Source organism: Dermacentor andersoni, chromosome 8 (assembly GCF_023375885.2).
Source record: "Dermacentor andersoni chromosome 8, qqDerAnde1_hic_scaffold, whole genome shotgun sequence".
NCBI classification, from domain to species: domain Eukaryota; kingdom Metazoa; phylum Arthropoda; class Arachnida; order Ixodida; family Ixodidae; genus Dermacentor; species Dermacentor andersoni.
Genome location: NC_092821.1, coordinates 116528899 through 116666185, shown reverse-complemented (window position 1 = coordinate 116666185; position 137287 = coordinate 116528899). Strand labels below are relative to the sequence as shown.

General features: G+C 47.6%; 4 protein-coding genes across 7 annotated transcripts; 3 read left to right on the top strand and 1 right to left on the bottom strand.

Annotated features, from left to right (window-relative positions):
* Nucleotides 1-16275: 16275 nt before the first annotated feature.
* On the top strand, nt 16276-39533 carry KdelR (ER lumen protein-retaining receptor). 2 transcript variants are annotated; one of them, XM_050176785.3, is made up of 5 exons: nt 16276-16448; nt 24108-24367; nt 26287-26367; nt 30740-30992; nt 37501-39533. In XM_050176785.3, the coding sequence occupies exons 1-5, from the start codon at nt 16358-16360 to the stop codon at nt 37533-37535; spliced, it is 720 nt and encodes a 239-aa protein (XP_050032742.1). In that variant the 5' UTR covers nt 16276-16357; the 3' UTR covers nt 37536-39533. The 2 variants fall into 2 exon arrangements, with proteins under 2 accessions (XP_050032742.1, XP_050032743.1); XM_050176786.3 differs by lacking the exon at nt 26287-26367 and having other exon boundaries at nt 16277-16448.
* A 7354-nt stretch (nt 39534-46887) lies between these two features.
* On the bottom strand, nt 46888-49084 carry LOC126529188 (glutathione S-transferase kappa 1-like). The gene has a single exon (XM_050176787.3). It carries the CDS (start codon nt 48663-48665, stop codon nt 47985-47987), a length of 681 nt encoding a protein of 226 aa, XP_050032744.1. The 5' UTR covers nt 48666-49084; the 3' UTR covers nt 46888-47984.
* An 878-nt stretch (nt 49085-49962) lies between these two features.
* Nucleotides 49963-99938, top strand: Axn (protein axin). Of its 3 annotated transcripts, none has more exons than XM_050176776.3 (12): nt 49963-50382; nt 57598-57780; nt 57911-58204; nt 58977-59267; nt 60650-60948; nt 67757-68048; nt 71271-71477; nt 76716-76976; nt 79383-79612; nt 80658-80981; nt 88977-89240; nt 93960-99938. In XM_050176776.3, exons 2-12 carry the CDS (start codon nt 57682-57684, stop codon nt 94084-94086), a joined length of 2688 nt encoding a protein of 895 aa, XP_050032733.1. In that variant the 5' UTR covers nt 49963-50382; nt 57598-57681; the 3' UTR covers nt 94087-99938. The 3 variants fall into 3 exon arrangements, with proteins under 3 accessions (XP_050032733.1, XP_054925644.1, XP_054925643.1); XM_055069669.2 differs by having other exon boundaries at nt 57908-58204; nt 67760-68048; XM_055069668.2 differs by having other exon boundaries at nt 49964-50382; nt 57908-58204.
* Nucleotides 99939-102729: 2791 nt separating this feature from the next.
* On the top strand, nt 102730-127479 carry LOC126529189 (ubiquitin-conjugating enzyme E2 S). Its single transcript, XM_050176788.3, has 4 exons — nt 102730-102892; nt 108823-109011; nt 110466-110695; nt 122488-127479. The coding sequence occupies exons 1-4, from the start codon at nt 102884-102886 to the stop codon at nt 122621-122623; spliced, it is 564 nt and encodes a 187-aa protein (XP_050032745.1). The 5' UTR covers nt 102730-102883; the 3' UTR covers nt 122624-127479.
* The last annotated feature ends 9808 nt before the right edge of the window (nt 127480-137287 follow it).

Sequence of the window (137287 nt, the reverse complement as noted above, 5' to 3'; positions counted from 1 at the left end):
GGTGCACATCGCGGCGGCGCCACGTTCGGGTTAGAGGGACGCTAAACAGAAAAATGATTTCTTCTGCATCAGTAAATTACATTTTTACGACACTAAAAACACCATAACTCAAACCACAATAAGACGCTTTGCAAGCAAGAAAAAGTGAAAGAACGAAGCATGGGTGGCGACGCCTCCTCGAAGCTCCCGCACCTGGTCGCTGTGACGTCATGGATTTTGATGGTATCTTGTAGGGCCTACTTAAGTGTATAGCGGTACAGATTGACTACACTGTGTTCTGAAGGAACCAAATATTAAACATGGCAACTTTCGGGAACCTTTGCCGAGCCAAGGCGGCCCAAATGCGAAAACATAGTTTGGAATCCCTGACGTCACACCGACGTACCGGCGTCGGTGTTTCGGCGCGAAATTCAAATACCAACACTTGGACCTTCATTTGCTCATCTAATAATCAAACTATTATTTTGAAGTGACTGCCTGCAGAGTTCTCAAACAATGCTTTATTAGTCTAAACTGATTTACTGTTTCGCTTTAGTGTCCCTTTAACGCAAGCAGGAGCGATCATCGAGAAGCAGCGTCCCAGACGTCACGTGGTGGTGCACACACTTCGTACAATCCTCCTCCTGCGCATTGCATTGCGTGCTCGGGGTGTTGGAGTGAGCGATCTCCGCGGTGACGCCACCTCTATGACGCCACCGCAAGCCGGAGGCGCGGGGAAAACGCACGTAGGCGGGGCGCAGCTCGCCGGGCCGGCCGAACGCGACGCCCCGTTGTAAAAGAAAGCTTGGCGCAACGGCGCCTTTGTGTCTGCGTCGATGGGGCCGCGAGTCGTGCGCGCGCCGTCGATCGCTGCGGCGCGTCGTCGGACTGGCGCCCGACACAATGCTTGTACTACAACCGCGTTCCCGCCACGGTGTGTGTATGGGCCGTCGTTTCATTGTCCGGCCGTGTCGTTTCTTTTCCTCCGCGTGTTCGCGTCCGGATCGATGTGCGATCGCGTCGCCCACGCATTCCTGCTTCGATGTATTCCGCGCGGGGAAAGAAAGTGGAAATCGGTTCGCGGAGGGTTCGTTGCGCCCTTGTGCGCTCGTTATGTAGAACACATTATATATATATATACGAACGGAGGCGGCCGCGAGCGCATTGTTCCGACGCGGTGCGTAATGTCGGCGTAAAAAACTGAAGCGCGCGAACGATTCCGAAACTATAGACTCCGACGCGTTGATCCCGTCTCCCGGTTCGCGTGCCTGTTGTAACACTGGGTTGACTCGGACTCTTAAAACGTGTGCTGTGACTGTACTGTCGGGACTGTACTGCCCGGTACAATTCCACTGGGTCAAGAACGGGGGACGCGCTATGGGCGTGACAAGCGTATGTTTGTATTCGATGTTGAAAATGAAGTGGCGAGCCTGGATTTTCGAGAACGGAAACGCAAGCAAGACAGATTAGCTCCACTAGAGAGTTTTAGATCACGGTGCCCAGGCGTTTGGATGACGCAAACCGCCGGGCGTACAAAAGTACGCAAAGCGAGCACAAGAGAGCGCAGAGCTAGGCCCATAATGGAGTTGGCGTCCCCACTCCCCCTTCCAACCCTTGGATGTGTTTCTCTATTCTAAAACTATCTACTGTTTCAGAAAATAAGCCATATTTTTAGAGTACTTATTCCATACCTATTTTTGGAGTTCTCTTTACTCCCCAAAGATGCATGTTTGCGTCGCTTGAAAAAATGTCTATTCCCTTCGGGGCGTATCTTATCGGTCGACAGTAATCGCCGTCTCTTTTGCTTGCATTTTCATTTCTTGTAAAAAAAATTGTGCGCTCGCTGCTTTCCTGTCACAAACGTTAGACGCCACGCTGATAACGCGCATATAGTATACCGGATGCGAAGTGTTCAAGAAAGTAAAGGCACGCAATTGAGATAGATGACGATTATTGTTTAAGAACAAGATAAGCCCCAGAGGGTGCAGACATTTTCTTAGAGTTCCAACCTGCAAGTTAGTACCACGACAACGCACTTCGAGAACGCAGAAATTGTACTACGGGGTCCTCTTGTGGGAAGAGATGCGTGTCCCACACATATCTGAATCCATGATATAGAATTTGAAATGGATTACAATTTTTTGCTGGCCTAAATTCATAGCAGAGAGGTGGACACTAGTAATTGCCAAGACATTTCACTAATAAACTTGCCAGTTACGTATAGTAACTTTACTGCACAAGCGCAGAATTGGAGCTAATCAGTGTTCAAGGCATGTCGACTTGGCTGACTTGACACTAGAGTTTTAGAATAAGGGCCCCCAAAAAATAGCGTCGAAGCCACTGCGCATGCGCGAGACGCAAACTGCGTTTGGATTTTGCGTTCGGAAGGCTATTTCACCGATTTAGCGGGAGCCCAAATAGCGGCCCCAAAAGCTTTGCGTCAGCAAACATGGCGGCGCCCATCGAAGCGACGACTCTCAATTTATAGCACCGAACTGGGTTCGATTCGTGGTAACGCGTGAAGTTCGCAAGCTAGGAGAAGTGACTGCGCTTATCGCTTTCTATCAACTAGCGTGTGTTATGAAGATTGATTCATTAGACGCCGCTGTTTCCAAATTCGATTGTGGATTTTATGGCTCGTAGGCCTAACACGGCTAAGCTTGGCTTGTGAAGGCACGTGAAGTTGGTTTGCTCAAAACTAAGAGCAATTGTTTGCTGCTTACAGAATAACCTCTAAATTGTAATTAAACGCGAATGCACGCAAGTCAAAATTACTATGCCTATCATAAAATGAAATATTTTATTTAATTATTTCTAATCGCTTTTCTCTGACTCCGTAGTGGCGCTGTCAGCGCAAGACGCTATCCGCAAACGTAAAACCCTATTCTAAACCTCTTCACTCCTGTGTGCCCCAACGCTAACACCCTCAAAGCTCTTTGGGGCCCCAAACTATTGGGGCCCCTATTCTAAAACTCTCTACTAATGCATTTTGCTGCAAGTTTGGGGACAGCCATCCTGAAACTGATACTGGTCTCAGAATTGCTATTTTTTGTTGTCGAGCACTGGCAGTGTTCAATTATGCAATTGGAACAAGGATGCATTAGCACGCTTGTACGCTATCAAAAATTATCAAAGTTTAGTAAAAAAAATCTCATAGCCATATTCTTTTGGCAATACACAAATTCAAATTTCCACCACTATGAACCTTTGCCAGCAGAAATTATCACTCCTGAACCCAATTCTCGGCAACTGGAGATAATGGTTAAAAGTGGGACTACATGTGAAAAATTAGACTGCCAAGATCCGCAAGTCATTTAATGCAAAACAGTTAGGTATTATTCTTGTACATTTCATTCAAAGGTTCAAGGCACCTATTCCTTGCTACTCCACTTCAATTAGACTTGTACTGGCCCATTTTAGCGATGAATATGCCAATATCCCTCGATTTTGAAATTTACCAAGTCGTGCATGCAGGCCTTCAACTCCCTCTATACCTAATCCTAATCTCTGCATCTCTTCGTCTGCTCATGAGAATGATTTCAATGCACACTTTAAGCACTATGCTGCCCAGCATGACATCACAGACACTCATACTCTTTCCTAGGGCATTACTACTTTGCGAATACAATGAAACTGGAGTGCACAAGATCTGCGAGCAACCACGAAGCCCAGTGACACGAATATAGAAATAAGTGGCTTTATTTCCACAACCTTTCAGTGCAACCTGTGCATGTATACATCTCCTAAACAAGACTTCCTTCATGAAACAGCCTGCGTCGTCTTTCAACTCTACAAAAATAGTAACCTCGAAGCACACGCAACAGACAAACGTACACAACGCTTTACGAGTAATGAAGCAGCGGCGGTGGACCGCCTACATCGCACAACAGCAGAGAAACATGACGCCAGGGGCTTTTCCAAAAATGTGAAAATGATAAAGATTTTGGACACCAAGAACATGCTTTAGCACGCTTGCGTCAGTGGCACACAAATTTTTTTCCATGGAGGTTATACATTGCAAGTTGTGTGTGTGTGTGTGGGGGGGGGGGGAGAGAGAGAAGATGCAGCCTGTGAGCAGAAGCACATGCAAGCCCACAATGTTTGGCCCCAATGCAAGTGCTGGTAGATTTTACGTTGAAATGCACCGCATGTTGAGGACACAACATGCAAATACCGTAACATGGATCGTGACATCGTGCACAAGTATTTCAGCACATGGAAGCACAAACAACCATCTGCATAAAGTTTGGCCAGCGATAACTGCCTCATTATGGAGACAATGTATAAAATCTATCTAAAGCAATGGTAGTGGTGGCTTTTACTGGCTTAGAATGTTTGGAAGAAAATTGCTTCCCGTGACTCCTTCAAGCAAGGTATGCCATTTTTTTTGACAACTTCACGTGTACACAAGTCCATTACCGTCTAGAAGAAAACATTAAGAAGTATTAAGTGCAACCCTGAAAAGTGCCACATTACTATTACTGATAGCCACGTGCTTGATTAGTTTAGGCTTGCACAAGGTATTTGAAGTACATTTCTTTGCAATATAAATATTATCAGGTGAGCAAGTAAATTTAGAAATGCCAGCGCTGTTACGACCCTGTAGATGGCCTTTCGTGGCGCGCCTACCTTGTGGGATAAACAACGGTGCATCGAAAGGTTACATGGCGTGGTCTCTCTATTAATTATAACAACAGGTCGACACCTAACGTACCCGACTGCATATGCTTCACGATTTGGAAGCCTGCTTCATTGCACTACCATCCACGGTGCCAGTTTTCTTTTTTTTCGACAGGCATGCGACTTCAGAGCACGAGTACTAGTGCCTACGGGCTGAAAGTCTGGGTCGGCTGACACTGCAAGGACAGGAGTGCAGCTTCATTATAAATTCTAAAACACTTCGTGCCAGAAACTGCACGCTTTAACAGACAATTTCCGAGCTGTCTCACCAACATGCAACTTTCAACCAAGATGGTTTCAACACCAACTTTCCTGCAGGATGCTGTGAGGAATTAGAACAAAGTACCACCGCGTCGAATGAAGTGCAAACAAGAAATAAAAATCAACGCTTCAATTGCCTGATTACTTGTAAGATACGTGATCCTGGCATAGCCGGGTGCTAAGAACGGTCTGGCCTCAAGTAAGCCTCTGTAAATGAACCTCCCCAGCTTCATACACAGTGGCAGATGTGAAAAGGGAACCTTGCCTCCTTGTTTGTTTTATGTTCGCACTTCATTCCAGCGTGACAGTACATGAACATCTACTCTTGTGGAAAAGACCTAATCAGTACTCGATCCAGTACAGTTGGACATTTATTTATCCTACAATATAAGAAAAAAGTGTGACCCATAAAACCATGTAATGTGATGGAAAAGTTACTCTGTGGGCCATTTCAAACTTGGGTTGCTAAGAGCTGTCAAGTAATGATTGCTTGTTCCATCTCGGAGCAAACAGCCTTGTGCATAAAGTGAGAGGTTCAGTTTCACTTTGAAATTGGTGAAAAGTGCCCATTAAGATTTACTAAGAACCACAGTGGTAAGCTAGTAGTCAGACCCATGGCATAAAATACAGTTTATCGATAATCTCGAATCTTAGTCTGAAGAATTCTTTGCCTGAAAGCTAGTATTTCAGCATGAATTGCGCACAGCAACAGAATGGTACTTTGTGTTGTTCTTAAGATCCACAGATGCTACCACAAGACACCAGCACAGAAGTTGGTTTGAAGCCATTTGATAAGCAGTTAGCATGACATTTAATACAAATGGAGTCCTTCGATACTTTTCAACTTCTCACGAAACTTCTACAAAAGCTATGCAACTCTGTACCCTCAATTCAATGGTGAAGCTTCTGGCTTTTCAATTATCCGACCAGTTATCACTCACAAGAGAAAGCATAAGTTATACTGTGCTTTGGGATTTAAAGATCCGTGTTCTTCAACTGTACATGCCAATCTACTAGGGTCAATGGCACGCACAATCTTCATGACACCTTTAGCAGCAGATTACAAGAGGCTTTGCCAGCTACAAGAGAAGATATATCCACCATAACAGACATGTTTCTAAAAGATTTGACGAGTGCTCAAGATGTGCTGTTGCCACAACAGTCACTACGTACGGCAAGTCAACTGAAACACTGACATTGAATTGAAATAATTGTGCCACCATTTGCGGTCATCAACGAAATGTGTTCCTTATTTTACATCTTCCTTAAGATTAATTTACGAATACCTTATTGAGTTGCATCCACACATCTGCGCACTATACTTTCATATGGACGGTGACCAACAAACGAATTCAAGGGCCCTGACACAACTTTGCACTAAGTTCCACATCTCACACACTTACAAGTAAGCTATTGCACATAACTTGTTTTACAATACTGTGAACTGGAACAACAGTGTACCCTATCCAGAGCATAGCCGCAACAAAACCTTCACACTCAGTTGTTTCATATTTGCATTTGTCTTTCTTTTGCAAGAAGGCCAACTACCTGTCATAGCACTGACAACACTTGAACATTCTACAGTGCCAAAGGTTTCCATCCCTATTCATGTCTGGCGATAGTATACAAAAGCCATCAATGACAACATGAAAACTAATAGAACAGTGTTACTGAATGCCAACCATAGAGAAGCGCTATTTGTTTACACTATATTTGGGATTCTTCCAGAAACACCGGGCGATTCACAATTGACACCACAACTGATTTATAGAACAGAAGCTATCTTCCCATAACACAGATATTTTATCTCTGCCACCCAACCAACAGGAAAGGTGATAAACAAAAGTCTATTAATTGTCAACCCCGACTTTACATGTGAGCTGCAATATGAAACCTGCCTTCAGAATGAACTGCTAATCTCCAACTCATCTTTCAACGGCTCAACAGTCTAGCAGTTCTTAACATTAGTGATGGAATGTTTCAAACCGCGGAAAAAAGGCCACATATAACTTGCTGTGATAAACTATGACAGGCCATCCAACATACACAACGTACACAGCATCCACATCAATCAGCATACCATCACCTGATGCAGGTTGTAAATATGGTAAACCTTAATTCGCTGGTATCATAAATAGCACATAGACCAACTATACAGGGCAGATTGTGAGTGACAACACTGCTCTTGAGTGATAATGCCACGCTGGTTGTTACAAAGACAAAATGAGCCGAAGTCATGCAACTGTGCGGATATTCGACAGCACGCCAGTAGTGAGAAAAATGCATAAGACCTGCTTGTGCAACATTGGCAAGGAGAGAACGGACACTCGTCAACGACATTGAACAAAAAGACATGACACAGTCAACTGGCAGAACTCAAGTACCTAGAGACTCAGTTTTTGTTTTGAATTATCAAACTGTCAAAAATGCTGTCCAAAAGACACCACCATCTCAGTGGTGCCATCTTATAGTGGTGCTCATAAACACGCCTGTAAACAACGCTGCAAACATTCTGCGATACAAAAGTTGTACAAGCACGGCATTGCAATTTTTTTAACCCCACCATACTTGTTGTTCGGCAACCACACAAAGCAGCCATCAAATGCAGGTACGTTTCGATTATTCATGCCTCATGAATGCTCTCTTATCAGCCTTTTTTGCCAAAGTTGCATTGCATTATGAATCCAAAAAGTGTGACCCAGCTACACAATTCACCAAAGACAGCCAAAATTTTTTTGATCTGCTTGAAACAACCAGAACTTCGAATACTCTCTATTTGAATTATCGCAAGTCCACTTCTTATCTTAAACATCTCACACAAGAGACATTGACCATGTTCAGTAAACTTGAAACTGACCTCAGTGTGGCAGCCAAAGGGCTCTCGATTTAATTTCACATGTCTTCAACACCTACATAGCAAGAAAGCCACAATTCGCCAAGGACTGGCTGAAGTTCCCACTACATGTTCGCTACTACACGTAATAAAATCTGATCTACTCTTAGTGTAAGGCATTGGCTTTGGTGTCCCCGAAATCAGTACAGGAACACACATCATCTTGCAAGAGAGTTCATAACAGCTGTTGTTGTTGCTGCTAAGTTTGCACCATGAAAAACTTTTCTTTCAAGCTTACATTTGTTCTGGCATGGCTAAGGGTGGCCTTGCGCGCAGGCCTCTCAGGCACAGGCACCTTGGCAACTGCTAGATTGTTCACAAACTTGTTTTCATAAGCTTTAACGACACTATCGCACAAGAAGCAAAGGTAGCAAATATACCAATGGCTTAAGCATTTGAGAAACTTGCGTTGCACTGTAACAGCTCTGCAGGCTTAACCTGCCTGTTCGTGAAGTTATGGTTCACTGCTCCTTGCGGAGTGGTTGAGCATGCCTCTGAGACAACTAAGAGCTCATGTAAATTACAAGTAAACGGCGATGAATCAATCAAAAAACATTACAAACGAAACAAAAGCATGGGTAATATTTGTTAATGTTTGACTTAGAAATTCTCAGAGACCTGGTGCTGACATTCCACACTGCACATTCGTCCAACTCCTTGGCTGTAGAATTGCACTTTTAAAGCTAAGTTCACAATGGCAAACAAACGCCTAAAAAAAAAGACAATAAGCAATGCTAGACCACAGGCTTGTCAAATCCTACATTTCAGAATGTTCACAGCTTGTTGCCGACGCTCCAGGGATTGGCATCGTGGCACGGGAAGATCGAGCAGCAGACACGAGATGAACACATTGTGCATGTTGAATTTGCTACTTGTGTCATGCCTCTTGTTCCACGCCCTTTGTTCTACCATGTGCACATTACATTTCACCCGCACCACTTTGAGCTGTGGCTGCTAGTGAATGGCCAGTCTTGAGGTGTCCTTGTAGCGGGGCCGCTTGCGGCCGATGAGCAAATCGTGCTTGACACTGGCCGTCCGGTTTTCCAGCTGCCCGGCGCTTGCCTCGAGCATTGACATCTCTTTCCTCAAGCCTTCAACCTGCATGTGAAACAGGTTTGTAAGTTGCAGAATGACAGCTATGGTGCAGTGCAAAGAACAGATGCACACAAGATGAAAGCGTGAACACATGGACACAGCAATGCCTGTGTTACACTATGCTAGTAATCTATGTTTGGGTGTCAACGTATCCTCATCACAACAATATTTTCCTTGCGTTACTGGGCTTGGCATGCATGTTATACTACTGGGGGGCTGTTCTGCCATGCTACATGCACCACGTGGCAACCACAAGGCCATGGGAGCTGCCATACTACATGCACCACGTGGCTACCACGAGGCGACGGGAGCTCCCACTGCTCCGCGACGAATCAAGAATTCGACACAGGAGGCGACTTCAACAAGTGTCCAGCCATATCCGCGACGGATCAAGAATTTGACACCAGAGGTGAAAGAAGCACTCAGCCATCTCCACGGCTAATCAAGAATTCGACGTGAGCGACGTCGTCAGCCTGCCCCGCCTGGTTCCTGCCGACGAAAACTTGCCCTAACTGATTCTGGCCGACGAGGGGTCGCCAAAGGGATTTAAGGGAGAACCAGCCCATTGTGAGAAGAGAGAGTCACTTCCAGCCGCCCAGTCGGTCTGATGCGCTCTTACTGCGACCTGTGTGCTATCATCCACTATCTGTAAATATTGTATAAAGTTTTTCGTTTCTTCTTCATCTACGGAACGAGTCCGTCTTTCGTCCTCCACCTCTAAGTCACAACAGGGCTCATAAATTACAGCGTAATACTTAACGCTCTGTGGCATTGCCTTTGTGATGCGTCCTCAGAGCACCTGCGCTTGAGCAGAACATGGTGAGGAGTGAATGCCGAAGAAGCAGTTATGTTTGCTGCCACGTTGGAATGAGGATGCTCTTCATTAGCTTGCTGTTGTGTGTGGTCATGGCCAAATAAAGGTGCTCGGTACCACACCATGACATTGCCCGAGTTCCTTCAGCTTCTCTTAATGCCTACAAATGGAAATGCTGTCAACACACATTTGTCACTTTGATTTGAAATGTTGAGGTCACTAAGAAAACATACACCACTATAAACGATTAAGTGACATATCTGATGACACCCTCATTAATCATCTCTGGTCCATGATAACCCAAGAATGCAGCGGTAAATACATTGCTGCACAATTCAGAAACATTGTGTAGATGCATGCGGGCCAATTTCTATGACATCGTGGCGGAGGTGAACTTCCAATATTAGGATCCCTTGGTAACCGTGCAGTGTGGTTCTGTGGCTGGAGCTTGCGTTGAATTCTTAAGATGTCGCCAGGTGCAGTCACCACAATGTAGTATTGAAGCTGACTTCAATGAACCAGCCTCGTCATTCTCACCAGTTGTATGTGTGTTTGGTCTGCTGATGCTGCAATGTTTGTGCACCTTTCTGTTTCACAGCTATGCTTAGGTACGAGGCAAGTCGATTTAAGATCACAGATCAGCAACACTAAAGACTATGTGAGTGAATTCATTGACTGGTCGGGCTTAACGCGACACAGTTACGACGGAATACACATGCACGAGTTGGAAAATGGCACATGATGGCTGTCACTGGTTGACTGAACATTTCGAGAAGACAAATGGGCAGCGATAATTGGCTGGCACATGTATAGCTAAGCTGCACAGCTTAACGTCATGAAGACACAGCAGTGGTGCCGTGCCACCATTCAATGCAGCTAAGACAAAGAAAACGAATGCTTCTACCAACATTAGTGGCATGAATTTTCTCAGAAGGCAAGATCAATATGTGCGGAAATGTTTTCAAAAGTTAGTACTCAGTGAAGGCTAGTGTTGAAACAGTCGAATGTACTACAGTCAAACATGAGAAATGCACTCGTGTTCTTTTTGCCTGCACTATGCGCCTAGCCGTTACTTTATTTTAAATGAGCATCTTCTCTATAGGTACACAAGTCCACAGTCTTGGCTCGAGCACTCAAGTGCCACACTGCAAAGCAAATAAAGAGCACAGCTACTAGGTTCAGCAAACCACGCTGAAGACTGTGCGACTTACTTGTCCAGCTGGCAACCACTGTGCACAAGCACAGCCTTTCTAGCCAAACAACAACACAAGAATATCACAGTTCTTACCTCACAGTGCATCAGTCAAGCACCCAAGACATAAGTGTGTATGTTTGTACACCACTCCTTTCGAGGTACTTTTGCTGGCGAATTGGTAACCTGTCACTGACAACGGCATGCACAGTTTGCGTGTAAACGAGTTCCAAGATTCACTCACTCACCCGCGAGGCGTAATCTTGGAAGCGGTAGAACTTCTGATACTCGTGGTAGCGGCGCACAACCTCTTGTGTCAGGAACAGGATCACGACGACACCAAGGCACACCAGTGCCAAGTGCAAGCGCCGCTGGGGCAACCGGGCAAACATCTACACACCACCGTGCACCCTCTGCGGGTTCCTCCTCTCTGGCTCATTCCAGGTGGCGCCGGTTGTCATAGCGGCTGAGAAGAGTGCGCTCCTGCACCGCAAGACATGATAAGTGCAAATGTGCACAGCAGGGAGAGCAAAACTAGGTGAAAACGAAGACAGGCAGCAGCACACAGATTTCGAACTCCAGGATGGTGAAGTGGAACCCCAGGACACTCTCACTAAATGTAAATGAGAGTGTTCATTTACAAAGCGTCTGGACAGCACTTTACACAGGACCACTTCAACAGATTACTGTTAGCCGAGACCTGGGCTAATAGGTCTCAGCTTGCTATGCTAAGGTCAACGCACGGAATGTTTGCAGTGACAGGCTATGTGTTACTTAGCTAATGTTATGAAGGTCATTAACTGCCATAGTCTCTAGATGGAATGCGTGATGTAGGAACCTTTTTGGATAATGAGAAGACTTTATGTCAGAACAACACCCAAAACATAAGTCAATACAATAGCAAACCCACCTAACTACAACTAAGAATAAAACCCCAAAACACTACACAAACCCTATAAATAACAAGTTAGCAATGAAAGGAGGAACAAGAATACAAAAGTCCCATTGTATACATTAGTTCGTCAAAGCCCTAGCACTGAACAGGCGCCGCCGATCCAGACGTTGGCATGGCACAACTTGACGTTTCGAGTAACATGGTGTTGTTGATTCCAACAGGCCTGGCCTGAAGGTGGCAATGAGGTCAGGTTCAACTGGTCTGGACCGCTGACCTTCCCAATGGAGTCACAAAGCATAGCCGCAGGATTTTGGACCTTAAAACTGAGGCAAATTCAGGTAGTGGCTGCCAACGCTCCCAGCTGTGCCCACTCAGCCCATGGAGCGTAGCCGCAAGAGCTGGGTAGTTCACTGGAGCGCTACCAACTGCATCACCAAACCACTAGGCTGGCCCAGACTGCAGTCCTTTTTGTCTCTCCTCCCCACGTGTCATTCAACTGTTTCTTTTATAACTCCTTTGACACATTTTCCACTGAATGGCATGCCCAACTCTATGTGGTATTTGTTCATTCGCTACATTATGTCACGTGCATTTACTCTTTTCTCCTTCCTCCATATCATGTTGTTTTCTTTCTTCTCTACAACTTTTAGTCCTTGACTCATGACATTAACAAAGTCAGTAACATCCTCATCATTCATGTAAAAAGGCCCTTGTCTACTCCTTCGATGAGAATAGCATCCAACACAAAAATGTTTGTAGTGCTTCATGGCTGAGGAAAGTACTACAAGATGTCTTCCATGTCTTTGGTGCTGCTGTCCATGTCTTCAGTGTTCAGATACAACTAAAGTGCAGTATGTCTATGGACAGGCTAGAACTAAGTTAAAGCCAAAACGGCTGTAATGCTGTTATTTCACAGCCCCTTGATTTCAGAAATGTTGTGATTTGAGAATTTCGCTGAGCCTAAGGAGCAACTCCAGTAATGTTCTATAACATTACGGAAGTGGGTGTTTTACCTTTCACTTTGTTTCCTGCACAAAATAGGTTCAACTTGCCATAAACATGCAGAATTACATATAAAAAAGCAAAAAGCAAAACATCGCACAAACTAGAATGAACAGTCCAGAGAGCAGCATTTCTTAATGTTAGTTATATGACATTATAAAAGCCACATCGTACGAAGAGGAATGCCAGTGGTAGCATACTACCAATACAAAATGTTGAACTACAACAAAACCAACACACTGCTGTTCAAGAGGGCCCAATGGTTCTCGCAGATTTCTGTCATTAGTATTTCTCTGTCATAAAATGTGCACATGTGGTGACGCTATAAGGCTGATCGTGATGTCATGCACTGCACGCACATTTCATGTCTGCCTATGCAGCACAAACTGGCAAACTGCTTCTAAACAGAAGTACTGCTGACACTCTTTTACTACAAAGCAAACATGCTTCAGTTAACCCCTTAGCAGCCAACATTATCGAACGAAAATTGTGCTAGAACTCATCTACGCACTCAGTTTGTGAAAAACTCTCCTTAGAGCTTCAAGGCATACTGGACAAGGCATGATCACCAAAAGTAAAAAGAAAAGAGGGATTTTGTCCAGAAAGGAACTGAGCCTGTCAAAATTTAAAGCCTAAAAGCTGTTTGCTGATGTGAGCAGCTGAAACCAGATCATTATCGTGTTCTGGGAGTTCATGCTCCGGTGTATGCATGGAGGTGTGGCAGCAATTTGGTAAAAGCCTACCTGTACAAGTCGGCTATGGCTGGCAAAAACCATTTGAAGAAAATGACACCACTGGCCCAACTTGAGAATTGGCACCAACCAAAAAAATTGAAATTTACAGAATAAAAAAGGGTTGGAGTGCATGCAGCAGGCATTGCCAGATCCTGACTGGGAGCTTACCACTATGACTGAAATGGAAGGTGTACAATCAGTGCATTCTACCGGTGGTAACATATGGGGCAGAAACTTGGATTGACGAAGAAGCTCGAGAACAAGCTGAGGACCGCGCAAAGAGCGATGGAACAAAAGATGCTGGGCGTAACGCTAAGAGACAGGAAGAGTGCAGTGTGGATCAGAGCAAACAGGGATAGCAAACATTCTAATTGACATTAAGAGAAAAAAATGGTGCTGGGCACCCCATGTAATGCATAGGATGGATAACTGGCGTACTATTAGAGTTACAGAATGGGTGCCAAGAGAAGGGAAGCACAGTCGAGGACGGCAGAAGACTAGCTGGGGGTGATGAAATTAGGAAATTTGCAGGCACGAGCTGGAATCGGTCAGCGCAGGACAGGGGTAATTGGAGATTGCAGGAAGAGGCCTTCGTCCTGCAGTGGACATAGCATAGGCTTATGATGATGAGATCTGTTCACTTGGCAGAGACGAACTTCTTAACTTCAATATTTCAGGCGCCTCTTCAAAATTATATTTTGCACTGCAGGTGCTTGAAGGGTAGGCGCAGCATGGTTTTGCGAGCAGAACTTTTGAGCGGAAATGTAGGTTTTCACCAAGTGTGATGCAATTTGAGGGCGGAACTGTAGTTAGTGGTTAATTAAGACAGCCAAAGCAATACCAAACATGCAGCAAGCTTTAGATTTCTAAATTTCTGTCTGCCACAAAAAGTCCTAAGCTGCTATACACGACCAACAATGATTGAAGGCAATTTGTATGAAACCCATTCTGGCAAATTTCACAGTGCAAAATTAAGAGCGCTGGTTACCAATTAGTGCTTTATTTTGGACACATGGAGCACTGATTTTCCACACTTAAATAAGAGCTATTTTAATTTATCAAATAACCAAGGCACACCTAATCAGCTGACCGTCAACCAGAAATGAAACATTTAGCTAAATATTACACGCAGCAACAAAAACCTGGCAACATTTTCGTTTTGCAGTTGCGAATATGGAACTTCTTATTTGATAAAACTCACACTGGAAGGTGCGTATGCTGCTATTGGTAGCGCATACAGAATGCGCACGAACTGTAGTTAAGAGCTAGCTGATAACAGCAGCCTCTGAATTGTTCTCGCGTACGTTTGAGCGCTTAAAGGGGTCGTCATCCAGCAATCGCAGTCAAGTGCATTCAAGTATCCGAGATCACTGAACAATGATGCCCGCCCGCCAGTCTTCCACTCTCTCTCTCATTTCTTTCTGTGCCGAGCGACGTGGACTATCAGCGGTGCAAGCCAAAGATATCCATCTTCGAATCCCGTACTTCCGCGTCTTCTAACTACAATACTCTCGCGCAATGAGCATGAGAACGCGAGTCGCCAAGATCAAATGGGGCAGACGACAGACCTTCGAATAAACAGTACGAACAAGCAGTACGCGGTAACGCAAAACCGAAAGTAAGCTCAACGTGAAATGCGTTTATCTAGTGTAGTTACTACAAGGGGAGTAAACGTGATCGCTGAACCTTGACACTTGTCGACCCCGTTTTTAAATGTACATGTTTGGTTTCAGATGTGGTGTAATGATAACCGTGCACACCTGTTCAGTTATCAAATCGGAGAATCTGTCACCTGTAACGAAGAGGAATGGAGCGGGTTATCGAAGCAAACCGAGCACCTCTGGAACTGGCAAAGCCCGGAGGCAGGAATCTGCCAACTGCGGCACAAACCTCAGGCCTCTCGCATGTCAACTTGACGTTCAGTTACGAGAAAGGCCGACGCCCCGTGCTCGCAGAACGTTGTACTTCGTCGGTCACATGTAGGTCTTGATAAGATGCGGTGGCTACATTTCCTGGATGCCCGTCTAAACAAAAACCCGCGCTTACCGCTGAAGCTTGACTCTACGGCCACTGGACACTACGCTCGTGCCCTCTTTTCACTGCACTGTAGTTGTTACGCAACTGCCCGAGGCAAGTTGCTTTCTGGAAAACTCAAGGTTACTCATTCACAGGCGTAAGATTCGTGATGGGATTCTTCGCACGCATCGCACACTGGCCACACGGCACGTGACCTAACGTCGCGCCGTGACGTCACAACCTGCGGCGGGTTGTGATCACGTGGCCTTGGTACCAGGAAGCGGATCACTTCCGAGAGTTGACGGCTTGCGCGTCTTGTTTCGTTCTTTGCTCTTGTAGCTTAGTACTGCTAATACAGCTGGGCGCTTCAGCATAAGTAAATCGCTCCTGAGTTTTGTTAACAAATTTAGTGCACTTTGGTAATCGTTGAACGAAGAATCAGTCGCTCGTCGTCGCCGCAGCAGCTAAACCAACGAGCCCAAATTTCATGCAGACGATGTCGCTCGAGCGCTGATTGGTCGACCGATAAAAGAGTCATAATCGTTTTATGAAAGCCGCACTAGAGTACTAACTGAAGGGTTGACTTTCTTGAAGTATTCGAAAGCATTACCGGTGTCTCGCACGTTTCAAGAGGCCTTCGTTCACTGAGGTTAATTGCCGAAAGCCGGCAAATGACACGCGAAACGTGCGTTAATCTAGCGCCCTCTTAAGGGCGTGTTGCCAAGCCACGTCAGTTGCAGCGCCGCCATATTTGCCGGCTGTGAGGGACGCGTTTGTGGTCGTAAAACGTGAGAAGATGAATATATTTCGCTTAGTGGGTGACTTATCCCATCTCCTGGCCATAATCATCCTCTTGCTCAAGATATGGAGGACGCGGTCGTGTTCAGGTAAGCGTCACTCGCCGAGGTAGTTACACCGCGCTCAAAAGGCGTGCGGCTGTCGCGTTGAGCGTATCGTCGTCAGCATAAGCGTGACTGCACCATTGCATCCCGAAATCCTTTTTCGCCCCGCTACTGTTTGACGGCTCCAGATTGCGCATTTAGAAGAGAGCCACCCGTTTGGTGCTTTCGGCGCCTTTACCAACGCCGTGGTCGAAGACAATTGTTGGTCGCAGTTGGAAATGTTTGTAGGGACCATGTAGTGCAGTTCGTTCGCCTTTGCATTCCAAGCCCTTTAAGCATAAGCGGACAAGCAGATGCGGCCACAACTCGGGCGACACCGTCTGCGCCTCTTGCAAAACTGCCGACACCACTGCTGCATCGTATCGTTCAGTGCGCGGGCGTGATGGAGTGTTTCTATACGCGCCGAGACTTGATGGGACGGCCGTAAATCTTTATCGCTAGCTCCTTTTGTCAAAGTTCGTTCCATCCGCCCCTCAGCGGCATCGCGTGTTCGGTCATTTATTTTTTCTCATTTAAAGCAGTGCCCTGACGGAGATTCAGCTCTCAAGCAAGTATCCGAGCTGCCATACAATCGCTGGCCATTGTGCGAAATCGAGTCGTACTCGTGCGTAGTCGCCCCCCCCCCCTCCCCCCTTTCTTTGAGCACACGAAATTGACTTTCGTAGACAGCTCGACACGATAGCAGGTTTCTTTAGCTTTCTTCGGGACCTTTGAATGACGCGCTCCGTAATCATCCACCTTGATCGAACTCCGGACGATATCTCCCGGGATGCTCGAGCCTTTACCACTCGTCGCCGTAAGCGAGATGGATACGGCGCGGCATATCAGTCCGCGGAGAGCGGATCGAACTGATAACATCCGTGACTGCGGTGATGGAGACGACAGATAAAGCTTGAGAGCGCGGAGCTAACTCATTATAATCACTGCCAAAACGCTCTCTGGCCTCGGTGACCGCTCAGTTCGTGCACCGGATGTTGTACAGCGGAAAAACATAGTCCGTGCATTTGCAAGCTCGAAGGCGGTAAACGCAAATCCCCCAGTTGCTAGTATGTTGAGTTTCCGTCGACTCCTATTAGTGTGCTCACATGGAGAAGTGTTGAGCACACACACACGAGCGGAAGCTTTTCACGTGGCACCAGCAGCCGACTGAACCGTCCTCAGTATGGGGCGGTATGTTTACAGGTCTACATTAGGACGCGCTGGATTGTAATTAAATGCTTTCTCATTACAGTAGTGGTTGTGCGACACATTTAAGCAACAAGTAACTTTCGTTTGCTGTAAAGACCTCTGCTAATTCGACTGTGGAAAAAAGAAAGTGACGAAGATAACAGGTCAACACCTCGGGCCAACTGCTATCGCTATGCCGTGCTTATTCATGCTAACATGGCGGTGATGTGGCGGTGATGTATTACGGGTATCTTCCTGTATGAAATGGGATTGATGGCTGAAATATAATGGGTAAACATTGTAAAAATAGTGTTGTATCCTGCCACTTCGTGATAGTCATTACAATGGGAAACACAACCGGGTATAGAAAGCTTGGAAAGAGATAAACCGTTTACCATCTTTCATTTGGCAATGATTGAAACGCAGTAGCAGTAGCGTGCAGTCTTTGGTAAGGTCCACATTGGGGTGAAGTGTGCACGATTTGAAAAAGAAGACGAGCATGATTTACAGTTGGGCCACTCGTGCATTTCGCATAGATTTCGGGAATACTTGACGTGATGACAAGCACGGCAGCGTCTTTTTTTTTTTCTTTGCTGTACAGGTCTTTCACTAAATAAACAAGAATGTTGGAGTTGGGTGCATCTTCTTCCTCCATTCGTTCCTTCCCAATTCCCTCATTACTAAACTGGCGAAGAATTATCTCTCCACGTGTTCAATTTGAGCATTAGTCTTTTACCTAATTTGCATGCCTTGAATTTTCGCTATCTGGGAAACTTTTAAGCATAGAAATGTGTTTGAGAGTGCATCAGAAGACTATTTCAGGAACTTGAAGTTGCATAGGACGGGAGAAGCAGTTTTGAATGGTAGCAGGCTCAAGTGATAATGATGCAGTTTATCACATTAACAGAGCAAGTTTTCTTTTTCACTGTGAGCCCTCTGTTTCACACGAACTGTGGTGAAATTATGAAGTTTAGAAACTTGACATGCAATGTAGTTACATAATGAAATTACGACATTTCGTCTCCACATTGAGTAATTCAGGCGGGGAAATTTCAGTAAGTGAGGAAACTTGAAGGCAGCAGCACCATCAATACCTAGCAGGTCCCTGTGTTGGCAGAGATCATGGCAGCTGGTCAAGACCATTACCATCCCGCACCATTTTCAGTTAACATATCTACCATCCCATATTTCTTTTTTCTCAATTAATGTGCTCTCCCTTACCATTCTGACCTACGAGAATGCTACCACTACCATTCAGTCCTGGTTAATTTTCTATATGTTACCATTCTGGAAGCTACAAGATCAGCACCACTACTACTCGGTTCCAGTTAATGTACCATTCATCACCATTTCTAAGCTACAAAAATGTCATCATGAGCATTCCATTGACCGCACTATCCATTAAAGTAACAATAAATGGGAATAGTACTGCTACCATCTTAAATTATCATACTTTGACTACCATCCTTAGCAAGATGGGTCCTGACATTCCCATTTTCTTTAAAGCATAATTATCGTGGCAGTCGCCGTTGGGGGGCCAGGGTCCTAAACGAACAAAGTATTTAGCACCCTGCCGTTGCTGTTGCTAAAGTGCTTACTGTTAAATTCTGATTGCCCCTTACTTGAATTTTTAGTACGTTTTGGTCCTCAGAAGTGTAGGTGAGTGCTACTAACTGAATCCACAAAAAGATTATGAAAGATTGGTGGAAGGATGTCAGGGTGCGATTACCGTAATAATTATACCTTATTCAAGGTGATTCATGTTCAACAAAACTTGTGCATTGTCTTGAGGTCACGGCTCAGCATGCGAGCGAATGCCCGAGTAGCCATGCTACCTTTCGCAGCAGCATCATCATGCAGTAATAAAGCACCACTATACAGGCACGCATCTTAAGAATGCACAATTGGGTTCAGTTTATGCAGTTGGAAAATAGTATGCACACATAACGGCGGAAGTGACCTAGTGAAGACTCGCACGCAGCAAGAAAAAAACCCTGACCAGTGCAGTCTTCAATCGTGACATCCTTTGCCAATAAGTCGTGTTGTTCTGGTAAACGAACTGCTGGAAGAGTTCTAAGAGAATAATGTGTCACCCTAGAGCACGAGCTAGCTAATGTTCCTCATGATTGATGAGCATAGGTGTCGCTCTCCCAGCACCCTCTTGTGAGAGCCAGGTCATGTGATACAGCTGCATCAACCTTTCCATGTTGCTACGCTTACTTCTGTCGGCCGGTGGGGTCTGGCAGATGCGCTTAGGCTGCGCGTGTGTCGCAGTCCTATTGTTCGACATCTGCGAGTGTCGCCTTCTCTTCTTTTTTTCCCCCGGTCTGCGTAGTTTTCATGCAAGGCTGATTTTATGTGCTTCCTGTAGTTTTAAAAAGGGCACATACCTTTATAAGCTTACTGATTTTATGCCTTATTTATACAGGATAGGATACAATTTGTGGGAGAGTTCATGAAAAACGAAGAACAAGGTCAAAATGCTTTCATAATACTTTTCGTAAAACTGGTGGATAATGATGCTATCTACATAATTCCATCTCGCTACGTCCCTTCACAAAGGGGCTGTAGTTTATAAATATGGTTTGGGAATATTAAGATGACTGATGTGGTTAGTCTCCTTTTGTGAAATTTTTTACCACAAAAGATTGCCGCCACCTCAGCTAATGATAAATTTTTTTTTTTCTGCGCTGAGATGACTGTCTTATCTGCTTTTTTGTGACCACAGATATTGCACTTCTTATGCTTGTTTCTTGATGTGTAGTAGTTGCGCATGTTTTTCTTACACTTGGCATCTGAACCACAAACAAAGGTTTCTTAGATGGTACTTAATCATTTGTCATAAGCAAAGATATGAAAAATGCATATATAGCTCACAGGGACTTCAGGTTCATTTGTGGAGAGCAGTAGAGCAGTTTTGGTCGTGTTTTTGCTGTACTCTTTACGCCAGAATTCAGAAAACATCATTGCGGATGCTTTTTGTGACGGAGCAGTCTATAAAATTTTGAGAAAAAGCCTTGTACAACCATGGCCTGTGTTTGCTTCTTTTCGCTAATGCACAAGGAATGGGGGTGCTGAAAGTGGTACAGGCTGTCATGCAGTGATAGGGCAGTGAGCCTAACACTTTTAACCTTGGAAGTGTGGTTGCTATCTGAATAAGACACAAAATAGGCAGTGCACCCAACTGTGTGAAGCGTCTGAAAAGGTTAAGCATTATAGTTTGCCAGAATTTTCTGCAGCTCGGTAAAGTAGGAGTAAAATGGTCAATGGGCACAAGCGCCATATGTTTGAGATATTTGGACTTGTGCTTGGTGCCTAAAATTATGGACATTGCTTAACTGCTGTCTTGGAGCCTGTTTCCTGTAGTACGATTTTGTAGATGTGTTCACAGGTGGGGCAGATGCACTGTCGGCTCCTTCAAGCGTGCAGTTTTTTAAAGGAGTACCAGCACAATTTCGAGGTTGAGATTACTTGTCAGATCAATTTCTGTAGGCACGCACACAGCATCTACAAAATATAAATGGCAAACACCATAAAACTTATTTTAAATCAGTCTTAAAGTACGTGCGGGCAAAAAAAATTGCGACAGAACCCATCTCACGATGACTGTCGATGGCAATGTGTTAGCATTGAATCAATCAATGACACAGTGTATTGTCACCATCAAAACAAGTTGCGTATGATGCATGTACTCCAGTGGGATTCCTCTTGTGCACCTACCTAGGAACACTCGGGGTCATCTAGCACTGCCGCCGTGAAGCCTGCGCGTGGCCTCCAAAATGCATGGCGTGTCGGTGCATGTGAACACTGAGAAACGCGTCATACGGCAAACGGACTTCTCTCTTGTGCTTCCTTCTGGACACACTGCGCCATCTAGTGGCACTGCCGAGAAGTCCACACGTGGCCTCCGAGACGAGAAGCGTGTCACGCCGGTGCCCGTGGAAGCTGATGATCGTTCTCTCGCTTGCCTCACGCTCAGTGGCACGTACTCCGTCACTGAAGTTGGCAAGAAGTTCATTGAAAAGTGGCACATGTCCATTGCATTCATGGCGCAGCTGGCTAAAGCAGTGACGCGAAAAGCATTCATTAAAAAGTGGCCCGCGCCCAGTGCATTTGTGGCGCAGCCTGCTAATGTGTCGGGTTGCTGTCCTTGACTGACATTTGTGACGTGGGTTCAATACCACTCAGCTCAGTGGAATAATAAACTTTTCAATCAATCAATCATTGAAGAGTGGCACACACCTTCTAGCACATATCCAGCTACCCAAGTTGGCATCGAAGAGGCTCATGAAGACCAGCACAGACTGAGGGGCACAAACCCAGTACTTGAAGTCGGCGTTTCGTTCAACAGTGGTACCTACCCAGTCTTGCGTTTACAGTGGCCCATGTCAATGCGAAATAGGTTCGTTGAAGAGTGGTGCTTGTGTACAAATTGCCAAATACTCACTGACCCAAGTTGGTGCCATGGTTGGCCTGGAACCACGTTACCTCAACTCGGCAACCACGATCTGCCCAGTGACCAGGTAGGCGGGCATACAGTTCGATATGAACATACATGCAAACGAACGTAGATGGATAGCCCCCCAAAAGTATGCGAACGCATTAAAACCACAAATTGCAGTACCTCCCGACACTGACAAGGATGGTTTGTAAACGTCCCAGAGCATAACAGAAGCAGCACTAAGTCATGAGTTTGTGTTGGCTGCCACGCTCCTTGGTGCGTGCTCTTGCACATCCCACGACCTAGCCCTTCATTGCCACACTCCCAGTCTTCCTCGGTTTTTAGTTGTAGTCGCATGCCCTCCGTATCGCTGCAGTGGTTTTTGTCGTGCCTGTTGAGATTTCCCGTACTATCTGCGTTTACTGTGCTGCACACAAAATGTGACTAAAGCACAATGTCGGGTGCATACTGCATTGTCGGCTTCTGCCCAGAGCATTCCGGTTTGGGTATAGTCGTGCGTAGGTTTCTCCACAATGGCCTTGAATGGCAGAAGGGGTGAGGAGTTCATTTCATTTTTATTTTTGTTGCTTAAAGACCCCGTGACAGGGTATTACATAAGAGATTTCCCGATTTCCAGCTGAGTTCGTGCACACCGCCGCACGCAAGGAGTGAACCCCGCTGAAGAGCATCTGCATTTGCTCTCTTTGTTTTGAGATACAAGAAAAGGTTGATTTTATGCTTACCTCTGCTTTATATTACTTAAAATTTGCAGAAAGGTAGCATTTTATTGCCCAGGTGGTTCATTATAACACATGGCACTCTACTTGCCTGGTCTTCAAGAAAGTTCAAGTTTGCCCTCATCTATGGGGAAGCCAGCTGTTGCCAAGGCAGCGCTAGCATAGGCATGTGGCGCTGCCTATTAGCAGCTGCTGGAAGCGAAGCAGTTGTGCCAGCAGGGCTGCGACGTGAGAAAGGCAGTTGACTTGAAGGTGGCTGTGCCTAAAAGTGATTGGCCGCGTCTTAGTATGGCGGCAGATTCCGGTCTGCAGAAAATTGTCAACACTGGGCAGTGACTTAAGGACGAGGGTGGCGAGGACATCGCGCTGGCATTCGTGTCACAGATTTGTGTGGTCACGTCGCCAGCTGTGTTTGCAAGCCTGCTGTCCTGTCTCGTTGCTGTCTGGAACCGAAACTTGGATTGATTGCTATAAACAGGGCTCTAAATAATTAAGTGCTGCACACTTGAGCAAACGAGGTTTCTGCCATAATAACTGGGCCATTAGCAAGATGCGAAATTTTTGCATCGTTGTTCCTTTAATGTTGTGAGATTCTGAACAACCCTGCCAAGTTGCATTTGTGTGTGTGGGCACGCAACTGATAACAATGAAAATTGTCAGGCACATCACAGTGGCCCACCTGCTTTTCTGTTATGTTTTAATAAAGTAATAAGTTCAGGCTTGAAAAACTGGTTTTCCTTTTTTTAAAGCTTGAGCCAAGAGTATCTTCCACTGGGGGCTCAGAAATGTATAAGTTGCAGCCACCGCAATTGGTGCTTATGAAACAGCAATGTGAAGTCTGGATGTGGTGAAACTCCAGCCTCTGTTAAAGCAGCACGAGTTCACTCCACGTGAAACGAGCGCAACATTCATGAAAAATAACACCAGACAAACTGTGCAGTTCCTACTTGGAGAGGCATGTCAATAGCAATATAGAGCACCAATCCTCTTTGCACCAATCATGCTTAATCAGTCTCATCATGCTCTTCTCCTATTATGTACTGTTTTCATCCCTAGTCCTTTCCAATTAAATATTAAGACTCACTTGGTGCCTGTCTTTTTTAATCATGTTACCAGTGCAATATAAACAGGACAAAAAGAGGGGATGTAGACACCGCAAAGACTGGTTGGGGGGGGGGGGGGGCTGCATTTGTTATTGTGTCGGCGACTTCTTGTCGTGACGCTTGTAACATTGACAAAGAATTTGGCTGTCAACTAGCCCGTGTAACGATGTTGCTTCTGCTTCCTCTCGCTCCTCAGGCATCTCTGGCAAGAGCCAGATTCTGTTCTCCATCACTTACACGGCACGTTACCTGGACCTGTTCACAACGTTTGTGTCGCCTTACAACAGCGTCATGAAGGTGGTGTTCCTGGCCACCTCGTACGGCACGCTGTACCTCATGTACGTCAAGTTCAAGGCCACCAATGACCGCAACCACGACACGTTCCGCATCGAGTTCCTCCTGGTGCCCGTCGTTCTGCTTGCGCTACTCGTCAACCACGAGTTCACCCCGCTCGAGGTGAGCTCGTACAGTGGCCCGTTGCTTCCGGTGCACCTGAACCATTTTTGCTAATGCTTTGAGGTCATGGTGGTTCATATAGCATTGCCATTATCTATCACACGAAGATTCCGTCAGAGCAATTCCGGAAGTCTGCTATAATTGGCTGAATATTTCCACGAATTGCAAGAAGATCCACTAAGCAAAGCTTGCACGAGAGCCACAGTATAGCTCACAGACATTTTGATTGGCAAAGGTGTCAGTTAAATTAGGTTACAGCGAATACTGGAAATGGATGAATAAGGCATGTGTCATGTTTGTTTAAGCCGAATGCTGCAATGCTCGTTAACCCATTAGTGCCCATTGTACTTCTGAAAGTACATCACCATTTTTATACGCAAATGATTAAACAAGTAACAAACTGCTTTCCTTGGTACGCAATTTTCATAGGAAGAGCATTGCCAAGACAACCACATCGTACTCTTTTGTCAGCTATACCATTATGTATTTGATCTGGTTATCACCATACTTGCAGAAGTGCTGAACATAGCAGACATTGCTGTGCTCGCAGCTTATTTATCCCTTAATGGTCCATTTTCAGAAAAACGTCACTGTAGTGATGATGATCATGTTTATTTAAATTCGTCATTACTTGCAATTTATCAGAATGTTTTAGTTGTTCCTAGATGCCCTTTTTATCATGTTATTTTAACTATGTACAGGTTGTCGCCATCTGCATTGGCAAGTAAAAGGATGGAATGGGAAAAAACTAAACAATCCCCTTCCTAGAATGGCAACAGATGTTAAAATACTGCGTTTCCTAGGAAAGCAGCTTAGATGCACCCGTGTGGCTCACTAATATAAGCTCTTTGGTATGTGTTCACACAGAAGGCTTTAAATGCATTTCTCCCCTACTTGAGGCATACCTGCCAACCTGCGGACATTAATATTCGTGAAATCGCTGGACACGACGCTGAGAAGGGGGAGGAGGTGGCGGGGTTGCATTTTTAACCTTGCTCTGTGCGCACCCTTTTGAGCGATACATACGCGCTTCATTAGCAGCCTTTTACTTTTATTAAGCATAGCCCACGAACAGCGTAGACCGACAAGCCACACATTATGTTTATATCAGTTACTTTGCGAGCAAATTTGTGGTTGCCAATGACGCCTGTTTTGGGAACTTGCTTGAAGCAGCTGCTCCCCCCCCCATCTTTCCACCAGCAGAACACTTCCAACGGATAAGTTAGGAGATCGACAAGCTAATCTTATTCACGAACAGAAATAAGTTTTCATAAAACAATGCAACATTAATGACGTTGTAAAATGAGCACAAATTCGTAAACTTTATGAATAATTCAGGAGGATTGGCAGGTATGCTTAAGAGCATGCAGAGTGCATGATCGAATCTAAGAGATGTAGCCTATTACGTCACATTAACGTTTTTATCTTCTTTTTTCCTGTCTGTGTTTTTTTCTCTTCTCTCCTCCTGTCATCTTTTATTCCCTTTACCCCTTTCTCCAGCACAGGGTAGCAAGCCGGTATATACACTGGCCAACCTACCTGTCTTTCCCTCTGATTTTCTTCATCTCCCTCTAGTGTACCAAGTGGGTGTTGTGAGGCATTGAATTTAGCCAATGTTCCGTGAGGAATTTAGCAGTGCCATTTGTTGGCCATTGTGGTGCTAGAAAAGTCGGCAGTACCACAAAAAAAAAAGAAAGAAGAGGTCAGGGGGACTACGGACTTGATAAATTTAGTGTCTCTCTCTTGCTAAGTTGCCAACGCTGGTGTTAGGCTTTTTTTTTCTAAGCACTGCGCCTGTGTGCTCTCTTCTCATGTCCTGATTTGCTGTGCTGCGCCCCCAACCACGACCCTGACTGCTATTCTGTCTGTGTCTGGAAACGTTCTGAACTTGGGGGTGGCCCTCCTTTCTGCCGACACAGACACTACCCGGCGGCCAAGAGCGTGGGTTTTTCCAAGTGGTGTTCTCCCACGCCACCCTGGTGTTCAGGGATCCCTTGGAGGTAGAGGATGGAGCTGTTGTTCTTGGCACGGCCTCACAAATTGGGTCCTGGGCGGGTGGTTGCACACTAGGTGGCAGGAGCGGTGGTGGGACTCACTGTTCTTTTTGTTTTCTTTTTTTGACCGGCTGTCCTTGGGCCATTTGTGCTGCAGGAGCGCCAGCTTTAGCAAGAGAGAGGCTGAGGCACGCCAGAGAGCTTGTTGGCATTACTTGACTGGCGATAATTAGCTGACTGATCTGTCAAGCAAACGGTTGCAAGTGAACGCCACATTCTGGGATAACTTGCATTAAGAATGGACATCTAGAGTAAACATTAGCGTGGAGACGGAGGATTATAAAGAAGCTTTATAGCGAGGAAGATAGCGACGGCACATTGAGTTATGGAACAAAAAGGGACAGGCATAATGTTAAGAGGCACCAAGGCGGTGGGTCAAACTTGCACTTGTGAACTCTCAAAGCTGTGGCATGAAGCAAGTATCGGGCGAATGATGTGGCCGCGTCAAGGAGAATCCCTTAGGAGCAGCACCTTTACGTTGAATAGAACTGCAGCTGGCCAATGTCTGAAAGCCTGCCGGGCTGTTCTGTAGGCATAAGGCAAAGGTTGATCGAGTCACCTCGCATTCACCCTCCAAAAGCAAGGCTGTGGACAAAGTGGCCAGGAAGAGAAGCGTGCACATGAGGCACAACGCTTCAACTTCGCGCTTCTTTCTTCTCGTCTCTGTGTCGACCACAGTCCTGCTCCTCGAGGACAGTCCGTACATGTTGAGGTTTCAGCTGCATTGGTCAATTGCGGTTCATAATTGCACCCGCAGAGGTCGCCGCAGTGCTCTCCTGCTACAGCTTGTATCCTGTGGCCCTTGCGTCCTCCCACCCTTCCATTAGCATGGCCGCCGGGTTCTGCCTGCTCCTGGTATACACGTGCTGTGGTCAGATGAATTCTCTTGGCTGTGCGCATTGAAAAATGGCTTGGAGGGCTATTGCTCATGGGTGTGACATGCAATGCCATCTGGTTGGCAGTAGTACAGGCTGAGGCTTTTTTTTCCTTTCCGCCGCGTGGTCGGGTATCCGGTGCATTTGCTAGGGCATGGGTCTGGGCCGGTCCTCTACCTGCAAACCGTGAAATTAATGTTGTCTGTTTGGTCAAGAGTGCTAGCACACCTGTACTTTGACTGCTTTCGCTCACGTTGCAGGATGTGTGGGGTCAATAAAATTTCAAGCAGTGGAATGTGAATGTTGGTAGTATATAGCTTAATGCCCTGGTGTCGGCACAAGACTTAAGCCTGTGCGTTTCTAAATTAATTGCAGTTTTCTTGAATTAATTGTTCAATTGATGCCTGAATGTATTGTAATCTTATGTTTTGCCATCTGAACAATATGGGACAGCTTTCTTGCGTTAACTTCTTTTATTGGCCCTGCAGATCTATCCTTTGTGGAAAGTTTATAAGTTCTACTGTTTTGTGTGCTCTAAACAAGAGTGATGGGTTTGTGTTTGTGGAGAACATCGTGACTGACCGTAAAGCCGCTTGCAAGCTGGTGATAACTGAGAATCACTGGTTGTCATGTTTGGCTTTTAATGCAGTGTTGGTTGGGTTCTGGTCCTGGGTATTTGTCTGCATGCTGCACGTGCGTCTTACTGCAATCAGTATGCATTCCGGCTGGTCTAGTACAAGTGGATGCACCAGGATCGGGCGCAGTCTGTCGCATGTGTCGGGGCGTTCTTAACAAAGGCTGTTTCCCAAGCTTCTACTTGTGCTGTTGTCGGCTTACTTGAAGGAACTTATTGTGCACCAAGAATCTAGACTTCTTCAGTTGTCGCAATGTGGTGTCGTGGCCTTTTTAAGCTGCATGAACAGGTTCAGCGCTTGCCTGGCTTTCCAGAAGGAGATGTCGGGAACAAGCTCTTCTTGCCATGTAGGTTGAAAAAAAAAAAAGAAGAAAAAAACGAGTCTTATTCATACATCGCAGAACTTGGACTCTGTTCGGCCGAGAGCTATCTCGTGTTACCAGTACGTGCAGCACTAGCAGATGATGACAAGGCAACGAACGAGCCAAGACTATCTTGATCTGTCCCGTTTCATTTCTTGCTCTATCTTCATCTGCTTACACTGTACGTGCCTGCAATTTGCAGTTTCCCAACAACTAGCCTGTAAACGTGTTGGCTCCTTATGTGCCGACTTCGAGCATTGTCCATTGGGCACATTTTGCGAGGTGTGCACATGTTGTAATCTGAGTGTGGACTGTAGATGACCCTTGGCTGATTACCTGTAATGTCTGAGCTGTACGTGAACATACACAGCTCGCCACCTGTGGTGGGCCTCTAGCAGGCGTACTTGTGTATCCCCATGTGGAACTTCATCTGTTGCAGTGCGGGTCCCGTTAAAGCATCTGTTTGAACGAAACACCTGTTCGACGTGCTACAGCAGGTGGTGGTGACTTGTGCTTGGCATACTTTACCGAAAAGCCACGAACAAGCCGAGCTCATTTGTGGCTATTATGAGGGTAAACAGAGTAGAAACTTGCCTTTTTTTTTTTAAAGATAGTTTGGCGGTATGACATGTCCACAGTGCGGTACCTTGATAGAGTGAATACGCATGTGTACAGCAGAAACCACTACAGTCAAACCCACTTATAACAATACCGGTTTGAACAATATATTGGTTGTAACAATGAGAAGCTGCTGCACCGTCAACTTTTGTATGTTTTGCATGGTGAAATAACCCGGATACTACAATGCCCCGATGCCGCATTATTGGTTATAACGATGAAGTCTGCTTGGTGTCCGAGCCAAAAGGTAGTGAAATACGAAATTCTTGAAAAGAAAAAAGGAAATTCGAGCTGTTTCATGATGCCCATTCCGTGCGCCTCTCTCCCGTTGGCCTTCCACCCCTCCGAACATGAATGGGCTGCGCCTATATCTCTATGGCACGCCACTCTCTGAAACAATATGGACTGCGCCACCTACGCTGCTCGCATTTTGCTCGCTGGCTCCTCATTCAGCGCAGCTCTGCAAACAGCGTAATCGCCCGTGTTCGTCTTTGTTGGTTGCGTCAGAATCATTCCTGGCCACGTGGTTTCTCAGCCTCTTTTGATTGTCGCCGAAACAGAAGATGACTGACCCACCTGGTGATAATCGGCAATGCACGACGTTGCCTGTGAAAAGAAAGCGCAGGGCTATAGGTTTGGAAACTAAGTGCTTCTAACCGATGAGGCGATCGTCACGAACGTGCTTGCATCGGATAGCAATGGCGACGACGACAGCGATGGCGCGGTAGCGCAGGCTGCCTCAACATTGACCTCTCAGGAGCTCATGATGATTCAGTCCGGATGATTCAGTCCATCTGCTGGGCTTCCTGGTCCAGCAGATGATTCAGTCCCTCCAGAGCTTCATTTTCGTGAGGAACCTTCTGCTGCACTATGTGGAGCACCTGGATACCTTGGAGAAGGATGTCGGCAAGGCTGACGGACATAGGGTTTTCTCGTGCAATGCAGTGCGATGTACGTGGTGAGACGCTTGTGGCGGTCTCACCTCAGCGTTTCTTCTAGATTTCTCAAGCTGACAGGCTGCCGCGGCAACCTCCTCGCATTTTTTAAGAGGCCTTTCTTGGGCCCACCAAAGTGCTGCCTCGGTGGTGCTCGGATATCGCTTGCCACCTCTGACCCCTCTTCGCAGTTATAGCAGCGCCATTCTTTAATGCCGACAGCCACGCCTTGTTACACGGGATCGGAGCGTCCAGGAAGCAGTTAAACGAGTTAGCACAATCAGCAGGGGGATGGAGGGAGGTGGTGGGGAGGGGCACTGGCCTCCCCCGTCATTATAGTTTGCTAAGATCAGCTCTGCCATCCTCCTATTTTGATTTTTATTTCATGCAACCCGGTTTTAACAATTATCGGTTATAACAACGGAATTTTCATGGCATTTGAACATTGTTATAAGTGGGCTCGCCTGTATTCCTTTATAGAAACTCTGCAAGGGCGTGGTTGTGCAGCGGACGACTTGCAATAGGTCCTGCCAGAATTATGTTTATTTGCTCCTGCAACGAAAAGAGGGAACCAAGACAATAGATCCCGCGCCTGACTGGCCATCGCTGAAATTCTTTCACTCTGCCCAGGCAGCAAAGGCAGGCTCTCTAAAGAACCACTCTTTATTCTAGGCCTAAGTTTGCACAGGTTGCGGTCTGTAGTTGATGTGTTCGAAATAGCACCTCCTGCAGAGTAAATTTTGACGATGCGGGCTTGTGCATGGTTGCCGTGAACATTGATGGCTTGCAAACCTGTTGCGAGCATGTGCGCATGGCGACAACCTGACGAGTTTGCCGCTGCTCTGCCATGGCACGCCTTGCCGTGGCGGTCATCGTCTGCGCGCCCCGCCACAGGTGCTGTGGACACTGTCCATCTACCTTGAGGCGGTGGCCATCCTGCCGCAGCTGTTCCTGGTCTCCAAGACGGGTGAGGCCGAGACCATCACCTCACACTACCTGTTCTGCCTGGGCTCCTACCGGGCCCTGTACCTGCTCAACTGGGTCTACCGCTACTACACCGAGAACTTCTATGACCTCATCGCCATTGTGGCGGGACTGGTGCAGACTGTCCTCTACTGCGACTTCTTCTACCTGTATGTCACGAGAGGTGGGTGCATGGGGCTTCAGCCATCTTGGATTGGCAGTCTTTCACATCTCTTCTAGAGCATATGTCACGTATCATTGCACAGTTTTATTAAGAATATGTTTATGCACTTTCCAAAGAATATTTTTTAGGCCTCCATACAGCCGTGTTTCATGTACTTCTCGACGATCATTATTTGTTTAGCAATAGCAGTTTCTTATAGCCTTGGCACTCCTTGGCCACTTCTTGCCCGTGCGCCAATAAACTCCTATCATCATCATTTCACATCACTTAGCTACTCTGTCTTCGCTAAAACAGAAATTCGAGCAATGCTAACGGATGACCTTATTGGTGACTATGCAAGCAAGGCTATAGAAGTGAAGCTTCCGCACTGCTACAGTGACCTACAGTTCTATGTGAAAGTTGCCTTGTTGCTCAAATTTTGCAGCAAGGTTGCGTGATGTGGCTGGGATTGTTTAATGGAATGCTTGGCTCTCTTGCATGTGTTGTGAAGAAATAAATAAAAACGAATTTGCCTTCGTTTGCACCTTTCTTGGTGCCCACATTGAACCTCTAGTGGTTAATAGAAACTGTCATCTCGAAGCCTACGCTTCGCCGCACTGTAGACGTGGATAGTAACAAGGTGACATCATAACCACCGTTCGGGAACTTGAAGTGGATTGGAAACATTGCAAGTTAAAAAGTATTAGAAGACGCTCAAGTTGATGAAGCCAGAGTGCAAAGGAAAACGGGATTACTCAAAGCACTATCTACCAAAAGAATATGTACAGTAAGCCCTCATTAACTGAAAATCTGATATCTTGAAATATCAGGCAAATTGAATTTTCTCTCTCTCTCTCTTTTCTGACCATGCTGTCAACTCATGTGTTCATCATCATCATCAGCCTGTTTATGCCCACTGCAGGGCAAAGGCCTCTCCCATACTTCTCCAACTACCCCGGTCATGTACTAATTGTGGCCATGTTGTCCCTGCAAACTTCTTAATCTCATCCGCCCACCTAACTTTCTGCCGCTCTCTGCTACGCTTTCCTTCCCTTGGAATCCATTCCGTAACTCGTAATGACCATCGGTTATCTTCCCTCCTCATTGCGTGTCCTGCCCATGCCCATTTCTTTTTCTTGATTTCAACTAAGATATCATTAACTCGCGTTTGTTCCCTCACCCAATCTGCTCTTTTCTTGTCCCTTAACGTTATACCAATCATTCTTCTTTCCATAGCTCGTTGGGTCGTCCTCAATTTAAGTAGAACCCTTTTCGTAAGCCTCCAGGTTTCTGCCCCGTACGTGAGTACTGGTGACTCATGTGTTGTTCACCTCTTATCTCGAAATCCTTGTGGTGCGCACTTTCTCAGCTGCTTGCTGCCACTTTGATGTGGCCTGCACACAGCAGCGATGCACTAGGCAACGAAGTCCCCCCCCCCTTGTCTCATTAAGGTGCTGTCAGGGAAGCATCAATCTCGTCACGGCTTAGTCACGCTGCGCCCAAGAGAAGCCAGCATGCAAGCCCACAGCATTTCAGCGAGATCGCGGCTTGATAAGCGGATTTGTCTCGAATTCATTAGGATGCAGAAAGCAACAACATCAGGTTTTGTGGGTATCTGGAAGCGGTTGTGCTTGGATGACTCTGGCTTAGGATCAATCGTCTTGACTCTGTGCCAAGCACTCTGACTTGGCAGAGTGCCATGGCTGCCGTTGCACGTATATGTAAGCATGTCCAGTGCCGATGCACGCAAAAGTGTTCGAGGATGTCACTGGCAGCATCTTTAGAAAGGCTCCATGAAGTCTTATGTGCGGCCAGGCGGCTTCTATTTTTCGTGGTTTCTCTTATCTAGAAATGTTTTCCTGTCTTTACAGCTTCGAGCTAATGGGGCAGGGCTCATAGCTTCAAGTAATGCCCACGTGTTAAGAGGAAGCTTTAGCTCAGGCCCAATTCTGATGCCACCTATTCAGATACATGTAAAATGCAGAAACGCTTTTCCGAAGTAACCACTAGGCCAATTTTAATGAAATTTGTTGCGTTTGAGAGAAAAGGTTAAATTGTAGTGACTGTTGGAAGTGTAATCTTTATTTAGGGCCTGCATTTCTTTTTAAGAATTTTCAAAAATTGGTCAGTTTGAAAAAAAGTTAGATGCATGACATTTACCAATACCTAGCTCTGTACCAAAAGGAGATATCGCTGTTCTGTAAACTGCATTCATTAGAGCATCCAAAGCGCACAAAAGTGATATATCAATTTATATCTGATGTGAATTTGTTACATTGCTTACAAGGGTTCTGCAAAAGTTCTGCTCACACATTAGTGATATATGTGAGAACCATGTATAATACATCAAATTTGTCCACTTTAGGTGTGCTGGTAGATGGAATCACAGTACTGCGATACCCTTTTTCATTGCCGAGTTACAGAGGTCTAAACTTGATGGATTCTTTTTTTCTGAAATTCATAATGTTCGGCAACTTTTATAAATAAGTTGACAGCCTAAATAAAAAATTTGCTACAAACACACCAGATTTTAACTTTTCTTTTAAGGGGGGATGCTGCATCAAAATACAACTCGCTTATTTCTTTATGAAACTTGGTGAAACTTGGCAAACTTGTTCAGTTTCTTTTGCAGATTCCGAAAATGCAGTTACATTCCTTCTAGCTTGCTTAGTTCGTCAGATAATTAAATATCAGTTGGCATTATGCGTGAAAGTAATTAAAAAATAATCACTCCTTAAAAATTTTCTATATACGTGTTTGTGGACTCGGTAAACCATAAGGGACACAATAATGCAAGCAGATTTTAGTTTGTGAAATTATGTCCCATATTAAAGCCCATTGAATACGAGTGTCTCATAACAAATAATTACCCACTGAGAAAATGCACCATATAAAATATTTGTCAAAAGGAAATTAAAAAAAAAGGGTTTGCATCAATGTCTGCTCTATTCATTCAGCTATGCACTTCAAAAAGAATTATTACGATATCTGCAACTGGAGCTGAGATATCGCATTTATGGATGCACTGAGAGGCCAAAATTTGCATTTTGAGTAAAGTGAGAAAAACAAACAAAGAAGCTTTATTTAGATAAAATGGAGAAATGTAAACACATTTGCACTCTCAAAGCACTAATATGCTCCCGGGGCATAATCACTTTGATCACTGCCACCTTTATGGCGCTTCTTCAGTGTTTGTTGCACAGTGTCTGCAGATGCACGTTTGTGTGCAGATGAGACTGATCGCTGCCGATCCTTTTCTCTCATGCGTTTAGTGCTTCGCTGGCCAGGATTCATGCTAAGCTCATGTAAAATTCCAGCTGAGGTTCTTTCACGGCCTGCATTGAAGTTCATTACAGCTTCTGCCACAGCTGCTTCAATGGCGAATAAAGATGCATGCTTCTCTTTTGGGGCGAGTGCCCATATTAGTGAGTGCAGGCTCTCATTACTATTCTGAGTTTTGCCACTCACACACCGCTCAAGAAGCTTCTTATCAGATAGCCGCTCGTAGATAGGCAGTAGAGCTTTGGCCACATGATCGGGAAGGCTATAACAATGTTTTGGTGCTGGCTCTTCTTTAGCTTTCGCAGCATTTTGCCGGCACCAAGAATTGGGACCAGTGGGACAAAGGCTGTGATTGGCGAGACTATCATTTGATGTTACGTGGTGATATGTCGCCGTCACAGCCTTTTGCATAGCATCAATGTCATCACTGTGCGACTTGATTGCCCAGCCATAGTACGAGCTGAGTTTGTTCACAAGGTCACCAGTCAACCTCCCTTTTCCACCTAGTGGTTTCGAGCCCTTGTGTTTTGCCAGCAGATTGCGGAGGGCTGTCCCCATGCGCTTCTGCACATGGTTGACACATTCCTCTTTTTGGATATCTATATACCCATAGACTTCAGCCTCCTTTAGGGCAAGGAACGTCCTGCTATCCCCATCTGACAAAACAGTCGTATATCTGAGCTGGTGCTTCTCCCAAGACCTCTTGAATAGAATAAGGCCAGCCTCAACCTCCATTTCGCCAGATTTCTTGTCCGTATTTTTTTGGCATACTAGACTGGCCTTCCATTCTTCATAGAGAGGGTCATGAGCTTGTGGTCCACGTTCGCAACCAGCACAAAAGTTGCTTAGTACGACGTGGTCCAATACGAGCCCCGAAAAAAGTTCAATAACCGCGCCAACTCCGATGTGGGGCGAATGCCCGCGGGTCATCCAAGACCCGTCGTAGGACACGGCGATGTTTCCGGGATTGTCCAGCCTAAGCTCGCTGTACAATTTCCGTACGGCTTCTGCGCTCTCCTTTTCTTGTCGCTCGGCTGCACGAGCCGCGGCGGGCGTCAACTTTGTCTTTTGGTAGGCTTGCCATGTTTTCGTGTGCAGTCCGCGGTGAGAAATGTTCATGATGGCGAAAATATCGTTGAGGGCCGTTTGTCTGTTGCCAGTAGCTTGCATGGCACGCGCAGCCAGAATGTTTATTGTAAACGGATTCACTTTTTTATCACCGTTCACGCGCGGCGAGCTCCAAACCGTAGCTTTGTCACCGCAGTTGCCGCAAACAAGTGACAGTTTCACGGCAAGGCCGTATTCTCGCTCCTCTTGGCATATTTTCGCGCTTCCACCACATATCTTGCACTGTAGGTGTTCAAGAAGCGTGTTCACCAATTCCAAACACACCACGGTGAAACTGGTCTCGTCAGGTGGGCAGCCACCGGAATCGCTCGCGGCCAACAAGTCCGATTTTCTTTGCGTTGCTGCAGTCGATGCAAGCTCTCGAACTTTGGCGTCTGCTATTTTCCTACCTTTATCAATATCTGAAGGCGTCCGGATCACTGTATCACGACGAACGCGGCCGACGTCAGGGTCACTCGTTGACGGGACCGCTAAGCCTAATCCTGGTGTACGCAGCGCGGCGGCTCCGTCGCTCGATGCCTGCAGTCTCTCATCTTCGATTTGCAGTTCGCCCTCGGTGCCTCTCGATCTTTCAGCCACTCTTCTGATGTTCTGAATCAGTGACGACCTTCTTTTCTTGCCGTACCTATGTCTGCACACAAACTTTCTCGTTGACATCGCGGCAAGTTGCTTTCGCGTCCGACGACAGGACAAAATGGTGTCCATGTAAGCGATCGAGACGAGCTGCAGACGATGCTCTCAGCCAATAGCGACTGGCATTTCATCATTTTTTCGCGGCGTTTCTCTACTGTTACCGGTGGCTGGAGAGAAGCGCTGGCGCGCTGAAATTGAAGACGCAAAACTGCTTTTTCAAATGATACCAACATGGCCGCGAGCGGAGCTATAGCGCGGAAGCTGCGCGTTGTTGAAATTGCACCGTTTTCAGTTCTACAGCTACACAAGTTGAGCTACCTATTAACGCAAAAAAATGATATTGCGGTTGAAATAGATATGTTTCAGATATGAAACTTTGCAGATTAGTAGAATAATGAACGTAGATTCCGAATATAACATTTTCCAAAATTCGACTTTATCGCTATTTTTCAGTGCCAAAGACCCGTGTCCCCCCTTAAATGCAGCAAACCTTATCAAATTTGGTGCAGTGGTTGCCAAGAAAAACTGTTTTTCCTTTACTTTGTATTTAGGTAGGAACCCCCGAGCTAAAGCTTCCTCTTAATTGTATTGTTAACGAGTGGGCAGAAACACAAAAGGAACCGTAGAATAGAAGCGAATGACTGAGCTGCCATTAGAGTGCTAAACATACGCACGCTTCGATATTCCGTTCATGTTATATACTTCGTTGTTTCAGCTCTCACAATTTGTTGCAAGATGTTCAGAATAACTTTCGTGGAATATGTATACACTATTAAAGTGGCAGGCACCAAATTCTCCGGTGTTTATTTATATTTATTTCTTGCTCTTGGGGTAACCCACAGAATCTCGAGGGCCACAATGGCGCCGAGCATGTGGACGATTTGATCCCCCAGTAACTTAACATAAAACGATTTCCATCGCACAATGCCAGATATGAAGATTCCCATCAGTCGAGGTAGATAACCTTTGAGTGTACCCGATGTCACTGAGTTTTCGTGACCCACCAAAGCACTGACCACTATGAACTCGCCCGTCGTCTTGTTCAGTTTTGCACGTGTGCCCATGTTTCGTGGCGCCGGAGCTAGGTGGGAGAGACCCGAGTGTGCGTCTCCCCCACCTAGCTCCGGCGTCGACGAATGTACTGGCAGCAAATGTGTGTGCAGCCGCTGAAAGCCCAAAATTTGACTTAAATCGCGTCCAGTCGTACATTCATGTACAGTGCTCACGGAATGAAATAGGACACGGAGCATTTAGTAGAACCCTACATATGTGCAAACTACGCGAGAGCACCATGTCATGTTGCTAAGAATTTGGTCACCAAACGTGACGAGGACTCCGGTGTAAGCGTTCGCGCCATAATTACGTCGATGTGACACGAACTGCAGCCAATTTAAACGAAAGTATGCGCACTACTTAGCCCTAAATTGACGCGTTTCATACCGTGAGCACTGTACATGTTTTCCCACCTCTTTCCTCTGTGTTGCAGTTATCAAGGGAAAGGCACTGAAACTGCCCGCCTAGAAGCAAGCCAGGCTCCCGGCTGTCCAAAGTGCCGCCGCAAACCGCCCTTCCCACCTTCGAAGGAGGAGGAGCGAGCGCACAGACAACTTGGTTGCCGTGGACGCTTTCTGCAGTCACCCCCCTCGGCAGCCATTGGTTGTGCTCGGCAGTTCCTTGGATGCATCCTCTGTTGATACTGTTTTCTGTCTTTTTTTCCTTCTGATGTCTTAACTCGCCCATTATTTTTTTTCTCTCTCTCTCTCTTTTTGTCTCATATGGACTGAAATTCACACCGGCCCTGTGCTTCCCGACTCAAGTTTTTCTGTTTTCTTTTTTCTCCACCCTGTGTAAACAACTTCCTTTCAAAACTAGAAACTCGTTGGACGGGGTTTGCGGATGGCTGCTTGGAGCGGCATCTCCCTGTCGCCCCGCTTGTGAACGACTGCAAAGTGGTGACCAACTAGTGTGGCGAGAGTGCCCTTCCAAGAGGGCAGACTGCCAGTGTTTGAAGGGAGTACATTGGGCCACAAAAGCTTACGGGAAATCAGTGCCAGGACAAATGCGAATTTACGCTTCGTTAAGGCCTGACACTTCTAATTTAATGGAACACCGCGTAGGTCGTAAAGGCTACTATGTATACTACTCGCTGGAACCTTGAATTCTAGGCTACGTGGCTAGGCTTCGTGGGAATTCGTTTTTTTCCCCTCCCCTCGCCAATTCTGCATCCTGTAAACTTTTGTGGCCAACTGTATGTGCGTGCTCGGAACCAACACTGCAGCATCAAGGGTGGCTCCTCGTCTTTCTTTTTTTTTTTTTTTTTTTTTTTTTTTCCCCAAGCGGTTATTACTACTAGTCCGTCGCCTCTGAGCCCGTGACCCGGCGAAGGTGGAGCAGGGCCGAACTCTCACGCCGCCATCTGCAATCCCTGCCCTTGGCTGTAAAATGTGCGATGATGTGCAGTGGCTTTGTTTTGTAGACTATCAAATGCTTGCTTCATTGAGTCTCTTGCCCCCAAGCCGAGCGTCTTGAAAGTCACTTGCACTTTTTTTTTTTTTCTTCTCACTGAGTGAATGAAAGGGACATTGGTGGCTCATAAAGGGTCGTGTCGGGGGTGGCCGTACGACATCTTGTGTACAGTCTTAGCGAAAAAGAAAAAAAAGTGTTCCTCTGTCTCCCTTCTTGCAAGCGTGTGGACGATTTATCATTGTTGTTATTACTGGTTATATACATTTCTTTGTCCTTTAATGACGAGTGCGTGTTTAAAGTATGGGGAAAGGAGGCAGATTTCAAAGTTGCATATGCGTGCTTGTCAATGCCAGTGTTCGGTAACTGCCTACCGGAAGTATAATTGTGCAGGAATGTATCGGAAAAGGCGTGCAGAGCGACGCTTCGGCCCGAACGTCTTCATTGCAGCAGCATCGACAGCATATGTGTCTCTCACCGCCAGCTTCCTTTATTGCCTTGCGACGTTGGATCTTTGCACATTTGCGATCAGACGAATGCACTTCATGTCGGTTAAAGTAACCATGAATGCTTATGTTTGGGCAACTCTGTCATGCAGCTTTCTTTCGTCGTTTCACGTCGCACGAGTGATTTCCAGCGATGATTCGAGCTCTTCCTTACAAAACCAGCGTTTAGTGCACCAGAGCGTGCCAGGAAGCGTACAGTAGCTGCCGTAGTACTCGCAGACCGCCTACCCGCTGCAACCAGTGCTGTTTGCATGGTTTTCGTTATCTTTTTAGTAGTTCACGTGTGTTGTATGTGCTGGTGACATATGGTTGCCAATGTAGGAAAGCGAAAAGGCGAGGCACAAAAAACTTGCGGGCTGTATTTAAATGGAGAAAAAAGTGGGTGCTGGGTTATGGTTTCAAGCTGCCTGCGGGGGCGTTGCCGACCCCTGCGGAAGACGACGCAGCCAAAGTGACTCATTGGATCCCATCTTCACTTCTCTCCTTGTCACTGGCGTGGATTCAAGGCATGGATTGTGGTGCAAATAAAACATGGTTTACCGATTTTGGATCCAATCATCGCCGTCTCTTGTTCTGAAGGTTGAGAGGTCGCAAGTGGCTGTTGAAGCGGGTGTTCACAGAAAATCATCAGAATTAGTTTGACACAAGGAAATTGTTCGAGGAGTTGGTGGAAATGAAAAGACTGATTTGGGGCAGTGATAAAATCGAGTATGCTGTTTGCGATTAAAGTATGAAGTATAATTGGCACACATAGTTGCAAAGAACAGTATGTGGCATGACCCGGCTGTAAAACTGTGATACCAGAGATGGATGCAATCAGGTTAATGTATGCAAGGTAGTATGTTGCACTATACCTGCTGTTTAAAATTTCAGCATTTACATAAGCGTTTGCACTATATGCTGTGCACCCGCCGTGGTTGCTCAGTGGCTATGGTGTTGGGCTGCTGAGCACGAGGTCGCGGGATCGAATCCCGGCCACGACGGCCGCATTTCGATGGGGGCGAAATGCGAAAACACCCGTGTACTTAGATTTAGGTGCACATTAAAGAACCCCAGGTGGTCGAAATTTCCGGAGTCCTCCACTACGGCGTGCCTCATAATCAGAAAGTGGTTTTGGCACGTAAAACCCCATAATTAAATTTTTTTTTATATGCTGTGCATACCATGAAGCTAATAAATGCACGCCAGCCAGCAGCTCTGCCTTTACTGTGACGAGTGGAAGGGTAAAGCTGTGGCGTCCATTGCGATGCACACGAGTGCCCTTGCAAGTGTGCGAGTGAGTAGCCAGAGTCCTGCGATACAAAATGAGATACAAGATGCCATCGACTAATTCTGCTGTAAATGGATGCCAGCACTGCATGAATAGCGCTACCGGCATATCCTATCCCCACCAATACTGACGAGCAATCACTATTGCACTCGAGTGTCATTGTTTTCAACACACTTCCAGCGTACGACTTAGGGCTCATTCACACCGGCGACTGACAGTGGCCGCGCGACCAAGTTGGTCGCAAAGCGACCAGTCGCAAATAGTCGCAAACGGTCGCCTTTCTTGAAAAGCAACCATTTTGGGCCAGTCGCTCTCTGCGCGATTTTTCAGTCGCGCGACCGTGGTCGCAAAACTGATAAACCAATCAGCGGCGCACCGGAAGTGATCTTTCGTGTGTCTACATCCGGCCTCCTCCGGCGTCGCGTTCAAATTCCGCGTAGATTCCGAGAGTTCTCGCTGAGAACGATAATCTCTGGGATTGCGACTTGCGGGTCGCGCTCAGCCGGGCTTGCCGGTGTGAACATCAGTCGCCTTCGGTCGCTTTTTGATTGCGAGTCGCAAATGGTCGCGCGACCTCCTCAAGTCGCCGGTGTGAATGTGCCCTTAATGATCACGATCGCAACTTCGAATGAAGAGTTCCGGTAAATGTTCCGCTGAGATTTCTCGGCACCCACTGCTTAGTTGGACACATTGACCGGTTGTCAGCGTCCTTCAATACTTTTCATCTGGTCGCGAAACTTCCGCAGAACGCTACAGGAGAGCTTCATATTCCGTCCACAGTGGATGCACCGCGGAGCTGGCGCAAGTCGAAGGTAGGCTGGAGTAGGCACTGAATGGACGCCACAGCCGTTCTGTGCGTACGCTCGCTATTGTACAAAAGTTGACGACTGCCTGTGCCAGCATGCGAATATTGTTGACGCAATGTGCGAATTGCCGCCCTGTTTCTGTAGTGTTCAGAAAAAAAAACCAAGCAATTTCTAAACTACAAAGCCTTATTTCATTTCCAGGTTCAATTGCGTTTGCAACAGCGGCTTAATTCATAATTCAAATTGTACACTTGGTCTGCTCCATTGTTAGGTACCGACTAGAGAGCAAATTCACATCGCACTTTAATGTAATTCTGCGTAAAGACTGCATTTCAAACAAAGCTAACCAACTGTTTACCAAACTTATTCATCATCATCATCAGCCTGGTTACGCCCACTGCAGGGCAAAGGCCTCTCCCATACTTCTCCAACTACCCCGGTCATGTACTAATTGTGGCCATGTCCCTGCAAACTTCTTAATCTCATCCGCCCACCTAACTTTCTGCTGCCGCCTGCTATGCTTCCCTTCCCTTAGAATCCAGTCCGTAACCCTTAATGACCATCGGTTATCTTCCCTCCTCATTACATGTCCGGCCCATGCCCATTTATTTTTCTTGATTTCAACTAAGATGTAATTTACCCGTGTTTGTTCCCTCACCCAATCTACTCTTTTCTTATCCCTTAAAGTTGCACCCATCATTCTTCTTTCCATAGCTCGTTGCGTCGTCCTCAATTTCAGCAGAACCCTTTTCGTAAGCATCCAGGTTTCTGCCCCATACGCGAGTACTGGTAAGACACAGCTGTTATACACTTTTCTCTTGAGTGATAGTGGCAGCCTGCTGTTCATGATTTGAGAATGCCTGCCAAACGCCCCCCAGCCCATTCTTATTCTGGTTATTTCAGTCTCGTGGTCTGGATCCGTGGTCACTACCTGCTATTTTCTTCTGAGACTGTTTTCTTCCGAAACTTATTACTACTAACAAAATTATATATTAAACTAATTATCAAATAACTAACTCAACACCCTTAACTAAATAAACTAAGCAATGTAAAAGACTACAGTAACGACCAACTCAACCAATAAACAAATTGCATTCAATCGTAAAACGATGCGTTGTATGATTTAATCACAAAAGCATCGCACATTAAATTATGCCAGAAGTTCCCGTTGCATGTTAATTCAACAAACATGCTGAAGTAAATGTGGGACAGGCACCTTTCCTCGTAAAAGATTTGCGCGATCGCGCAGCCCAGCCATCTGGCACGGCAAATTGCTCACCTTCTGTCCCCATGTGAAACTTTCGGGGAAGTTTCATGACCCAATGAAAAGTATTGAATGGCCCTGCCGGTATGCTTTCTGTAGCACTGAAGAAAGTGGGCACCACAAAAATTGGTAGTCGGGCCCTTTAATGTAGCATTGACTTGCGTGATGCATACCTATAATGCAGTGAACATGCAGGCAGGGTGTCAACCCATGCATCCTGTGCCTTGTCACGCGAAGTGCTGCTCGCAGTGGCCGTGTTGACGCTAACTATCTAAGCTACGGTTAGCTAAGTCTAGCAAACCGTAGCTATGGCAAACCGCACATATCTGGTCAGACGCCAGATGCTAGGCGGACCTGGAAAAACTAGGCGGACCCGCATAGTCGCGTCACCAAAAGAAAAAGGTTCTAGTACACTCTACCCATACAGTCTAACTTCAATGTATAAACATAACGAACCGGGATGTAGATATCGCATATCACAAAGTGAATTTTACAAATTTTCTTGCTGATATTAGCTTGGCAATTAACAAATTATGCTTATAACGAATATTGGATAGAATGAATATTTTCGTGGCTAATGTGTCTTCCTTATGAGGTTCAACTCTATATTTCTTTCGTATGTGACGCTATTTTTTCACAAATGCGAGAAGCAAGAGAAGTCTACCTGTAGCCTTCATAATACTGCCTGCTATGTACTGACGTGAAGTACAGTCGACTTCCATTAATGTGCACCTGCTTTCCATATGTGTAAAGCGGAAAACTAACAGAAATGACGTTAAAGCTCCTAAACAAAGTATAAATCTAGTGCGCACCCAATTTTTTTGGCAAGAGAAATGTGTGAGAGTCTAATGGCTGTTGAACAGTGGCGACCGGTTTCTTAAAAGTCAGCTTCACTGCATTGTTCTTGAAGTCAGCTTTGCCACAAATTGTTCGATGCAGTAAAGCATACGAAGGTGATATTGTGGTTTATTGATCCCCTTGCACTGTGCAGGCAATTTCCAACTGAAAAAAAAAAAAGTGCATGTTGGAATCGGGTAAAGATCGTAATCGGACATGTGCGGGGGGGGGGGGGGGGGGGGTATGGCGCTCCCCCTCCCCGATCACGCACCACTCCTCACACATTCCTAAAGCGCTGCCAAGTCAGTGTTAAGACTTGACAGCTATTCAGCGGTCAACATTTTGTTGCCTTTTTCAGTCCTTTTGGATGGCAGTAATTATCTGCATCTCTTGGAGTATGAAGGCCAGTTTTCTCATAGATTCGGTGCCCGCGCGATTAACTCGAGATGCGTTAAGTTGATCACCATCTATTGCAACGGTAATGCGCATCGCTGCAGCTTCGTTAGTTCAACCTTCTTTGTTTAAACTGATCCAGGGATCAGGAAAGGGGTTCAGTTTTTAGTCAGCTGGTCTGTATGCTCATGGAACGAGTTGTGGCCGGAGAAAACGCCAATTATGTTTAACTTTTGCCTTTTGCTTCATTATTTCCTTGAATGACGGCTCGCCGCAACGCTGGCAGATCCCCTGAACCATATACTCGCGATGTGGGTTAGATGAGGTGGAAAATAAAATAATGCAGAACAGCGTCCATCATCAAACCCTGCAATAACCTTCAAACCTATAAGCAACATGACTGTCACCGGTTACCTTGTCTGTTTTTTCCCTAATTGTACAGCACTTTTCGTACAAAACTGTTAACTGGAAGCAAGAGTCACAAGGAGTTTAGAAATTAAGCACTCTACTAAGCGACAGAGCCAAGGCAACAGCCAAACAGGAAGAAAAAGCAAAAATTAACAAATTTTACCATTGTTTGTGAAAATATTTATGGATCAACATCTTTCTATTTGAAAACGAAGTAGAGAAAATGCTGCCGGAAGTGGAGAACAATTCCACGTGTTTTGAATGACGCTTCTACTGTTACCAGTCGAACCGCCTGACAAAGCCTCTTTGCTGTGTTTATGTGGGTGTTTTACTAACCTTCCGCGGTGAGCAGAACCGCAGCATCCTGCACTCTGGGCGGTTGTACGGCACTTGCAGCCACGCATCGTTACGCAACTTCCTGAATAACAACACGAGTTCGTTTTGGCACTTGGTAGAGCAGTCAACGAGGGATCCAAAGAACTGTGATTGTTCTGCAAATATATGTTTATAATTCCTTCAGAGCTAATATAAAAAACGCTACTGTAGTCTGATGCAACTTAACTCTGCAGTGAAGCCCCGCCCACGCCCTCATAACCACCAGTCCCTGTTCCTCCGCGAGGCTGCAAATAATTCGTAATTCAAACTTTTCCTGTTACCCAAATAAGGTGCAAATGAAAAAAAAAAAAAATAGTGTGTTTTATACGTTTTTCCTCACCTATTGTAGTGGAATGGTGAAAGCCTAATTCTTTATTGAATTGAAATAAAATGCTTGCTTCACTGCAACTATTTATTGTCAAGTTTCACTTCAGTTGGCAGTGAAGTTTCATGAGTAAAATGGGCTGAGATGTGAAATTAACTGTACTGTATACCTTTGAAGAGTTAAATGCCTCGACTCCATACACTTAGTTCATGTCTGTTGCACACCTCACTGCTTCCGCCGATAAAAAGACTTTTCAAGAACAGCGGACTCTCCGGAGCTATCAAGTTCGACGCCATTTTGAAAAGGCCGCATGACGATTTTTTTGCTTCTATGATTGGCTGGCGGAGTAACACAACCCCACGCAGTCCGTGTGCCTTAGTTGCTAACTGCTGTTTTTTTTTTTTAAGTTGTGTTCTACTATAGAAATCTTTATTTTGCACTTTTGCTTGTTTACTTGTTCTTGACAGTGTTCTTCCTGCGCTTCTTTCCTGTGCAAGTCCATTTGATGTAGTTCCTTGTTTGCCAAGACAAGGAGAGATTTATCCTATGCCTACCTGTGAGATGCACCTTATTTCATTTCTCTTTTGCGGGTTTACCCCTCTTTATGGCAAATGGTGGGTGTTATTCATATTTTTACTAGCAAAGGTACCCCTCCCCCTCATTTGCATAGAAATGTTACCTTGGGTTGCCTCCCCCCCCGAAAAAAATCCTTGGTACGTGCCTGGTGGGGGATAAGCTACAGTTATGGCGTGAAAGTCTTCTTAGGGTAGGTCAAAAATAGGTGTTTCCGGCGATAGATTTTTTTATGTGTTCAATGCATTGCCCGTCTCATAAATTCCATTAAACAGACCCTACCACTCAAGGGATCGCTATTAGGGTCATCACAGAGGTCAGTCTTGTGCATGCCGACTGGTCAAGTTCGAATGTTAGTCGAATGTCAATTTTAGGATCTAAATAATGAAAGTTTGGGCCCATAGAAATGCATGGGCACTGGGTAGGATATTCGGCCAGATCGAATGAACCAGAGCCGAATTAATGGAACTCTACTGTATATGCTACCTCTAGAGCTACAGCACAAAAATATGGTATCGTGTCATTTGAGCATTGGGTGACGTTTCTGCTGCCTTATCCAATAAATGCGAATGAAAGCGATATCCTGGGGTAGTGTCTGACCTCTGGCGATCACTGTCGCAACATTTCACCCGTCTTGGCACCAGACGTGTCGAAATATGATATCTGTGGTTATCGTCAATGGTTATCCTTGTCTTTCTTGGTAGCACTAAAGGCTTTGCCATTATAAGTAAATCATCAATGCAGCCATCTAGCTGGTTTGGAATGGCACCGCAGTAAATACTTTTTAAACATCAAGAACAAAGTGCCTCGGGTGACAGCTATTGGAATTGTCATCCAGATTCAGTGATTTGGTTGAGCTTAGTGAACTTGATAAAAACCAGCACTTTTACACAGACAAGCAAAGCGTTACGTCTGAAATAAAAAGCCATATGACTGAGAAAAAAAAGTGGCCAACTGAAATAAAGGTTCTTTCTGGGCAAAATTTTCAGTCCTAAATCAAACACTAGTGACATTACTTCATCTAGCTGGATAGTTCTAGCTGTGTCCATGTTGATGCAAAACTTTTTCGAGTTCCATAAAAGTTAATGCATGATAAATGGTTCGGTCTCCCAACGACATAACATCTAAAAAATATTTAATGGGCCTTAATACGTCTTTGCCAGCACATTGCAGTTCTACTCTCAGGCTAGTATATTCAAAACTAACTCAAGACTTTTCGAAAACCTTCACTCGTGCGGCTTTTGCCGTCACCTACACTGTACAAAACCAAAAAGTTATTTGCTTTTTCTGAAAAATGTGCACTATGATGAAACACTATGTTATAAGGAATAGAATAGTTTACGAATTCTGCTTGCAACTTAACCTAAACTTGCCGAAACTAGGATAATTCTTTTTCATAATTTTTGTAAAGCTCAAAAACTAATTGCCTAAGTTGACTACTATTGTTATCCACATGTAGTGGCATGCTTTGCCAAGGCAACAATTAAATTTGGTGATGACTTGTAACCTGGTAATGTTCCCCTGAGGTGCTGTAGAAAAGAGTTGTTGCAAGCATGTATGTGTTGGCACCAGACGTGCCGAAATATGTCTGTCGTTATCGTTGGTGCAGCCAGATTTGGCTTGAGGTGACATTCTCGCACAAGCCACTGCAAATTTTCTCAGCAGAGTAGAATTTTTTTATTAAAATTCAAAGACAAACATCAACATGGGTAAAAAAAATAGACACACCGATATACCACTATACAAGTTTCACTATTCATGCAGTAAAGTTGGCAGCCTGTAAGCAGTATTTCACCATTACCGCTGTGGACATACCTTAGTGAACTTTTCTCATTTTTCTAATTTATAATAATAAAATACACTAGTGGATTTAGTGCAATCTTAATGAGACTTTATTCACACATGCCTGCAATGTTGATTTTAATATCCTTGATGCTGTTCATATGTTGACACGTGAACAAACTGTTCCTTCTGCATCACAGTGCTGTTAGAAACTCCAAAAAACATATTTCTATAAACCTGGTAGCTAGCCTTACTAACATCATCAACACGGCCAATGCTTATCACTGGTATTGCTTCGTGGCGGTATTCAAAATACATTTCAATGTTAGCATGTATCACCCAGCCTTACTTACAGTTTATTTCTATAATAAGTGGATACTTGCTTACATAAGTATGTAGTATACTTTGTGGTTTGTATACTTGAGCTACAATGGCAAACCACTATATTAATCACCAAAACTTTTCATCAAGGTCCCTTTTGATCGAGATCAGACCCTATCCAGATGGCATTTCTCAATTGCGATCTACTATGATTGCTGCTACATGGTCCAACGATCCGGATTCAGTTTGGGCGAGCTCAAGCACACCAGCTGTCATTAGCAGCTCCAAAGCACATATCAAACTTGTGTAAAATTGTAATATAATGCTTCTTTTTTCAATAAAAATATTTCAATTGCCATTGTGGGTAAGGCTATTTGTCGTCTGCCGATTGTCTGCAACTTTCAAAACCAAGTGTCGTGGGCCTATGATCGCGATCAAGAAGCCCGATTGCGATTGGCTGGATCCGGATCAAACAAGATCGCGATCTGCCGTGCGACACCGGTATAACAAAACACCGGAACACCGAGTTTCTAGGCAACCCTGTGGGCATGCTCACTACCGGTAGGCACCGGGCATGCGCAGAACGACCTACTGGCCCATCGTTGCTACCTCGCTGCCTGAAAGTGCTGAAACCCCGCGCACGCATATCACAGCTTGGCTGCTTCGGCCGGTTTTGGGCCGAGCCACTTCTTTCCCATGACGTGAGCCATCACTTCGAATCTGTCGCTGCCGAAAAACACCTCGGGCTTGCCCGCGACGTGCGCCACGATGGTGGGCGCGCCGAACGCGCCGTACCCGTCGACTGCCTGCTTCGTGTTCTCCACGAGCACCTGCTTGACTTTGTCCTCCTTGATCATGGCGAGGGCGTCCTTAAGTGCGTTGTCGTCCATGCCCGCGGCGCGACCGACCTCCGCGACGCTCTCTTCCTCGGCAATGTCCTTGTTGTCCTGGTAGAAGCGCTTCCAAAATCCTCGCGACGCCTCCTCGAGATGCTGCGGGTACTTCATGTCGAGCGCTACAAGAAAGCGTTGCGGCTTGATCGTGGACTTGGTCATTATGAACTCGAGGAAGAAGTCGGGCGTCTTGATCGGCACGCCAAAGTAGTCGGACAGCCGACGCATGTCCTTCACCATGTAGGCGGCCTTGTTTGGGACGAGTGCCGGCGGTCTGTTGTTCGACTCCTTCATGACACCGCCCAGGAAGAAAGGCTTGAGCTTCAAGTCCAGGTTCCACGGTGCCCTGTAGCGCATTAAGGTTTCGAACGCGAGGTAGGAGTAAGGCGAGATGACATCGTAAAAAAGTTCCACGGTAATCCGAGAAACAGCCATGATGTTTACGTACTTTACGTGCGGACGAACGCGGGTGGCGGGAATCACTGAGTTCGAGCCAACGCAAAGCCAAACAACCGGATCCTACTCATTGATAACAAGTAAAAAAAAAAAAAAAGAACTTTGCTGCCCGCACCCGCTAAGCACTGCTCTAGTATGTTGGAGCGTTATCAACTGTTATCACACATCGATAGAAGAGGCAAAATCAACAAACGGGCGGAAAAGTGCGTCCTTGTCGTCTGCTACTAGATTAGTAGTGACCAGTAGCCGTTTTCGAAAGAGTCTGCACGTTCTGATGTGTCAGTAATAATTTACGTGCTCTAGACGTAGGTTATTTACGTTAATCTGGTGTCATGGCGTTTGCTTCTACAATTATATACATAATTTACGTTAGATTTCACTGTCGCAAATTTAACGCGCCCCCGCTTTCTCACACCCCGATAAACAGTGAATTCGAGTACACAGTGGGATGTTTCTCTAGAATGCTGTACTGTGAGCATAACTTCGCTACAGCAGGGCTTCACGTAAAATAAAATAACGATGTTGAAGCAGCCGAAGTATTGAAGCCGATGCCAGAAGCAACATTTGTCGCCACCAGGCGTCACTAAGAGCGGTCGCGAATTTTCGTATTTTTGATTTCTACACGTTGGCAAAGTTGGTCTCTTTGGACCGCGGGGCGTGCGAAGCGGTGGCGGCGACTTGCCTTTGATCTTCAAAGCACAGCCGCCCCTCCCCGCAGGCAGTCAACAAACCCAAAATAATAAAAATGTGGAGAGGGTCGGTCGCTTAGGCGCCTTCGTCGGCACCAAGCGAGTTCGTTGCTGTAGGGGCAGGGCTTTAATCGTAATCAGATTCGCCAGCCAGCAGAGGTCTTTCTTGCTTCGGCTGCTCAATTTTTGACGCTTGTTGAGCACGTGCGCGCTTTTTCACGCTTCCACCAAACCACGTGCCACTGAAACAGGAAAGATTTCTTTGTCAAGCCGGCCGACGGCAAACTTACAAAATAAATTAAGAAAATGAAAAGGAGGGTCGAGGAACGTCGAGATTGTGGTGCGTGTTTGGGGCCACTTAGCGGGCTGTCGGCCTCTTTGAAAATGCTGGACACGTGGTTCTGAGAAGCGAGATCCCAAGCCCGTAGCGCGTTTAAGAACCTATGGTGGCGTATTCTACTACCACCGCCGCAGACAGTTCAAGCGCACTCCAATTCAAATGGCCTACCTTTTATTTTTATTCTACGCGCTTTTAAGCCAAGCAATCGAGTAAATTTCGGTTGCATCAAACTGGAGAAAACAAATCCGCGGGCGTACGCCGCTCATTAAGAAATTTTGAACCACATATACCGGCGATATTTGTTCCCTAAAAAGTTTGTCATTGGTCGGTGGGAACGGTGACGTTTAACAACGGAGCGTCGCCATTGGGCGTTTTTCTCGTGACGTTGGCGGTGTTGGAGTATGGCCGCCGTGGACATGTGCGGCGATGGTGGGGGACGGAAATCGCAGTGCGGAATTTATTGTTGAAGTTTGGTGATCGTAGTCGTCGCGTGTTCCCGGCCATCGGTGGTGTTTTCCCACGACGAGGACACACCGAGTTCGGATCGTCACGGCTCACCGTACCCGCATTGGCGTCCGCAAGCTCTAGGCCTAGCCCTCGTTTTCGGCACCTTTACTTTTTTTGTTCTTCTTTTCGGGACGTCTAGGGCTCGAGCGACTGAACACCGGTGAGTGTGGAGATTCCTCCAGCGAAGGATTGCACGGTGTCAAGCTCGGAGCGTACGGAAACACTTTCACCTCGCGAACTTTCGCCGCAGTTTCGAGGCGAGCGAGTACTTCGCACGGACTTTTTGTTTCTTACGCTCTGGGCTGCCGAAAACTTTCTTGCGTCGCTGCTCGAAGTAAAAGTCGAAAGCAAAAGTTGGCCAGCGGCACTTGAGCAAGTGAGCCGTGTGTTGCTTGTAACAACTTCAGAACCGCGGCTAGGCCTATTGCGTTGCCTATTCGCCGTTTCTTCCGCTGCTTTATTCGGTAAACAGTCGCGAAACGGCTGCTGGCGACTTCTGTGGGTCTTCACGGGGCTCGCATTTGTTCTTGCTTTTGTTGGACGCTTTGCCTGCGAAGGTGCTAGCCTCAGCGACGTGCTTGGTGGGGTCCTGTCTTTCCTGCACATTCTTTTTCTTCATTGTTCGCGCTACACTTGATCGCCCTGCTAACGAAATAATACACGTGTATGAAGTTTACGCAGTTTGAAACATAATAAAAAAATATGTATATCTGGCCGTCATCTGCACCTGAGGTACAGCAGTGGGGGAATGTGGGCGGACTATGAAGGGTGAACTTTTGTGCCTGGTGGTGCGAATTTTAAACGGCGTGATGCAACAAAACAACATTGCGCGTCTGTTTACACTTTGCCGTAGTAACGTGATCTTCTGCGGGGTGGTTCATTGCCGTATCTGCCTGTGCTTAGCCCCACTCTATCGTTTTATTCGTAGGTTTACCTATTCCATTCTGATAAATTTAACCGACTTTAACTGCTGCAACCCACCCGCAGCTCCATACGGTAAACTTAATGCGCGCTGAGAATTCGGTTGTGACGTTTTCCGCCTTCGCTCAGCTTATTCCTCATTTTCAATATTTCTTATAAACCCCTCGCGATTCGCCGTTGAGTCTGCCAAGAATACCTCGAGCACGCTGTAGCAAAACTGCCTTTTTTTTGTCGATAGCGGCTGGAGATAAAAACGCTGCCTTCGGCAGCTGGAGCCTTAATCCCGGTTGCGAGACCCTTGCCCGATTTTGTGAAACCAGTCAAGCGTACTACTAAGGAAACACGCAAATATTACAGGGCAAAACAACCCCGTCTACAAAAAAAAAAAAAAAAGCTTGAGCCCGTGCTTGAAGGGTCGTTTCGCTTAATACAGCCGTGTAAGCGGTTTCTATCGAACGAGAGCCGTAAGCACTCGAAACAATGCGTGCTCGCTTGAGGAGCGTTCGTTCAAAACGGATTGAGTGCCCGGCTAACAATGGTTTAGTGTTCGGAGCCTCGGGGACGATACATTCGAGGGTCCTTCACTCCCAAACCGCGGCCCGTTCGTGGCAGCCCATCGACAAAAACCGCGAACTCCATGTCCCTAGGGCACGCCGTAACGAGATCAAAATTCCAGCGCTCGTCGATTCTTGCTACCCCCACTGCCCCCGCCCCCCAATTTGCCATCGCAATCGCTCCTCATGCTCCAGTGTGCAGTTATAAAATTCCCGAACGATGGCCCGGTTTATAGAACGTGCGCGCACCTTTGAGTATCACTCACTGCTGTTGCGGTGCGTTGACAATACACAAGAGCCATTCGTCGGATTTCGCGTAGTGTGGCAGGTGAAACAGTAAGAAGGTGCCCGAGGCCATGTCGCGCGTAGCAGACGACGCGGAAGACTGCGTGGGTGGTCCTTGTCGTCTGCGCGGGCGCGATCCCGCGATAAAATCGAATTTTGAGTAACGAACGACACGTCGCTGGGGGTTCCGGGGATGCCTTCGTAGTGGCGGCGCGGCGGTCCCGCGGTCTTCGGTGAATGAAACGTGATCGCTCCTTCTCGGCTGTATTGTGGTTTACGGTGGTCTGTCTCGGTTCAAGGAGACTCTTGGCGCTGTAGATGCAAATGTATTGAGCGAAATGTTCATAACGAGGCACTGTCATAACTTCTGGTAACGGTTTAACAGGTCCTACCTTCTTTCGCCTTCATTTAACAGCTGTTTTGGAAGCCATCCTGTAGCTGCAGGCGTTCAGCCATTTGTGCACTGCGTTGACTTGATTGGCTTAACGTCTTCATTGTATCTTTTGCGAGTTTAAATGGTGAACGCTGAATATATTGCGCGCAATTAAGCCTCGTAGTTCTCGATGCCACGGTGACAAGCCGAAGGTTTGAAGCGTCGCAAAAAAAAAAAAAGGTATTGGTGTGAAAGAAAAGAATCGATAAACCGCGTGACCGGCTAGCAGTTTACGAAGTTGAAAATCACTTACAATTGTGAACAAAACGGGCTTTATTGCGATGCCCTTTCTCCATTTTGCAACGGCGTACGTCACCTCCGTTTACCGTTTCGCACCCTTTTGAGAAACGGCTCTCGCTTTCATGCGGTTTTGAGTTGTGCATACTTCAACGTCGTCGTCTGGGGTTGGTACTGCTGGAGTGGTCGCCCTGGCGTGTAACATCGTGTCGACGGGCCGAACGGGCGCGCTTAGCAGCGCCTCTTTTTTTTTTTCCCGGCTGGTGGCGGTGCGATCGCTGGGAAAGGGAAGCTTGCGTCATCTCGTCGAATGCCTTATTCTGATTGGTGCGACGGGCGCGTGCGGGAGAGAGTGTCGAGTCTGCATACGGGCTTGGGTAGGTACGATTCGATCGAAATTTTGTCATTCGGACCCGAGCTGTCAGGTAAGGTCACAAGCATAACCATGATTCCTGCCTAAGCAGGGTTTGGGTAAGGGCTAGTTTGTTTCCTGTTTAAACAGGCTGCTGTGTGAACTTTTTTGGGGTCGGGTGTTGTGATTATACTTTCGAGGATGCAGGTTCGGACCCGCCTCCGGTAACTTGTATTTGCATCCACTTTCATTTCCCATTACCCAATTATTTCTACGTTTCAATTCAACAATTACCTTCCCTCTGTGCTTTCTCTTCATTGTCTGTCGCCACGCGCAGTAGTGACCAACAAAAAAATCTAGCCTTTGACACTTCTCTCTGGTCCTTGATGTTCTTTGCTAGCGATAATACTGCAAATGTATGTTCTAAAATTCAGCTTGAGGTGACGCTATCGGTAATGCAACGGGCAGTGGGATGAACGTTAACAGATAGACAGCGGTGTAGGGAGTGAATGGGGTAGCTGATGTTTTAGTTGAGATCAAGAGGGAGTGGATTTGTCCGGGTCATGCATTGTTTTAAGGAGATACATTGGCTTATTAGTAGGGGCGTGCAAACATGTGAATCAAATAGTGTCCTATTCGATTCGCTCTTCGAATCTATATGTAAATGGGAATATTTTTCTTTTCGAATATTTCTGAACGTTAGTGGGGCCCAAATACACAAAATTGGAGCAAAAGTACGTTAAATTTTCACCCCTGCGGCCATAGTATAGAAATAAAACATAAGAACCTGTGTAGTGGAGCAGGCTATACACTTTCGTAGCCATACTTTACAGTCCGCAGAGTAATCATTTGCACTCTCCGAAGAGCCCTGCACATATGAAAAAACTACTTGTTTGCTGCATTTGTGCTCTTAATAAAGAGCACATCATAGCGTACTATGTAATGACATAAACTTGCTAACATTAAGAAAACTGGAATGGGAGCATCATTATATATTAATTTTGATAACAGCTATACATTATTTGAAAAATATTCTAAATGTGTTTGATTTGCTCCTGCCACTATTCGATTTGGTCTCAAAAATCGCTATTCGCACAACCCCACTTGTTAGTCAAAGAATGGGTGCCAAGGGGAAGGGAAGTGCAGTTACGGGCGGCAGAGACCTACGTACTGTGAAATTCACAGGCATAAGGTGCGGTCAGCTTGAATAAGATGGGTGTAGTTAGAGATCACTGGGAGATGCCGTCGCCCTGCAGTAGGCATAAAATAGAATGAGTAGCGGAGCTCATGGCGCAGCAAGATGCAGCAACTCTTTGTCTTCCTGCTGATTTGTCTCCAAGGTGTCATAAAAAAGATTAGTCTTCACTAGAAAGAAGTAAGGAGGGGGTGCAGGTGTTGTGTAACCTTGACATTTCCATTGTTTTGAAAGTTTGAGAAACAAGTTTGTTTGACAGAGTTTGGATGCTTAAAAGTCACTGACCATCAGTCACTAGGATTTAGCTTTCTTCTAAATACATCAGATGTCCTCCAGATTTCACTTCTTGCCTTATAAGAAAGCATTTCAAAGTTCGTTGCGAGCGCACTTGTTCTTGCTTTTTTTTTTTTTTCACTGCGTTGCAAATAGGCAGCTTTGTGCAGTAAAGGGTCAGGGGACTGGGTATGTTGATTAATGACTGCAAATTCAACAAAAATCCTCAAGAGCTGTCTACTGTGTCCACAGTTGTACACAACTAGTTAAGGGCTTGTTATTACAAGAACAAGCAAAAACAGATGTTCAACATAGCGTTTGGACTATGGTACCTCTCATGAGGTGACCTAGGAATCATGTCAACTTGTCCGTTTTGGCGTGGGCAATTGAAATTGAGGAGCAGCGGTGGGCGCTTCGGTGAGAATTTTCTGTACAACAGTCACATATCAGCGCAAAAGAAAGTGATGATATATTTTCAAAATTTATTTTGCTTTCTAGTTTTTATTCTGAGGATGCAGTGTGTGTGTCTGAAGAAAATTTTTCGTCATTAGTTCCTGAGTGGGTCAAGATAGGGGACATGCTCAGAAATTTCGGTCCCGTTGGTATTTAACAATAAGGCACACAGTTCTGGCGGTATGCAAAAACGAGAAGCACTTTTTTTTTTCTTTTGATTGGTTTTTTAACCGTTTTCAACTGTGTGCAGATATGCTACCTCGCTTTTCATCTGTGACTGGGGATACAAGTGACTGCTTTCAAGCTTACTTTACTTTCAATACCATTGTCTTAAACCTCTTGGGGAATTTGTCGTTTGTAAAGTTTGTGAGGCTGAGTCATGACAGGCATTGGAATGGGCATAGTGTAATGGCCCAGTAAAAGGGCATTGCGGATTAGAGAGGTAGCCAATATTCTGATTGCCGCCACATTGCCTGTGGCTTTGTGCTGCAGAGAACTTGGTTGTGGGTTTGATTCCCGAATGCAAAGGCCACATTGTGATGGCTGCTGTACACGAAAAACACTAGTGTCCTCATGTTCAAGTGCACATTGGCCCTTTTCGTTCCGAGGACGGGTATTGCTTGACCAGGGATTTCATTTCGTCTACCACCCGAGCGCACCTCAGACGAGTGGAAGTCATTTTATCAGTTCTATGTGACCCCTGTGCTACTGCTGCTAGATGGTGCCAGTCTCCCAGAAATCGTTCTTTTTTTTTTTTTCTTTCTTTCTTTCTTTCTTCCTTTTTTTGCCGGTGCGGTTGTAAGAAACATAGCTCAAATCTGGCTCCCCTGAATTTTAACAATGCCTGCGCTGATTCGGCCAGCTGCAGCGACGATGGCTGCTTTTTCAATGCCAGAATTGTGATCACTTGAGATGTCCTTTCAACCTGAAAGCTCTAGCGAATTGTTTGGAGCTTCAACTCGTAACTGAAAATTGTGTGGAAGAATTTGAGCCTGTGGTGGCCTTTCTTGCGTGGACGTGGCTCGACGGGAGCACTTTGCCACCGACTCCTCTGCAATTTCCTTTTCTCACAGCATCAGGAATGATGCCTCAAAATGGGGGAACATGAGCACACTTGACTTTATTGCAAGAAATGTCAAGCTTCACGTGATCTGTTTCTGTGGCCACGTCTGTCTGCAACTCAAGAACATGGCAAAAAAAAATCAAGGAAGCAGGCAACATAAAATACCAAATGAATTGCTGTAATTGCTATAACGAAAGCTGCTCATAACATATCAGTCAAAAAAAAAAAAAGAAGATAAAATTTGGCTTGGAAATAAATCATTCCAAGTATTTGTTGAGGTTAATCCTTCCCTCATCGCTCGTGTGTTGCTTCCCCCTAATTTCGTTTGATTTGATTTTATGATTGAGATTAAGAGGATGATGTGGAGCTGAGCAGGTCGTATGATCTATGTGTCGCATCACCCACCCAACTTCCCATGGTGCTTTTTGGAGTAGCTAAACAGGTGCCATGGATTGGGAAAAGGCAGTTGATGATGATGTATGGGGTTTTATGGCGCAAGGGCCAGGTATGACCAAAGAGCGCCATGTCTGTGGGAAAAGGCAGTTGAAGATGTCGGAGGTTGAGACATCAGTGCTACAAACTTGGTTCGGTAGTAGTATGGTAGTAGCATTTATTTTACATGCGTTTCGAGTCTTAAGAGCTAAAGCCTCCTATGAAGACAGGAACTGCCCTCTTCTCTGAAATCTCTGTAGTAGTCCTCGAAGCTATGTGGCCTTGTGTATAACTTGAGCATGACAACCCTGTTCTTAGCCCCTTTGTGGTCCAAAGGGTTTTCAGCATAGTAGTACTGTGCCATAATTAAGTGGTAGACTAGGGAGTCAGTTTGTTGATCTGTCATCTCACACTTAATATTTAGGGTAGCTTCCAAAGGCCTATTGTCATACTGAACGCCACCTGTTGAACAGCATGCCTGCTCCTGACACGTGGCTTTGGGAAGCACTGCACTGGCTAGCTTGTGCCTTGTCTCAAAGGTACAGTAAAGACAAAAACACTCATCATCCTGTATTACGTTCACTGCGAGACGGAAACCTGACCCAGGGATTTGGCTCCCAATTCGGTGCAAGGTTGGCATTGTAGGTGTAGGCACAATATGGGAAGAAAGTGCCATGTAAAAGACGGAGCACATCTGATAGCGCACGTGTATCTCGTCTACATCCTCTCGCACTGCAACAAAATTGCATCTGAACCTGTTAAGCTTGGAACGATTGCCAGAGTAACGCGTTTGCATGATTGCACTCTTTGCACAGTTTCTACGTGCACAGTCTGCATTACCCGTCAAAACAGAGCAATACTTACTGGGAGCCCGAGGCCTATAAACAATGTGTGAGTACATGTAACTTCAACTTAAGATACTATATTCTAACATATCAGAAAGATATTCTGTAGATTCCAGATCAAAGGGCCAGTTCGTTATGGAACATGCCGAGTGATAGATTTCTCTGACTGTACTACCCGTGTTGCCTTCCCAGTAAGAAATAGCATATGTTTTTTGTATAAGTTAATCTGAAGTCCTTCGCTGTGGCATCTCTCGTAGCCTCTGCTTCGTATCAGGATGTCAAATCCCGTCGGTCGGAACGAGTTCAACATTCTGCCAATCACCTTGGTGCAGGTCTGCACCATGGGACCGACGGACTTTCTCCAGAGGTGGCGGGGAGAAGGGCACCGGCGGAGTGGGGCACCTGCCTGAGGAAGGATGGAGGATGGCGACCCCGGAGGTCGCCACCCCGCAGAAGGCGCAGACAGCCGGCACCACCGCGAGTGCTCGCCGCGGCCTCCATGGGACCCCGGAAAGGTGAGCGTGCGTACTGTGGCCGAGGCATCGCATTAATATCCGTGACTCCCGAGAAAGCAAGCAAATGACGCCAGCAGCAATGTGTCCATTGCATCCTGACGTCGTCTTGCATGCGCCCTTTCTTTAGCAGGGATTTCCTGGGGAGATGGGCTGTTCCTCGGTCACCCATGGCTCCAGCTGCGGATCGCTTTCTACACTGTCGGAGAACAGCAGCAGCCAAGCGGCGTCGGGATCCACGCCCGTGACGGTGTCCGAGGGCCCGCTGCGGTGGGCGAGTGACCTGCGCAGCCTGCTGGTGGACCTCGAGGGCCTGCGCCTGTTTGAGCAGTTCCTCGAGCAGGAAGGTGCCCACAGGCTCGGCCTTTACTTTTGGTTTGCCTGCAACGGCCTTCGGTCCTGCCCCGAGCCGTCTGTCCAGCTGCAGGTGAGTGCGGCGCGTGCCTGTTTAGTTGTTGGCTTCCTTCTGACAATCTAAGCTTTCACGCATGCCCGAGTGTGCCATGACAAGTTGCTCGTGCCGAGTGAGTCAGTGGCCAGTTTTTCGAATGCTGATTGGGCCCCTTGAATGCCTTGTCCGAAAATGTCATTCGGCAACTGTATTTAGTTTCTGCACACGAACTGAATGGCCAAAGAGAGACAACGCACAAAAATACCTCTCAGATGCTTAGGCAACCCCCCCCCCCCATGCTTGCGGAGCCAACACACTGCTGCCGCATCCTTTTTTTTTCTCCCTCCCTCGGCCATTCCTTGTTCATTCATTTGCTCCTCATCTCCTTCTCCTCCACATTGCCCTCGTCATTCTCTTCTCCCCTTGGCCAGCGCACTTCATTGAGAAGCACGCTCGCTGCCTCACTTGTCTGCTGGATTTTCTGGCAAGCACATTATAACCGGTATTTTATCTCGCATGGCTGTACGCATATACAGCGAGTTCTGTCAGAAGATAAACAGGAGTTCGAAAAGACCGCATTAGATGTGGTCCTTGTCTATAAGTGGCTACATTATAAGGGGTCTGAGCTGTACTACTAGTTTATACCTTTTTAGCCAATGTTAAACTTTGTCACAGTCAGTCTTTTTTAAGCTGGCTGCGCTGGTGTTGTGGTGCCATTTAGCAACTCGACCTCCAGTGGTTCCTCTGCGCGATAGCCTGGCTCACTTTGTGGCATTTGCCTCCCCCCCCCCTCCCGTGCGGAACACAGTACATGAAGAGCATCTACCGGCACTACATCCGCAACAGCATGGTGGAGGTGTCGCCTCCGCTCCGGGCCAAGATCACCGAGCACGTCAAGGAGGGCATCGTGGACGTGTCACTGTTTGACCAGGCGCAGCGGGAGTTTGAGCAGTTCCTGCAGCGGTCGGCCTACCCCAAGTTCCTCCAGTCGGACCTCTACGTCGAGCGCGTTGAGAAGTGCCACGCTCTCGCGACCGCCACGGCAGAAGCGGCAGCGACACCGTCTGAGGGCACGGCGTCTCGGGGAGACGACGGACAGGTGAGTTTTCAGAAAGTCTCGGTTTTCAACTGCAGTAGTAATTGTACGATTAGCATGTTAAAATCAGGTGCACATTCACATTCTTACTTTAAGCCTGCGAAAATTGGGTGCTCGCTCGAATCAGGCAAACGCATCGCCGGTACGGTCATCAGCCGTGCCACCGGCATCTCCTGGAAACCAAAAGTAGCGAAGCCTAGTTGATCTTGTAGTCGCACTGACCGCACCAAAACCACAGGAAAGGCCAAGCCAAGCCGCTAAATCTGGAAATGCAGCAACAGATCCAGTAGGCACAGTCAGTAAATTCAAGGAGGGTTTGCATGGAAAGCTTCGTTTTCATAACGAACTCGGGACAAAGCACAATACTTGTCTAGCCAGCTCTACAACAGTCCATAAGAAATCCAACCTGGCCGTGCTCGTCTTGCTAGCATTTCTGAAGCTCATCGTGCTGCTCTGTCTGACAGGAATATCAGACACGAGAACATTTAACTATCTTTTGTCTAGCATACTTGGAAAGCACCTACCCAGCCACTTGAAATATATGCCTGATGCAAAACGTCGAAAGAAGTGAACCCCGCCGCTGCATGACAAGATACAGACTCTGAGAGCCAAAGCACCCAGTCCACCTCAACTACTCTTCCAGCTCGTTTCCTAAAACACTTGCACACATTATTCAGCTTGCAGCGCACAGGTTCAGTGAGGAGGGTTTCAAGATGAATTCCGTGTTTTAAATACCATCATTTACATCAGTGCTGTTGCTTTCGACGCAAACCACTGCGGCAGTGTGCGGCTATGGCCGTGCCCTACCGAGCTTGTGGCCGTGAATGCGATCCTGTCTGCATTTCAATGGCAAAATCGCTTGTGTACCTTGATTTAGGTGCAGGTTAAAAGAACCCCACACGGTCTAAATTAATTCAGAGTCCTCCACTGTGGCATGCTTCATAACCAGATCGTTGTTTTGGCACACAGATATCACGGAAAATGATTTGCTTTTGATGCACTACCTTGGCATGCACAATTGTGCATGTAGCATCTGAAGGGAATTTACTTATTTGTTTGTTTGTTTTTAGTACATTGACTGCGGTGTTGGCCATCTGTGGGTCTAGGCAGTTATTCCCCCTGTATGGCTCTACGGAGCTTTCCTTGCTGTTTCTGATCCGACTCGTCAGGGTGCCAACTCTGTGCACCTCGAGGAAGTTTCACTGGAGAGCACCACCTTGGTGACTTACTGGTGGGGGCACGATGCACCATGGAAATATCGGTTGGGTCACGAAGCACAGGAATCGAGACTACAAAAAAAAAAAAAAAAACGCTGCCACACTGAATATGTTAAATAAAAAGAAAGTGAAGTGCTCATTTGTCTTGAACTTTTCTTAACTACGCAGCACTGCGGTGGGAGCAGCGAAGAACCGAGCACAGCAGCGGCAAATGCCTCTGGTGCAGCTGCTGCTGCGGTGGCAGCTGCAGAATCGGGGCCACCGTCGGGCGAGGAAGACGGCTCGCTGCCGCCGGTGATGCCGCCCATGGGTCTCGAGATCCTGCCCACCGTCAAGGAGGACGAAGAGCTGGCGATGGAGGCGTCCCCTGCCCCGCTGACCCGGCGGAATGTGTGGAAGCTGTACCGGTACGGCGAGCAGATTCCGCGAATGGTGGCCCGCATGGCGTCGGACGCCACATCAGCAGTGTGAGTCCCTGTTACACTGAATTTCAAGCAAACTGGCATAAAAGAAAATTTCAGCCAGTCCCGATGCTGTGCATATTACAGTCGGCGACCGAGAGTTCGGACAGGCTTGATTACAGTGCAGCAACGATATAGATTCGTTATAACAATGCATCGACTTGAGCGTATCGACTTATGCAATGGGGCTATAAGGATAAGACCCATATACATTGGAACCTCGATAAATGGAAATCGCTTTAAACGGATCTGCCTCTTAAACAGGACACCATCCTCATGGTTTGATGGTTTTGTATTCATGGAATTGTGTTCAGCTTTGTCTCTCGGTAAATGGAACTCCTGATAAATGGAACCAAATTCTCTGGTCACTTGAGGTTCCGTTTCTTTTGAGTCCACTGTATAATTATATGTTATGACTGCATGTCGGATAGAGTGATAAAAATATTGCCTTTTGGGCGACATTTTCCATGCATACTGAGCTTGACATTCGTGTTTGTGAAAAGTTTGCCTACGGGGGTTCGCACAATCGAATCTTGATAATTCGAACTCGAAGGGGCCCAAAAACTTGTTCGAATTCAAAGAAGTTCGAATTAAAGGAAGCTAATTGAATGGAGGACTTAACTGCACTGGCGCACATGAATTGAGCTAACACATAAGTGGGACGTTCCACAAGATTTATTCACACGTATTTATAAATTGCAGTCAGTTATTAGGCATATCGGTGCTCGTACTATGATAGGAGGCGTTGGGTTCACGCGTGCATAATAAAATGAAACATACCATGTCCCGTGACAGTTGCCCCTTCGAACTTTTGGTATGCTTCACCGTGTAAGACTGCTGTATCGGGGCGAAGGTGACTTTCAGGAACCACTATTATGCAACGCTTCGTGCTTTCCGTGCTCCGAAGACACTGGCGAGGGTTGCAAAGGCGGGGTTGGTGCCATTGCCGACAGTGGCGAATTCTTTCAATGAAAAACACGGCACGGAACAGCAAGAAGCTTGGGAGCGAACATCGAAGTAGCTAGGCCTAGCGTTGCTGTGGTACGGCTATGGCTGCCAGCGGATGCACATGCGAGAGCGCCGGATCGAGGTGGCGCAAAAATGAAAATGGCAGTGGTGGTGGCTTTGATTAATGCCATGTCAGACCTGCGGTCATGGCAAATAGTTCGGAAAGTGAGATGGCAAAGGCTTTTTTTTGTGTCCGAAATTTCAGATGTTCTTATATAATCATTGACTCTACGGGCGTACATTGGTGGTGCCGTAACACTAAAAGAAGTCACTAACCCATCTCAAACAGAAGTAATCGGTGATATGTGCCTGCACATGCCTGTGCATAAATTTCCACCGCTGCTTTTTTTTTTTTCTTCGCGCACGGCATTGAGAAGTCTCTCCTAAGCTTTCCCTCTATAGCGGGGTCAGAGGAATGCTAGTCAGAGGCGCTGTCGCGTGGTTTAGCTTACTGCTGAGAGCACTGTCCGAGCCCACTATGTTCGAATTCGAATTGCAAATGTTTGTGCGTTAGAGTTACCGGGCCTTTTCACCCATTCGAATACATACAGCTTTGACGGGACAATAGCGCCAGTTCAAATAAATCGAAAGTTCGAGTTAAGCGTGTTCGAATGAACAAGATTAGACTGTACTGCGCGGCGTTTCTCGCCTGCATGTCGATTGTGAAAACCACTGAGAACATCGCAAGTCGGTGCGGTACGCCGCAAGGTGGCGCCAGCTGCTTCGCACCTGCATCATGCTGCACGTGCGTAGAGACAGAGAAAAAGGAGTGCAAAGCAGTGGTGCCAGCCCTTTGTGCAATCGCTCTCTCGGGAAGCACAGAAGCAGCCCCGAGACAGCGGACAGCAGAGTGTGTAGAAGATTGCTCTGACGAAGCACAAAACTGTGTCGCTTGACATGAAGCTGCAAAATTCGCAAGACTCGAAAGAAGCATAAGCTCGCACAGTCGACGATGTTGTTGACTACTCTGAAAACCAGGAGCACCGTGATCATGAAATGCGAAACTAGTGGCCACGCCGATCAATGCAGGAAGAGTTTAATAAGCAACTGTTTTGGAAAGGTAGGCTTTATGCGCCTGGGCAAAGCTCCCCCCCCCCCCCCCCCCCCTTCTATAGCGAAAGCAATACGGCAGAGGCTGCTGGCTTTACCAAGCTCTGGGAGAACGTCGCTACCGACGATGAAACAGCTGGTGGTGCTTGGGTGGAGGAGTTTCTCAGTGCAGATAATGCTGCCTCGCTTGGTGAAGCGATGTCCAACGAGGCGATCGTTGTTGTGATAGACGGCGGCATTTTGCGATGGCGGCAGCGGCAGTTATGACAGGAGGACGATGGCCCGTCTTTGACCCCGACCTCAATGTTCCTGCAAAGTGTGCTGTCTGTAGAGTTCTTTAATTTCGTGCCTGCTAAAGAATTGTGGCCAGTGTTCGCGCAGCAGCTGGATGGGATGCACACCGCACTTGTAAACCTGAAACTGCATGAAAGCAAGTGCAGATTTCTACTTAGTTGAGTGCCTAACGCATGACACGCGTTAGAAATATAAATGATAGTTTTACCTGGAAGGTTTACCTGCAATCGTTAAACTGCAAGGTTGTGCGCTACTTCGGCCACAGAATTGAGCAGAAATAGCGAAATTTTCGTTTTTATCCATTGCTGGCATGTTTGTCAGCCATGTCGCCGGCACCTTCTCAAAACTGAAACTATTGATGCCTTGTCATCTAATTGTAGTTGCCGACCGTGCCCAGATTGCAGAATAAGCCAAGCCAAGCCACTTAATTCGTAAAGGCTACATGTGCGGTTTGCGTGCTTTGTTGTACGGCTTTCGTTCATACAGAACTCGCAACTCCTGTTATGTGGCTCCCGCGCTGGCAAAAGGAAGATAAGTCTGGCGTGCATGCTGTTGCGGGGTGCTTGCTGATAGTGCGTTCGAGCCACACCGTTGCCTGTAGGCACCGCCGTGTCCAGTGCCGAGGCACGTGAATGAAATCAAGAATATTACTGGTGCAATTTCGGAAAAGCTCCCTGTGGCTTATGCAAGGACAGCGGGTTTCTATTTCCGTGAGTTTGCTTATTTTGAAACTGCGATTATCTCTTAAATTTTTTCAGTTTTAACACTTCTGATTTAACAAGGTTTTACTGTAATCGCTATTGCAATAGAATATCAGTTGGTGCACCGTAAAGTGTGAAATATCAGTGGTCCTTATGCATTACGTCAATGAGACTGATTTTTCCGAATAATTGAGCACATCTGAATTAGCGGCCCGACGGGTTGACAAAGGCACACACGCACATCTTACACATGCACCGATTTCCCAAGTCTGCGAGTCAGTTTCAGTGAACAGTTCCTTTTTTCTGAATGCCTTTGTTATTCTGTCAACACTCGTTGACGTGACTTCTTTCAAGACCAGGTGGGGAAGTGAGTTGGTGTATGCCTAGTCGGTGGCTCTTGCATTGTGCGCATTCCAGCAGACCCTTCCATACCAGATGGGGAAGTGAGTAGGTGTATGCCTAGTCGGTGGCTCTAGCATTGCGCGCATTCCAGCAGACCCTTCAATACCAAATGGGGAAGTGAGTTGGCGTATGCCTAGTCGGTGGCTCTTGCATTGCGCGCATTCCAGCAGACCCTTCAATACCAAATGGGGAAGTGAGTTGGTGTATGCCTAGTCGGTGGCTCTTGCATTGCGCGCATTCCAGCAGACCCTTCAATACCAAATGGGGAAGTGAGTTGGCGTATGCCTAGTCGGTGGCTCTTGCATTGCGCGCATTCCAGCAGACGCTTTCATACCAGATGGGGAAGTGAGTTGGCATATGCCTGATCGGTGGCTCTTGCATTGCGCAAATTCCAGCAGACCCTTCAATACCGGATGGGGAAGTGAGCTGGCATATGCCTGATCAGTGGCTCTTGCATTGCGCGCATTCCAGCAGACCCTTCCATACCAGATGGGGAAGTGAGTAGGTGTATGCCTAGTCGGTGGCTCTAGCATTGCGCGCATTCCAGCAGACCCTTCAATACCAAATGGGGAAGTGAGTTGGCGTATGCCTAGTCGGTGGCTCTTGCATTGCGCGCATTCCAGCAGACCCTTCAATACCAAATGGGGAAGTGAGTTGGTGTATGCCTAGTCGGTGGCTCTTGCATTGCGCGCATTCCAGCAGACCCTTCAATACCAAATGGGGAAGTGAGTTGGCGTATGCCTAGTCGGTGGCTCTTGCATTGCGCACATTCCAGCAGACGCTTTCATACCAGACGGGGAAGTGAGTTGGCATATGCCTGATCGGTGGCTCTTGCATTGCGCGAATTCCAGCAGACGCTTTCATACCAGATGGGGAAGTGAGTTGGCATATGCCTGATCGGTGGCTCTTGCATTGCGCAAATTCCAGCAGACCCTTCAATACCGGATGGGGAAGTGAGCTGGCATATGCCTGATCAGTGGCTCTTGCATTGCGCGCATTCCAGCAGACCCTTCAAAACCAGATGGGGAAGTGAGTTGGTGTATGCCTAATCGGTGGCTCTTGCATTGCGCGCATTCCAGCAGACCCTTCAATACCAAATGGGGAAGTGAGTTGGCGTATGCCTAATCGGTGGCTCTTGCATTGCGCGCATTCCAGCAGACCCTTCAATACCAAATGGGGAAGTGAGTTGGCGTATGCCTAGTCGGTGGCTCTTGCATTGCGCGCATTCCAGCAGACCCTTCAATACCAAATGGGGAAGTGAGTTGGTGTATGCCTAGTCGGTGGCTCTTGCATTGCGCGCATTCCAGCAGACCCTTCAATACCAAATGGGGAAGTGAGTTGGCTTATGCCTAGTCGGTGGCTCTAGCATTGCGCGCATTCCAGTAGACCCTTCAATACCAAATGGGGAAGTGAGTTGGCGTATGCCTAGTCGGCGGCTCTTGCATTGCGCGCATTCCAGCAGACCCTTCAATACCAAATGGGGAAGTGAGTTGGCGTATGCCTAGTCGGTGGCTCTTGCATTGCGCGCATTCCAGCAGACCCTTCAATACCAAATGGGGAAGTGAGTTGGCATATGCCTAGTCGGTGGCTCTTGCATTGCGCGCATTCCAGCAGACCCTTCAAAACCAGATGGGGAAGTGAGTTGGTGTATGCCTAGTCGGTGGCTCTTGCATTGCGCGCATTCCAGCAGACCCTTCAATACCAAATGGGGAAGTGAGTTGGCGTATGCCTAGTCGGTGGCTCTTGCATTGCGCGCATTCCAGCAGACCCTTCAATACCAAATGGGGAAGTGAGTTGGCGTATGCCTAGTCGGTGGCTCTTGCATTGCGCGCATTCCAGCAGACCCTTCAATACCAAATGGGGAAGTGAGTTGGTGTATGCCTAGTCGGTGGCTCTTGCATTGCGCGCATTCCAGCAGACCCTTCAATACCAAATGGGGAAGTGAGTTGGCTTATGCCTAGTCGGTGGCTCTAGCATTGCGCGCATTCCAGTAGACCCTTCAATACCAAATGGGGAAGTGAGTTGGCGTATGCCTAGTCGGCGGCTCTTGCATTGCGCGCATTCCAGCAGACCCTTCAATACCAAATGGGGAAGTGAGTTGGCGTATGCCTAGTCGGTGGCTCTTGCATTGCGCGCATTCCAGCAGACCCTTCAATACCAAATGGGGAAGTGAGTTGGTGTATGCCTAGTCGGTGGCTCTAGCATTGCGCGCATTCCAGCAGACCCTTCAATACCAAATGGGGAAGTGAGTTGGCGTATGCCTAGTCGGTGGCTCTTGCATTGCGCGCATTCCAGCAGACCCTTCAATACCAAATGGGGAAGTGAGTTGGCGTATGCCTAGTCGGTGGCTCTTGCATTGCGCGCATTCCAGCAGACCCTTCAATACCAAATGGGGAAGTGAGTTGGCGTATGCCTAGTCGGTGGCTCTTGCATTGCGCGCATTCCAGCAGACCCTTCAATACCAAATGGGGAAGTGAGTTGGCTTATGCCTAGTCGGTGGCTCTAGCATTGCGCGCATTCCAGTAGACCCTTCAATACCAAATGGGGAAGTGAGTTGGCGTATGCCTAGTCGGTGGCTCTTGCATTGCGCGCATTCCAGCAGACCCTTCAATACCAAATGGGGAAGTGAGTTGGCGTATGCCTAGTCGGTGGCTCTTGCATTGCGCGCATTCCAGCAGACCCTTCAATACCAAATGGGGAAGTGAGTTGGCGTATGCCTAGTCGGTGGCTCTTGCATTGCGCGCATTCCAGCAGACCCTTCAATACCAAATGGGGAAGTGAGTTGGCGTATGCCTAGTCGGTGGCTCTTGCATTGCGCGCATTCCAGCAGACCCTTCAATACCAAATGGGGAAGTGAGTTGGCGTATGCCTAGTCGGTGGCTCTTGCATTGCGCGCATTCCAGCAGACCCTTCAATACCAAATGGGGAAGTGAGTTGGCGTATGCCTAGTCGGTGGCTCTTGCATTGCGCGCATTCCAGCAGACCCTTCAATACCAAATGGGGAAGTGAGTTGGCGTATGCCTAGTCGGTGGCTCTAGCATTGCGCGCATTCCAGCAGACCCTTCAATACCAAATGGGGAAGTGAGTTGGCGTATGCCTAGTCGGTGGCTCTTGCATTGCGCACATTCCAGCAGACCCTTCAATACCAAATGGGGAAGTGAGTTGGCGTATGCCTAGTCGGTGGCTCTTGCATTGCGCACATTCCAGCAGACGCTTTCATACCAGATGGGGAAGTGAGTTGGTGTATGCCTAATCGGTGGCTCTTGCATTGCGCGCATTCCAGCAGACCCTTCAAAACCAGATGGGGAAGTGAGTAGGTGTATGCCTAATCGGTGGCTCTTGCATTGCGCGCATTTCAGCAGACCCAAGGCAAGCGGAGGAGGCAGCTCTTCCCTGGGTGTGCCGCACCCGTACCACGTCAACAACTCCTCCTTCGTGCCGCCCTCGGCTCAGGACAGCGAGCTGCACAGCCTGTCGTCGGGCGCCTACACGGACGACGCGGCCACCGAAGTGGACAGCGTGCCTCCGGCTGCGCCTTGCTCCGCCTCCGCGGCCAAGGAGAGCCTGTTTCAGCGCGCCACTCATCGCATGTCGGTCCGCAAGAATGCCAACGTCAACAGGGACTCGCTGGGCGAGCACGTCATCATCCCTGTGAGTCGGTGGGCCCTGCCCCTGCCTGGCACCAAATTCTTTGCAGACTTCTCCGACTCGAGCTGTTCGTAATACGTTGTGAGGTTCCCAACTGGGAACACGGGTGCTCCTGTCGTTGAGCTAGTCGGCGCACTTGGAAACTCTCCCAAACTTCCTATCTGAAGCTTAAGAACTTGGGCTTCTCCTGCGATTTCATGTGTCATGTGGCGTCATGTTTTACGAAAAGCAAAACAAATTATTCTCTCGAAAAAGCTTTTAAGCTGTTCAAAGACGAGGCAGCACAAGATTGAAAACACGGTTGGGACACAGTCGAAAACCGCAACAACCGAAATATTTTCGTATCCCCCGCGAACACTCATAGGAGTCGATGCATTTCGTGCCTCTCGACAAAGAAAGGTCGCTGTACTACAATCCTGCATCAACGAACTTTGCTGGAATGTAACCCCGCGCATTACCTACTCGTGCAAGGCATGCAGGCTCCAAAATGTGCGGAAATACAATTGCTTTGCACTAAAATTGCGTAAGGTAACACCATTTTTGGCGGTAACAACCAAGCGCCGGAAGCAATCGCGCTGGAAACACGTGATGGTCGCCATCTTGTTTCGAAGTTTAAAACGCTTAGTAGTTGATACAGTGTGCTTCTGTCAAATTCATCCAAACGCAGCTACCATTCAATTTGTTATTCGAAATTTTTGGACATTGACACACTCCTAGAAATATCTAATTAGGTGATGTTGAAAAGTGCGCCTGTTATGATGCGCAGTCCCCAATACGAAATCATTGCCATGATCGAGAGCTACGATGCAATGGGATTCTCGCAGGCAGACAGCACTGCGATCATCCCTGCGAGGCGGCTTGCCTTGCTCTCCTAGCGTGTGTGCTCTTCGCAGCCGACACCAAGAAAACTACTTGCATGTTTATTTAAATGCAACACAATGTTTGGACAATAATTATGCTGAAAAATAGAATTGCTTTATTACGAGCTGCAGCTGCATCACACACCAGGCCAGCTGCACGCCCAACAGCCAGCGAGCTAAGCCTACCAGCTCCCATCCATCGGGGCCCGTCAACAGACCTGACAGTGCAGAAGGCGTCGCGGCGAATTTCACACTCACTTAGATATGTTTCTATTGGCATTGTTTGTGTAAAACAAAAGACCTGTGCAAGGATGTTTGTCTTAAGGGGGGACATGGGGATCAAAGGTAACTTTTTTATTTACCAGCCGATTTTGATGAAAGTTTGCACAGGTGTTAATAATATCACATAAACAAAACTGTGAAAATATGGCTGCAATATCTGAAGTACCTTTTTGTTTACAAAATTTTTCTGCTTTCATTTTTGCAAAATGCCTGCACACCTGTATATTGATGGTAGGAGTTCAAGCAAACATTGATAGCACTCCTATATGTATCCTCCACACAGTGACATTCCTGTAATTTTTTTAGCCTACCAGATTTTTTTTATATTCTCATTCTTTGGTAGCTACTTCAGTTGCATGAAAATCTCGACTGTGAAAACAAAAGATAACAAATTATTGAAGCAACAATTTGGAAACAAAACATGTCACTGTGTGCAGTGGTGCACAATGAGTGTAACAAAACAAACGGTGTAAAAATATTCATAACAGTGGCTGAGATATTGGCTTTGCAAGTTGACCTTGGTGGTAGAAAAAGGTTTTGAGAAAAAGGTGTTCGAAGTTTTGAGCCATGTTTATTCGAGTAGAAACCACCGGCCTTGTAGGTGCAGGTGTCAGGTTGATCTCTTGGCTTCTTGGATCTTTTATGCTTGCTTTCATGTGCTTTTTGTGCCCTTTTCTTGCTCAAGGCATCTTTCTCAGCCGCTCGACTCGCTTGAGTCCGTCACCACCGAGCATGCTCCTCCCGCCGTAAACCCCACCTGCCGTTCGGTTGCCGGCACAAAACTAAGTGACGCGCGGACAGTGGCGGCGGTCATATTCAACACCTCCGCCAAGATGAATTGTGACTCAAGATGCGACTGTATGGTGCGACCGTTGCTGATGCACGGTTCGTTTTCACGGCCGGCAGACGCACGCGCTTGGACCGCACTTTCGTCGTTCATCTCGGTGACGGCGGTGGCACAATCGGGGTACGTCGCGGAGTACTTACGGGACGTCGCAGGCCCGGAAGCATCAGAAAAAGCCGTTATTAGTTCGGTATCATCACCATTGAAGCTCAAGGCTGCAACAGCCTGCGAACTGCCCGGCAATGCGTCGACAGTCTCTCTTGCAAGCTAGCGCGCGGACACATCTCTGCTAGGACTACTTATCGTTCGGATGTTCGGCGGCTTGCGCTTGCGGCTGCCGAAGCGGTGCTTGGTAGCATATTTCGTCGTCCACGTCCGCCCAGTCATGCTCGAAACCACAAAATGAAATAGAAAACTCAAATCGGAATAAAGCGATGAAGCGGCGGTGTGCCTCGAATATCCAACACGTAAACAAAGGCGCAGCAGCCGGCGCGCGAAGAAACGGGAGAAGCAGACGCCGCAGCAGCTCGCTTCCAGACCCGGCCAATGGGGCGGCTCATAGAACGCACGTGACGGAGCAAGCCAATCGGCGGCCGTAACAAGCAGCTCCGCGACCTTCATACTTTTTATGTTTTTATGCTTGCTCTTCTCTCTATCAGGAAATGAAAGAGGGGTGTCAAAAGGCGAAGAGGCGCGCTTTTCAACGGTACCAGCATGGCCGCGCCGCGTACTGCCGTTCCGGAGCTAGGGGCGCTCGAAAACCGCGACTTTTCCACCGATTTTCACGAAATTTTCGCTGTATTGCCTGATGTATATATTTATTTATGGTACTTAGCAGTAGTTTTCAGCGTAAATACTTGGAAAACTTATAGAAAAGGGGTCAAAGATTCGGAATCTGCAACTTTCTGAAAAGTGATTTTTGGGTCGTTTTTCCATAGTTGATCCCCGCGTCCCCCCTTAACTTTCTTTGTGAAGTTGCAAAGTATTACAAGCACTGGTTTTCGGTGGAGCCTACGCACTGCTCGCTTGTTCATACATACCGTGTGTTGTGAATTGCCGTATTCAGCAACAGCAGATCGCGTGCGAATTTGCATTATGGCTCTCTTGCTTTCACTATGAGCCATTACCTCGTCAATATTTACCACCAAGCAACTCTGTTTCTGGGTTTGACCAAGTGTAGCGGCTTTCTTGTACAAACTGTTCCACTTACATTTTTTTCTCCCTCTGTTGACGTTGCAGCGGACACAGATGGAGCACCCGTACAGCCTGGCAGAGAAGAACCCAGAGAAGTTTGCCACCTCCATCATCGAGAAACTGCACGTGGTAAAGAAGCAGCTGGACTGCGGTGAAAGGCTGGAGCGCTTCCACCGGGCGCAGGCCGAGGACTTCCCCTCGGCACCACCTCGGGGACCCCCCATGGTCGGTGCTGGGGTGGCCTCTGCCTCGGTGAGCCGCCACAGTGAACAGCGCTGGCTGCCGATGGCAACCAAATGCATGCTTGCTTTCACAAGTTTCGTTACTGTCATTGTTGGCAGCCTGTTCTAAATCTATGCCCCACTTCATGCTGCGTAAACTACGGAGGTGGTGCAGTCATTGAGATCTACCACTGTATGTTTTGTCATGAACTAGCCTTTGATCTTCAACGTCAATTCTATTGTTCATTGGTTTTTTTTTTTTTTACTGCACTAAGCACTTATGGGGTTGGTATCTGGGTGTCCTTGTAACATCGCGGCCGCTTATGGTGTTGTGCTTGAAGTTTCGTCCTGCACAGAAACTCAGCTGTTGCCATGGTGCTATCACCATCATTGTCACGCTGTCATTCCATCTTGTGACACCGTCATCTCTATAGTCATACCGTGGCCACTACACCACGTCGACGTTGCTATGCCATCTCGATTTTGTTGCCTTCGTGTCATTACTTGTTTGCATCACGCACAACTGGATATAGCACTAGTTTTACACTGATGAACCTATCGCTTGACTTGGACGACCGTCTCTCTGCCCTCCACCCCACCCTCTTTTTCCAACAGCCGTGCTGTTGCCTTGTTGCTAAGATGTACTACACCATCGCAAAAGTTGTTTTTGACTCGTGCATCTGGTGGACCGGAGAGCTGCAGGTTTTGATGCCACGTAGGACGAGCTTGCCCCCCCTTGCATGGGCACGAAGTGACAACAGTTACGGAGCGGTGCTTAGTCATGTTTCGCGTGCATGTATTACTGGGGTTGTTAAATCATGGGAGGAGGCACATTGCAGTAGTGCTGCCAAGTGTAGTCCGGTCATTGACTCAAAGCTGCAGAGTAGGTCTTTTTTTATGTCTGTCTTTTAACTTTGACAGCTTCAGAATTGCAATTTTCCTGCGTTTTCTAGTTGCTGACGTTTGTGTTATACGTTTACGTATTGCATTGTCATGTCATTGGCTAATTGTGTAGTATGTGTTATATTTTACTAAACGCTTGTCTGGGCATCCTTTACTGTGTATTGTCCTGTTGCTCTGTTAAGGGGGGACATGGGTTGTGGAGATTATTACCTGCATCTTATGGCCAAATCTGATGAAAATATACAAGCTTACTTAGTTTTTCGTGCTGATTTCAAATATGCAATAATCTTTCTTGTAGGTTCATAGTTCAGGAGATTGACGGTGCTGCCACTCTATTGTTTCCGGAGACAATGAAAAAAAGACTGCTCAGCAGAAAGTGAATATTATTGCATAGCTAGATACTATAATGTGCAATAACTGCAATGCTGCAAAAAGTTTTCAAATGAAATTTTAATTAGCCATTCTGCAGGTGATCAAAATTCTTTCCTTGACCTAAGGCTACCACACCAAAAGAAAATTCATAAAATGGAAATATACATATGCACAAATTTGAAATTCTGCTCTCAGCACTTTGTAATATGTAGATTAGGCTTTCTGCTAAAGAAAGAATTAGTGCTCTAGCTGTTCTAGATAATGAGATATCACTTCGACAGTCTAGTGAAGTGACCCAAAAACATGTTTTGAGAAAAGTGAGAAAACGTGCAAAACCCTACTTTATTTACAAATTTACAGCTGTAACAGCTCAGTAGGCACCAGGCATGTAGTCCTGCTGACTCCCAGCCCCGGTGTGCCGCTTTTTGAGGGACTGGCGCAAATTTTCTGATGCTTTGCATTTCTTGGCTGATGCTGCCATTTGACGCCTATCTTTCTCGGGCATGAGGATGGGACTTTGCTCGCTCGGATTTAGACATAGTTCTTTCATTATGTCCTTTGAGGCCCTTGCCCTTGCAGATAACGATGTTCCCAGTATGACCCACGTTCAGTTCGGCGTAAAGTTCGCGAACCGACCGCGCGCAGTAGCTCGTCAGATTACGCGCCGCGCGATCGGCCGCTGGCGTCAACTTCGTCTTCACGTAGCTCTGGCACGTTTTCGTGTGAAGAGCCCGACGGCTGATGCCCATCAACGAGACAAACGTCATTGAACGCGGTCTGTCGGTTCTCCGTTGCCTGCATGGCACGCGTAGCCAAAACGTTCACAGCAAAGGGTTTCATTCGTTCAGCACTGTGAACGCACGGCGAGCTCCACACCGACGCAATCTCTCCACAATTTGCGCACATAAAACGCAGCTTCACAGCGAGTCCGTATTCCCGCTCGTTTCGGCCGATTTATAAGGCACCACTGCAGATGTTGCAGTTCGCAAATGTTAATAAAGTGTTCACGGCACTCAAATCCACAATCCTAAACGTAGTCCCATCAGGCGGGCGAAGTGCATCGTCGGTACTGTCACCCACACTCGCGTTTCCTCTCCGTCGCTGGAGCGGAAGACAACTCCGATAGCTTTGCTTTGGCTTTCGCTTCCTCCTCCTCCCGCTTGGAGGGTTGCCGGTAGATCGTATCTTGCCGTACGCGAGCGCTGGGTCGAAGGGTCAACGGCAGGCGGACTTGTCACAGTATCCGCAGCAGCCGATGCGGTCGTTAGGCCTGCTGTTGCTGCATCGACGATTTCGGCATCGGTCGCTGAGGTTGTGGCGTCCTGAGCGTTTTGCAGTGTTGAGCAGCGTTTTTTGAAGTTTTCGATGAGTGTCCGTCCCACTTTTTGCGCACCAAACTTGTGCCGCATTTGAAATTTGCGTTCCGTTTCAGATATCGCGTTGACACTGGGGCAAGATGGCGCACCTCAGTGCGCGGCTCCAAGCGCGGAGCAGACGATGGCCATGCAGTTCCGCCAATCGGGAGGCAAGCTCAAGTCACGTGCACCAAGTGACGAATAGGAGGGCGTTCTAGTACCTTTCTTTGCCGCGCATTTTATAAGTGGCCAATGGCTGAATGGGGCCTGTTCTGGCGGGAACTTGAAGGGAAAAGTCGCTTCTTTCAAATGAGACCAAAATGTCCGCGCTAGCACACGTGGAAGAGCAGGCGCGCGTTTCGGAAAATATGCCGTTTCAGCGCAAGTTCCGCCTGAAATTCAGCTAGTACATGTCGTATAATGCGTCACTGCGGCTAAAATACTGATGTTATCGGTATGAAATTAACAATATAGATGCAATAATAGCTGTACATTCCAAAAATGCAAGAAAAAAAATAGTTTTTTTCGCGATTTTTGGTCGGCACAACCCGTGTCCCCCCTTAACCTTCCGCTGCTGTCATTTGTGGGAAAAGACCACTTCGTCAAGCTGCTCTAGTAGCTTTGTGTGGCTGCTCGTTGCTTTCGGTAAAAATAAAAATAGTTTATGGAAGTTTAAAGTTCGGATGCACCTTGCAGCCAGGTATGGAACTGCAAGGTGCATCCATGCAGTGATAATGCTTCAACTAGATGGGAAAGGATGCAGAGACAAGCACAGCATATACGTTTAAATCTCTGTATAACGAAATTCAGGGTGCCACAGCAAATTGTTTGTTACACAGTCGACTCTCTGGCAACAACGAACCCTGATAATGTGACAAAAAATGTCCGTTATGTCCGAAGTCTGTAATATCCGAGACGCCTCACTTCCGAAACTTTCGTTGTGATATCTAACAACTTTATTACAAAGAGTGAGTGACGAATGTCCAAAGTAAAAAACAAAGAAAAAAGTCGCAGTTTCGCCCGAAAGGCGAAGTATCGATTGCGATGGCAAATTAAGATTAGCGTGGCAGCAGCAGCGAGCGAATTGACCTTCGTGCTGTCTCTCGCTTCAACGCAAACTGAGCGTTGAAAGCACAGCACATACGAAGCTACCGGCACTGGGCGCACTTCATCCACATCGCACATCACTTTCACGATACGGCGCCCGTGAGGCAGCGCCGTAAACAGCAGCCACCGGAGTAGAACGCCCCTCTTTCCCTTGCCTCCCCCCTCACGCCTCAGGCGCGAAAGGCGTCGCACTCTCGCCCTGCTTTCCTCCCTTCCTTGCGCGTAAGGTATTGAGCCACGATCGTTGGCCGACCCTTGCAAGTCAGTTGCCAGCCTGTGTCGACACGGTAAAAGTCCGTTCTATATGCCCGATTTTGACAAAAATTATTGCTAATTTTGTCCGCTGTAGCCGGAAGTCCATTGTAGCGCAGTTCATTTAAAGCAAACTTCGTTGCATTAATAAAATAGGCATTCCAAACTAAAGTTGAGAAATGGTCCATTATATCCGAAAGTCTGTTGTACATGGCTACATTGTAACGAGCGTAGACTGTAATGAAACGTTGCTATAGTGAAAGCCCCAAAATTAACCATTTCACCCATCAACCCATTAGTTTATCAGTTGTCCCCATATCAGCTATCCACGAAAACATCGTTGTTTGCTCTCGGCTCGTGCTGTTGCTATTTTCTATAGATTCCGCTGCCATGCACCACTACAGCACCATATACAGTGTGGTGTGCGCAAAAAGAGACGCTGACACCGAGAAAACCACTGACAAAGAAGCAGCTCCATGTCCCCTGATGCTTCTTTTTGTTTGTTTGTTTTTCACATTCCTTGCCGTGGACATCGGCTCGATGCGAAAACCTGAACTATTCCAAAATGCAAGCCCGTGTAAATGACACTGCCGAAAGCGCAACCGTGTGGCAATCCCGCAAGCACGGCGGTTTGCAATTCACCGTGCTCGTAGCTGGTACGGCCGGCCACAGAAAGAAGTGCCAAAGAAAGAATAAGTGTGCGCAGAAAGAAGGAAGAGATGTGCCTCTGTTGCTAGGTAGTGCTTGTGTCTGGGCAGAAGCACGCGTTCAAAATCTGATGTGTCGTTGCCTCCGAAATAAAAAAAAGGAACTGAACAAAAAGTCCTCTCCCAGCGTTTTTCTTTTTCCTACAGTGCGGTCTCAGGTTTTCCGAACCCATGTGCCGTAGCATCCGCTTTCTGCACCTTGTTGTCTGCTAACTTTCTGTTCTAGCTGCCATAAAGGATACATGGAAATCTATGTATCTCTGGAATTCAGGGTATTAGTACGAAGCTTTGAGACGTTAACATGACATGGAAACTGAGTAACGATCATTGTTCTGAAAACCTTGGTATAATGAAGCTCAAATACTTTTACCTTGAAACTATATGCAGTCTGCAGGGGATATTGCAAAAGTTCGTTAATGCGGTGTTCGTAGTAACAAGGTTTCGCCATTGGACTAAAATAGCTTTGCTTACTGTTACACTTTGGATGGTTTCGGTGCAAATCTTTACTAACTAGCCCAATGTCACTAGGTGTTCTGGTTTTCTAATGTCGGCCATTTCAACATTGCGCCGCAGTCCGGCGGAGGTGCTCCGGTTCCTGGCTCCGGTGCGACCTCGGGACCCGGAGCTGGCAACAACCCGGGCTTCTGCGAGCGTCTGCTGGGCATACCGCCAGAGGAGGTCAGCTCACAGAGCATCCTGGACGAGCACGTGTCACGCGTCTTCGACTCGCCCCTCTCACACACACCTCCACGTGCGCCTTCTCCGAGGCACCGCTTTGGACCGGCCATGGCGTCACCGTATGCAGTCCTGGGACACCAGCACTGGCACAAGAAGGTTCGTGTGCCCGGCATGCGCTGACAGGGCCCCTCACCAGGTCTGGCCATTTTAAGGGGGGAGGAGGGGATCAGAATTAACTTTTTTGTTTCTTGACAGAAAGGGCTGAAATTTGGCACACACACTGCACATTGCAATAAAGAGACAATTCTAAAATTTCATTAGGATATCTTAATTAGTTTTTGTTTTATAAGAATTTATAAGTTCCTTGCTTGTGGAAAGCCTGGCACAGTAACGAAACATGATAGGGAGCTGGAAATACTTTGCATGTTTGCCCAGATGTCTAATCTACATCAAGACAGTGTTCGATTTTTTTTTTTAGTGGGCTAATAATTTTTTGCTCAACATAACATGCACATGACTGTGCTTCACTGCATGGAGCCATGTAGTAATTGTGAAATAATTAAATAATGGAAAGATAAAGAAACATTTCAAGACTGTCTTTAAGTACAGCACAGCTTGTGGATCACAGCAAAACAAACTGGACCAAAATCAGTCAAGCCATTGTTGTGCTACGCTTTCCACGAGCGAGGTGATTGACAAAAAAAATGCAATTGAGAAAACTGGCTGCAAAGTTTGGCAAAGTTTTAAAAGCACTGCAAATTTATTAAAAAGCACCAGGGCTGTAATATTTTGAATCATTGCTGTCAGGCATCTTCTTACACCTTTGCCTCTTTATTTGGTGGGCTTTGGATGCCTTCTTCAGGCGTTCTTTATCCTTTTCTTGCGCCGTTTGGAGTAGTGCATGACCACCATTTTCACTGCCAGGCCGAGCCTGGTATCGCAGTGTACACCCACAGAACGCTGTTGGCATCTTGGGCACAGAGCTTTAGCGATCAAAGAGTTCATCGCGGAAACGGGCATAATAATGAACTCGCAGTCACAAGGGGCCTAAATTTGTTCTTGGCATTGCTGCTTCCGCTCAGTCGCTGACACTGCGCGAAGGGAGTCGCGAACGCTGCATGCCTGCGCTTCTGCAGTCACCGCTGACACAAAAAGTGGCTCGAGGTGCGTCTGAATCGTGCGACGATTCGTCTGGTGAGCCTTGAGTCACCATACAGTATGTAGCTCATCGACGGTTGGGGCTCACTCGCAGGCTGCGTGTCCCTGTCGCACGATGCATCGGAAACGCACACCGTCTCTGCCGGCGATGGAGACCTTCGACCCGCGTCGCCTCCAACAACGCGATCTCGGTTGCTGACTCGCGCGGCCGTACGCACAGGTGCGAGAGCCTCCATTGGCACGTCTTCCGGTGGCTTAGTTATCAGTATCGATGTCACAGGGCGATTGTCGGCTTCTCTGCTGGAATAGCACGGTGCAAGATAACGCGGCACGTTATCCGCTTCTCCCGCTGGCCGCCGTCTTTTTCTCGCCGTAGGAGGCTTGCGCTTCCGTTTTCCGAAGGCATGCTTCATTTAAAAGTTCTTTTCGAACGAGCGACGATCCATCACTGACCTGGGAGCTTTCATAAATCCGAATTCTGCGAGTGTCAAGCGAAGAACGACGCCGGCGTGGTTTTCAAAGCAGACAACTGCCGTCCGCTGTGGTTGCCAGCTTGCCCGCTGCTGCAGCAGCAACCAATGGCGAGACGCCTTTCAGTACGGCAACCAATCGGAGGCCCGCTTTCATCGCAGGGCCCGTGTGACCGCCTTTAGCAGACCCGCGCTTCTTTTGTGTTTGTGCGTTTGTTAAAAGATGGCGACGACCGAATAATTCAGAAACGGAATGGCGAAACTTCGAGCGTTCGAACGATACCAAGATGGCGGCGTTCGGTGGCGGGAAAGACGAGTTAGGGCTCCGCGAACTGCGGTGATTTTACGCGATTTAAAGCTGTTTTCTCGCCCTACGCACTGATAAATTAATTTTTTTCGGGCACTTTTGGTGCGTTTTCAGTCAAACCATATTGATACAATGTAGATTAGGCATTGCAGATACCGAAACGCGTCGTTGCCAAAAATCGATCTTTTTTGCGATTTTCGCGATCTGATCCCCGCGTCCCCCCTTAAGCTGACAGTGCATGCAATGCGCACCAACGATCGTGTCTTTAAAGTGTTACACTGCTATGGGCTGCGAAAACCAGCTGAAATTTCAAACCAAACGCTCTGTCACCCATCTCCTCACGGGTGCCGCACTCCCGGCCGGAGGGTCGACGCGAGTTGCACCAGTGCACCTATGTATTTCGCAGGCATTGCACCACCAGTGTTTTTCTGAAAATTGGATGGAATGGAAGATGCAGTGAAGGGGTGCATGATTCGAGAACAGCCTTCATGCAGGTCTTCGTTCCAATGCTCTCCCAATAACATTGGCAGTGGTTGATAGACGGGTTCTATTCAAATTTCTCTTCCTTACTTTCCTGTTCTTGGATTTCTCCAATTGGTCTCCCGTCTTCTCGCTGCCACCGCGCAGGAACGGGACGCCTGCTCCAGCGACAGTGGCGCAGTCCGCGACTATTCGCCCGACGACGATGCTGTCCACGGCAGCCGGAGGAGGGCCCAGGGAGGCTGCGCCACGTCTGGTGGGAATGCTGCCTCCAGGAGGACCTTTCGGAGTGGGCCGCAGCCGTCGGACAGCGGTGTGGACAGTGGGGCCAGTGCTGTGTGCGAGCAGCCGCCGGTGAATCAGGGGGCAACTGAGCGGTGAGTTGGAACCTACGGCTGGGGCGAGTTGGTGTGGCATCATTTTTACGTGGTGGAACATTTTATACCAGCAAGGGAAACAAAATTGGCAGTTTCGCCTGAAGGTGATCTCGAGATGTGGCGTTTCATTTGAGCTACTTGGGCAGTGCTCTTAACAATACGTGGCGGGCGATGGGGCACAATACAACATGCAAGGCAACTGCTGCTGCACAGGTCATAACGCTGGTGCAATCAGGAGCATTGCCAGTGCCACTTCAGGCACCGCAGCTTGATGGTGCGCAAGATGAGGCTGGTGGAAAACAGTTGGGTGTTTGTCAGTGCTATTAAGGGGAGACTTGGCTTTGAAAATCAACTTCCTTATTTCTTCACGGATTTTGATGAAAATTGGCGCAAATGTTTAGAATGTCTCCGTGATGCTTCCATAAAATTTTCAGAGTGATATCTTGAGAACATTTTATTCAGTTTTATTGAGCAGAGTTTTTCTCCCTCTAACTTTCTGGAGAGCCTGGGGAACGTAAAAAACGTTGAACACCTGTTGGCTATGTGTTCGGACAATGCTCATGTCATGATCGGCAAGAAAAACAGTGTTTCTACTGTATTGAGAGAGGCTCAACCAAGTTTTGATAGGGTTGGTTGCCCGTGCCGTCTCAACTTTTGGCCGCCCAAAAAAGGGCTTCATGTCTTCCTGTAAAAGTTGGTGAGGCTTTTGTTGCCATTTTTTTTTTAACCTAGAAATAAGTTTGAAATGGAAAGATCGACTTAAACGTCTTGGCACACCACCGCTTCGTCACAGTCCACAGTAAGGACGGCGATAAGGGGGGTAGGGGGTCATTTGTAGTGTTTGAATTTATGAACCAGTGAGCCCTTGCTCCTTTCACAGGAATTGCCCACTTTAAGAGCCTCATATAATATAGTTCGCAATCGCTTTCATAAACTTGCTTTGAAAGCCCATTTTACTGACCTGAAATGCACCTCAAATCAGCATGTGTTGTGATTGTGACACACGGTTTGCAATGTGAGGTTCACTTAATCTGTTGTGTTGCAGGGTGAACAACTGGATCCTGAACCACAAGGTTCCCGGCTACCCGCTGGGACCCCCGGATCCGGAGAAGGACTCCTCGCGGAGCCACAAGAAGTCCACCACCTCGGGCACCTCGTCGCGGTCCAAGCAGAACTCCGTCAACACGTCCCGAAGCCGTTCGTGCGGCGTGGCTCCTGGCTGCGGCTCTCTCCCGGGCTCCGGCTGGGGATCCCAGGAATCCGGCCTGCCGCCAACCCAGCAGCCGCCAGACACGATGACGCAGCTTGTCGAGGCACGCCGGAGGCTGGAGGTGAACTACAGTGGAAGTCAGCTGGCAGCAAAAGCCAAGTGAGTTTGACCTCTCGCACTTAAACCCAACATTCTAATGAAGTCACCTAATGTACCATTGAATGGCTTTCGACTGTTGGTGACAGCTTTGCTGCTGGAAGCTGACCCAATTGCCCCAAATCGCACCAAGAGCAGAACCGTTGTGCTATCCTGTGACATGTGACGCTTCACAATGAAAGCTTCCTTCTGTTGATGCTTCCTCGGTAGTAAAAGTGAAACAAAAGTCTAAAGCAAGTCAACACAGTCATCATCATTATGCTGGAAGTCGACTGAGTAGGCATAAGGCTGTTTCACATGGCGCGATTTTCAGTCAGCGACACAGCGAATTCTGTCGCTCAGCGACCGCCGCAACGTCGTGGGCTCTCCGCGACTGGATTCCAACAAGTTGGTCGCGCCGTCGCACCGATCGGCGCGATGTGGGAGGGGCAATGTGTGTTTCACCGCGCGTTGGTAGCTCTGTGGAGCAATGTGGCACGTCAGTTCTAGCCATGTTTACGGCGTACCCAACAGCGTTTGCGGCTGAGGAGCTTCATACATTTTTTTCTTTCGCTTACACAATTCGTTTGAAAGGAGAAGCTGCACGCTATCCAGATCGGGAGAAGGACGCCGCTTCAACATAAGGCACGTACCCACTTGATCACCGCCGTCGTCAACCTCTTCATATCTTCAAATCGCGCCAGCTGCTTATATGCATGCACACTCAACAGTAGTTTGTTCTTCTGCAAAAGCAAATACTTATCCAGGAAAAAAAGTTGCGGCTTCCATAGTAACAACGAAACTAGAGTCTACTAAACTGAACCACCCCACCGACGCCGCGCAAGCCGCACGCTCATACTTGCGGTGTTGAGCAGTGCCTCACTCACCGTATCTGCAAGCTGTCGTAAAGTCTCAACGCCTTTAAACGTTAGAAATGGTGCACCTATTCTATTATCGAATAAAAATAGGAAAATTCGAACATTTGACTAGTTTCCATGTTGTTTTTATTTAACGATGCAGGCATGGATACTTTGTGAGCAGGAGGCAACCCTGCACATCGCTGCGACGGATATCGCGCTGCCGTAAATGCATGTGAAAGCTGTGAGCGAAAATCGCTCTGCGATGTGCGCGGCAGAACGATTTTTTTCGCCCCAATCGCGCCATGTGAAACAGCCTAGAGACACGGATATAGCCAGTATCATTGGTTCTCCGTTCACTGTTTTTGTGCTTTTGTTGGACTTTTCTTCGACGGATGCTATAGTGTACTGCCCCTCTAGGGTAGTTAGGTTTGTGCTGCAGTCCGGTGTTCCTCACACCGGTGCGGCTTGGAGCTCAGTCAAGGAGGATGTCGCATCGAACAGAAGTGTCAGATAATGACTGTTTTGTGCATTGTTTAGCATGGTTGTCTAATGCACGTACTCAGTCACTGGCGTATGATTGGCTTATAAGTAAAAGATGTTCTTCGCAACTGTGCATGATTGGAAGAACAAATTTCGTGGTTGCAACTTAATTGGCTTTCGCAGATTCCATGGCACAGTTATGCGGGAGGGATTGTGCACATTAAAGGAAGCCTGTCGCTGTATTCACAATGACTTAAGGGAGGACGAGGCATTTCAAAAAACGTCTTTATTTTTGAAACAATTTAAATAAAATTTGCGCAGTTAGTGTACCGTATTTACTCGCATAATGATCGCACCCCTGAATTTTGTTGTCAAAATTATATTTTTTTTATTTCCCGTGTAATGATCTCACTTACCATCTGTCGAGTACTACGCGAACGATTCTTCAAGACAAACCAAGCTGTTTGCACGCACCAAACATTTTTAAGCAGATGCCCCATTTCATTCCCTTCATCACTTTTTCGCATCCGAACTTCCATGACAAAAAGAAAGCTACAACCAAACTTGCCTTTATTATGTGTAGGCTTTATAATGGTTGCGGTCAACAACAACAACAAAGGCGTCTTTCGATTCTTCTCTTCTGCTCTCGTGGGCACGCAACAAATTGCGAGCAGCAACGATAGTAGCCACGTTTACACTGATACGTTAAAAGTGTACCCTATTCATACGCCGACGCTTGTAACACAGCTAAGATATTCGCCCACCCTTAGCGGAAATGTGCCGTATCAAGATAGTAGTGAAGACAAATGCCACAGTTTGCACAGCATGCCTGCCATGTGTTTCTATGTCACTGGCAGCTAAGCTCACCCATCTGTTTCGGTCCCCTCAAAGTGGACATGGCTACGTTATTGCCGTAAACTTGCCGATATTAACGATATTATTCATTACTGATACGGCAGAAACTGTTTCAATGCACGTAATGTACTCACGAGAAGAAAAAAAATTTGTCGTCGCGTTCGGCTTGCTCCGTCAGCTGCCATTATTGTTTTGGTGCCCCGCACTACATACAGCGGCAGCCGCCTATTTGTTGACCTGTTAACTGTGCGAATTCCATTAAGATTGTTTAAGAAAATAAAAAACTAATTTAAAGTGTTTCATTCACCCTTAACACCGTTTGAATTAACTACAGTCAACGACCAATTTTTCGGACCCTCTAGGGAATGTAAAAACGTCAGAAAATTCAGGCAGTCCGAAAAAATGAATGCATGTAAAAAAAAACGCACCTTTTTTCTTTTTTTCTCGAATCTAGAGGTAAAGGGCGAAGTAACAGGCTTCCAAAACCCTGCCACAGCATCAGTGGAGTGGCTATAAAAAGAGGCGTTCAAAAACTCTGTATGCAGCCGAGTGCCGGTTTATTATGTACATGTGCATTGTCGGGCAGCTGGTGTTATTGCTGCAGTGGCTTGAAGAACTTATTGATTGTTGTTTGGACGGCGTTCCGGTTCCATGCGATCATATTGGCCTCAATCTGAGCAAGGGTCATGTCAGCACTGTACACCGATGAAAGAGTCAACAGGGCCGCGATTTTGTGGCGATGCGTCTTCACGATGCTAATGCGTGCCGACGCTTTTCGCGTTCGTGAGTGGTCAAGAGACGCCGAGGCCGGAGCGCCAGAACGCATTAGCATCGGGGAAAGGCATCGCCACGAAATCGCACCCCAGTGCTCGCGTCAACTCGGCGCTTTTAGGCGGCACAGGCATTGGCTCCTCATTTTCAACATTGGAGTCTTCTGAATCCCCCACAACCTGACGGACTATTTCCTCGCCAGTCAGTTCTGCACAGAAGGCGAGCTCGTTGTCAGCGTCAACAAACTGTTCAAAAGTTGTTTCCATGGGTATGGAAACCCCAGCAGAGCGGAGGTCGCTGATCACGTCGTCCGACAGTACTGCTTTCCGCGTTTCGATGCCATTGGCGAGGACGACGAAGACGGAGTGGGGGCCATCGAACGTAAGCGAAATCCTCAAGTTGCGAACAGCGGAGTTCGCTGACGAGCGTCGAAGCACCTAGGCCTAGCGTCGCAGAGCAGACACAACAGCACAACCACACACCACGCTAGCCAAAACATGGCCTGCGCAAACAAACCAAATGACGCCGCTCCGGAAACTCCGCCGGAGGCGGATGTGCGGCGATATGGCGGCGATGAACATAGCCAGCGTGGCCAGACCAAATCGGTGTGTGACGGCTAGATTCGGCTAGTTGTGGTTCAAAGCGGTGATATGCTTCGGCTGCAAGTCGATTTCCTTCGCAAGGGCGCTGCGCGAGGAGCCAAAGGACCGACCTTCCGTCGTGTCAAAAAGTCCGGAAAATTGGACGGTGGGGTGTTCGAGCGTCTGAAACTTCAGATGTCCTTATACATTGATTCTATGGGGCTCGTGGCGGTGCCGCGAGGACGTCTGAAATATCAGGCATATCCGAAAATTCAGTCGTTGACTGTAATTTGATGAAACTTGGTGTGTGAATGTAATTTGTTATATTGATATCAGACCTGAACTCATCGCTGAGCTATCTGTTATAGCATTTGATTGAAAACAATTCGCAACTTCGAATAGTCATTCTCCAATGACCGTGTTTACTCGATGATATAATGTGGTTCTTTTTCGCACTTTTTTGTTGCTTGAAGTTGACCCTCGCGTTGCGTTCAAGCAGCAGCAAAATTGACCACTCTAAAATATGTTCTAAACGGCGTTGTTTCTGGCATTAGGTTGACAGCCTGTCCCTTTTACGCATAGTTTCCTGCAGTAATTACTAGAGGGAAGTCTGGTGGTGAATTTTTCAGACACCATGGGAATCGTCGTTGGTACGTGGATTTGTCTGCTTCGTGCGTGTCACTTCAAACGTTCTTGTGGCTTTGTTTATTGAACTTTATCTACCTTCATTGGCCTAAACTCCAAAGCATTCTGTGCTTCTTTAGATGCAGAAGGCAATAAGACTGCAAACATGCATAATCGCTGCTGATTACAGCCATTTCGCCAGTCGAGGTTGCCAGATCGAAACATGCCAAGTGTCCCGATGGCCTAGCTTGCCTGGGAGCCATTCTTAATGACGTTCAGTGTCGCTTGTCAATGCATGCGTCCCTGGCGTAATGGTTTCAATATTGGGCTTCTGTGCTGGAGATTCTGTGTTTGAATTCTGACATGGGAGAATTTTAATGATGTATACTTAAATGCGCTTAAACCTCGATATAACAGAAGTTGGTAAAATAGGCAATTTGCTTTGTTATATAGAAATTTGACTTTTATGCGAATAAGAACGGTCGCCGATGGACTTTTCTTTCAGGGAAGGGGCCGCAATATTTTCTTAATTATCGGGCAGTCGGAAAAGCACATTTGAATGAAAAAGAAAAATTATTTTATTCAAATTGAGTCTGCTACAAAAGACACGGTTTCATGCCATATTGACAATATCTTCACATCGGTAGTATGAAGTGAAGCCAACCGTACTTTTGCATCTGCTCTACCCCTGCTACTGATTGTGTCGCTTAAAGTGGGACGACGCTATCATGAAGAGCGCCGGCAGCTGGGGAGGGAATGCTCTGTCTGCCTCTCGCTTCAATGCATCTGCAAAACTCAAGATCCTGCAACCTCCAGTACTAAATAATGCATGGGAAGACAGCACACATGATGCCTCGCTATTTTGGCATGCCTGCATTTTACACACATGGCAGATTACAGTCAAGCCTCGTTACCATGAACACATTGACTAACTTTTCAGATTAATGAACTTTTCAGAAATCTCCTGCTGAATTTTATGGTTTAAATGTACAAATATTTCAGTACAGTGAAACCTCGTTAAACCGTAGTCGGCCGGAGCTCGGAAAAAGTACGTACTAAACGGTAGTACTGTTTAACCGAAATAGCATGAGATCGCCCACTTACCTGTAGAAAACGGAACTCAGAGAGAGCGCGATGAAAGGGGAAAAAACATGCAGTATTTATTCACTTCGCGCGACATAAGTGTTATTTTCGTTTGATGCCGCGGCGGCCTAGCACGACTACAGCAGCCTCAAACTTACTCAAGCTGCGTGCCAGCTTCTCAGCCAGCCCCTCCTCTCGGCAAACACTCGCACGGCAGATTCCTCGTTGGCGTTACGTATTCTCCGTGCACGCGCGCACTAGTGCTGCATAAGTTCCGGGGCGCCTTTTTCATTGCCGGGTGCCGGAGTTCGGAGGCTGACGTAACGCGCAGCTTCTGCCACTGTCGGGCCTGAATCGCCCGTGCTGTCGCTTTCCGTGTCGTCCTCATCACTGTCGCTAGTCGACACTTCGGCAACAACAGAGGCAACGATGGCGAAAAGTCGAAACTCGTAGCCGACATCTCTTTGCGGTCGCAGCAGCGCTGCCGAGCAACTTCGCATTCCAAATGCCACACACTGTAGTCAACAGCAGATCAATGTCGCGGGCCAGTGCCGACTTCTTCATGTCACGTTCGATAGCACGGACGATGTCTAATTTTTCTTCTATGCTGAGCACCCGGCGTCTTTTTTATCCGAGCTTCGGCATGACGCGAGTCCTCGCTTGCACGACGCCATAACGCTCTCATAGACCAATGCCTCCTTTACTAGATGCCAGCCGCGTTGCTCGCTTTCCCATTGCGGCGGCGGTTCCCTTAGTTGGTTAGTTCAGCATAAATTCCGTGAGGCGGCGCTCGTTGCCTTTTCAACTTCCGGCGGATGTGGCAGCGGCGGCTGAATGCTCCGCCGGCGCTTTATATGCGCGGGCGTCTGTTAGCGAGCGTTATCGCGGGCCTTCGAGATGGCAACAAACGCCATGGTTATCTCAGAGGCCGCAGCACGTGATCTAGGTTGCAGACGTCCGCCACAAGTGGCGCTCGTTGCCTTTTCGCGGAGGAGAGAAAAGGGAGAGGGCCAGGAACCGAGTTTACGGACAACGCGGCTGGCATCTAGTAAAGGAGGCATTGCATAGACGCTCTCTCGCTCTCTGGCACGGCGTCGAAATGATGTTGATGTTGATGCGGCTTCACGTGCAAACGCACAGGGCGCTTTGAGGCCGTTGTACCGATCTCTGAGGCTTGTTGTTCTGCCGGACCGCCCAGTGGAGACGACGCACCGCCGTGTTTGCGCGACGAAAAGTGGAAACGCTACGTTTTAACCGATGCGTACGCAATAAGCTGGTACGGTTTATGCGGATACTAAATACATTATGTTCAATGGCTGCTGAGTCGGGGAATTTTCTTTACTACTTTTAAACCGAAACTACTGTTTAAGCGGGTACGGTTTAACGAGGTTTTACTATACTACAAACTTCAGAATACTGAACTTTTCAGAACAATGATTGTTATTCAGTTTCCCTGTGATGTTAATGCCTCAGTACTACGAACTAATATTCTGAAATCTGGGGATTCTTAGATTTTCATGTATCCTTCACGGCAGCCGAAACAGTAGGCTAGCAGACGACAAGGAACAGAGAGCAGACGTCGCGGCGCGTGGGTTCAAAAAACCTGAGACTGTGCCCTAGAAAAATAGTATGCAAGTGAGCAGAGGCAATGGCGCATCAGGTTTTGCAAGGGAATACTCCGCCAAGAAAATTGTTGCCTAGCAACAGAGGCACGTCTGTTTCTTCTTCCACCCTTCTTTCTGCGGCTGTACTAGTTATGCGCACGATGGAATGTAACTTCCATACTTGCGGGGATGCCAAACGGTTGCACTATGCACTTTATATGGCGTTGTTTATGTGTGCTTGAGCTTTGACATAGTTCAGATGGCCGCCACGAGTGAGACAGCTGCGATGTCCATGGCAAGGAATGTGAAAAACAAACAAAAAGCAAGAAACATTGCGCTTTGGAGGTGCCATGGAGCTACCTTTTTGTTGGTAGTTTTCTCGGCGTCAGCATCTGTTTTGCTCGTGTCACTCTTATTAGTGCTTCGGCGGCGCATGCCAGCAGAATCTACGGAAAATAGCAATAGCGTGTGCCGGGAGCCAGCTGCGATGTTTTCGTGAATAGCTCATATGGCGACAACTTATGGGCTGATGGGCGGAGTGTTAAATTTTGGGGCTTTCGCTATAATAATCTTGCAGAACAACAAACACTTCACCGTGGTTCCCTGAAGTTTGTTATATCGAGATTTCACTGTACCTTGCATACAAACCATGTGGGCTGCGTATGCACTCGGCCACGCTAGAAAAGGAGACGGTGATAACCTGCCCCCCCCCCCCCCCCTCCTGCCCCTCCCGTTAACAACTGCTCCCCCACCCCCATTAACAGAGGGAACATGGGCCTTTGTCAAGCCCTGCTCTTTTGGCTTTTTGACCATGTTCCTCACAATGCGCACCCATTATGTCGGGTAAGTGTGTCTGTCTCCCCCCTCTGCCTGTGCTTCGCGTTGCTACGAGCACACTACCTTCCCCCTTTTCCATTGGTCCCACGAGAAGACTGTGCTCGTCAAGCCACCATCCTTCTCCATTCACCCTTGCCCTATTTCACTTGAAACGAAAGCATACGGCACGTGGGGCGCAATTGGATTGTATCTCACTTGTATTTTATGCGGAACTTGAAGCTTTAAGAACGTTCAGTCATAATTTGTGACAGAAAAAGCTGGCACTTCGCGTTCACAGCAGGTCTTGCTGTTTGCTGCATACCACTTCTTTTTTTTTTCTCGCAGAAAGTGGCCAAAGACAATGGCGCGTGGGCCTCCACCAGGCGGGCAGCAAGGACTTGTCGCTGGGGCCGGTCCCCAGGCAGCTCCAGGTGGTGGGTTGTGCCCTGCCCCTGTGCAGGTCCAGGCCCCATCCTCGCCCTCCACCGAGATGACTGTGATCGGCTACTGCTACTCCGGGGAGACGGTGCCCTACCGCACAAAGCTCGCCGGCCGAGACATCACGCTTCGCCAGTTCAAGTCTCTCATCAGCAAGAAGGGAAACTACAGGTGAGCAAGTGACTGTGACCAGAAGACGTGAGCACGGGAGTCGGGCCATGAAAGTCGGTGACATTTGGTCTGGGTTGTCGGCGATCGGTCGGCCAGAGTAGGTGACGGTCGCGTTACAGTTGAAGACACCTGCTGGTGGGTATGACAGTGCAGCAGCAAATCGTGTTTGCCCATTCATTCCCTCGTAACATGTGCCCAATTGTTGCGTACCACAGCCAATTGTCACATGCTATTTCACTGCATTGTAGAAGGAAAACATGGTGGGGAATGGCAGCAGCAGCTGTATTCAGGGAGGCCAGCCCAATCTTGTGCGACATTTGGGCAGCTCCTTTCTACAGACACTTGTCTTTATTTGTTTTGTGACCAAGTTTTAGGCCAAGCCGCATTTGAAGCAAGCCAAATCACTCGCGTGTCTCGGCATTTTCATGATGGTGCAGCTTAACCTTCTCAGACCCAAAGAAAGCACAGGGACATACCTTATTTACTTGTGTGCAGTTTGTACCCCCACTTGGGAGCGCGAAAATTTGAAAAAGTGTGTCATGTGTGTACCCGCAGGTATGGCATACAAGATGAGGTGCGTCGTGCCCTGTTCCAGTCTCGGAGGCCAGGTTGCATGCTGGTTACTTTCTGCAAGCCACTACTAGGTGGCACTAGTTACTGTCCTGCCGACTCGGCATTATCATCGCCAGATCATTTGCCACAGATCCAAAGTGCCATCGGCTATGCTACGGCTTGTTGTTCAGCTGCATTGCGCTTTTTCTGCATCGCTGTGAAAAGAAAATTGCGCCTAAAACGCTTGGTGTGCCAGTTTGTAGGATAGTTATTTAGCTTTTAAGGGGGAACAGGAATCTCAATGCAGTAATGGACAGACAGCACTGATGACAACAAGCTTCGAGAGGGAGCCAATGAATTCAGCGAGACCATCAAATCACAAGGGCAGTGGTACACACGAGGACAATAGCTTAAAGAACGTTCCTGTTCGGCCACCAGTGGTCGCATTATTCTGCATAGCATTGAGCACAGTTCAGGCTTCGGTGGGCAACCATAGGTCAGCCTCGCGTAAGGCCCACACCCCGTGAAAAGGAAAGGAATCTGAAAAAAAAAAAAAAAGTGAGGGCGTTGCACAAGTAAATACGGTAATCACTTTCCAAGTTGGTTCTTACTACTGACTAGCAGGTTGCGAACGTTACGGGAACTCGGTAGTTAAGGTACCCATTGACAGCAATGCCAGACTTCTCATTAAGGGGGGAAGCGGGGATCAGATCGCGATTTTCGCGAAAAAAATCGATTTTTGAAAAGTACGCTTTTCAGAATCTACAGCATCATTTCTATCTTGTACTGAAATATTTCACCGAAAAACAAACTCTAAGCACTTAAAATAAATATATTTGTCGGTGCCGGCGTCCACAAAGCCGCCCGAAATCGCGAAAAAGCCGCGAAGTTCAACGCGCGACTGCTCGGCTTTCCCGCCACGGAGCGCCGCCATTTTGGTATCGTTGGAAAGCCCGACTCTTTGACTCTTTGTCCCAGCCCTTCCCTTCCTTCCCTGCCAGCCAGCAAGCGCACAAAAAAAGAAAAACAGGAGAGTGGCAGCACGGAGCAGCCAATGGCTGCCGCGCCCCGATTGGCTCTGCGCCGCGGCTCGTTGTAAGGCGCCTCCTCATTGGTCGACGCCGCGCCATAATGGCGGCCGAGGCAAGGAGCGCAAGGAGCGTCTGCTTTTGTCCGCTGCTGGGAAGCCTTTCTGGACTTTCCTTCTCTTGTGTTTCGAGGACGTCGGCCACGTGCAATGGATCCGCGCACGTTCGAAAAGAAGTACCGGACGAAGCATGCCTACGGGAAGCGGAAACGCAAGCCCGTCACAGCAAGGAAGAAGCGGCGATTGTCAGCAGGTGGTTCGGCCGAGCCGAGCGTCCGTTCAGAATCGGCGGAGTACGCGCCCAACGTGCTGTGCGATCTCTCGCCCAACGTGCTGCGGGATCTTGCGCCGAGTCGAGCACCAGCCAGCGATAGTGAGACGAACCATGATCTTTTGCCGTCGAAGCGCGGGCGCAGTGTTACTTCACCGGTGACGATCGACATGCCAGTGAGTCTCGCCGTACGCGAGCGTCCCGTCGCAAGTTCGTCCAGCACAGATTACGGAGTGAGCTTGCAGCGGTCATCGCCGCCCGACTGCAGAGCATCGGAGACGCGCTTCCGCGGTGTGTCGTTCAACGCCGAGATGTCTCCGCAGCCAACAACCGCCAGTGAAGGCAGTCCCATGCCATCGACGAGTTCCGGCGCTTCGACGGAGCTGCAACGCGGGCGCACGCTCGCTGCCGCGGATGCGCCGGCGGCCGACCTTGCCGCTCATCGCAGTGTTGACTGTTCGCCCAGTGAACGTCGCACTATTCAAGCTCACCTGGAAACACGATTTGTGTCCGCGGAAACTGCAGAACTGCAAGCGTCGAGAGTTCGCGAATCGCTTCGCGCGGTTTCAGCAACGGAGCGCAAGTTCGGGCTGACTGGCTCACAGGAAAATGCCATTCCCGCACCTCCAGAAGAGGAGTTTATGCTTGTTCAAGTTGCTGCTTTGAACTCGCTGATTGGTTCCCCGCTTTGCCCAACTTGTCAGCAGCCCGGCCTAGCAGTGCACCGCGAGACTGAACTGGGACTAGCTGTGAAGATGGTACTTTCATGCATTTCCTGTGGTAGTACCCTACAGTCTGAGTGGTCCTCACAAAGGAAGAGCGGCTCTAGAGCTTTCGAGGTCAACATCAGAGCTATGCAAGCAATAAAGAGCATTGGGAAAGGACCAACTGCTCTTAATGACTTCTGGGCCACCATGAATGTCTCGCATCGTGGGTTACACCACAAAACATATGATGGGCACCTCAAAAAGACTTTCAAGCCTGCCGCAGCGGCAGCTGCACACAACATCTTCACAGATGCTGTAGAGGCAGTGAAAAAGGTGTACACTGAAATGGAGACAACATTTTCAAAGAACATTAGAGTAGTGTATGATGGCACATGGTTGACACGCGGCCACAGCTCCCATACCGGCGTAGGCTGTATAATTGATTTCCATACAGGGCTTGTGTTGGACTGCATAGTTCTGTCCAACTTCTGCCTTGGGTGCAGCCGACAGCCAGCAGAAAGTGACCCCAACTATGCTGAATGGAAGCAGCAACACCAGTGCCAGAAAAACACTGATGTGAATTCTGGAAGAATGGAGGTTGAGGCTGCACTACAGCTCTTCAGGCGCTCCTTGAGCAGAAATGATCTACGTTACACAAACATAGTTTGTGACGGGGACAGCCGCATGTTTCGCACTCTATGTGATGAAGAAGTTTATGGTTTTGTGCAGCTATCTAAAGAGGACTGCATAAATCATGTTAAAAAACGAATGGGGGCTGCACTTCGCTCTTTGGTGGCCAAGGCAAAGAAAGGAGAGCCACTAGGTGGAAAGGGGGGCCTGACATAGCAGCTCATCAAAAAACTGACAAACTACTATGGCCTTGCTCTGCGGAACCACTCGGAAGTCGAGGAAATGCAAAGGGCAGTAATGGCAACGTACTACCACATCACATCAACAGATGATGAGCCCCATCATGAGCTGTGTCCCCCTGGCCCCCTTAGCTGGTGCAACCACCGGTCAGCTGAGGCAGAAGGGCAGCCAGCACCAGCTCACAAGTACAAGCTTTCAGCTAAAGTTGCTGAAGCACTCCTGCCCGTGTACCAGCGCCTCTCAGACCCTCAGTTGCTGGCCCGGTGCAGAGGAGGCAAAACTCAAAACGCGGCTGAGAGTCTCCATTCAGTGATATGGTCACTAGTATCAAAAGACCAGCATGCCTCACTGTTTGCTGTGGAAACAGCAGTGCACGAGGCAATTTCAAAGTACAACTCGGGCAGTCTGAAAGCTTATTCAGACCTGTGCACAACATTGGGCCTGCGCCCTGGTGCCCTCTCTCTTCAGCGGGCTGTCGAGAAAGACTCCCAGCGAATGAAGAAGGCACACAAAGTCCATCTCCTGAAAGGACAGAGGGCTAAGAAGTCACCTGCTGCCAAGGACACCAAATTCTACAATGCAGGAGCATTCTAGACAGTGTGTGCCAGTATGGAACTTTGAGGCTTGTTTTCTCAAAAGTTTGTTTTGAGCTTATCACCTCGCTCGTGGAAAGCATAGCACGGCAATGGGAGCACGGATTTTAATCCTGTTTGTTTTGCTGCAATTGGTGAAGTGTGCCTTATGTCAAGACAGTCTCAGATTTACCATTTAGGCTCACCATTTTTTTATTACACAATAATTGGAGCATGATACATTCTAAACATAAAGAGAAGGTGCATACTATATCGTTTAGAAGAAGAGCAGAGAAATTTAAAAAGAAATTAAGAGAATCTTGACTTAGACTATACTTCTTAGTAACTATTAAAAACATTTACAGACCCATAACCCATTTTGCTGTCACGCTAGGCTTTCCACGAGCAAGCAACATGTGAGCAATATATAAATAATGATAAAATAAAAACTACTGAAGATATGATTGTGAAACTTTGCAGCTGTCTGTTTGATGCTATTTCGAACCTGTATGCCAAATTTCATCACTCTAAGATAAAAAATGAAAAAGTTAGTTCCGATCCCCTCATCCCCCCTTAAGAAGCTGTGCTGTACAAGGTGTCACAGTTGCAGGTTCATGAGTGCAACGTTTTATGGCTATTGTTCCTCCTTCACTTCTGCAGGTACTTCTTCCGGCGTTCCTGCCAGGAGTTCGGAACCGACGTGGTGTCCGAGGAGATTTCGGACGACAACGAAGTCCTGCCGCTCTGGGAGGGCAAGATCTTCGCCATGGTCGAGCCGATTGACTGAACAAAGATGGCCGCCACTGTTGTCGCATCGTCTCGGTCCCTCGTGCCTCTGACAACGTCGTGCGAGATCTCAAGAGCGTCATGCAACCTTGTTTGTGCAAGTCATACCGCTGCTGCTGCCAAATCCATGTGAAATGCGTGACAATCCAACGGTTTCACTGTGCTCTCTTTGGTGCTGACTTGTGATGGTCATCGTCGTCATTATGGTGCCATTATTGTGCGAGGTTCCACTACACCGGCTGTGTGTTCACCCCTGACCTTCTAGTGGACACAACCAGGGTCGCTTACATGTTGTGAATGAAAAAAAAAGCTGTGTGCCTCCCCTAATTTTGTAAGCGGCCTGGTGTGCGCCGTGATTTTGTTGTTAGTGTCGTCGAAAAGCAACCAGCTTACGCGCTGGGGAAGCCGGTGCAAAGAACGAATGCCGTCTGTGCTGCTGCGTGACGTCCAGTGTTAGAAGCGGCAATTTGTTTGAAGAAGGAAGACTAAGCCTCCCATTATTGGTGTGTGTGTTAAAAAAATGATTTTTTTTTCTGCTATAATTGTGATGTTTTACAAACTGGGCAAAATAGCGACCCCCCACCACCCCCTCAAGACATCGAACGCTTAACCATCTCCCACCGACAGCTCTTCTCTGAGTGAAGCTGCTTTTTCTTTAAAATATGATTGGACTGTGCATTTGACGAATGATTGATACCCTGTCTGCTTCACTGAGAAGGTGAAACTTCATTTTTCTCGCAGTGCTCAGCGGGTGTGTTTTATGTGTGCTCGCGTGTGTGTGCGTCGAGACGGGAGGGAAAGTTTTTCAACAACTTGGCTCCTAGTACCGCCCAGCTCACTTCAAGCTACCGCCATCACAGTTGCCACTGCTTCAGCACTTGTGAAGCCTGTTACAATTTTTTTGTGCATTCTGTCGTACATGTGCCTGCTGCGTTGTGAGGGAGTGTAGAGTTTCCTCTTGACTAACTAAAGGGAATTGGCGTTGCAATAGGTCATCTTCCACGCGAATTGTGGTTGTACTGGGATTTGTCTGGATCCTCGTGCTTTCAGCAGAAAACCATTCTAGTGGCTCTGTTTACTGAGCTTTATTGGCCTGAATTCTTACGTAACCTTAGTATTATATATGCGGAAGGCAATAAGACTAATTATCATTGCTTATTGTTGCATTTATAGCGCAATGTTTTCCTAAAAACAAAGAATTTGCAAAGTTGCCAAGCTGTTCGAGGCCTGAAAGATGAAGTTTTGGCAAATCCACGTGTACCGACCATCATTCTCCTGCCGGCCAAACTGCAGTGCTTACAGGTTTTCCATAAAGACTAGTGCCAGGATTCCCTGTAATTTACTTTATTGGAAACTCTATGGAAAAGACAGGAGAGGGGAATATTATCAAGGTTAGCCAGGTTTGGTAAGTGGAAAGACTGGAATGGTAATTAGACTTACCATAAGCAGAAGGTTGGTTAGCCAAAAAAAGGAAGGCAAAACCGAGAGGCAGGGGGTTGACACCATATACCTGTTAACACTGTAGACACATCACTGTTAACATTGTAGATTTTTGACGGCTTCTGCTCTTGGACGGCTCTTCGTTTGCCCATACCGTTTCATGCGTGAAATTTGGCAAAGAGTTGTCCGACTGACATTTCCTCTCGCACTAATGATTGAGCCTGTTCTGTCGAGAGGATGAAAACCGATAAAGTGTAGCAGTACCATATTTTAGCTGACTTTGTTCTTTCTCCTGAGCCTCCTCCTAGGTATGCTGCCGAGAACAATTGCAGCTGCAGCTGTTTGAGTAGCCAGAGTTATTATAGGCAGTCTAGCAGTAATGCTCAAAATATTGTTTGACAAATAACGGGGATGTGTTTAAATAAGAAGATTTCGTTAATACGTGAAAGGCAGGTTATTTTTCTGTGTGTAAAATGTAAGAAAAACGTGTTGCTTTAGCTATGCAAACATGGCAATTCTAGCTGGCGAAACAAAACGACGTGATAAGTTGGCGCGCAGCCAGAGGAGGAAATATCCTTGGTTAGACGACTGCAAGTTATCGTGACGGAGTAACTTGCAAACTCTCGGGATAATACCTATGCCTCTTTTACAACAACAATGCCTCCAGAAAGTATAGTTAATATTTGAAGAAGCGGTTGCAGGAATGGTAATGCCTTTCTGATCACGTTGGGTTAGTGGTGGACATTCTGAGCGGCCTTGAAAAGTGCTTTCTTCATGTAAGCTCGAATAAGCATACTTATTTTACTATAAAATTAAATATTTGGAGATTTCAAATGGCCACTATTTATAAATAGCTATTGAAAATTTTGGTAAATTTATGCTACCTTAGTGCGAAACAGGTAAATAATTAGCCTAATATTCAAATGCTATGGCATCTATGCTTTTATTCTTTTAATTCAACTTGTTTGAGTGTTGAGGACGTGCTGTTTTAGTATTTCAATGGAATTATTTTAGAAGCAGGAACTGATGGCCTGAGAAGTTCTCTGCTTCGAACTGACCTGTAAACTGACAGACTGACTACGGACTGTGGTGTTCTTTTTCTATTTATGCATCAAACTCTTGTTCCTCTCTCCGTGGCCATGTCAGTGAACTTGGTTACAAAAATTTTCTCACGTTCGTGACGTGAGGACACTATGCCAAATGAAACAGTGCTTCCAGAGGACTTCAGACTTTTTGTCTTTTATCCCTTATCATGGTTGTGCTTTTCCTGTTGCATCATCACATGACTGATTATGTGTGGGTGTGTGATTGCATGCATGTCTGCTAGTGGTCTTTTGGTCACTTGAGGACAGTTGTAAGTTTTGTGTGTGTGACCTAACTATCTGTTAGTTGTAGGTGGTTGAGTGTGGGTTTTCGTTTTTCGCTGTAGGTGATGTTGCCAAAAAGACACTAAGAAGCACTTTCTTTTATCTTGTTGAGTTACGCCGCTGTCCTGTTGCACTTTGAGGTGGCCAGAAAACATGGGATAGGGTTGCAGGGTACTAACTGCGGGTTGCATCCAGTATGTGCCGTTGTTTTTGCGTGCCTTGTTTGTTGGCCAGTTGTGACTGGTGTTGTCGTCGAAGGGTTGTGACCCAACGAGCACGCGTTGTTGTTTACAGTGTTGCTGCATCAGTGAGCAGTGCAGTTAGGAACTGCACCATCTTTTGACATGTCCTACCGAAGTATGCTGCTGTGCCTCCTGGTGGAGGGTAGTGAAGTATGGTTGAAGTTATTGTGAAGGACTGTACCTAACCATTATAAGTAGATAACGATTTCGTATTACCGTGAGAGCTAGTTCAACAAGTGCCCCACCAGCTATCACTAGTAGCCTTGTACCTCCCTCCTATGCCTCAGCGGGATAGTAATAGGTGATGGTAATTGATGTGTATTGGAATGCCTATTGTTTATTGCTGCAACAAGTAGTGGAGCCAACCAGCAGTGCTGGCATTCGGTGTTGAGGCATAAATGGGGTATCTCAAAGAGCAGGTTGCAGGCACTGGTAATACGTCGACACTTCTGAAGGGCCTATGACCTTGAATTATATGAAATTTGACTATGATGAACTTCGTGAAGGAATTTACTTGCATTATGTGGGTTGGTAAAATGGGGAGGCTACTGCAGCTTATGCTTGGTGATGTTATTTACTTGCTAATCAATTTAAAAATTTTTTGCTGATCAACTTGGAGTACGCTTTTTTTTTTGCTCCAGATTGAAGAATTCATAATTCAATCGTTGATCGAAAGCAAGTTTCAGATTAACACACTCCATGGTCAAGCTGTCGCTCACTCTGTCATTGCTGCATGAATCTGGCTGAAATTAAGGGCGCATTGCATTGATTGTTACCTGTTGAGGGGCCAGTTGTTTTTTCAACGCTATACACAAACATTACCAGATTGTAAAAGGATGTATAGTTCTGAAGATATGACCTCATGGTCTTTAAAAGCTGCAGCAACATTAACTGAGGTACTTTGTGTCGATAGCTGCATCTGTTTATTTCCTTTTTTTTTGAGGGGGGAGGGGTTTCTTTAGTGGAAAAGTGTCAGATTTTCAGTTTGTGCGGTGTCGTAGTGATAGTAGGGAGTTTCCTTGCCATGTTGGTACAGCAACAAACTGCACATTTCTGTTAAAGTGTTCAATACACAGTTCAAACTACTGCACGAGCTTGATGCTGCATCTGGCAATTTGCGTAGCAATGAATTCCCTGTTTCAATGCATCTGCTGCTTTGTTTCTGAAATCTGGGCGTGCGGCGACGTACAATGCCATGGAACAAAGCACAACAGGGAAACGTTTGCTAATATGGAGTACTAATTACTAGAGGGAGCACCCATGTTATCTCGCTTCAAATCTGGATGCCATAGGTAATGCAGACTGAATTAAGCGTACGAGTCAATCGGCCCAATGTCTCACAAACTGCAGACACTACAAGTGAAAGTATCCGCATTAGGTAGCCAGAAGTTGACGCATTTCACTCCGCGAGCACTATACATTAAAGCTGCCTTGCCCTGCTAACTTCCATGTGCCTTTTTGTTAAGAACTTGATGGCTTTTCTTCATTCCTTTTCTCCTCTTCTTTTCTTTCAAGAGACAGGACTGTAAGCACATTAACACTTCGATGCCTCATTTCATTCCTTACTGAGATTGTTTTATTTGTGCAGTTTTCGCCGTAAGTCATACCTGTGCTTCTGAAAGTGTAAAACAGTTTACTATCACGCCCCCCCCCCCCCCTTCCTCTGCATTTTTGCTTTTTGTGTCAGTGTTTTTATTAACGGTTATCAAAGTAATAGGTCCTACCTTGACTACTACACTTGTATAATAAGGGCAGATTGAGCCCTCGGTTACTGCTTTGTGTTAGTCGAGCGCTTCAGTGAGCGTAGAGCAAATTGACGTGTATGAGTAGGCTATCGCATTTCAGTGTAATGTTAGTACCTTAATTCCTTTATTAATTGTTTTGGCTCTGTTTCATTGTGTGTCTTACTGTATAACGTGCAACAACAAGGTGTGGTACAAATTTTTTTTACCGTTCGAATGCATATTGACGTGTTTCCTTGTGGTTCCAGGCAAGCTCTTGTTTGTTTGTAGGCTTTTTTAATTCTGTGCAGCTATTAACAGAGAATGGCAATGTGGTTGTGTACGCGCAGCACTCTGGTGCCTTTTTGCATGTTCTCTGCATCGGTTTTGACTCTTCTCCAGAGGAAATGGATGACAAAGCTATGCATTGCCCTTGCCCGTCCCAAGTCTTGGAAAGCGTAGACACGTACAAACTTTCACTTGCTTGCTTGGCTTGTTCGTGTTGTCCTATTTCTGTTTCGGACTGCATCGACAATGCCTATTTAGAGGCTTCCAACCTTTTCTCTTTTTTTTCTCTTGTACAGTTCTTAGGACGAAATGGAACATTTCTTTAAAAGAAAAATTGTGGTCTATGCAGGGTTCTTAAAAAAAATGTCCCGACTTTTTGATGGCATTACGTGTTTACAACGTAGTACACAATTATTGTGTGTGAATATGCGTGCATGCAAGAACTTCTTGAGAAATGACGTTGCAGAGAAAGTGGTCGCCGCTACAAGTTTGCGGAGTTGTGCAATTTCACGGTAGTCCTCTGCTCGATGCCGCATTGTTGGCTCTTGTGGAAGTGGCATTTAGAGTGGGGATGCTGGATGGCAATGAACAAGCTCTTACCTTGCATTTGACCCCCAAAGCAAGCTGCCCAGCCTTGTATAAGTACTGCCTTGAGCGCGCGCTTCTGCAGAACGTTGGGCTTTCCTCGCGACTTTGTGGCGCACGGTGACACTGGTGCCTCTGTCCTGTTTATTCTACAGCTATGACGGGAGGCCTCTCTTGTAAATAAAAGTTTCAACATTACGGGTTTTTCTACGAGTGTGTCGTGTGGCATTTCTTGACCTCCTATTGCGCTGTACTTTGCAGATACTACCATTCACTGTGCTTGCCATGTGCTATAATGGACGACATATTTCGGGCTGGCGATTGCAACCAAATGTAGTCAAGCACACAAGAGTCCTTCTATGGTTATTGAAACCGACACATTTAGACTCCCGATTATGGCCTAATAACATTCAGCTCTCTTTTGTGCCACTTTGTGCACCATTAAGTTCTGCCCTATGAGTATACAATGCACATGCATGCCTTTTGTTGTGTTGCTTACCGCCCCATTTTCTATTCTCCTGCACTCGCTGTGCCCCACCGTCTCAGTCTTTCTCCTGTTCACTCACAATTCTTGTTCCCGTAGAGCTGGCAGGCGGTGTTCCCCTCCTGTTCGCAGTCGTCAGCTAGCTCTTCTCTCATCACTTTTATGTATTATGAACCTCTTCTTATTGTAAAAAAATTTACAATTCACATAAAGTCACTAATTTCGCAGTGAACTTCCCTCACTTTTAACGCAAATGTCCAGAAGGGCGCCTGATGCAGTGACCAAGTTATGCAGTTATCCCTTGGTACCATTAAGGGTGTTGGAGTTGGGGAATTCGGGGGGACAAGGCCAGCCACCAAGGAATGCTTCCCTGCATGGTTACACCAAGCAGAGAATTCTCGATTCCGCAGCAAAGGCAAACAGCACTCGCAGGGCACTGTTAGCCTCTGCAGAGGGTCGGATCCACTCCTCGAAGACCACCCGATGCTTTTATTGGAGGGCTGCGTACTTTGGGCGGTCCCATGCATAGAAAGTGCAGGATGATTGGTGCAGCTGCCGTTTTGCACGCCGAGCAGCTTGTTTGTTTGTATGGATGGTAGTTTTTCCGTCATGTTGCCCGGAAGGAATCTTCTTGCCTTGGTTACATGCCAGCATGCAAGTACATCCTACGTAAGCGCAATACTGGTGCGGGCTTTGTGCACGAGTAGCATTTGACATGCATGAGACAAGCCTGCAGGCAGCACATCTTCCTTCGGCCTATGTTGTAGCTGTTCACGGAGCTGTCGTCGCCTCTGTTGTTCTAGGAAGGATCTCTCCATTCGTAATTTGTACAGCGAAAGCTTTACTGGCCGCGAACTTGCGATTTCGCCGTGGCGGTGCTCCGAGAAGGCACATGACGTCACAACGCGCGCCTCGCCGCGGATATTTCTCTCGCTCACTCCCTAGTCGCTACTATGCGCATGCGCCACTAGTAGCACCGAGCCACAGGTGTTCCGCCGCTTCGCAGCGGCTTACCGCCGCCGCCGTTTGGTATGACCTCACACCGCGTTCCTCGTCGTTGCGTTCGCCTCCGCTCGCTTCGCCAGCTGCGTCGCGTGCCTGATAACATGTTGGAGGATTGAAAAGGAGAGCTTGCGTGCGCCGCAACCGCAGTTGAGGCGACAGTGTGGACGGCGACAATTCTGATAAGCAGAAGGCCTGGAATCGACATCGGAACGAGATGAAGAGGAAACGAATCGCCCAGGAAACAGACGGAACAGCGCACCGAACGACTGGCTAAACTTCGCAACGTAGCTAAACAACCAGACTAACCTGTACTTGCAATAAAGATTAACAAAGGCTAACCATGCTATGTCTTAGCTTTCGCTACGTATATCCTGGCATAGCCGAGCTAAGCCACTGGCATTTTTTTTTTATATTACCCTTACACTCTTAAAATTACACCCGTCCGATCGAATCTTGCCACGCAACAATAATCTGTCTTGTCCGCCCGGTACTTCCAACCCTTCCAAGTCATGAATGACGTGCGTTATCAGCATGATAGACCATTCTTGACAGGAAAGTAGCGAGCGCAGCGTTTTCAAGAAAGGAAACGCAAGCAAGAGTTGTTGCTTCGGAGCATGGCCAATTCTCACGAGGGGTATCGCCACACTGGGGTAATCTGCAAAAGTGCACTCAAATTTAAATACTGGAGGGGGGGGGGGGGGAGGCTAAAAAGCAAGCAGCAAAAAAAAAAAAAAAAAAAACGCCTAGGGCAACACAAGCTTAACATGAGTTTGAGAAGGCTTATTCACAAAACGAGGAAGGAAAAATTCAGTGGCGATTTAATGGCGTCTGCGAAAGAAATGCGCTAGCAATGTTGCTCAGGAGCTCACTGGACACGTCCTGCTTCTTTGGGGAGCGAAGTGCAACTGACCATCGGCCATAAACGACCACTGTCAGAGTCACTATAAACGCTCTTCTAAGCTCTCCTCTCCCGTCTCTACCATTAACCACGTCGTTACCGGCATACACACATTTTTCCCCACTTTACTCTTTTAATGCGTTCGCATTAGGAGTGTTAAAGTGTTTGTGCTCGCGATGCTTGTGCCATGAAGCAGCGGGGAAGGCAAAACGCCACCGTGGCTCCGCCAGCTGCGCTGCAAAGCCAAGTTGACTTGGCTTTGTTCCCGATAATTTGCCCGCCACACACACACACACACACACACACACACACACATTTTTCATGCTATCGCGTTGTCGACCCTGCAGCTACGCTAATTTTTTCGTCATTGGCTCTGATATGACTCGCACGGGGCCATTATCGCTAGGATTGGTCACTTGGGGCGACGCGTGGTAAGAAAATAATGAAACGGACCTTTACAAAAGCTGCAAACGGGATCATTCACCTGTAACTCTGTTTTCAATTTGCGCGCTCGCCTGCTCGATGCGCCCTTGAAGGCACCTGGTTCCGGAGTGCGTTCACTGGCCATCCCCGATTGGTCCGATTCAAACTTGGGCCACTTGGCTTCGTGTCTTCGGTTAGCCAACGTTTTTTTCCGCCGCCGCCGCAGCAGCCGTGCTAGGCGGTGCGTCCGACGCTGTGAGCGTTGCTGCTCGCTTGGCCTGTGGCTTGGCCCTATTGCCACCGCGAGAAATAGCCGCATACTCGGGTTGGTGACACCTTTTCGCCATGTCCAGCGTAAGTAGAAGCTGTTTCTTAGCTCTTGCGGTGCAATAATTCGAGCGCAAAAGTCAGTAGACCCGTGCGAATGGTGTTGTGGTTATGATTAGGCTTAATGAGTGACATAAACAGTGTGTCGAAGTTGCAAATTCGCGGCCTCCCCGTCTGTCGGGAATGCATTAAAGGGTGCAGAATCGACCGCGAATGCTCTGTTTGTTTTGGTGTAACGAGCTCTTAAGAATAAGCCGGACCTCGTCGTTAGACGCACCGCGGCTGCAGTTTGCGCAGCTCCGAATCCTGCTGAGAGCCATGAATTCGGTTGGTTGATGTTGGTTCAGTTTCGCGTGCGTGGATGTTTTGTTTTGAACTTTTTGTTTACTTTGTATAAGACGGTGTCACGAACGTCGGTGTCGCAATGCATCAGTTTCCGCACGCCTACGCTTCGTTGTTGAGAAGCGCCTGTGCAACGTCTTGTGCCGTTGCTGCATTTTCTCCACTTCGCGCCCGCAGGAACTCATTCATTTCCTCGTATATACCTCTGGATTGGAATCGTCTGTTGGTTTAGTTTTCGCGTGCATCGTTTGCCTACGTTAACAATAGCGAACGAAAAAAAAAATCGGCTGGCTTTTGCTAAAGGATGTCTATATTCCGTGGTACTAATTTTCAGGACAGGCAACGTCGTACGCGTTTCGTGAACGATCCACAGGTTATACTTATCAAAGGCCGACTCGTGCGCTTCTGTTACGTCCGCGTAGCGTTTGATTTACTGCTGGTTATCAGTTGAATTGCGCTCGCAGGAGTGACTTCTCGTGCTGCCTTTCAAAACGTTAGCGTTGCGAATTCATCTGCTCTATTTAACGGACGCCAGTCGTCGGGTAGCGCTTGGCGCGCTGCGTTCGTAACGCAACCAAGCGAACGATGGGGTTCGCTTCGCTGCGTCCCGAAAAATGCTTCGGAAAACGCGATGAGACAGGCAGCATTGTTGCGGCGTTCGTGTTTTGCATAATCTACGTCCACTCTGTTCTACAGACGTCTCAGTGCCCCGGCCGCGTGTGCGTTGAAATGCTGCTCTCTTCGTGAAGTGTGGGTAGTGCTCAAATAGAGCGTGAAGTTTCATCGCGAGTTCTCTTACTCGCTGTGTTGCTTGTAGCGTGTTCCAGGCGCGTGGATAACTGACACGGCGAATGACACAGCGATTTGCCGCTGCAGAAGACGCTGGTTGTAAAGTAGTCCCTGCCTGCATAGACCTCAGACTCTGCCCAGGCGGCGCTGCGGAAAAACCCGTGACCAGCGCCCCCATCGCAGCCTTGGCGCTAACTGAGTAGTGCAAGGAGAGCTGTCCGCAAGCGAAGGTGCATAGGCCACAATGGACCCTTCTCTTTCGTTTGTGTTGAGGCACGCTTTCCTAAAGATCAAAGACCTGGAAAGCTTCTTCCGCCCATCTACGCTTCGGAAAAGAAGCTCAGCAGGGCGAAGTACGTGTACAATATAAAATAAAGTCTCAAGTGTTATTTCGGCGTGCTGCAACTCGCAAGTACAGAGAGCATCAGGTTTGTCTATAGGCATATCAGCCTAAAAATCGAAGCATTTCAAATTGGTTCATATTGGATATGTCCTGAACACAAGACTTAGGTATCTCCTATATTTTTATGTATGTTATCGTAATGTTTTGTCTCGCAATTATTTACAGCGAGTAAATCCTTTCATAACCTTTTCCAGGGCAGCAAACAGGAAACGTTTTACAAGGCAGCAAACAGCGTGCGATCATAACGAAAGTAGGCTTCCTACAGTGCCTACGCGCTGCATCTTTCTTTCTCGCAGGAGCTACAGCATCGCTCAGTACCTTAATTTGAACTTTTCGCAGACGCTTCGAGCAACAAGCGCGCACAAATAAATGTAAACAAACGCGACATTTTTTTTCTTACACACGTGCGTTACTTCGCAATTACGCATCCAGTGCTCCTACAGCAACTTCATTGCTCACATTTGAAAAACGCAGTCGAGCAGGCTCAGCACATTGCGAAGTGTGCTTGTTGTATCGGCGCAGGACATGCAAAATACCGAAAGTAGAAATGACCTCGCGATACAACGATGCTCTAGAACAGGATTTTGAATTCATAAACGAACCAACATGTTTGGTTAAGCTGACCTGCCAAATCTCTCCGTTCCACTTGTTGAGTCAAGCGGAGGCGGACGTCTGTTAAAAGGGGAAGATATCGATGGCACATAAGCAGGATGGTTCGCAATGTTGTTTTTTCTGTTACCAACGAAGTGGCGGCTGCAGATTCTGGAGTTTCTGACGGTCCTCCGTCAGGGCTACGCAACACAATTACAGAAGAACAAAATTGTCGCACTTTATCATGCGAGCCGCTGTGTTGTGGGGAATGAAAGTTATCCAATTACCCAAGAGGTTGAACGGCCCGTATCAAGCGCTCTCGCCTTTCCCCTTCATACGATCGCGATGGAAATCGGCAAAACTGAACGTTGTTATTCCGTCCTTCACTTTCATGGCAATTTACAACACAACAGTAGCGTCGATTGCGACGTTTCTTCGTAGCGCGCGGAGCTATCTAGGTTGCCGTCGTTTCCGCCATCAGTCTGAAGAGTTAGCCAGCAAGCGCTTTATGGCAGTTCAGCGGCGCGTCCCACTAGCGTAGAAATTCATAGCTCTCTGTCTGAGTGTTAAATGCGCAAAACACTCGCAATATGGACCAAAATCTAGTTAAATCGTTGTTCCGCAGTCGCTAGCTGCATAGGCAACTTAGCAAGGGAGGCGCGCTTCGCACTACTCAATTACTGCCTCTTCGCAACGGCAGGTGGCGCTACGCGTCTTGCAAAACTCCAGAGTCTGACGTCCATAGTGATGAATTAAGCGTTCCTTACAAAAAATTATTAGGGTTAACTGTGGCGCTAGTGTCTGTGCTAGCATGGCAATGAGTAAAAGTGCACGGATTTGCCTTAACATTATGGCTGAGTGACTTTGTAAATTGATGATTTTCAAGAATATATTGCGTTGTAAATGCAACAGTTCGTGCTGATTGCACATGTGCGCAGATGTCAATTGCTTGGCTGCATTAAAAAAATGCAATGCTTGAAAATTTAGAAAGATGGAGCACAGTCGTCGTGTGTCCATTACCAGGGTTGGTGTGTCTGGAAGACACTGTTATCATGTGGTAGGGTCTTGTCCGTAGAGCATGTGTTTGCCCGTGTTCTTCTTTCCTTAACTTTATATAGTAAGAATAGTCTTGTACATAACTTCGTATGAAGAAGTGCAGTACTTGTTGCCTCACTGGTCTAGTCAGACGAGGAAAAATATTTTTTTGTAATATTTCATACTCATTATTGTTGATAACCCTACCAAGGTGTTGAGGGCATTTTCTTCAGTCACAAATTGCTATGGACAGTCATAAATAAATGTGCCGAAGAGAGACTCAATTTTATTTTGAGGCTTTGTAGACCCCATTGAAGCTACGTGAAAGTGTTGGGACGATGCTTCCTGTCATATTTATTTTCTTTGTTCAGCTTTAGTACAGGATCGACATGTTTGCATGATAATTCATTCTAGTATTTAATACCCAGTAAAGAGCAGTAAATATTCCATAATTGATGTTCTTTTGAGGAAGTAAGCAGTCGTCATGAAATTCTGCTGGCTTTTAAGAAATTGTAGGAGAAACGCACAATTTCTAGGAGTGGCTTATGATTCTCGTATTGAAGCCAATTATTTTGTCATTTTTTGTTCATGTGCTATTAAGAGCAGAACTGATCTCAACGGAACACAAATATGGTTGTCGAGCAAATCTCGGAGCCTGGTGTTTTAGATTTGCTCGTTTTATTTGGACCTACTGGCAGGAGTGCCACGAGTAAAAATGTCGTCCTTACATGAATATTTTACAAATAAATATTGCGAATGATGCTGTTCTTCTGCTGCAACACAGATTATTTGTGCTGTGAATATAGAGCAGTGTGCCTTTTCAAGGTGTGTCTGCAGCCAATTTTAAAAAATTAAGCGATGTAAGCCTTTGTTGAAAATAATTCGCAGTATTTTCCACCAAGCTTTAGTATTTTTCGACGTCTATGGTAGCACTTTAACCCTTCATTGACGAGCGTTGCCTACAGGCAACATACCAGAACGAAATTTTTTGTTTGCCGAGTTATGGTATTAAGTACGAATTTCCTGGAGAAATTTTTTCGGCCGACAGTGCACGACCGACATTAAGTGCTGTTTGTTGGTTTAGAAAAGAAATAAGGGGTGATAAAAAAGTTGGGCACCTCAAATTTTTTGTGAAGGCAAGGTCAGAGAAGACAGACTGACGCTACGTATTCTACTGATCTGCTATCACGCACATGATGTAAAGCAAATAAAATGTGCACCTATGTTTTGCATATGGCGAGCGCTGTTGGTACAAATGCCAAACGAAGCCTTGGATGGCTTGGGTTGTGAAGCCCATAACCAGTTTCCCCCTGTTGCTAAAAAATGTTTGGCAAAATATTTTTTCCTTCTTTCGTTTTGTTGATTATGCTTATTCTCGATGTGCTTCGCACATTTAATTAGAAATTAAAGATTTTTTTTTTTTCGGGCATTTATTTGTATGGGGTGTCAAAGGGTTCAGGTTGGCAGGTCTGGTTATAGTTGGTAGGAGTAAATATATTAATTGTACCTAAAAATACTTTGTGGTTGAGTATGCAGCATAGCAGTAAAGTCAGTTCGTGCCTAAGCATGTAAATTAATATTAGTATGCTGAAAGAGCTGCAATTAGTACTTTAATAAGCTTTCGTGCGCTTTTATTTCTTCTCTTTTTGACAGAGTACGTAAACTCTTTCAAGAACTTATTTTGTGCCGTTTTTGATGTTGTTGCTGATGGGGAGAACACAAAGACTGGCACAAAAATGCAAGTTTTGTGGCAATCTTGTGCGACTCCCAGGTGTGCCATAGCACCTGGGAGTCGCGCCTGGGCATTTGTGTTCCAGTGTGCACGGTATTCATGGACTTGCGGCAGGTAAAAAAAAAAAACTGATTTTGTACTGAAAGGGAAAGCAAGACTGCAAATGAAGAAATGCTGAAACTGTGAAAAAAAAAAAAAAAGCTAATCCTGGTCAATTTTCATAAATCAAGCAGTTTGACCCCACTTAATTTGTATTTTTCTCAGAAGTGCGATTTTGGGCCAATTTTTTTTTTTCTTTTCAGAAGAATGGGGTTGCTATTTTGCAGTGATGCCTTTTTCGATACTAATTCCTTTTCGCGCTTTTGGCATTTGCGACCACCTTATGCCAGGTTGTGCTACATGAGAGAAGGCGTAGTAAGCCAGAAAAGGCAAAGAATGAGTGAGGGGGCACCATATTGTCAGGCCTTGTTAATTTTCATTGGTAAAGATGAACTTGGCAAGCTTGAACTTTTTGTCGCCACAGCTATCTGAATACAAGAAGTATATATTGAAATTCACAACATAAAATTGACTTACTGGAGCTTGGTAAGAAATTAAAAAAAAAAGTTTGGGCTTCATTTTCTCTTCTGATAATCAACATATTAAGTGAAATTAATGTTTTTCTTTCTTTTTTTTTTTTTTGGAAGTGCACCAATCAGGCAGTATAAGTTGATTGTTTCTCTCTAGTGTCTTTTTGCAGTGGTATCTTTGTATCTAATGTCTAGTATCTAGTGTCATTTTGCAGTGGTATCTAAGGTATCTTTTTGCAGTGGAACACTTGCTTTCTTTCAGTTTCACTTACATTCGTGGCAAGTTAAAAAAAAAATAATTCTGACCTTCCTAATTTTGGAGGTGTCGGTTTAAAATTGAGGCTAAAGTACAGTGCGTGTGCACACGTAGAAGACACGGCAAAACGGCACAACATTTTCCAGCTAATTGTTTAGTTCGATTTGTCTACGAGAGAAAAGCAAGGAAAACGTTGAGAAATGGCAGGGCACTGAGCTGGGGCTGTCCTGCATCGTGCAGAGCTCCAACGTTGAAAACCTGCCACCGCAAGTGCTGCGGCAGGTGTCTCGGGAACTCTGCGAGCTGGTTCGTCAACCGCCAGAGGGCATTCGTGTCTTTGTCAACGAGGAGGACGTCACAGACATAGAGGCCACCATCGAGGGTCCCCAAGGCACGCCGTATGCGGGAGGCGTCTTCAAGCTGCGTCTGGTACTGTGCTTGGCCCATTTGACGTGTTCGATTTCCTCAAAACAAGCTGGGCTTTTGGAATGGGAAGGTGCACTGTATGCAAGAATGCATTTATTTAGGCTGAGTAGTTGCTTTGCCCTAATAATTTCCCTAAGCCTTAAGTAAACTTTCAAACGTATTGAAATGTTTGAACTTTTGAAGGATGGCTCTTATGGCTAATACAATTGTCTGATAATTCGGACTCAACAGGAACAGCTGATGAAAAGTCTGTATAATCGGGAGTCGAAAATATCCGATTCGCCCAAAATGAGAAGCTTTCTTTTACTAATGGCCATAAGAACTTATCAGTGCTTTGCTGTGCACACATACACCTGCCTGCGACCTCGGGGTGGCATTCTTGAGTGACCACTTTTGAGGATACAGTAACTTTTGTATGCCACTGTATAAAGACCCTGAAGCCTGGTGCAGCATCAGAAACTGGCTATTCGGTCGATTTTGTGGCTAAATCAGCACGAGGTTGAAAGTTTGAAAGTTTATTTAACATAAATAACATATACAATTGCAAAGCACACACTTTCGGGACCCAGCAAATTTGTTAAAGGGTCCCTACTAATTGTTATTAGGAAAAAACACTTCTACGGCAGCTGGTTTTTATACTGTGAAATCACATAAGACTGAATTAAGTAAAACAAGAAAGTACAGTAGTTAGTAGGGAAAATTTCATAAATCAGATACATTTTTATAGCAATTTTCTTTCTTTTACGTCATCAAGAACATCAACACAGGAAAAGAAAAGTGAGGACATGTGAGAGCATGTGCAGTGTTACGCATTGTCAATAAGTGAGTGCTTTAATTGTTTAAGAAATGTATGCAGTGTTCTTAGAGTGGTTAGGTTACTATCAAGCCTATTCTAAACTCACTCTTAATATGCATATTGTGGGTGCTATAATGCGAAGTGCAAGCTGAGTCTGAATTATTGGACGGTGCACGGTACGGTGTCCAGCATTTTTGGAGTACGTATATGGGGGCAGTGGCATCCCGCAAAGGTGTCCAAATAATTGGGCATTACCGAATTCTGGGGTTGGTGACTGTACAGAGAAAGGGAAGGTAACGGACATAATGAAGTTACTATAGTGCAGAAACTGATATAGAATGAATAGCAGGGGAGTTTGTCCCCTGTTGGGGAGTGTTTGGGGAATAACGGGGGGATTCTAGTCTTTGTTGTTTTCTGTGCTGTAGTTGCTTCAATATGAATAGCTAATTGCCCTGTTATCAAGGCCTGTTGCCGAGGTAATGTAAACGCAGTAAAATATGGCAGCAGCTCAGGTTGTGCGGGGAGGTTGCTAGATACACACAAGTTACTGTGCCAGCACACTCGATCCCGCAGTGCAAGGGGGCTACACGTTCCTCTCTTTCACTTCGTCACTCTGAACTTGCTTGACCTTCCCGTGGGATGTCTTCCCTGTGGTGTCCAGGTGCTGCCCAAGGACTTTCCGGCGTCCCCTCCCCGGGGCTTCTTCACCACTCGCATCTTCCACCCAAACGTGGCCGTTCCGTCGGGCGAGATCTGCGTCAACACGCTCAAGAAGGACTGGAAGCCCGACCTGGGCCTGCAGCAGATCCTGCTCACCATCAAGTGCCTGCTCATTGCACCCAACCCCGAGTCTGCACTCAATGAGGAGGCTGGACGCATGCTGCTGGAGAGGTGGGGGCATCCTTTAGTGTGTGTGTGGCATTGAATGTTATCGTGCATTGTTTACTCTTAAGTGCCAACATTTTGTTGGATGCATATATGCTTTGTTAAGTGTGATTTACCTTTACTCATAGCACCAAACTTGGAGCAGGAAAGGCCGACAGTGTTTTCAGATCAGTGACTTTATCAGCAACTCTGCTCCTGCTGCTGATTTCACCTGCCTGCTTTGGGACCTTGCCCAAATAACTTTGCTCGATGGCACCTTTCCTGCCTTTCGCACTTCTAAACAGAATTTAGGTTTTTTGTAAATTTGACGCAACATTTGTAAAGTCGTAGAATGAAGTGACATTTGTAAACTAAAGAAAAAGAAAAAAGATCGGGATACTTTCAGGTACGAAGTGGCGTATATGATGAAGTATGGTCCGCATTCATGTGATAACTGAACCCCCAACTTGAAACTTGAAAAAGAAGTGCTTAAAGGGATAGTGAATAAAAAATTTGTCGCCGAGATTTCTGTCTCCAGTGATAGCTGTCGCACCGAGAGAGACTAAAACAGCACTCTTTCTGAGGAGAAGTGAGCGAAAAGTACCGTATTTACTCGCATAATAGGCGCACTATTTTTTCAGAAAATCAGGCGCGAAGTTCGGGGTGCGCCTATTACGCGGGGTAAAATTTACGAAATTTTTTCAACTCGCATTCCCGCGCTTTTAATTTTAACATATGTCAGGAATATGGCTACTCTCACATAATTCACCAATAAATCCAGCATAAAAGGGAAAATAACAGCTACCTACTTACCTTTTAATGAACAGGCGAGAGACGTTGACTGAACACACACGTAAAATTTATTAAGACTATTCAGAGTCCGAGTCCGAGAGAACATCCTCATCACCGCCGGGTGGAGACTCGTCTTCCTTGTCTGAGCTCCACAGCATGTCTTCGCTTGCATCCAGTGCATTGGAGATCCCAGTCTTCTTGAAACTTTTCCTGACGACGTCATCCGAGATCTCCCGCCAAGCTTCCACGATCCATTCGCACAGCATTTCCATAGGCGGCCTCTTAATTTTGCCACCGGGGGTTAGTTGACGCTGTCCTCCAGCCATCCAATTGGTGTAAAGCCTTCGAACGTTGTCCTTAAAAGGCTTATTTAGGGAAACGTCCAAAGGTTGCAGCACGGAAGTGAGGCCTCCCGGAATCACGGCAATATCCGTACGCACCTCTGACAACTTCTCTCGGACACGTTCTACAAGGTGCCCGCGAAAACTGTCTAAAACGAGCATGGCCGGATACAACAGGCCGCCCGGCCGCCGGCCCCAGACGGTCTTGATCCAGTCCACCATCAATTCCGCGGACATCCAACCTTTCTCTTGGACCCTCACGTGTATGTCTCGAGGGAAATTTCCCTTTGGGAGCGTCTTTCTTTTAAAAATAACATAAGGCGGCAGTTTGCGTCCATCCGCAGTCACTGCCAACATGACAGTACACCTTTGTTTTTCAGCGCCAGATGTTCGAATAAGCACACTCCGTGCACCTTTTTCCTCTACTGTTGTATTTCTTGGCATGTCGAAACAGAGAGGAGTCTGATCTGCATTACCTATTTGTGACAAAATGAAGTTTTTTTGCTGCCGGAGCCGTATGACGAAACGGTGGAAATCGAGTACCTTGTCCTCGTATGCTGAGGGCAAGCGCTGGCACAACGTTGTGCGCCTCCTCAAGGTAAGTCCGTGGCGTCGCATGAAGCGCGTTGTCCATCCGGAGCTTGCTTTGAAGTCTTTCGCTTCGATGCCCTGCGCTCGGGCAATTCTGCGTGCCTCCGTCTGCACTATGTCGAGACACACTGCACAACCGTCCTGTCGAAGGCCCCGTATGTGTTGAACTAGTTGATCTTCCACTTGCGGATACTTCCCCGACTTTGCACCGCGGAAGGCCCGTCGCGACTTCTTTGTGGCCTGAAGTTTTTCTTGCTGACCTCGCCAGTAGCGAATGCTTGTCTCTCCGACACTGAAATGCCTGCTTGCAGCACGGTTCCCATGCTCGAGTGCATACTGCACAGCTTTCAGTTTGAATGCAGCCGTGTAGCTGCCGTACTTGCCCATAGCGGAACACGCGACCACACGAACAGCACGCCGTTTGCAAAATGGCGAGATGCGGCGATTTGTCTTTTCTTTGCCTGTGTTGGCATGTGTAGAGCATTGATGGCGATGGCACTATCGCTTGTGTCGAGTCGCCCGGCCTCCGAGAGTCGCGCAGCTTTCCGAGCTGCCTAAGTGAAGGTAGCGAAAAGCTTATGTCCGCGCGGCGGTTTGGAGAGGAGGGGGATGTTATCGATAGTTGATGGAAGAATTATTTTTCGCTCGTTGATGCGTTTTTTTTTTCTTTTTTTCTTTTTACGGACGCGTTAAGTCCTCGTGCTCGCTGGCTACGCGGCGGTTCGGGGAAGGGGGTGTCGGTAGTTAATGGAAGAGCTAGTTTTCGCGATGTTCCATGTGCTGTGGGCCCTCAGCAGCTGCGACGGCAGCAACACTAATGAGACTAGTAGTCCAGCAAATGCGTTGATAAGCTTGGGTTGTGAAATGTGCTTGCGTTTCTTTTTTTCACCCGAGATGGAGGGGGCAGGAGGGCGTCGGCTTGCAATAGTGTAAATGCGGTACTGACCACAGTGCCAAGTTCGGGGTGCGCCTATTATGCGCGGAAATAAAAAAATCAAATTTTCCGCGACCAAACTGGGGGTGCGCCTATTATGCGAGTGCGCCTATTATGCGAGTAAATACGGTAATTCTTTTAGTGAATATTTCTCAAATCACAGCACCTACTGGCCTCCTCCGAAAGCTCCGGCAAAACCGGATATCACGTCACGCTTACCCACCTCGAGGCCCATTGCGAGCGATCGTCCACGCTGAGCGCACGAAGGGGCGAGTTGACGTTTGCAGCAATGTGCTTTCTTTGTTCGACCATCCTATTACAGTCGAAACCCGCGGTAACGAAATCCCGAGGGAACGAAATTCTCGCCGCAACGAAATATTTTCGGATCCCCGGCGAACAGCCATAGGAGTCAATGCATTTCCTATCTCGCGACAACGAAACTTCTTTCTGTGGCAATCCCTCATCAACGAAATTTTCTGAAACGACAGTCCGCAAATAATCTACCGTATTTACTCGCGTAATGAACCCACCTTTTTTCCAGATAAGTTGACATAAATTTGGGGGGAGGGTTCATTACGCGGGGAAAAAAAATTTAGATATTTTTTAGGTCGAAATTTCATGTCACAATGAAGATAGGAAAATCGCAATCCCAACCTTACCTTTATAGTAAAAACACGTACGCGATGAATGTGAATTAAAAATTCATTTTTATTTTCATGCTGCTGGCTGCTTATGGTCTGTCTCACTCGGGCTCGCTATCTGAATCCACGCTTCCACTCATATCGCTTGCGACTTCGTCGGCGTCGTCGTCTTCCCACAGCGCGTCGTCTTCACTGCCGTCGAGGCTGTTGGAGATGCCAGTCTTTTTGAAGCTGCGGACGACCATCTCGCTGGGAATCACACTCCATGCTTCTAGAATCCATCGACAGAGCATGTCGATGGTGGGCCTTCTAATCTTACCTGCGGGAGTCAGGTCGTGGTTTCCCGCGGCCATCCACTCTGTATAGAGCCGGCGCACGTTGTCCTTAAAGGGCTTATTAATGGAAACATCAAGGGGCTGCAGCACTGATGTCAAGCCACCTGGGATGATAGCGAGGTCCGTGCGTAACTCGCTCATTCGGCAGCGGCAAAGCATGCTCCACGACTTTGAGCTTAAAACCGGCCGTGTAGCTAGCGTAACGCCCCATCGCACAACGCGCAGAAAATGCACAGCACGCACGAAATAATGCAAAGGTCGTAGCGAAGCACTTAAACAGCAACAAAATAGGACTGGCGAAATGGCGACCGACGCTGTCCAAGTGCGTTGTCTTTACTTCGTTCTGCCGCCGCCGCGCATGCATGGCGCTATAAGCAGAGGTTTGCTTTGCATTTAATAGATGGCACTCGGCAACCTGCATCATCATCATCATCATTGTAAAAAAAAAGAATCTAGAGAAGTTTGACAAATTGGTTCGAGAAATACAAAGAAAATAGCCGAGCGTGGTGGAAACTGCCGTCACCCCATTTCAAAGAGGACGCCCCAGTAAAGCCCTTTGCGCATCCACCAACGAATCATGCAAGGTCAATGAACGATCAACGAAAGCGTGCAGTCGACGCCCGCGTCACCCGCGTTCGCGTCGCCGGTGTTCAGCATCGTTGGCTTCAAATGATGTTTATTTTATCACTGCGCGATCAGACAATTTTATGATCGTCGACAGTCGACAGCGCCGGCCAATTGAGCCGAGATAATGCGAACATGCTGAACACCGACCCTGCGGGCGGGTGCGTGTTATTTACGCGACGTAAAAAAAAAAAATTCAATTTTCGACGACAAAAGTGGGGGGTGGGTTCATTACGCGAGTGGGTTCATTACGCGAGTAAATACGGTACTCATGTAACACTAGTAGTGTCCGGAAACTGCTCAAGTGCATTCGTTGTGCGCTTAAATTGCATTAACTACCGCCACAGCACACTTGCGTGGCCGCCGCCATTATTGTTTACAATAAAAAAAGCCTCGCACCACCTCTCGTGACAGACGAGAGCGATGATGATGATGGTGGTCATTCGCCCGTCGCAACGGGACGATCGCAACGGGTGACTGCGCAGTGTCCGGGCCAAAAATGCAATTAGCATTTAAATGATACAAATAAAAAAAAAGACAAGAACCGTAGGCGATCTCACAGTGAGCACATTTTATTTAATCCTGTGTGCCATTACAGCTTGTGCTAAATGCGGAGCGAAACGCCTGCGTGTGCGTGGCAGCCAAATAGACATCTACTACACGTGAAGGCTCCGATAACCCGGATGACGCTTTAGTATCAGTGGGCTTTGTGTACCGCCGCACATGGTCGTTTGCTCAGTGTCATTGGTGCTAGAGTGCGTCAATTTTGTGTGTCTGTGCTGATCGGACCATTTGCTTTGACAGCCTGCTAAGATGCCGCCTCCAGCCAAAAAGAGGAAATTTATCACACTGCAGGATAAGGCTGAAATTATTGCCCAAGCTGGAAAGGGCAGGAAGAAAATGGATATCGCCGAAGAATTTGGAATTGCGTGCAGTTCGATATCGGCAATTCTGAAAAACAAGGCCTCCATTCTCTGCGCGCTTGGAAATGGTGTGAGTGCGAAAAACAAAACGGTGAGCGCTGCGCCTTTTCCAGACGTTGACAAGGCGGTGTTTGCATCGTTTTGTGAACAGCGTGCCAACAAAGTGCCGCTGTCTGGCAGAGTTCTTCAGCAGAAAGCGCTGGACTTCGCATGCATTCTCGGGCACGCTGATTTTAAGGCTAGCCCTGGCTGGTTGAGCCGTTTCAAAGCCCGCCACGACATAGTGGCCAAAGTCATTTCCGGGGAGGCAGCAGCCGTCGACCCTTTGACAACGTCGTCGTGGCTGCTGACCAACAAAGAAATATTGGACCAGTACAAGCCCTCGGACATTTACAACGCAGATGAGACGGCCTTATTCTACGAGATGCTGCCATCGAAGACCCTGGACTTAAAAGGCCAAGAATGCTGCGGGGGGAAACACAGCAAGCGGCGTGTAACAATTTCATTGTGCACCAACATGGACGGCACAGATAAACGGCCACTACTTGTGATCGGCAGAAGTAAGAAGCCCCGCTGCTTCAAGGGAAATCGTCGGCTGCCCATACAGTACACCGCGAACCTGAAGGCATGGATGACCCGGGCCATATTTGGCAGCTGGCTCGAGGCCTTCGATACGGACATGCGGAAGGCAGGCAGATCGGTCTGCCTTTTTGTGCACAATTGCAGTGCCCATCATGTCGATCACGTGGAACTGGGAAACGTGCGCTTGGTTTTTTTTCCACCGAACTGCACTTCCGTGCTGCAGCCGCTTGATCAAGGCGTCATTCGTAGCGTCAAGTGCGCCTACAAGGAGAGGCTGATTCAGCGTCTGCTGCTGAACCTCCAGTTGAAGCGTCCCACCGTAGTGGACATGTTCATGGCGCTTGAGATGATGGCCGCCGCATGGGTTGCGACGTCGCCAGGCGTGATAGCTAATTGTTTTAATCATGCCGGCTTCATTGCCACTCGGCAAGCATCATGCGCTGATCCAGTGGCATCGCAAGAAGATTCGCCTGAAGGTGCACTAGTTGACAGTGCTGACGGCGCAGTGTCGCCATCGCTGGCCCACGCATGGGATGAACTTTCTGCCGTGACAGATGGTGTTCCGGATGGCCTCAGCATCGATGAGTTCCTTTGTGTGGATGAAGGTGTTGTCGTCCATGAAGAGGTGACTGATGAAGTCATCATAAGTAGCGTTTGCCAAGGTGCCGACGACCACCAGACACCAAATCAAGAGAGGACTGCGAACCCGCGGGATGTGTTGAATGCCTTCGATGTAATTCGATCATTTTTCGGTGAGCATGATGACGATGTGGCAATGGACCACTTCTTGCAGTGCGAGTCGAGAGCGGTAAAATTGCTGCAAGGCAAGGCTCGGCAAAGTAAGCTGACTGACTTTTGGCAATAAAATTTTTTTTTTTTTGCAAGCCAGTTCCCTTCCCTGTCTTTTCTTCCTAATTCTCGCGCTAACGAAATTCCCGCAAAAGCGCAATGTTTTGCTTTCCCCGGCGATTTCGTTATTGCGGGTTTCGACTGTAGCACCGCTTCCTCGTGTGAGCTGTTCGAAAACCTCGTCTTTCATCTCGTGGATTTGTGGTTTGATGTGTGGAGCAGCCGTGTCAACGCCGCAGAATGCCGAGGGTCTGCTCTGCGCACGTGAAAACGTCAGGCAGCGGTAGTCTTTTTCTCGCGTACCTCTCATGAATGCTTCTTCCGTGAACCGCTGGCTTGTTCATGCTGTAGTTTTGCGCACAGGTGCCGTTTGACCGTAATTTCTCATTTGTACGACGTTCTGAGCCAGATGTTTGGCCAATTCTGCCAGAATGAATCGAAATCCACATTGTCTGAAGCGACGGCTGACGAAAAAAAATTCGCCGACATGAGACTGGTGGCGCCACCTCGTTTGCACCAAGGGAAGGAGTGCTCGGCTGTGATGAAACAACGGGACGCTGAAACCGCTGCGCATGTACTCGTTCACTCCGTGAATAACAAGACGCTCCCTGCTTACAGAGCCGCATTTCAGTCACTGCACATGCCTGGCTTCAATCCTCACCCGTTGCTTCATCGCATCTATTCTCAATAACAGCTACTTGCGCGCATCAAGCACCTGCTGCGTGAGAGTCGGCAGCCGACTGTTATGCTCACGCCGCCGGCCACACCTGCGCCGATGGCGTAGGTATAGGGAGGTCTACACGCATCAATATCTTGAACGATTTCTATGTTGTTTTTTTTTTTGTACAGTGTGTACTCAAGGCACCTTTATTGTGCATTGGTAGCTTTCATGTTTTACGCGCTGGAAGCTACCCATAACATATACAACCAAGCGGGCGGAGCAAGCCGCTTTGCACAGAACGCAGAGTAATTTCCTTACGTCGCCTGACGTTGCATAGCCTTGAGGCATAAGCGTCCTCGCTCTGTTGAAACCAAACATGGCAAAGCGTTTGCGCGAGTTAATCACGCTGGGCGCACCGCCACGGATGCAACACTGTCAATGAGGCGTGCGCCTCTCGTCTCTCTAACTCATTCGTGACAGGTGCGAGCTTGCGATCCGAGCCGCAGGAACCGCGTTTGTATCTGGTTTCCACTTACGATCCTGCCCCTGATCTCTCGAGGCGAACGCGTGTACATGGAATGCACAGTGAAAACACCACTTTGCTGGTCCAGACTCCCTTGGCACCGCGGAACTGCTGCGGCGGGTCGTCGACAATTTCGCTTGCCGACGCGGACGGATTGTAGGCATACGCCTTTATCGTTCGTGGTCGTTCAGTAGGCCGCTCATCCAAGTCGGAGTCATAATCTCCGCTCATGCTATCACTCTCAGTAGAACTTTGCATTTTGCACTGCGCAGCGCGAGGAAAACAAAACTGCGCAGCCGGTCAGTTCGCTCCGCGGCTGCTGAGGGTAGGTGTGACATCAGATCCTCTGGCTTGTTGTTGGGAGCGCTTTGCGAGTGACGCGGTGGCCGCTCATAGAGCGTCAAAAATAAAGCCATCTGCTCAAAAGTAACCCGAATAATAACTATATACTATAGCAATCGTGTCTTAGGAATGCAGTTGTGGGGCTTTCTCTATATTCTTCGATTTTTATTCTGTATCCCTTTAAAGAAGTGGGGTGCCATGCGCATGGGCGGAGTTTGACAACAAACATAATTAAGTTCTATGCATTGATGAGGCTGCACGTCTTTGTAAAACCAAAGAACATGGAATGGAACACACAAAGGGAAAAGCAGAAGCTCCTTAAAATGAGGCGATACCAGTAGAAAGGCGGTTGCGAAAATGCTCTGCTTTTGCACATACAATTCTTCGTTGTGCAGTAAAAAAAACTTGTAAGATAGGCTTTGAAAGCGCTCATCAGTGTTTTAGTAGACCATAGTGTGCAAGACCATAGTGTTCAAAGCTGCAATAAACTATATGCACGAGACGAACAGAATGCATTCAATTTACTCTCTCCACATTTGTTGTCTGATTGGCGTCTGTTCTCCCGTCGGAAAAAGAAGAGACTCCGTTTTATTACAGCTGCTTGTGTAGCTTTCATCACTGTGCTTGAAACGACAGCGCAACAGAGACGAAGACGAGATACAGTGGAACCCCGTTCATACGTTTTTCACCGGACCGGGGGAAAAAAACGTAACAGCCGGGAAAACGCAACAGTGAGGAAAGCTCCGAAAATGAATGAAAAAAGTGCAGCTTCAACTATAGACAATTTATTTCCACAGAGTGCGCTTAGGACTTAAAAAAGTCTAGAATGGTGGCTTGCCGTTTCTTTCGCTCGCTATAAATCGCCACACGTTTCTCAATACCCTGGAAGGCCGCATTGCTGTCAGCGTCGCTGTGAGGTGCGACGTACCTGCGGAGGAGGTCCAGAGCCGCGACGGCTTCTCCAAAGCTAGGATTTGGAAACTCCCCGGCATCATGCGGCTCGTGCTCCTTGTGGTCACCGCGCCACGGCAATGGCAACGGACGAACGAATATCCGCGGGAAATTTTGCCCTCTTTGGCGTAATCATGCTAACGTGCTAACGATTGTTTAGTATTGCTGCGGAGCGCGCGCGTCCGAGCAGCCCGGTTGCGCGCAGCGCGGCGTGGGAGAAACGTAAACAAGAGAGGAGAGCAGGCCCGATAGGCGGAGCAACGCCACGAGCAACGCCAACTTCCGGTTTCACTTTAGCTTCGCAAAGAGTGACGTCAGGGCCTCTCCCGAGTTTCCTTCCTCCGCGAGTCGACCCGTCCAACAACCAAGCGGTGACCGTAATCACAGTGATGATAGTAAGATCATTTTTCACGAATGGCCACTTAGTGGCGGCCTCATGCGGCCTCTCGAACTGGCGTGCGGCTCCTTGCAGCCAGTTTCATAGCCAAGCCCGGCCAAGCCCAGCCAAAACTCGTCAAAAGCCAAAATGGCGGTTGGAGCGCGTTGTCTACTTTAGCCCAGGCGGGTTCGGGGTGCTAAGTTGCGACGTATCATGCGGGAACGTTTTCACAGCTACAACGTAACAGCGGGGTTCCTTATACATTGGATCCTATGGAAGCTATGCCGGGACCGGATGAAAACGACGTAGCAGCCGGGAAAACGCAGCAGTGAGGAACGTAACAGCGAGATTCTACTGTACATAGAAATGCATGACAAGCGCACTTGTGTCTCTTCATATTTCAGTTGCGCTGCCGTTTGGACCAGCTATGGGCACACTCGCCCAAAACAAATGTTTGTCTCATCGGTCGTTGCGATAAGCGTGTTCGCTAATTTTGTAAGGTTGACGGGACCCCGTAGATTATTTGATGCCTGTTTTCTGAACTTGGAAACGGTAGCGACTGGCGGAAAGCACTGATCACTTGGGAGCATCTGCTGAAAAGCGAGCCCGCATAGCATAGCAAAGTATTTCACGTTGGCTCGCGCCTTCACCTCACTAGAAGAAACTTCTAGCCTCTGAACCGGTATGGTCGACACGACACAAATCAAAATGGCGACCGCACTTGTGTACGGTTCGCTACTGGCACGGCTAGTAGTGGCTGTGATACTGACTTTTCTAGATGGCGCTAGCTATGCACCATATTTAGCAGTTTCAATGAAAAACTGGCGCGTTTTTTAAAATTCTCGAATCTAAACCGACTCTAGAGCTTGGAATATGATTATTTGAAAAAAATTATGGCCTAGATTTGAATAAATACGGTAGTTTTTTCTTTTATATACAATATTTACTTGCATAATGCTTGCGCACCAAACATTGGCAGTCAGAAATCGCAATTTTTTTTTTTCCCTTGAGTAACCTTGAACACCTTTGAAAATTCCTGCAGCAATGGTCACCTGCTTATACCAGCCAGCGATGCTGATAGCGTATGGCAGCTGAGCTCTATCTGTTAAGTCCTGACACTCGCACTATCACCACAATCCAAGCCAGTGTCTCTGCTAGTGTCTGCTACTAAATGGCCTTGGCAGCTCCTCCTCACGTTGAACTTGTGCTCAGATTTCATGTGCCCTTCTATTTTTTTTACTTTAAAAGGACCCGGAAACACTTTTCTATCTGATCATAGGATGGCCGCACTATCAACTTGTGTCGCCTTGCGAACCTTGTGGCGACAAAATTTTTCCAATCCTCTAATCACGAGTTGAGTTATTGGACCAATGTCCGGCTTTCTCTTTTCTTCTACGCTACACAGTGGAGTAGCCAAGAGGGCAATGCCCCGACCAAAAGTGTCGTCATGGCAAAAGGGCTTATCGTGACAGCTGTGGTAGACTTCACTACGCTTGCATGCCGCTGCTGTCATGGAGGTCACAGGCGCAGCTTTGCACAGTTGTCATGCGTAGACCGGCAGTGCAAAGATGAAATGATATTTCTGTTTTTAGATCGCAGACGTACATCTGTTTAGTTTATTTAGCTCAAAATTGTCAATTATGTATAACTGAGAATGCTATTGCAATCACAAAATCTGCCAACAGCATCGGTGGGTCGAGCTGCTTGTGACGACGCTGGGCAACGACATTGCGTAAGTGAGAGCGAGTGATTATTTTTTGCTGTGTTTGGCCTGACGTTGTAAATTGCATGCTGCGTGTAGTGCAGTAATATTTGGCTGGCACGTTCGCTGCAGCCTCTACAACAGATCATACAGATTTCCTGACTGTGTTCAAAGAGTGTTTCAGGGGACCCTTTAAGCCCAAGAAAATTGGTTGCGTGTTAGACTCGAGGGCACTTTAAGCTCAAATGCAACGTTAGTTCCAAAGGACACTTACCACATATACAAGATTCTACAGTGACTAATGTGAGAACCCCAGTGTGAAGCCACTACAGTTTGTTTATTACCTAGAACACTCTCTCTGAAAAATTTTCCATTGTAATTATGACACACCCCCAACTTCGAATCACTTTTCTGCGAAAAAAAGAAGTGCGAGCATTATGCGAATAAGTACAGTCTGTTTCTTTACTATTTACTATGTTTCTATGTTTCTTTACTTCACTATACAAGTGAAGAAAGTACTTGGACACCTGTGAGAATGAGATCGGGGCCGTCGTTTTCCTTCCCTGTGGGAGTACACTTAGTCATTCATGTTCTGCTGCACTACAAAGATGGTTTGCTTCCGTGATATGCATGTTCGCACGTGTTGCAGGTACGACGACTACTGCAGGAGGGCGAAGATGATGACTGAGATCCATGCGCGGCCCGCCAAGCACAAGGGCAACTCGCCGCAGAGCAAAGCAGTCAAGATGGCCAAGGAGAAGCGGCGCACGCTGAAGCGGTTATGATGGCCCCGACCTCTCGTCATCATCTCCCACGCATCTTTTGTACATATAGGCTGGTTTGTGCGCAAGCGTGGCCGCGCATCGCACTTTGAAACGGAGGTGCTCCTCTCAAGCAAAAGTAAAAATAAAATGCTAGTCGCGAGCGGGACTACCTTTGCTACGCAGGCCAGCTCGGGCGAAGAGTCGTCGGAAGTGTGCGTTTCTGTTGTGAGGCCTGGAAATGCAGGTTGAACCATTGGCAGGCTCCAAGTCTTGAGACCTTTATTTTCATTATTATTGTGTTTTTAAACTGTGGAATGTGGTTGCCACCCATGTGCTGAATTGTTTTCAGCTGTCATTAGGATGGTGTGTCACTGGCCATCACGCGGTATTGTGGCATTGTCTGTAATGCTTCACGTGCATTCTGTTTGCGGGGGTCTTGCAAACACCTTTATGCGCATCGACGAAGAGGTCCAGCCTATCTTTTCAGGAGGGAATGGAGGCTGAGGTGCTTTATCATTGCAGAAAAAAAAATGTTCGAGCAATGGCTGCCATATAAATAAGGCTACTGAAATGAAAATTGGTAGGCAGTGGTTTCTAAATTGCAAGTGTTTGCGTGGATTGCATTGCAAGAGCTTGTCCTGTCAATTGCTGCGCTTTCATTGCTGTCGGGGCATTAGTGGAATGCAGGCTTTTGCTAAAAGCAAGCGATTTACCCATGGTGTCCACCAGTGTCTGGGGAGGGGGGGGGGATGCTGGAAGTGATAATTTGCAGGGTTGTGACCCCCAAATAGCTAAAAGACATGTTAATGAACTCTCCGATTGAAGAACCTGTCTTCTTGCTTTATTTCATCGAAAACAAAAAGGCCATTTACGGCATTCATATCAGGTGTTCCCTTTGACATCGTTTCTCGTGCTACAGTTGGTGACATTTTTCCCAGAACACGATATCTGAAAAATAAGAATTCCCAAGAAACATTGGCACATGGACACGGATCAAAGGCGTCGGTCTGTAGTAGCTTATTTCGACTTGTTGATCTGTTGAAGTGCAATGCTTCCACAGAACAGGAATTCATATCTTGCAACTTGTGTGTCTCGTAAACTTTTGCAGCTGTGTGTATGTCACTGTTGTACCAATCGTTGCGAGAAGAGAATTCAGCCAATGAGTGTGCGTGTGTCAGAGGTAGGATACCGTTCGATAAAAGCAGTGGTTTAACCCGTATTGCGGGTTTTACGGCGTTCTGTCTCAAGAAAACGTATTTCTTTTGAGGGGAGTGAAATAAATGGAAAAATGTATTAAAGGCAGAACGGCATTTCATGTTCTGGAAACACAGTGGGATCCCATGTCCGGTTCACTTTGTTCTGGTTTGCAGAGTTGGTGACTGAGTGAGAAAGTCGACAAGTTTAGCGAGTCTGTCACCATAGATGCAACTTTGCCTCTGTTAAGTCCTGGCAACTTTTTAGTGACTTTCTTTTTGTTTTCTCCTAGCAAAATGTTTCTGGCCACATTCTTCAAGAGAATTTGTCTAGTTCAAAGCCTCGTTCCCATTTCATCCCAAGGGCGATATATGTGCCTTTATTTGTCACTGCTGGGTGTGTCAAAGCAGCTTTTCTAGGCAAAGCACAATCTTGAGATTGATATGAGGGTGCTGTTTTCACATTTGTTCCACATTCCGATTTCATCCGTCACCGCAGGAAGTAAATCAAAGCTGTAGCTTAAAAGAAAGGGTAACAAAGACATTTAGATACAATCAAAACGATAACGACAGAATTCTGAGCTAGTCATCTTCATGACTTATGTTGAATTCCAATGGCGGAGTCTGAGCAGCCGACAGACTCCGCGAGCGAGCACGCGACTCTGGCGTAGAGCACCGCCTCCAAATCCGTGAGTGGAACACAACCTGTGCTGCCGGAGCAAGGCGGAACCGGAGCTTCTATCGCCGAGTTACCCAGGATGCCTTGAGTGTTGTCATTTCCTTCTGCTGTTTGCTCCCAGCACCGCCGCACCAGTCACTTCTCTTCAGCGCCGTTCACCTGTTTTTTTAAAAGTGCGCAATGGAAATCTCGCGATGCGTGCAGCAGCTTTTGCGTCCTCGCGAGTCGTGACCGGTGGCGCCTCCCAGCAGACAAACGTGGTAAAGGAAATACGTCACGCAGAGTTCCGGTCCACTCCGCTGATTTTGGCGGAGCATCTTTTTCTGCTCCACGGAGTGATTCCCGCTCTGAATTCACTGCGACTCTCTCATAGGAACAAACTTGCTCCGAAATGAGCAGAAAGACTTGCTCCGACTCCGCCATTGGAATTCAACATTAGTGGCCTTTTGCTACAAATGGAGTGTTTTTGTCCACGATTTGGTGACTGGTCCATGATTTGGTCCATGATTTGGTGAATAGTTGCCAAGATTGTTGATCGATCTTGTGCTTGATAGAGCTGATGCTTAGGCAGGGCATCTGCACATCGCTGCAAGTCTCTGTTTCACTTCTATGACTTGGGCCAGGTTGAGTTTGCTGTCTTAGTGGCGATTTGGTTGTAGAAGTCCAGTGCTTTAAGATTGTTTGAAATACTACAATTTCTGTGATTTTGTGCCTTTGCACGTAACAATCGTTAGGCATTTGGAGAAGCGAATGAATGAGCGGGATGTTCTGCAAAGCGCCAGTGTATTTCTTGCGTTGAAGGACTTTCAAAATTTGAGCTTTCGATCATGTTTGCTTTCATACTCCGTTCGTAAGCGCAGCACGTGTGCTATAGTAAGGAAAACCTGGAATCCTCTCATAACTTAGCAGTCCTAGAAAAGGTTAAGGTGGCAAAGGAAGCAGGAAACTGAAGCCTTGCTTTTGACAGGCTCTCACTTTATTAGGGAAGCTTACGGTGGGGCTTGAGGGATGATCGAATCCCACCAATTTTCCTGCCAAACTCGGGAAGCCACTCCGTTTTGGAAGTATGTGAATGTGATCAGAGGGCTTGAATGTATGAAATAAGTTTCAATATGTGGTCATGGCAGTATTTCTTGTGAAAGGAATTTTAATTAATGGCTGGTCCATTAATCTCCTTCTTTAAACTGCCTTTCTGCCTTGAGAAGTGGCAGTGATTTTGATTTGGGGATGCCGATTCAACTACAGTTAACCTCAGTATAATGAAAAATTATTAGTAGTCGTGTGCATCTCCCAGATATTAGCGTGCAATGAATATATGCTTATAATGAATATTTTCATGCCTAGTGCTACTTCGATATAATGGGTTTCGGCTGTATTTGGGGAATACGTGGTTGTACTGGGGAATTTGGAAACACAGGTCAGGTAGGTGATGCATGGTGGTAGGAAACGTGATAGGTGGTACTGGCGATTGCTTTGGGATGGCTATTCTTTGTGTTCCAGTTCCTGCATGCACCGCCTGATGACAGCTGTCGTGTATGCCAGTTACATAGATCGAATAATTGTAAGCTCGCAGTTCCTCTTAACGCTGCTTTCGTTTGAATATTATTGAGCCCAGTTTCCTGATCCCGAATGGTGAACTTTTGGCCTGAACTCGTGAGATTGTTATATTAGAATCGACGCTGACACTTGTTTCGTCGCTGGTGTTGCATGCTTCCATGCATTCCAGGTTGCATCACTTCTACTTGTTCAGCAAATGTTGAGACTTCACTAGAAACCGAGTGGAAATGCAAGCTGCACCTAATGAACAGAACGTGTGCAGCCACTGAGCAATTAGGCCTAGCGAATGGTACAGCCAGCACCTCCCCGGCTTTTTCATTGAAGAGGTGCCGGCGAGCTTGCTGAATCGGTTTCCTTGGCAGCACATGAGTGCTGGCACCTTCTGAACACTTCCGGCAGTGGTGCAGTGAACAGTGAATCGAGTGATGCCACTACAGATTGCCTAGCTTGTGCAGTGTTAGTTCCTTTTTGTGAATGTGCAGTTTTTTTTTTTTTTCAAGTGTTTCAATATTTCTCAGAGAGTGTCCAATTTGGTTTCCAAGTCAAGGGGGATAAAATAAAGGTTTTGGCAACTGCCTTCTGGTTTCGGCACATTTGCAATACACAGCTGATTGGCGAGTTGCCGTATGGATTTTTGCAAGCTGCACTATTGGATTAAGCGCTTCATGTTAAAGTGTCCTTCCTCACGTCTGTTTCTTATAGCTCTTGCTCATGCAGTTGAGACTATTGTGAGCAGTGAAGATGCTTTTGTGGCTATACTTGGTTATTTATGCGACTGCATGGGAATGAATACATTAAGCTTTCTCATCGCTAGGAGGCTGGAAAGTGTTGCACGTGCACTTGCTTTTTGTTGAACTGGAAAGGTATTTTCAGTTGAACTTCAGGGATACAATCGCCTTTTCAAGGTTTAGCTTGACACGGCACCTGCTGAGTCTGCGTCTACAACAATGGTGTTCCTTCGCAGTGTTGCAAGAAATCTCGTAGAAGTGATTGCAGAATTTTGCAGAAGCATTCTGCCATTGGTACTGCTAAGAAGGTTTTAGTATGAGATTATCACTGTTTTGACCAGGATCTTCATTATTTTTTAAAGTTTGAGTACACGCTATGTAACTCGACAACAATGTGTGCGCATCACATTTCTCTCTCTTTTTTTACCTAGGAGCGTGGCTTGCTTCTCAGTGTCGCTTGGCTCTGTAGCTAGGTATTGATTCATCAGTGCGTCTTGCAATTCAAGCCTCCACCTAGCACATCATTCATCTGCTGTTTTTTTATTTTTCGCCCTGTGCATGGGACACGATTTAGATTTCGCATTTGCATTATTCCTGCAGGCGTCTTACCTGGTGCACATCATTCACTCCTGCAGAGCTTGATAGTTGAAATTCTAAGTTTCTATGTATGTTTGCACAGTGAAGAGAGTCTTGCTAATAAACTTATCTTTCCTGTATGGACTAAGGGTTCTTTGTCACCTCTTGCCTGATGCTATTGTAAAGCTTAACACTGCACATTACAGGTTGCCACTGTTTACATGGGTGTGTCTGGTTTGTTATAGTTCCGCTGCTTTCTTTCCCTCTGTTTCTTTGTTTAACTGTCGGCCTCTTGTGATGTTGTGACTAAGTTAAAGGGGTCCTGAAGCAATTTTTATTGAAATTAAGGAACCCATTTGTAGTTGAGCTAGATTATTTCATAAGTACATCGCAGCAAAAAGTACTTCAATGTGTTCAGCAGAAGCGGAGTTATTGGTAATCAAAGACTGCCTATGATCCCCTTCACAATGCTCCCACTCCTTCAATGCCTTGCACTGTATAGGCTACGGCAGAGCAGCGCATGCCCACATAGCTCTGCATATTGAATGTCGCTGGGGTGCGCACTTCAAATTTGATTTTGTATATTCACTTAGACGCCACTATTTTGTAATTTTGGCGGCTAAAAGGCGCCGAATCCGGTTCTCTCGGCAAGCTGAAGTGTGCTTAGTGAGCGGGCTCGTCATGACGGCCACAGTATCGGTGCTGCATAGCGCACTGCAGCCACATGCAACTGTAGTGCGTTTGCTTTGCGCACAACAGGGCTGGAGTGAGCTCACTCGCTCCTGTGCTCCGGTATGCCCTTGCTACCTGGTGCGGAGTGGCTATCTTGCACCGGCTTGACGGCAGATATTAGCCATTTTGAAGCGCTGTGAATAGCTCAATACGGATCAATGTCTGTCATTGCGTCTAGCCAGTAGGGGACAGGAGTAAGCTTATGCTGGCAAGCGTACATGTGGTCTGACCTTGTTCGCGTGGTTCGAGGCTAACAAAGCTAACCAAAACTACCAAGACCCATCAGCTACGATATCAATAAGCAGGATGGCCTAAGGCCGAGTGAGCAGACGATTGTCGGCTTCTTCCGGAAGCCCCCCACTATGGCGTGCCTCAATCAAATTGTGGTTTCGGCACGTAAAACATCAGAATTCAATTATTAAACTGCATCAATAAAAAATACTCTAACAGGAAGAAGTGTACTGATCCAAACACCCTTGATGTCAGCTGTCCGGCAATAACAGCCACTATTGGCAACTCCAGAATCCATTACTTGTGCTGGCGACACTGTCCAGATAAACAAAAATGGCTACGACATCCAGGTTCACGGCGGCTCTTTTGCTTGGTTAGTGTGACTAGCTTGGTGTTGCACTTGCACGTTTCTCATTCATGGAGTTGAATCGATGTGTTTCGTCGAAGCTGAAAGGGACCTTATTTTGATCGGTCTCGATGATTTCAGGGACGAAACCGCGAAAATCGTTGCACTGAGCGTGCCAGCGTCCAGCCTGCCCACTGAGCTACATCAGGTTTTTACAGCGGAGCTGTATTTGTCTACTTTCCCATACCTTTTTCAGGAGGATGAGGAAACAACCTTATTAAAGATAGGGGAAGGGGCATGTCAGGCCGGGGAGGGAGCTAGGTTGGGACCCATGGGTTTGCTAACTTGGCCACCAATTCCTCCAGCCCGACTTCTTTTTCAATGCCCGTGCACCCTCAATGAGAGAGAGAGACAAATAGAAGACGGGAAAGGCTGGGAGGTTAATCAGATGCACGTCCGGTTTGCTACCCTGCACTGGGGGAAGGGGTATGGGGACGAAAAAAGAGCACAGTTGAAGGTTCGCACCAAGTCTACACACGGTTCCCAAGACCTGTCGACTTTGGAAGTATTTCAACAGCGCTTTCGCAAGTTTCTGCGCCATCAATGCGTACAGCCATGGTCCAAGAATGTTCATTACTGAAAATGGTCTAGTGTTGTTGGAATCGCACCGCTGGCACGAGTTGTTGGGGTCTCGGTGCTGACGCCCGTTATTGCCAATGGGTCGCAAGCCCCAAGGGTAGCGTTGGCCTGGCGGCCTGGGGCACTGGAAGCATCCGAAGGTCCCGGCAAAGCAAGAGAAGACTCGTAACAGAACAACTTGTTTATTCTAACATAGCAAAAGAGCGGCCGGTCAGGTTGACCGAAGTGGAGAGACGGGAGAGCACGTAACTCAACAGTACAAATCGGAGCCTCTCTCCTGGCGTCCGGGGGCAGCTGCTCTTAAGCAGGAGACACACGGTACGATTCCGCGTCCGATCCGACGTGCGGCGCCGCATGCTCCGGCGTGCGGCATACGACGATTCGGGGCACACGGTGCGTGCATCCGAAAGATTGAGCGGCGCGTAAGCTCCGCCCAGATCCAGCCCCCCAGCTTCACTTCATAGCCACGTCGAGAAACGCAATATAAACAACTCTGCACAGCACTGCTTCGCTTTAAGCGAACACTGTCAATAAAATTATGACCCTGCGAGTGACAAAACACTTCACGACGGCGCGTTGTCCACTGACGACTCCGCTAACAGCCAGCGATAGGGCCGGTAGGCCTAGCTAGGCCGACGCCGCGGCCGACGGCGCTTACGATCCAACCCGAGCTCGTCGAAGAGCGCTTATGTTTGCCAAAACAATTAACACTGTACACTTAGGTCGCCCGTAATTAAATACAATTGGTTTACTCGACGCAGTCGTTGCGAAGGGCAAACGTGCAAGCGAAGCGAGCAGCCTCGCTCAGACGGTCGGTGTGTGATGTCTGCCCGCGAAATGCCCTCGCGTCGCGGCTCCCGATCGCGCCAGTAGCTTAGTGCTAGCGTACTAGGCGCTGCTTTGCATAACAGGCACACATTCGAGATAAGTTTACTGAACGGGTAACTATTTCGTGTCGGAAACAAACTGCAGCAGGCAAGGAAAAAAAAAAAAAAAAACACTGCGAGAAACCGGCCAGCCAGCGCCGCCTCCGTGCAGGGAACGTCAGAGAACGTCACATGCCAGCCGCGCTGTCATTGGCTGCGGCCAGACGACGGTGCGGTTGTAGGACGCGTCGGACGATGAAAATCTGCCCGGCTTGTCGCACGCCGGACGTCCGATCCGGCGCTTCGGCACGGCAAAACACCTCGATTCTGGCTGCCGTTCCGGCGCGTCGGACGCCGAATCGGACGCCGAATCTGACCGTGTGTCTCCCGCTTTATACTCTCGGCGTCGCGGTCCAAAAGGGAAGGTCACGGGATGAAGGTCACGGGACGGCGGAGCATGAGCCCACGACGGCGCGCACGGTCGAGCCGAGAGACCTGCTGAACCGAGTGTAGTGACGCATCGCCAACCTTCACTTGGGGAGCTCCGCTCCCCGGCTGCCGCGCTTTGACAAGCGTGGGCACACACACACACACGCACACACGAAGACACGTGGCACTGAAACACGCCTGGACACGCTTGGCGGGTAGGCGTTGCGGCGGCGTCGAACGGGCCAAAATGTCCGCCGCTTTGAACAAAGCCCCGGCGTCCGTTGCATCCGCGCCGGCATTACCGCGCGTTGTAGGCGAAACGTAACAGACCGCCCCGCCGGGGGAAGGAGATCCCGATGGTCAGGGGACTGCATCCGCTGTCCGGAGGGATGTCGCTCGATGATGCTCATAACCGAAGTCGGGCGTCCGTTGGCGTTTCTTGAGCGCAGCGCACAGAGAAGGCCTCGTTCTCACGTTCAGGTTCACACAGGACACTGCAAAGTGACTTCGGGAGAGTTGACATTTTTGTTCTCGTTTCCGGCAAGCGTTAGAACTACGCCGAAAGTCAACCGCTCAGTCAGCAAGCACGGCACAACCCTCACTAAGCCCTGCCAGGCTCTTTCCCCTTTTATACTGCTGCCTAGTTCCTTACAGTAGTTTAGCAGCACTCAGAACGCGTCCACAAATCGGAAAATTGCACTAGAAAGCACATCATCACTTTGAAACACTACACAAAAGCAATAAGTTAAAAAAAATCCTGCCTCAGGAAGAAAAACATCAGTAACAAGCAATTTTGAGGCTGATTCCCACGTTAGGGGCTTCGACTTAAGCCATCGGCGTTACCGTTGAGACTCCCCTTTTTGTAACGCACCTCAAAGGAATATTGTTGCAAAGCGAGGCTCCAGCGCAGGAGGCGGCCATTTTTGGGAGAGATGGTCTGCAGCCATTGGAGAGGGCAGTGATCCGTTTCAATGATAAACCTCGAGCCAGCTAGGTAACATGACAATTTCTGAACGGCCCACACGATACACGCACACTCTTTCTCGGTGGCGCTATACGCCTGCTCACGACTGGTCAGCTTACGACTAGCATACAGGACGGGGTGTTCTACTTCTCCATTTTCCCGTTGGCACAGTACAACGCCCATGCCTCGCTCACTAGCATCACACTGAACAACGAACCCTTTTGTGTAGTCGGGCGATCGTAGCACAGGCTGGCTTGTTAGGGCGCTCTTTAGGGCGCTAAAAGCTCTTTCCTTCGTCTCATCCCAGACGACTGTTTGCGGCTCTGTCTTTCTTAGAGCATCCGTCAAGGGAGCCGCGATATCAGAGTACCTGGGGATGTACCTCTGATAGTAGCCGGCGACACCTAAGAACGACCGAATATCGGTCTTCGTGCGCGGTTGCGGGAAGTCTCGCACAGCGGCCACCTTTATTTCAGAGGGGCGGCGACGACCCCGACCAATCACGTGTCCGAGGTAGACAACCTCGGCCTGTGCTAACTGGCACTTGGGAGCTTTGACTGTCAAGCCCGCATCGCGCAGGCGGGTTAGCACTGCCCGCAAGTGGGCCATATGCTCAGGCCAGGATGCGGAGAATATCGCTACGTCGTCTAGATACGGTAAAGCGAATTCTTGCTGTCCCCGCAACACTTTATCCATGAGGCTTGAAAAGCAGTATGGCGCGTTCTTCAAACCAAAACTCAAAACTTTAGGACGGAATGTCCCCATTGGTGAAATGAACGCCGCATACCTACTAGCCTCTTCTGTAAGTGGAACCTGCCAATAACCCCTGACAAGATCTAGGGTGGAAATAAACTGAGCGCTACTCACTCTCTCAAGGCGCTCCTCGATGTTAGGGATCGGATAAATTTGATCCTTAGTGATGGAATTAAGCCTGCGGTAGTCGACGCAAGGACGAGGTTCCTTGCCCGGTACCTCAACTAAAATCAAAGGGGAGGTATAATCACTCTCACCCGCTTCAATAACACCGAGCTGTAGCATTTTCTTTACCTCAGCCTCCATAATATCGCTCTGGCGGGGTGACACCCGGTACGCCTTGGATCGTACTGGCTCTGGGGAGGTAAGTTCTATGTCATGAGTAAGGACAGAAGTCCTACCAGGCCTCTCAGAGAACAGACCTTGAAACTCTTGTAAGAGCTGGTGTAGTTCGGTTTTCTGCTCAGGCGACAGCGATGCTTTACTTATTAAGTCACTAATGACTTGATCGGTGTCTTTCCTGTTTGTCACTGAGCCTAGTCCCGGAAGCTCGACCGGAAGCTCTTCTAACTTTCCCGCATCGGGAATTTCCTCTCCAGTATCTGGTGCCTTTAACGCTACAGGCTCAATTTTATTCAGTTCGGGCGTGCTCTGAATACCAGCTTGTTGCGCCTCTGACCCTTTCTCATCGTTCAACAACGTCGGCCCCGCAACTACCGCCTTTGCAGCGAGCTCCCGAACCTTCGATCTGGTTAAGGCCTGAACGCTAGCCTCACCAAACAAAAGCCCCTTCTCGCGCAGGAGGTGATCGGACCTGTTCGAAAATAGGTACGGGTACTGGGGGGGCAGCATAGATGACACTGCGGCCTCCGTCTCAAGTGCTCCGAAAGGTCCTTCAATAAGCACTTTTGCTACCGGCAGACACACGCTATGAGCTTCCACTGCTTGCTTAATCCATGCGCACTCGCCCGTGAACATATCGGGTTCTACGTAAGAGGGGTGAACTACATCCATTGTAGCTGCGGAATCGCGAAGCACTCGGCACTCTTTCCCGTTCACGAGGAGGTCTCGCATGTAAGGCTCGAGAAGCTTCATGTTCTCGTCAGTGCTGCATATAGACAAAAACACGACTTGTGTTTTTGTTTCTGGACACTGCGCCGAAAAGTGACCCGGCTTCTGGCACGTATAACAAACGCGCGCTTGCCTCGTCTCGAACCGCTTTCTGCGTTCGGCTTCGGTTGCCGCCGTCTCCTTACGTTCGGTCGGACTGCTTTCACTCGCATCCGCACTACGTGTATCCCCCTTTGCTCTCATGGGTGTGAACTTCGGCCTCTCCAACTTGGAGCCAAATTCACCCTTTTGACCGTCCTTAGCTCCGCGAGCCCGACGCGTCACAAACTCCTCGGCTAGCTCAGCGGCTCTAGCCACCGTACTAACGTCTGGCCTATCCAAGACCCAGTACCGCACGTTCTCAGGTAACCGACTATAAAACTGTTCTAGCCCGAAACACTGCAGAACTTTCTCGTGGTCACCAAACGCTTTCTCTTCTTTGAGCCACTCCTGCATGTTTGACATAAGCTTGTACGCAAACTCTGTATATGACTCACTTTTGCCTTTCTCATTTTCCCGAAACTTCCGACGGAACGCCTCCGCTGACAGCCGGTACTTTTTTAGCAGACTCGATTTCACTTTGTCGAAATCCTCTGCCTCCTCTCTCTCCAAGCGAGCGACTACGTCGGCCGCCTCGCCGGGTAGCAAAGTGAGCAAGCGCTGTGGCCACGTTTCCCGAGAGAACCCCTGCTTCTCGCACGTTCGCTCAAAGTTAACCAGGAACAAACCAATGTCCTCTCCAAGCTTAAACGGCCGCATCAGGTCAGTCATTTTGAACAATACTCGTTCTCCTGCACCGTGTGCCTGACTTCCATTACGAGCGCGTTCCATCTCTAACTCGAGACGCTTCATTTCCAAAGCGTGTTGACGGTCGCGCTCTTCTTTTTCTTTCTCTTTTTGTTCTTTAAGTTCGCGCTCCTGTCTTTTTGCCGTCTCCCTCTCCTCAATGGTCTCAAGGCATTCCGACAGCTCGTCATCCTCAGCTTCTAACTCAAGAATAGCCCTTAGCAGTTCTGGTTTTCTGAGTTTGTCTGAGACATCCAGACCCAACTCTCTTGCAAGCTCCAGCAATTTCGGTTTGCGCAACGACTTCAAATCCATGGCTGCTCTGAATGCTGCTTTCTCTACTGCCTACTATTGTCTTGCCGCAAACTAACCCGGCAGCAACGACAACCACAATTACCAGCTCTGTTTCTGACACTAACAAAAGCCTGGCAAAACTCAGAAGAAGAAAGTCCCGCACTCACCAAACCTCGCAGCCAAGACTTCAGCGCAGTCGTTCCGCTGCAGGCAACCAGTCATCACACAGGGCTCGTTGCACTGCTCCCGGATGGTCGTTGTGCTGCTCAGCATACATTCAACCGCATCTCTTCGCTGCAGGCCTCCGTTGTCGCGATCTCACCGCTGGCAACCAGATGTTGGAATCGCACCGCTGGCACGAGTTGTTGGGGTCTCGGTGCTGACGCCCGTTATTGCCAATGGGTCGCAAGCCCCAAGGGTAGCGTTGGCCTGGCGGCCTGGGGCACTGGAAGCATCCGAAGGTCCCGGCAAAGCAAGAGAAGACTGGTAACAGAACAACTTGTTTATTCTAACATAGCAAAAGAGCGGCCGGTCAGGTTGACCGAAGTGGAGAGACGGGAGAGCACGTAACTCAACAGTACAAATCGGAGCCTCTCTCCTGGCGTCCGGGGGCAGCTGCTCTTATACTCTCGGCGTCGCGGTCCAAAAGGGAAGGTCACGGGATGAAGGTCACGGGACGGCGGAGCATGAGCCCACGACGGCGCGCACGGTCGAGCCGAGAGACCTGCTGAACCGAGTGTAGTGACGCATCGCCAACCTTCACTTGGGGAGCTCCGCTCCCCGGCTGCCGCGCTTTGACAAGCGTGGGCACACACACACACACGCACACACGAAGACACGTGGCACTGAAACACGCCTGGACACGCTTGGCGGGTAGGCGTTGCGGCGGCGTCGAACGGGCCAAAATGTCCGCCGCTTTGAACAAAGCCCCGGCGTCCGTTGCATCCGCGCCGGCATTACCGCGCGTTGTAGGCGAAACGTAACAGTGTCCAGGTGGTTTAGTGCTGTACATAGGATATGTAACATATTGAACAGAGAGAGGCGGGCTAGTTGGTGGTTGATATTGGAATGCATTAGGTAACCGTGCAAGCGACAACGGACGAAGAAAGAAACACGCTTGTCCTGCGTGTTTCTTCGTCCGTTGTCGTTTGCGTTGTTACATAATGCATTCTAACATTGAACATATCTTATGTGCTGTCTTAGAATCGCAAGAAAGGTGTCTAAGGTGTCGTTTCTAAGGTGTCTCTTGCAGGAGATATTTCACAGCAGCACACAGAGCAGCAAGCTCTGCCGCCATTGATGTCATGTGGGCACACCCTCTATGAGGAGACAAAGCAATCCAGTAAGGCATGCGCTGACACCTGGCATAGCAAGAGGAAAGCTAAGAAACCGCCCAACACTGCGGTAACTCTACCCAATACTACATAATGCCGCCCTCTATGAGGTGGCGCAGCAAACCAGCAAGGCAGGTTGGGACCTAAGGGGTAGCTAATTTGGCCACCCGTTCCGCCAGCCTTGCTACTACTTCGATGTCCGTGCCTCAAAACTCCCGCATCCTCTGTTAAGGAGGCACAGCAAATCAGTAAGGCATGTGCTGACACTTGGCTTAGCAAGATGAAAGCTAGGAAGCGGGCGGCGAGTAGCAGAGAAGATCGTGCCCGAGAAGCTGCCCGTAAGCGGTGGCTCGACCGGAAGACGGGTGCCGCGAACCGGAGAATGCGGCGAAGCGACGCGGGTATTACGCCAGCAAATTGGATGAGCACAAAGGTGCGTATGCGAAATTTCAGAGGGACTTTATGGACAGACGTTCCGGATTCATTTGTGCGGTGTGCGACAGACTGTGGTTCGAGAACGATTTGATGGTGATTGGTAACGTTCTCGAGATGTTGCAAAGCGTGAACATTATGCGGCTTTGACAGCTACTCCCAGTTCCTGACCTATAGCCAGTTGCGCCGAGTGAGCGCTAATGGCCGTAGCGCGCATCGATTATTTGGTGCGACGGGTGGTCGCTAACAAGTCTGCTGAATCAAGTAGGCAGTATGTTACGTGCGCTGGTATGGGGAGGCCGCGTGTAGGGCGTACTGCCGAAGAACAAGCTGCTCACGAGGGCCAGCTTCGGGACTGCAGGCGTGAGCGAGGGCTCAAGCGAAAAGCCCCCCCCCCCCCCCCCCCCGCCCAGATAGCGAAGCGAACACGGCGCTACGATAGAGGTATGCTCGGAAGGCTGATCCTTGAGTGGTGCAGATGCGCGATTCTGCCGAGACTTCGCGGACAAAACGTTTGGCTTCAGTTGTGTGTGCGACCCACTGTGCTTTGAAAGCGACCTATCGGTGATTGCGAACATTTCTAACAGCTCCGCTGATCATCCACCTTCGCAGGGCGAAATAGTCCTTAATTTTTTTTAGAGCGCAGCTCAGGCACCCCTTCCTGCGGCGAGCGTAGGCGTCGTGTACCTCGTAACCGAGCGAACGAGCACAGCAAAGGAACGCGAAGCGCAGCAGCAGACGAAAGACGGCGATAGCGAGGAGAGCGCGAGGAGGGTGTAGCGTCGGAACTATGAGGCGAAAAGCGGAGGGGGCTTTAGCGCGAGAAAAGCGTTGTGCCGCGCAAGACTGGTTGCGCGGCGACGATGGCTACGAGATGGCGCCAGAATAGCGCGCGTAGTCTGTATGGAAACAAAGCGCTGCATGAGTGCAGGCCTGTAATGCCAAGTATACCCGTGGAATTATGGATGATGAGCGCCACCTTGTCTACGCTGGCTTTTTAATGCGTAAGCTTTCTTTGGCGAGTACCTCGGCCCCA

Bases quoted from the DNA above. Each gene is read 5' to 3' on its own strand.
- LOC126529189 (XM_050176788.3), top strand. The intron at 109,012-110,465 runs GTACTGTGCTTG...TGTGGTGTCCAG, and splicing joins GCGTCTTCAAGCTGCGTCTG to GTGCTGCCCAAGGACTTTCC. The intron at 110,696-122,487 runs GTGGGGGCATCC...CACGTGTTGCAG, and splicing joins GGACGCATGCTGCTGGAGAG to GTACGACGACTACTGCAGGA.
- KdelR (XM_050176785.3), top strand. From the start codon at position 16,358: ATGAATATATTTCGCTTAGTGGGTGACTTATCCCATCTCCTGGCCATA. The intron at 16,449-24,107 runs GTAAGCGTCACT...CTCGCTCCTCAG, and splicing joins GAGGACGCGGTCGTGTTCAG to GCATCTCTGGCAAGAGCCAG. The intron at 24,368-26,286 runs GTGAGCTCGTAC...CTGCCGACACAG, and splicing joins ACGAGTTCACCCCGCTCGAG to ACACTACCCGGCGGCCAAGA.
- Axn (XM_055069668.2), top strand. From the start codon at position 57,682: ATGGAGGATGGCGACCCCGGAGGTCGCCACCCCGCAGAAGGCGCAGAC. The intron at 57,781-57,907 runs GTGAGCGTGCGT...CCCTTTCTTTAG, and splicing joins CTCCATGGGACCCCGGAAAG to CAGGGATTTCCTGGGGAGAT. The intron at 76,977-79,382 runs GTTCGTGTGCCC...GCCACCGCGCAG, and splicing joins ACCAGCACTGGCACAAGAAG to GAACGGGACGCCTGCTCCAG.
- LOC126529188 (XM_050176787.3), bottom strand. From the start codon at position 48,665: ATGGCTGTTTCTCGGATTACCGTGGAACTTTTTTACGATGTCATCTCG.